Source organism: Urocitellus parryii, chromosome 11 (genome assembly GCF_045843805.1).
Source record: "Urocitellus parryii isolate mUroPar1 chromosome 11, mUroPar1.hap1, whole genome shotgun sequence".
Taxonomy (NCBI): Eukaryota; Metazoa; Chordata; class Mammalia; order Rodentia; family Sciuridae; genus Urocitellus; species Urocitellus parryii.
Window position 1 is genome coordinate 748,872 of NC_135541.1, and position 116,839 is coordinate 865,710.

Here is a 116,839-nt window from a genome sequence, read left to right on the forward strand (position 1 = left end):
CAGGTGCCGCGGCCCCCGCCCCAGGACCGCCCGCCCGGCGGATTGGCCTTCGCCTGGCCCAGTCGGCGAAGTTCGGACACCGCCTCCCGCCGGACGCCGGGCTCCGTGCGCGCCCCTAGCCCCTGCGCGTACCCGCCGGCCGCGCCCACCCGCCCCGCCCGCCGCCCAAGTTCCGCGGAGTTGGCGGGGCCGCGCCGTCGGTCCCTGCCGCGCGCTCCCCTTCCGCGTTCCGCCGTCCGCCCCACCTGGCGCCCCTGTCCCCGGCCGGCGCCCCAGGCTATGGCCCGAGCGTCCGGGGCGCGGCTCTGACGGCGGCCGGCGGAGCGCGCCATGCCCAGCAGGTCCAGCCCCAAGATGGACGGGAGCGGCGTCCGCGTCCGCCTGAAGGTGCACTACGGCGGGTGAGCGCGCGGCGCCCGACGGTCGGGCGCGCGAGCGGCCGGACCGCGGCCTTGGGGAGGCCGGGTGGACGCCACTGCGGGCGGCGGCGCGGGAGGGAGGGGGCGGCGCGGCCCCTGGGGTCCCGGGAGGTCCGGACACTGCAGGCGGTGTCTCCCGGCGATCCCGCGGTCCGGACGCCCTTGAACGTCTCCCGCGGGAAACCCGCAGGGCAGGGCGGGGTGGGGCGGGTCTGCCCGGCTCTCGGGGCGCGCGTCTCCCTGCAGGCCCCCCCCCAGCGTCTGGGTTTCCCGGGACTGGCACCTGCCGCACGGGACCCCGCGACGCGGGCGGCGGGCGTTGCTGCGCGCTCCTCCGCCCTGGTCACAGTTGTTGACATTTTCACTGGAAAGTACGTCAGGCCACCAAGCCGTGAGGACTCAGAAGTTTTTGTCAAACTGAAAACTAGTCCCTGGTTTCAGACGTCTCCGTTTAAGGAAAGCCCGTGACTGAGGTGACTGAGGTGAAGGCAGGGCCTTGAGCCACCCTAGTCATGGGAAAAGGGTCCTTGGCAGGTCTGGTGGCACTTGCACTGGGGACTGGGTGAAGACCCCTCGGTTGACTGGAAGGGGGCTTTGGAGGCGCAGTCCGCAGATCTAGCTGTGAAACGCGGCCAGCACACCTCCTTGGGGTCGGGTCGGGAACTCCGGGAGCCCGGGGCCAGGGGAAGGCGGGGCGGGGGCTTGTTCTGGTGGCTCACTTGCCCAAGCATAGCGGGAGGATCCCACGGTCACCGCCCGTGTAGACAGTGGGTGGGGAGGACCCGCTCATGGGCTTCTTCCTCCTGCTGGTGCTGTTGGGTTTCCTGGGACCCAGTTGAGATGGTGGGCGCCCAAGATTAGCCGGTCCCCACTGCTGGGAGGGGAGCACAGTGAACTGGACTCTCAAATTCCTTGGGGTCCTGCAAAGTGTTCCTCTCCTGGACCATCCTTGGGAGGAGTGGACAAAGGCGGTGGGATATTGTGATCCCAGGTGGTGTCCCCCTCCTGGGCAGTGCCCTCTGACTCTAGGAGGTTGGGCTTCAAGGGCTACTTGACCCCTGGGTCTCCTGTGGAAACTTGGTTGTCTCTCCCTGGGACCCTTGGGGCCCCTCCAACCTAGTGCCTCTCCCTTTGATATGCACCTGGGTGGGGGTGGGGGTGGGGAGGTGAGCCAGAAGGAAGAGGGATTTCTGGTGACCTGACCTTCCAGTGCCACCTGAAAGGGTGGAGGTCAGTTCTGTCTCCCGCCTGGAAAGGGGAGAGTGGAAACTGGTGTGGTGTCTTCAGACCCCAGAGCGTCCTGGCCAGCCATTCTGAGTGGAGCACCTGTTAACTACCAGGAGACTTGTTTTCCCTTCTTGGAACCACCCACTAAGCTGGGACTGGTCCTAAGATCTGTACCCAGGGCTTCAGGGTGGATGGGCACCACACCCTCCAGCATTGCCCCAGTGAGGCTCAGCCATCACCTCCTGGTGTACCTGGGGACCTTGAAGGCAGTGCCCGCCCCCAGCCCTGGGCCATACTTCCCAGTCCGCCCCTCCCCTTGCTCCTGCCCCTGGGGAGCACTTTGGTTACACTGCAGAGTAATTCAACCTATTGACTCTGGTTTCCAGGACTGATTAGGTGGAGCCCCCTGCCCTCCTCTTTTCCCTACTTTTCTCCCACCTCTGTTGCCTCTGTCCTCTTCTTGTTCCTCTTTTTTCTTCCTTCCCTTTCCTCCACCTCCCTCTGCTCCTCTCCCTGCACCCTCCCTCCTTCCTCCAGCCTCCCCTCCATCTCCCCATCCCTCCCCCTGCTCCTCTCCCTGCACCCTCCCTCCTTCCTCCAGCCTCCCCTCCAGCCTCCCCTCCATCTCCCCAACCCTCCCCCTGCTCCTCTCCCTGCACCCTCCCTCCTTCCTCCAGCCTCCCCTCCATCTCCCCCTCCCTCCCCCTGTTCTCTCCCTGCACCCTCCCTCCTTCCTCCAGCCTCCCCTCCATCTCCCCCTCCCTCCCCCTGCTCCTCTCCCTGCACCCTCCTTCCTTCCTCCAGCCTCCCCTCCATCTCCCCCTCTCTCCCCCTCTCATCCTCTCCTCCTCTCCTTGCACCCTCTCCTTCCTCCAGCCTCCCCTCCATCTCCCCATCCCTCCCTCTGCTCCTCTCCCTGCACCCTCCCTCCTTCCTCCAGCCTCCCCTCCATCTCCCCCTCCCTCCCCCTGTTCTCTCCCTGCACCCTCCCTCCTTCCTCCACCCTCCCCTCCATCCCCCCCTTCCTCCCCCTGTTCCTCTCCCTGCACCCTCCCTCCTTCCTCCAGCCTCCCCTCCATCTCCCCCTCCCTCCCCCTGCTCCTCTCCCAGCACCCTCTCCTTCCTCCAGCCTCCCCTCCATCTCCCCCTCCCTCCCCCTGCTCCTCTCCCTGCACCCTCTCCTTCCTCCACCCTCCCCTCCAACTCCCCCTCCCTCCCCCTCTCCTCCTCTCCCTGCACCCTCCCCTCCATCCCCCTCCCCTCCATCCCCCCTCCCCCTCTCCTCCTCTCCCTGCACCCTCCTTCCTTCCTCCACCCTCCCCTCCATCTCCCCCTCCCTCCCCCTCTCCTCCTCTCCCTGCACCCTCCTTCCTTCCTCCACCCTCCCCTCCATCTCCCCCTCCCTCCCCCTCTCCTCCTCTCCCTGCACCCTCCTTCCTTCCTCCACCCTCCCCTCCATCTCCCCCTCCCTCCCCCTCTCCTCCTCTCCCTGCACCCTCCCCTCCATCCCCCCTCCCCTCCATCCCCCCTCCCCCTCTGCTCCTCTCCCTGCACCCTCCCTCTGTCCTTTACCCCTTCCTCCATGTCCTCCACACCCCCCTGCCTCCCCCTGGGCTCCTGAGTGCCTCTGCAGAGCACCTCTTCAGGGTTGGACAGTGAAGCAGTGGCTGCCTAGGTCAGCCCTCAGCTTTGGAAAGACCTGGGTCTGGGTAAAACTTTGTCCAGGACAGAAGGAGTGCTGGGGGCCTGGGGTGAGACCCTGCTCCTTGGGAAGCCACCAGGCCACAGGTGAGGATCCTACACACTGAAACCTATTCTAGCTGAGAATGATGTGATGGCCATTAGTCCCCTACCTGTCCAACCCCTCGGAGGCCCAAGATGGGGGTCTCAAGTCCCACCCCAGTGGTCATCCGGGAGTCTGCCAGGGTGGTACAGCACCCATATTTTCAGGAAGCCACAGGTAGCTGGCCCCCCTCTTCTGCACAGGCTGTTGATCCAGACCTTTCTGTTCAGGGTGCAGGGTCCAGGGAGTTGGTCAGCGGGGCTGCTGACGACTCCTGATGACTCCCCCTGCCCAGGGCTGTGTCCTAAAGGGTTCAGTGGCACTGCTTCTCCAGCCTCCTGCCAGGCAGTGCCGAAGCCCTGGGGTTTACAGGAGTGGCCTCCTGCCTTCTGGGGAAAGAGAAGAGCTTCCTCTTGGTAGCAGGAAGGGGTCAAAGGTCGAGAGGTGGTGGACCCTCAAGAATCTTGAATTCTTGGCTGCAGGACTAGTAATGCTGCCAGGCCACCAGAGTGCCTGCAGTGTGGGTACCAGGCCTGGGCAGCCCCAGGTGACAGGTGGCCGGAGCTTGGACTCCAGAGTCCCCCCAGTTGGTGAGGGGTGCGTCCGTGCCCTACTTTCCTTGTCTGCCGTGAGGCTGCAGGAAAGACAAGCTGGGTCAGTCCCTGTGGAGAACGGGGCGCTGGGGACAGCGTGGGGCGGCCAGTTCAAGAGCTCCAGGCCGGCAACTGGGGCATTTTCCCCTCCCCTGGGGTGTGGCATGGGTCAGGTGAGGCCAGAGACCCTGGGCTGCTGGGCGGGGGAGGGGGGTGGGGGGGTGACACTGTGCGCTGTGGCTCAGGTCCTCCGTCCTCAGATGGCCTGGTGGGAGGCCAGGGCCATGGCTGTGGCTTGGGACTCTGAGATTCTCAGGTTTTGCCCACAACTTCAGTGAGCCTGGCAGAGGTCCTGCTGAGAGCGGCAGGGGGAGGAAGCCGGGAGGGAGCCATGTCCCACTTGCTCCTGGGGAGTGGCAGGTTGGTCTCCCCGGAACCAGGGACTGGCACCCAGGATCCCTGTTCAGGTTTACATCCTGTTTAAGAAGAAAAGATAAAAGACAACGATGGTTCTCCAAAAAAGCACCTGGAAGTAGCAGGAGGCCACAGTGTGGGAGGTTGGTCCAGCCCCCTCCTGGCCGGGAAAGCCACTTGACAGAGTATTTGGTTTTTCCACTTCCTGCAAGCTCTTACCTCCAGGGATGCCGTTGTCTGCGCCTGGGAGGTCCAGGGGGAGGTCGGACTGGGTTCTTTTCTTGTGGCAACACCACAGGGCTTAGCTGACCCATTGATGTCCACCCCTGGGTCCCCCTGTGGCAGCATTGGCGTCTGGTGCCACTGCCCTGCCTCCACCAGGGGGCGTCTGCCCTCGCTCAGTCCTCTGGGGTGGGGCCGTGTTCCTGGGGAATTTTGAAGAGCTGGTCGGTGGTTGTGTTCTGTGGGTTTGTAGAGGGATGTTTGTAGAGGGACGCTGGTGCTGTCTTTGGGGAAAGGCTCAGTCCCTCTGTGGCCAGCAGTTTGTTTAACAGGCAGTGTTCTCATCACCTGTGACCGCTGTGCGACCCGTGTGCTCTCGCCCAGGGACATCCTGATCACCAGTGTGGACGCGGCCACGACCTTCGATGAGCTCTGCGAGGAGGTGCGGGACATGTGCCGGCTGCGCCATGAGTACCCGCTCACCCTCAAGTGGGTGGACAGCGAAGGTGGGCCTCTGTCCTCCCAGGGAGAGATGTCCACAAGGAATTCAACCTGCCTGGCCCCCTTGCCCCCTTCAGGGACAGCTGGGGTGGGATGGGCTGCAGGGGTGGACAGAGGGACTGGAGGCCTGGTCATGGACAGCTGGAGAGGCTGTGGGCAGGCCCTGACCCTCCCCTGACCTTTCTCGGGTCTGGCCTGGCCTGCGAGTGGCTTTCCTCAGGAGAGTGGGGAGGTCAGGGGTAGGCAGTGTCCACCTCCCTCCTTGCCCACGTCTGACTCTGTCTTCTCTAGTGCCCCCGCCTCCCCTCCCTCCTCCCTGTCCACCTCCTTCTGTTCCCGCCCTCTCCCTCCCGCACACTGTCTAGAAAGGGGTGTCGGGGACATCCAGGAGCAGCCCCTCTCTGCAGGGCCTGGGCAGAGCTGCTCTTGGGTGGGAACGTCGTCACGCGAGGCTAGTCCGCACCTCTGTCTGTCCAGACTAGCAGAGGGCTCTTGGTCTTGCCTGCTGCTTGGCTCTTCTAGGGCCCCTCAGCTGCAGGACTGAACTCCCTGATTCTTACGTGGAGGCCCAGGGCTGGCCGCTGGCTGCTGCTCTGGATGGCTGGTCTCGCACACCTGGCCCCAGGGTGGCTGCTCTCAGGCAGCAAGACTTGCAGGTGCTGTGCCGAGCCAGCGCTGTCTCGGCCCCTCTGTCTGCGGTGGCCTCAGCAGTGTCTCTTGCCCTGCGTAGGTGACCCCTGCACTGTGTCCTCACAGATGGAGCTGGAGGAAGCCTTTCGCCTGGCCTGTCAGCCCAAGTGTGAAGGGCTCGTCATCCATGGTGAGTGGTGGCTGGCCCCTGCCCTCTCCGCCTGCCCAGGAGATCTGTGCAGATGAGTGTCCCTGGGGGCCACCCCCGTCTGTGGGCATCTCTGCCAGGCCGCCTGGGGGATCAGGTGGCAGTTTAAATCTTATGAGGCCATGAATCGATGGACGTTAAATATAATACGTTTGGGTTTGATTTTTCTCTGACTCTTTATTAACCCGGTAGTCAGCAAGCCGCGGTCTTCTCCCCAGGCAGAGGGTGGTCCTGGCCGTGGACCCTCCCTGCTCTCTCCTGCTGGGCCAGCTTCTCCTGGCTCCAGTTTTCACCGTGCTCTGGGCTCCGCAGCCATGCAGGGGCCCTGGTGCACCGGCCGTGGGGTGGCCGCACAGCCCTCCCTGCGCACACATGACGGGCAAGCCCTCCACCGAGCCGTCCCCAGCCTGGACTCTCTCTTGGGAGCTGGGGCTTGATCGCAGGCGTGCTGAGGCCAGGTGGTGGGTCCCATCTCAGTCCTGTCCTCAGATCGGGTGTTTCGACCTGCTGTCCAGCTCCTTCAGGTTCCAGGGGTGCCTGGGGGGCCATGAATGTCACACCCCCGTTGGCCAGCCACCTCCTAGGCCACTCCAGGCTCTGCCCAGTTGTTTCCCAGGGATGTGGGTGTGGACCCCTGAGCCTGAGAGTGGGGATCAGGGCCCGAAGCCTCCCTGGGTTTTCCCCTTTATCCTGTCATTGCCAGGCCCGCGGGCCGCTGGTTGAAATGACGGATGGTCTAGCCCTTTCTCCAAGTGCCCTTCTCAGGTTAAATCACTTGTTTGTCGTGAAGGTAAAGGATCCATCTCTACCTCTAAAGCTGTGGTACCTGAAAAATCCACTCTATGTTGTAGAATAAGAAAGAGTTCCCCTGAGTTTTCTTGTCTGTGTTTTGGACGGGGGTTGACCCCACCCAGGCCTCACGCCTGCTGGGCAGGTGCTCTGCCGCTGGGCTGCGCTCCTGCCCCTTAACTGGGTGCTAGTGCTTTCTGAGCGTCTGTGTGGCCGTTAGTGGACGCCGCTCAGGTAGGTGTTCATTAATTTGAACTCCATGCTGGGGAAGAGGAGACCTAAGGTGCTCTGGAAGTCGGTTTTCAGGCTCGCTGCCGCCCTTCCCGTCCCGTGTGAGTTCACTGGTGCAGGTCTGTATTCTCCTGACCGATTGCTGTCTGCATGCCGCCGGCTGCTTCTCCCCTGGGTTTTCTGGGGACCTGGAGGCCTCTCAGAGCTGGTCAGTGGTTGTGTGGTTCTGCCCCAAGGAGCAGCTCCAAGTCCTTAGAGCCAGGGGCACGGGTCTGTGGTCAGCTGCGGCAGGAACTAACGCAGCTCTCTTTCTTCTTGCGCAGTGTTCCCGAGTGTCCCCGAGCAGCCTGGCATGCCCTGTCCTGGAGAAGATAGTGAGTGCTGGGCCCGTCCCCCACCTGCCACGGGGCGGGTCATGCTGGGAGCCTGGTTGGCGTGTTGTGGGCTGGGGCTGGCTGCCCTCGCTGAGGGCTATGTCCGTGGGCAGCCATCATGGCCTCCTGGGATTTCCTCTGTGCCTGGTGCTCTCACAGTTTCCCACGCCTATAGTCTGGTGGGCACTGCGTTAGGGAGGGGACGGGCTCTGCCACCTGGTGGCACAGCAGAAGGTCCCGGGTGCACCTGACCTGCCCCCAGGAGGGAAGCCAGGCAGACGACTGGATGCCCCCTGCTTCGGCTTGTTCACCTCCACGTTGGGTGTGCTGGAGGGACCGATGGAAGCAGCCCAGGAGCGGGGTTCCCGGGGGGAGCCCTGTGTCCTTCTGACGGCACCTGGAGGCCACGTTGAGAAGGTGCTGGGTGAGGGCCAGCCGCTCCGTGAGACCTTTCTGGGCAGCTGGGCCAGTGAGGGAGAAGGACTGGGGGGGTCGAGGAGCAGCAGGAATTTGGCCCGTGTGCAGGTTTGCTCCCCTGGGCAGGACAACTCTGGGGGCTGCTGGGGTGGGCCAGGGGATACTAATGAGGCCGGCTATGGGGTCTTGGATGGCTCAGGGCAGTGTGCAGAGCCTGTGGCACAGCCCAGGGAGGCCTCTGAGCAGATGGCCAACACTCCAGTGCCCGGGTCCTCGTCCCCTGCAGGGTAGCCCTGGTGGCAGTGTGTCCTGGGGTGCCTGCATCTCTCAGGAGGGGCGTGCCCCCAGCAAGGGTGTCTTTATGGGCACATAAAGAGTATCACAGGGCCGGTGTCGCGGGAGGGATGTCAAGGGCCGCCCTGTCTGTGTGCTCCTCTGCCTTCACGCTGCTGGTCAGCAGGAGGGCCTTGAGCGGGTCTATTGCCCCCCGGATGACTTTCTGGCTGTGCTGACACACAGTGTGGCTGGGCGTTTGCTGCAGCTCGGGGCACCGGTGCACTCCAGGCCAGCCTGCCCCAGGGTCCTGCAGCTGAGGCCTGGGCATGGGGGTGCAGGATGCCCGACAGTGGAAGTGGGGTGTGACCTGGCAGGGGCATGCAGAGAATGCCGCTGGGCACATGAGTGGGTCCTCGAGGTGCTTGGCAGGGGTGGCTCCGAGGCTTTGGGGCCCACCCAGCTTTGTCAGAACATTCCATGGAGCCTTCGCTGAGGTCAGAAGCCGGGTACTGGGACCCAGGGGTGGCCAGCGTGGCTCGTCTCTGACCTGCACCCCCTCCCGTGCTGCCCTCTGCCTGGCTGGCTGGGAAGCTGCAGGGTGACCCTCGTGGCCCTGGGGTGTCTGGCTCCGGGTGTCCAGCCTGAGGTCCACACCAGGCTTGGGCATGGAGAGCCCTGTTCTGGCCCTGGTGTGGGACGGTGTGTCTCAGAGGGAGCAGGCCCGTCCTCCCTCAGTCCTCCGGGAGAGCTGGGCGAGGGCAGGTGCGGGTCTCCAGTCCAGTGCATGGGCGGAGCCCCAGCCAGGCCCCCCTGGGAGCTGAGTGGTGCGGGGTCTGCCCCGCTGGCCCTGTTCCCGCTGCCCCTGTTCCTGGGCTGTCGAGGGTGTCCCCTGACATTCACAAAACTGGATTTTCCAGGACCTCTGTCCCCAGTGCCCACTTCATGACCTTGTGGGTGGGGACAGGCACTTCCTGTGTCTGTCTCTTCAGGTCATAACGCTGACCCTGGTCTTGGTGTTTGGGTGTGTGTGGGGGCCGGTCTGGGCCGCAGGGCTCACTGTGGCCGCTCTTCCTCTGTATGCTGAGTCAACATGGACTTGCTGGGTTTCACACCTCCTTGGGCTGACCCCACCTTGGCCCTCCTGGGCAGTGCCACTGCAGGCTCTCACACAAGGTGCGGGTCTTGGAACGCTGGACTGGTCGCGTGGTTCGCAGTCCCCTCACGGACTTCAGTCTGGGGGAGTTGAGCTCCTTGGTGCTGGTCAGTGCCCGAGGGGGCATGCCGTAGGGTGTGGCTGGGAGGCTGGGCTCTGCTGTCCGGCAGTGAGGGTCCCCCCTGGGGGAGTGTTTCTGGGCCAGGACTGCGGGGGGCGGTGGTGCCTGAGGAGTCCAGGCTCTGCTGGTTTGGGGCTGCCTAGATGGGTGAGTCCCCATGGCCTCCTGTCACTCCTTGAAGCACAGAGGTTGCTTAGTGGCGCTGATGTCTGAGGTCACTTGCTGCAAAACGTGCTGGGCAGGGGGGCTCCGTGGCACACGTGGGCACCTGGGGCCCCACTGCCGTGCTCCCGTGTGCCCGAGACTGCATAGGCATGGCCTCGTGTCCTCAGGCCGGGCCCTTTCTGTGCCTGGCAGTGCCTGCTGTCACCTGGGTCCCCGCCTGGCTCTCCCACAGCGGGCCTGTTCAGGCTTCCCTGTCCAGCTCTCCCTGGTGGTGGGAATGTTCTGTTTCTTGTGTTTTGATCTTTGATCCTGGAACAGATGTCCAGGTCCAGGGTGGCATTGACCCCTCAGCTGACCGTGGCACGATGTCTCTTCTCTCAACACAAGTGACCACAGCCCTGGACCCCAGGTGCAGTGAGCGTGGGTCCCTTAGCCGGTGGGCTCACTCTGGACACTTGGTGGCCTGCAGGTCTGAGCCACCACGGGCACCTTCCCGGGGCAGGGGACCGAAGCAGGGCGTTGAGAGCCAAGGAGCAGCTCCTCCAGCAAGTGACCACGGCCAGCCACGCTGCTCCATCCCTGGCTGGACAGCCCCACGAGTCTCCAGACAGGACCTGGAGGGTGCTTCATCTCCATCTGCCCACCCACTCTGGACAGCCCAGCCAGGCCGTGGGCCGAGGCTGTCCAGAGTGGGTGGGCAGATGACCCCCATGAGTGGGGGGTCAGCTCAGCGGGACCTGTGACCCAGGAGGGCCAGTGTGACCTCTGAGCGCCCCCAGGACAGCCCGTCCATGTGGTCTCATTAGATGAAGACACGTCCTCCTGGGAGGACAGCCGGGTGCAGTGGTCGTGGGCCAGGCCTGCCCTCCCTCCAGAGCCTGGTGCTGCTGAGGCCCTGGGCACTGGCCCCGTGCTGGGCCTGCAGGTGGAGAGCGAGGGGCAGCGAGGCTGGCTCCCTCAGACCCCCCAGCGCCCGGGGGGCCAGGGTGCTGCACACCCTCTCTGTGTGCCTGCCTGTGCTCAGGAGCGCGGTGGTCGCTGGTGCAGGGCACCTGGGTGGCAGGACACTCGTCCAGGATCTGAACTTGATCACAAACTTAATCTGCAAAGAGCCTTTTACAGATGAGGTCACGTCTGCAGGTTCAGGGAGCAGGATGCCGGGTGCCACTCTGGGTACTGTAGTTGGTGGCCAGGTGGAGTTCCAGCTGCCCTCGGCCTCCTGTGGGTGGTGGTGAGTGCCGTCCCACTCCCCAGCACCTGGTGGCTTTATGCCGCCTCAGGTTGACGCCCAGCAGGATAGGGGTCTCGGTGCTGAGCTCCGTGGGGCGCCCTGGGGCCGACTGAATGGTGGACTCACTCTAGGCCTGACTCTTGCCCACGTGTCCCTAGCACCTGTGTCCCTAGCCCATGTCTCCTGCTGCCCATGTCCCCTGCCCCCAAGGTCCTCTGTTGCCCCTGTTCCCCATGCGCCCCTCTCCCATGTCTCTGTCCCGTCTCTGTCGCTTTCCCCCATTCCCCACGTGTGACACCCCCTCATGTCCCCTGCCCTCAGTCCTCCCACCTCCTCCACCTGAGGTGTCCTGGCTGTGTCCACCTCTTTTCCAATTTTGAAGCCTTGGGTGCCTCCTGACCCAGACAGTGCGCCCGAAGCCGAGTGGGCAGAGGGACCCAGCGGGTTACGGTCCCCACAGTGGGCTGCCGGTGGCCTGGTGTGCTGAGGTGACAGCCTGTCTGGGGCCGCCTGACCTCGGGTGCAGGAGGGCATGGCGCTGGCACTGTGTGGCACTGCTGTCCTGCCAGGAGCCCTCTGTGACTTTAGGCAGGCGGGCAGGGTGCCCCGTGCCTCAGTTTCCCCTTTGTAAAAGGGCACCACGTGGGGATCAGTGCGTCGGGAGGGGCCCTGGAACCTCCTCAGGACAGGTGGCACGGGAGGTCCCATCAGGTGTCCCCAGCCCACGGCCGCGTCCCCTGAGGAAGCCAGGTGCGGGCGGGGACCCTGCCTGTAGATGGAGGACTGTCCGCCAGGGCCGAGCACCTTCTCCGTGGGTGGACGGTTACCCCCGGCTTCCCCAGCTGGCGTAGCGCTGTGACCACCCCGTGGACAGGTCTGTCTGTCTGCCGGTCGGTGCGTGAGACACCATCCCGGCTCGTTCATTGCCACAAAATGGAAAAACTACTTTTCTGCCTAAAATAGGCGTCCAACAAAGTTAGCCGTCTGCCCGTTCAGCCTGAACTTCTCGAGTCTGCAGAGCTGGACGTCTGGGAAGGGACTGGGACAGAGAAGCTGGCTGGGGGCCGTGTCGCGAAGGGACGCTGAAGGTGTGGTGTCCATGGCGGACCCGAGGCCGGTCTGCTTTTCCTGCCGAGGACCCGCGTGGATGCGGGGTTCTGTTGCTGTGTGACTGTGTGTCCCTGGGCTCGTGGGCCAAGCAGAGCTGTGGGCACTCACGGCCTCTGGGGGTGACCCTGGGTGAGTGGGGGCTGCAGGTTCCCGAGCTGTGCTTGTCCCTCGAGGCCGGATGGCTCTCGTTCTTCTTCAGCCAGTTACTAACGTAGAGCGGGTGCCATCTAGCTGGCCTAGGGCACCTCGGGCCTGTGGTGCGTCCACACTCCAGGAGGCTGGGCCGGCCCTCTGCCTGGTGCCATGTCCTGGAAGGGCCTATGCACCACTGGGCGCCTCTGCCCTGGCACAGGTGCCCTGAGCCACTGCCCGCGGTGGACAGAGACTTACCAGCCCAACAGTTCTTCCGTGATTGAGCTGTGGCAGGGCCAGCAGAGCAGGAGATGACCGGGAGGGGTGCACTGAGAAGCTGGCTGGCTCAGGTCCCCGGGGAAGGGGCTCCTCAGGTCGCACCGGGCCCCGTGGGGAAGTGCCGGGGGCCGTCAGGGGGCCAGGGTGTGGGAGAGGCTCCTGTGGCTGCCGTGGGAGGCCTCCTGGGAGGCTGGGGGAGGCCGGGCGAGCAGACTGAGGGCCAGGCGGCGGGGTCATTGCAGTGGGCTCTAGGGTACAGGGGTGTCCCTGGTGACCTGGCCTGAAGTGTGAGGGCCCCGTAGGGGAGGAGGCCTGGGACGTGTTGGTTGTTTGTATTTGGAACTTCCCTGCAGGGACCATCCGAGAGGGACAGTTCCTCAGGGTCACCCGACTCCAAATGCCAGCCCATCAGAGACCTCAAACACGGAACGTGGTTGGACCCTGGAGCCTTCTCATGGCTGTGGCAGCCGTTTCAGTGGGAGGAGCCCCTCCCAGACCCCTGGACCTGCCGCCGCCGGTTGTTGGCCGAGGGGAGGGTGGCAGAAGTCCCCTGTGACTCCCCAGGTCCTGCAGCACGAAGCCCACCGTGTGAGCAGCAGCAGGCTCCGGGGAGGCGGCCTCACTCCTGGCCCAGGCCACTGCTGGGCACCAGGGTGGGGGTGGGGGGTCAAGCCATCCATCGGTGGCCCAGGTCTGCTGCAGCCTGGCACCTCGCCACGTTGGGTGCTGAGCACCTTCCGCCTTCGGCTGTGGCACGTGGGTTTCATGCCCGGAGGGGAGTCTCTCCTCCCTGGGGAGCTCGGCTGCCAGTGCCCATGGTCCCCTGCATGTGGTGGTGCAGCACCTCGGAAGGCCACCTGACCCCAGAGTTTGGCCCGCGATGGCTGGGACCACAGCACCCCCATCCCGGCTCAGGCCTGGTGCCCGCGGCGCTCAGCGTCTGTGGAGCCCCCCCGGATGTAGGTCAGAGGCTGCTTGCCTGCCCCTGTGGCTACTCCCCAATCCCAGCCCCGGGCGGCCTGCGGGACCGTCAGCGGCTCCCCGCCCTGCCCTGCCCTGCCCTCCTGCGCGTCCTCCCTCAGCCCTGCTCGTGCGGAGCGGCTTGTTTTTGTGTGACGTCAGCTCCTCGGTATCCATGCCGTGTTTTAGTTTGTGCCTCGGCTGCCGGCTACAGCTTCCCGGGGGAGCCGGTACCACCCGGGCCTGAGACACGAGGCGGCAGGGATGTGAGGGGGGGCGCAGCACGGCCAGCCTTCCCCCAGAAGCCGCTCTCCAGCAGAAGTCCGCCCTGCCCGTTGTCAGTCGGAGACGGGGCCGCCGCCTGGGCTGGCGAGGGAGGAAGATGCCTGCCTGCACGCCCACCCTCCGCCGAGCATAAAGAATCCCTGGCTGAGGAGGCAGGAGAAGAAAGCGGTGAGCAGCGCGGCCCTCCCGGGGTGGCTGCAGGCCTGCAGCGCGGCGTTGGTGGCAGGCAGGCCGTGTGCCTGCGGCTCTGGGGCTGCCAGGCGGCGATCCGGGTCTCGCGTCCTGGCGCTGCCACAGCCCGTGCTGCACAGATGTTCCGGCGCTGAGTCCGCGGACTCTGACTCGCTGCCGGGTCTGGGATGTGGCCGCGGCAGCTCAGGATGGTGTCGGGGGAAGTACGGTGAGGAGCGCTGGGCTTCCCAGGCTGGGAGATTTTTAGAAAGATGCCCGCCGCCGCCGGGCCGGCGAGGCGGGCAGCGCGGGCGTGAGGGGAGGAAGCGTGTGGCACGGTGGTGCCCCGGGCCTGGGGTTGGGAGCTGCTGCAGAGGCTGGCATGGCGGGGCAGCCTGGTCTCCTGGCCACTCGGGCCCTGGGGAGGTGCTGGCCGTGGGAGTGGTGCTGTGGCTGGTGCGGTGGTGCCCGGAGCGGAGCCGAGGTGCGCGTCCGGCTCTCTCCGTCCTGCATCGCTGCAGGCAGGCAGATTGTGGTGACGCCTGGGGACCAGGGTCGTCGCTGGGGCCACGCGTGAGCCGCTAGCACCTGTTTCCATGAACAACGCCGCGCTCGCTGCTGGCTCGCCGGGGCTTGCGGGCTTTCAGGAGCAGCCTGCCTCCTGCCTGTGTGACAGCAGCGTCATGTTGGAGTCTGGGCGGCTCGGGCAGCACTAGCGGCTCCCTCACCGGGGTCCCTGGAGGTCTGCGGGGAGTTGTGGTTCTGGAATCCCCTTCTCTGTTCTGAAATGGTTGGAGGTAGATGGGGACCCGGGGCTGCGCGGTCTCTGGTGGGGATGGGGGAGCCGGGATGCTTCTCTGACGTCCATTTTGCAAGGTGCTTTTAGAAAAAAAAACCACCACCACCAGGCTCCCCGCCAGGCTGAGGGGAGCTGGGCCTGGAAGGACCAGGAAGGGGCCCTGGGCAGAGGGCGCCCTCCCCCTGGCCCAGGCTGCTGTCGCTGGGATCTGGGACCGGACCTGCTGCTGGTGGTAGGCACGGCGGGGCCTGTGCACCCGGTGCTGCTGCACGGATCGGATCGAGCTGTGTCACACTCCCGGTGCCTGGGGTGCTGGGCCTCTTCCCTTCCTGTGGCCAACGTGGCTGTGTATGGCTGACAGGCCCCACCGGGTAGATGCAGCCAGGGTCTCTAGAGCCGGGGCCAGGATTCAGACCTTGTGGGTGGCTTCTAGTGCTCTGGCCCTTGGTTGGGTTAGTCAGGGCCTTGACCAGGGACATTTGAGGGGTGAGGGCCCCTCCCCCGAAAGCCCCTTACCGAGGCCACTGGAGCGGCTGTGCCTGTCTTGGCCAGGGCTGCGTTGAGCCACCAGGCCCTGCCTTGGCCATGGGGCCAGCAGTGGCTGCTCCGTGGCTCCTTCAGAGGCAGCCACAGCGTTACATAAGGAGCGGCGCCTGCCCGGCCTGAGCTCGGGCCTCACCTTGACTTCATCCCCCTCTCATTACCTGCTGGGCTGGCCCGTCTCTCCACCGGACCACACGGCTTGGCCTGTCCACGGAGCCAGGCCATGCCAGGGGCTGCTGGTGCATGCCGCCGCAGGCTCCAGACCTCCAGAGGGTCTGCAGGGACTTCCTGTGAGCGCTCTCAGCAGCTGCCCCGGTGTGCGTCCACTTCTCCTGATCATCAGCTAGCCCAGCACAGGGAGGTCTGACCGCTGGGAGCACTGTCCAGGTAGATGGGCTCCTGACTTCTGAGTGTCCCGGGCTGGGAAGCTGTCCCTTCCTGTGCCAGGCTAGATCTGCTGAGAGGGCCTGCGGGTAGGAGTTGCCTTGGTGGGGGCTGCCCATGGCCCTGGAGAGAGCCCTCCTGGGTTGACCGTCCACAGAACCTAGGGCACTTCTCTTCTGTGTTTGCCACCCGGCACCAGGATTGGCGGGTCTGGCCCCGTCTTGCTCCTCTTGCTCCCTCTTGACTCCGTGCTGCCTCTGCCACAGGGCCTTTGCTCAGGCTATGGCCTTCACTCCTCGCAGGGTGATGGCCCATGGGGCCACAGCTCCCCCAGCTGTCATCCATAGACTGGCCAGGCAGGCGGAGGGGTGCCTAGCTCCCACTTGGGCTGGGCTCCAAGCAGGCGCGTGTACCGTGTTTGAAGGAGCTGTGTGGAGGGGTCTGATATGGGGACCCACCTGTCCAGCACTCGGCACTCTTTATGGTACCTTCACGCCGTCGCTGCTGTGGGTTAGGGCATGGAGGCTAGTTCTCAGACTTCCCTACACACCTGGAGGCTACCCCTGCTCTCCCAAGGCCTCAGGCAGAGCCAGCTGCCTACACCTCCCCGGGCGGCTCAGCTCCTAGGAGGGGCTCACGTGGTGCAGGTGGCCAGGTGGCCAGCAAACCCATTGGCAGATGCTGGGGCGAGGGAGGCACTTGGCTTCAGTCCTCGTGCCGTGAGGCTCGTGGGATCCGCTTGCTCTTCTTTTTAAACGTCTCCTCTGGGGAGTTAAAAAGAATTGGATCTTTAGCAAGATGAAACCTCCCTGGCTCAGGCAGGCAGTGAAGGACCCTCGGTGGAGAGTGGGGCCAGCGCCCACCAGGGCACCTGGGAACATGGCCCTGGATGGCTTGCTTGCCTGGCTTGCCTCACCGTGAAATGGGACTGTTGGAAGAATCCATCAAGGTCGCGTCAAGCACAGGAAGGGCGCCCCCGGTCTTGTCCTGGTTGGGAAATTGTGTCCCCGCTGTAGGGTTTGCGGTTTGCTGGGTGCCGTGGCCACGCCCATGATCCCACTGACTTGGGAGGCTGGGGCAGGAGGATCATACATGTCGTAGCAACTTAGCAAGACCGTGTTTCAAAATAAAAAATAAAAAGGGTTGGAGCCATAGCTCAGTGGTAGAGCTCCCATGGGTTCAAACCCAGTACAAAAAAAATAAGAAAGCTTACGTCACACACTATTTGATGTGTAAAGACTTACTTGGGGACTGGTAGCTCAGTGGAGGCAATCAGAGGAGGTAATCAGTGGAGGAGCTCAGTGGTATAGCTCAGTGGTGGAGCTCCGTGGAGGAGCTCAGTGGTGGAGCTCAGTGGAGGAGCTCCGTGGAGGAGCTCAGTGGTGGAGCTCCATGGAGGAGCTCAGTGGTATAGCTCTGTGGAGGAGCTCAGTGGAGGAGCTCCGTGGTGGAGCTCTGTGGTAGTGCTCAGTGGTGGAGCTCAGTGGAGGAGCTCCGTGGAGGACCTCAGTGGTGGAGCTCAGTGGAGGACCTCAGTGGAGGAGCTCAGTAGTGGAGCTCCGTGGAGGAGCTCAGTGGAGGACCTCAGTGGAGGAGCTCAGTGGTGGAGCTCAGTGGAGGACCTCAGTGGAGGACCTCAGTGGTAGTGCTCAGTGGTGGAGCTCAGTGGTGGAGCTCAGTGGAGGAGCTCAGTGGAGGACCTCAGTGGTAGTGCTCAGTGGTGGAGCTCAGTGGTGGAGCTCCATGGAGGACCTCAGTGGAGGAGCTCAGTGGTGGAGCTCAGTGGTGGAGCTCAGTGGAGGACCTCAGTGGTAGTGCTCAGTGGTGGAGCTCAGTGGTGGAGCTCCATGGAGGACCTCAGTGGAGGAGCTCAGTGGTGGAGCTCAGTGGTGGAGCTCAGTGGAGGAGCTCAGTGGAGGACCTCAGTGGAGGACCTCAGTGGTAGTGCTCAGTGGTGGAGCTCAGTGGTGGAGCTCCATGGAGGACCTCAGTGGAGGAGCTCAGTGGTAGTGCTCAGTGGTGGAACTCAGTGATGGAGCTCAGTGGTGGAGCTCCGTGGAGGACCTCAGTGGAGGAGCTCAGTGGAGGAGCTCAGTGGAGGACCTCAGTGGTGGAGCTCCGTGGAGGACCTCAGTGGTGGAGCTCAGTGGTGGAGCTCCGTGGAGGACCTCAGTGGAGGAGCTCCGTGGAGGAGCTCAGTGGAGGACCTCAGTGGTAGTGCTCAGTGGTGGAGCTCAGTGGTGGAGCTCAGTGGTGGAGCTCTGTGGTAGTGGTCAGTGGAAGAACTGCGTGGAGGAGCTCAGTGATGGAGCTCTGTGGAGGAGCTCAGTGGTGGAGTCCAGTGGTGGAGCTCAGTGGAGGAGCTCAGTGGAGGACCTCAGTGGTGGAACTCAGTGGTAGTGCTCAGTGGTGGAGCTCAGTGGTGGAGCTCAGTGGTGGAACTCAGTGGTGGAGCTCAGTGGAGGAGCTCAGTGGTGGAGCTCAGTGGTGGAGCTCAGTGGAGGACCTCCGTGGTTGAGTTCCGTGGTAGAGCTCCGTGGTGGAGCTCAGTGGTGGAGCTCCGTGGTGGAGCTCCGTGGAGGACCTCAGTGGAAGAGCTCAGTGGAGGAGCTCAGTTGTGGAGTCCAGTGGAGGAGCTCAGTGGTGGAGCTCAGTGGTGGAGCTCAGTGGAGGAGCTCAGTGGTGGAGCTCAGTGGAGGAGCTCAGTGGTGGAGCTCAGTGGAGGAGCTCAGTGGTAGTGCTCAGTGGTGGAGCTCAGTGGTGGAGCTCCATGGAGGACATCAGTGGAGGAGCTCAGTGGTGGAGCTCAGTGGAGGAGCTCAGTGGTGGAGCTCAGTGGAGGAGCTCAGTGGTGGAGCTCAGTGGAGGACCTCAGTTGTGGAGTCCAGTGGTGGAGCTCAGTGGAGGAGCTCTGTGGTAGTGCTCGGTGGTGGAGCTCAGTGGAGGAGCTCCGTGGTAGTGCTCAGTGGTGGAGCTCAGTGGTGGAGCTCCATGGAGGACATCAGTGGAGGAGCTCAGTGGTGGAGCTCAGTGGAGGAGCTCAGTGGTGGAGCTCAGTGGAGGAGCTCAGTGGTGGAGCTCAGTGGAGGACCTCAGTTGTGGAGTCCAGTGGTGGAGCTCAGTGGAGGAGCTCCGTGGTAGTGCTCAGTGGAAGAGCTGAGTGGAGGAGCTCAGTGGTGGACCTCAGTGGAGGAGCTCAGTGGTGGAGCTCAGTGGTTGAGCTCCGTGGTGGAGCTCCGTGGTGGAGCTCAGTGGTGGAGCTCAGTGATGGAACTCAGTGGAGGACCTCAGTGGTGGAACTCAGTGGTAGTGCTCAGTGGTGGAACTCAGTGGTGGAGCTCAGTGGAGGAGCTCAGTGGTGGAGCTCAGTGGTGGAGCTCAGTGGTGGAGCTCCGTGGTAGTGCTCAGTGGTGGAGCTCTGTGGTAGTGCTCAGTGGAAGAGCTGCGTGGAGGAGCTCAGTGGTGGAGTCCAGTGGTGGAGCTCAGTGGAGGAACTCAGTGGAAGACCTCAGTGGTGGAACTCAGTGGTAGTGCTCAGTGGTGGAGCTCAGTGGTGGAGCTCAGTGGTGGAACTCAGTGGTGGAGCTCAGTGGAGGAGCTCAGTGGTGGAGCTCAGTGGTGGAGCTCAGTGGAGGAGCTCAGTTGTGGAGTCCAGTGGAGGAGCTCAGTGGTGGAGCTCAGTGGAGGACCTCAGTTGTGGAGTCCAGTGGAGGAGCTCAGTGGTGGAGCTCAGTGGAGGAGCTCCGTGGTAGTAATCAGTGGTGAAGCTCAGTGGAGGAGCTCAGTGGTGGAGCTCAGTGGAAGACCTCAGTTGTGGAGTCCAGTGGTGGAGCTCAGTGGAGGAGCTCCGTGGTAGTGCTCAGTGGTGGAGCTCAGTGGAGGAGCTCCGTGGTAGTGCTCAGTGGAAGAGCTGAGTGGAGGAGCTCAGTGGTGGAGCTCCGTGGAGGAGCTCAGTGGTGGAGCTCAGTGGTTGAGCTCCGTGGTGGAGCTCCGTGGTGGAGCTCCGTGGTGGAGCTCCGTGGAGGACCTCAGTGGAGGAGCTCCGTGGAGGAGCTCTGTGGAGGAGCTCCGTGGAGGAGCTCTGTGGAGGAGCTCCGTGGAGGAGCTCAGTGGAGGAGCTCCGTGGTAGTGCTCAGTGGTGGAGCTCAGTGGAGGACCTCAGTGGAAGAGCTCAGTGGAGGAGCTCGGTGATGGAGCTCAGTGGAGGAGCTCAGTGGTGGAGCTCAGTGAAGGACCTCTGTGGTTGAGCTCCGTGGTGGAGCTCAGTGGTGGAGCTCAGTGGTGGAGCTCCGTGGTAGTGCTCAATGGAAGAGCTGCGTGGAGGAGCTCAGTGATGGAGCTCTGTGGAGGAGCTCCGTGGTGGAGCTCCGTGGTGGAGCTCCGTGGAGGAGCTCAGTGGAGGAGCTCCGTGGTAGTGCTCAGTGGTGGAGCTCAGTGGAGGACCTCAGTGGAAGAGCTCAGTGGAGGAGCTCGGTGATGGAGCTCAGTGGAGGAGCTCAGTGGTGGAGCTCAGTGAAGGACCTCTGTGGTTGAGCTCCGTGGTGGAGCTCCGTGGTGGAGCTCAGTGGTGGAGCTCAGTGGTGGAGCTCCGTGGTAGTGCTCAGTGGAAGAGCTGCGTGGAGGAGCTCAGTGATGGAGCTCTGTGGAGGAGCTCCGTGGTGGAGCTCCGTGGAGGACCTCAGTGGTGGAGCTCAGTGGAGGAGCTCCGTGGAGGAGCTCAGTGGAGGAGCTCCATGGAGGAGCTCAGTGGAGGAGCTCCGTGGTAGTGCTCAGTGGTGGAGCTCAGTGGAGGACCTCAGTGGAAGAGCTCAGTGGAGGAGCTCGGTGATGGAGCTCAGTGGAGGAGCTCGGTGGTGGAGCTCAGTGAAGGACCTCTGTGGTTGAGCTCCGTGGTGGAGCTCAGTGGTGGAGCTCAGTGGTGGAGCTCCGTGGTGGAGCTCAGTGGTGGAGCTCCGTGGAGGACCTCAGTGGAAGAGCTGAGTGGAGGAGCTCAGTGGTGGAGTCCAGTGGAGGAGCTCAGTGGTGGAGCTCAGTGGAGGACCTCCATGATGGAGCTTTAGCAGACAGGGTCTTGCTAAGCTGGCCTTGAACCTGGATCCTCCTGCCTCAGCCTCCTGAGTTGCTGGCATCACAGGGGGGTCCATGGTGTGTGCTGAACTGCCACATGGCATCATGTGCCTCTGGGACACCGTTACAAACCACAGACTAGTGGTGTGGAACAAGAGCTGGACCCTGTGTTTCGAGAAGGAAGCCCAAAGAACAATAAAACGTCTCTTGGACATTAAAAGACACGGTCATCCCACTGACTGGCCAGGATCCGGCAATGTGGGGCCGGAGGTGGCCCTGAGAGTCCCCATAGGGAGGCTCCTCATCCCAGGAACCTCCACACCTAGAGGTGCCTGCTTGTGACCTCCTCAGTTCCCCAAGGTCAAAGTTCTTCTCATATTCCCTAAAAGATAAGGAAGCCAGGTACAGCTGTGCGTGCCTGGCCTCTCCTTCTGTTTGCCCCAGGAAAACACCAGAGTTCCTTCAGACTGGTCTCATGGGGGACGGGGCAGGGGGCGGGTGTTCACATCACACTTCCCCAGGCCACTGGGGAGGTCTCCTTGGAGGGTCCTGGGGAGGCAGGCAGGCAGGTGGGCGAGGCTGCTGAGGGCCCACAGGCCCCTGGCTGATTTATTTATTTACTAATTTCTTGGGTGCTGGGGTCCCTCCCGGACCTAGCATGTGGGAGCCGTGCTCTGCTGCCACGTGCCTTCCCTTCTTGCTGGTCACAGGAGACAGAGGTCTGGCAGGGCCCGGTGGCCTCAGGCAGATGTTCTGCTGGACAAAGACTATAAGGCTTTTAAAAATAGACTTCATTTAAAAAATGAATCTCCTTTTCTATTCTGTATCTCTAGAGAATTTTTTTATATATTTTTATTTGCTCTAATCAGTTATACATGACATCAGAATGCTCTTCGATTCATTGTACATAAATGGAGCACAATTTTTCAGTTCTCTGGTTGTACACAAAGTAGGGTCACACCATTTGTGCCATCATGCATGTACCTAGGGTAATGGTGTCCATCTCTTTCCACCATCTTTCCTATCCCCAGGCTCCCCCCTCCCCTTTCCCCTTCCAGAGTTCCTCCATTCATCCCATGCCCACCCCCGCATTATGGATTGCATGCACTTATCAGAGAAAATGTTCGAGCTTTGGTTTTGAGAGATTGGCTTACTTTGCTCAGTGTGATATTCTCTAACTCCATCCATTTACCTGCAAATGCCATGATTTTGTTCTCTTTAAATGCTGAGTAATATTCCATTGTTTCTTTATGTACCACAGTTTCTTTATCCATTATCTACTGAAGGGCATCTAGGTTGGTTCCATAGTTGAGCTATTGTGGATTGAGCCACTATAAACATTGATGTGGGGGCTGGGGATGTGGCTCAAGCGGTAGCGCTCGCCTGGCATGCGTGCGGCCCGGGTTCGATCCTCAGCACCACATACAAACAAAGATGTTGTGTCCGCCAATAACTAATAAATAAATAAATATTTAAAAAAAAAAAACATTGATGTGGCCGCATCACTGTAGTATGCTGATTTTACGTCCTTTGGTTGTAGACCGAGTCTGGGTCAAATGGTGGTTCCATTGCAAGTTTTCTAAAAAATCTCCACACTGCTTTCCAGATTGGTTGCTCCAATTTGCAGTCCTACCAGCAATGTATGCCTTTTCCCCACATCCTCGCCAACACTTATTGATACTTGTTTTTTTTTTGGTATTAGGGATTGAACCCAGGCTCTCTACCACTGAGCCACATCCCCAGCCCCTTTTGGTATCTTATCTAGAGGCAGGGTCTCACTGAGTTGCTTAGCACTTCGCTTTTGCGTAGGCTGGCTTTGAACTCACAATCCTCCTGTCTCAGCCTCCCAAGCTGCTGGAATTACAGGTGTGCGCCACCATGCTTGCCTTATTATGGCTTGTATCCTGGATAACTGCCGTTCCGACTGGAGTGAGATGAAGTCTTAGAGTAGTTTTGATTTGCATTTCCGATTGTAGAGAGGTTGCACATTTTTTCACATATGTTTGATTGATTGTATATCACCTCCTGAGAAGTGTCTGTTCAGTTCCCTGGCCCATTTATTGATTGGGTTGTTTATTTTTTGGTGTTAAGTTTTTGGAGTTCTTTATATATTCTGGAGATTAGCGCTCTATCTGATGTGTGTGTGGTAAAACTCCCATTCTGTAGGCTCTATTCACCTCACTGGTTGTTTCTTTTGCTGGGAAAAAGCTTTTTAGTTTGAATTCATCCCATTTATTGATTGTTGATTTTATTTATTGAGCTTTAGGAGTCTTGTTAAGGAAGCCGGGGCCTCATCTGACATGATGAGGATCTGGGCCTCCGTTTTCTTCTGTTAGGTGCAGGGTCTCTGGTCTAATTCCTAGGTCCTTGACCTACTTTGAGTTGAGTTTTGTGCATGGTAAGAGAGAGGGGTTTAATTTCATTTTGCTACATATGCATTTCCAGTTTTCCCAGCACCATTTGTTGAAGAGGCTACCTTTTCTTAGTGTATGTTTTTGGCAGTTTTGTCTAATATGAGATAACTGTAATCATGTGGGTTAGTCTCTGTGTCCTCTATTCTGTACCATTGGTCTACATGTCTATTTTGGTGCAATACCATGCCATTTTTGTTACTATGGCTTTTAAAAAAATATTTTTTTAGTTGTAGTTGGAAACAATACCTTTCTTTTATTTATTTACTTTTATGTGGTGCTGAGGATCGAATCCAGCGCCTCGCATGTGCTAGGCAAGCGCTCTACCGCTGAGCCTCAGCCCCAGCCCCTACAGCTCTATGGTGTAGTTGAAGGTCTGGTGCTGCAATGCCACCTGCCCCACTCTTCTTGCTAAGGACTGCTTTGGCTATTCTGGGTCTCTTATTTTTCCAGATGAATTTCATGATTGAATTTTTTTTTCCTTTGGGGAGTGCCGTTGGGATTTTGATTGGAATTGCATTGAATCTGTATACTGCTTTGGGTTAGTGTGGCCATTTTGACTATTAATTCTGCCTATCCAAGAGCATGAGAGATCTTTCCATCTTCTAAGGTCTTCTTTGATTTCTTTCTTTAGTGTTCTGTAGTTTTCATTGTCGAGGTCTTTTACCTCTTTTGTTAAATTGATTGCCAAGTATTTTATTTAATTTTTTTTGAGGCTATTATGAATTGGGTAATTTTCCTAATTTCTCTTTCAGATGATTCATCACTGATGTATAGAAATGCACTTGAGTTATGGATATTGGTTTTATACCCTGCTGCTTTGCTGAATTCATTTATTAATTCTAGAAGTTTTCTGGTGGAAATTTTTGGATCTTCTAAGTGTAGAATCATGTCGTTGGCAAATAGTGATAGTCTGAGTTCTTCCTATTCGTATCCCTTTAATTTCTTTTGAAATTGACTTCATGTTTGGAACAGTTTTGAAAGTCTAGACGGATCGGGGTGGAGGTGATGCTCAGCAGCCCTGTGGTCTGTCCGCCACGGCGCTCAAGGCCTGTGGCAGGGAGCCAGCCGCGCCTGCAGCCCAAGCCCAGGTGACTGTGTGGGGACTTCCTAGCTGCTCCTGGATCCACTTCCCTCCCACCACCATGGGAGTTGGTTTGCAGCGTCTCCTGGCTCCGTCCCCATGGGACTCAGCCAGGGGATGCAGCTCATGGTTGTAGAAGGACCTCGATTTGGTTTCTCTCATGACTAGACTGGGTTGTGGGTTTGGGATGAAGATTCCAAGGCCAGGCGACCTCTTGATACCAAGTGCTGCTGTTGAGGTTGCATGGCCCCAGGACAGTGCTGCGGGGCCTGGGTGCCAGGCTGTGTGGCCTTCCCGGCCCCTGGCTCTGCTCGCCAGGGTGCTGTTCACATAGCCCCACACTCTAGGACAGGCGGTGGGGGGGCTGTGCTCCGGGTGGACCCCAGGCCTGCTCTAGGAGAGGTGGGGGGCTGTACTCCAGGTGGACCCCAGGCCTGCTCTAGGAGAGGTGGGGGCTGTACTCCAGGTGGACCCCAGGCCTGCTCTAGGAGAGGTGGGCGGCTGTACTCCAGGTGGACCCCAGGCCTGCTCTAGGAGAGGTGGGGGCTGTACTCCAGGTGGACCCCAGGCCTGCTCTAGGAGAGGTGGGGGCTGTACTCCAGGTGGACCCCAGGCCTGCTCTAGGAGAGGTGGGGGCTGTACTCCAGGTGGACCTCAGGCCTGCTCTAGGAGAGGTGGCGGCTGTACTCCAGGTGGACCCCAGGCCTGCTCTAGGAGAGGTGGGGGGCGGTACTACAGGTGGACCCCAGGCCTGCTCTAGGAGAGGTGGGGGGCTGTACTCCAGGTGGACCCCAGGCCTGCTCTAGGAGAGGTGGGGGCTGTACTCCAGGTGGACCTCAGGCCTGCTCTAGGAGAGGTGGGGGGCTGTACTCCAGGTGGACCCCAGGCCTGCTCTAGGAGAGGTGGGCGGCTGTACTCCAGGTGGACCCCAGGCCTGCTCTAGGAGAGGTGGGGGGCGGTACTCCAGGTGGACCCCAGGCCTGCTCTAGGAGAGGTGGGGGGCTGTACTCCAGGTGGACCCCAGGCCTGCTGTAGGAGAGGTGGGGGCTGTACTCCAGGTGGACCCCACGCCTGCTCTAGGAGAGGTGGGCGGCTGTACTCCAGGTGGACCCCACGCCTGCTCTAGGAGAGGTGGGCGGCTGTACTCCAGGTGGACCCCAGGCCTGCTCTAGGAGAGGTGGGGGCTGTACTCCAGGTGGACCCCAGGCCTGCTCTAGGAGAGGTGGGGGGGGCTGTACTCCAGGTGGACCCCAGGCCTGCTCTAGGATAGGTGGGGGCTTGCTCCAGGTGGACCCCAGGCCTGCTCTAGGAGAGGTGGGGGCTGTACTCCAGGTGGACCCCAGGCCTGCTCTAGGAGAGGTAGGGGCTGTACTCCAGGTGGACCCTAGGCCTGCTCTAGGAGAGGTGGGCGGCTGTACTCCAGGTGGACCTCAGGCCTGCTCTAGGAGAGGTGGGGGCTGTGCTCCAGGTGGACCCCAGGCCTGCTCTAGGAGAGGTGGGGGCTGTACTCCAGGTGGGCCCCAGGCCTGCTCTAGGAGAGGTGGGGGGGGCTGTACTCCAGGTGGACCCCAGGCCTGCTCTAGGAGAGGTGGGCGGCTGTACTCCAGGTGGACCCCAGGCCTGCTCTAGGAGAGGTGGCGGCTGTACTCCAGGTGGACCCCAGGCCTGCTCTAGGAGAGGTGGGGGGGGGCTGTACTCCAGGTGGACCCCAGGCCTGCTCTAGGAGAGGTGGGGGCTGTATTCCAAGTGGACCCCAGGCCTGCTCTAGGAGAGGTGGGGGGGCTGTACTCCAGGTGGACCCCAGGCCTGCTCTAGGAGAGGTGGGGGGGCTGTACTCCAGGTGGACCCCAGGCCTGCTCTAGGAGAGGTGGGGGCTGTACTCCAGGTGGACCCCAGGCCTGCTCTAGGAGAGGTGGGGGCTGTACTCCAGGTGGACCTCAGGCCTGCTCTAGGAGAGGTGGGTGGCTGTACTCCAGGTGGACCCCAGGCCTGCTCTAGGAGAGGTGGAGGCTGTACTCCAGGTGGACCCCAGGCCTGCTCTAGGAGAGGTGGGGGCTATACTCCAGGTGGACCCCAGGCCTGCTCTAGGAGAGGTGGGGGCTGTACTCCAGGTGGACCCCAGGCCTGCTCTAGGATAGGTGGGGGGGGCTGTACTCCAGGTGGACCCCAGGCCTGCTCTAGGAGAGGTGGGGGCTGTACTCCAGGTGGACCTCAGGCCTGCTCTAGGAGAGGTGGGGGCTGTACTCCAGGTGGACCTCAGGCCTGCTCTAGGAGAGGTGGGGACTGTACTCCAGGTGGACCCCAGACCTGCTCTAGGAGAGGTGGGGGCTGTACTCCAGGTGGACCTCAGGCCTGCTCTAGGAGAGGTGGGGGCTGTACTCCAGGTGGACCCCAGGCCTGCTCTAGGAGAGGTGGGGGCTGTACTCCAGGTGGGCCCCAGGCCTGCTCTAGGAGAGGTGCGGGGCTGTACTCCAGGTGGACCCCAGGCCTGCTCTAGGAGAGGTGGGGGCTGTACTCCAGGTGGACCTCAGGCCTGCTCTAGGAGAGGTGGGGACTGTACTCCAGGTGGACCCCAGACCTGCTCTAGGAGAGGTGGGGGCTGTACTCCAGGTGGACCTCAGGCCTGCTCTAGGAGAGGTGGGGGCTGTACTCCAGGTGGACCCCAGGCCTGCTCTAGGAGAGGTGGGGGCTGTACTCCAGGTGGGCCCCAGGCCTGCTCTAGGAGAGGTGCGGGGCTGTACTCCAGGTGGACCCCAGGCCTGCTCTAGGAGAGGTGGGGGCTGTACTCCAGGTGGACCCCAGGCCTGCTCTAGGAGAGGTGGGGGCTGTACTCCAGGTGGACCTCAGGCCTGCTCTAGGAGAGGTGAGGGCTGTACTCCAGGTGGACCCCAGGCCTGCTCTAGGAGAGGTGGGGGCTGTACTCCAGGTGGACCCCAGGCCTGCTCTAGGAGAGGTGGGGGCTGTACTCCAGGTGGACCTCAGGCCTGCTCTAGGAGAGGTGGGGGGCTGTACTCCAGGTGGACCCCAGGCCTGCTGTAGGAGAGGTGGGGGCTGTACTCCAGGTGGACCCCAGGCCTGCTCTAGGAGAGGTGGGGGCTGTACTCCAGGTGGACCTCAGGCCTGCTCTAGGAGAGGTGAGGGCTGTACTCCAGGTGGACCCCAGGCCTGCTCTAGGAGAGGTGGGGGCTGTACTCCAGGTGGACCCCAGGCCTGCTCTAGGAGAGGTGGGGGCTGTACTCCAGGTGGACCTCAGGCCTGCTCTAGGAGAGGTGGGGGCTGTACTCCAGGTGGACCCCAGGCCTGCTCTAGGAGAGGTGGGGGGCTGTACTCCAGGTGGACCCCAGGCCTGCTGTAGGAGAGGTGGGGGCTGTACTCCAGGTGGACCCCAGGCCTGCTCTAGGAGAGGTGGGGGCTGTACTCCAGGTGGACCCCAGGCCTGCTCTAGGAGAGGTGGGGGCTGTACTCCAGGTGGACCCCAGGCCTGCTCTAGGAGAGGTGGGGACTGTACTCCAGGTGGACCCCAGGCCTGCTCTAGGAGAGGTGGGGGCTGTGCTCCAGGTGGACCCCAGGCCTGCTCTAGGAGAGGTGGGGACTGTACTCCAGGTGGACCTTAGGCCTGCTCTAGGAGAGGTGGGGGGGCTGTACTCCAGGTGGACCCCGGGCCTGCTCTAGGAGAGGTGGGGGCTGTACTCCAGGTGGACCCCAGGCCTGCTCTAGGAGAGGTGGGGGGGGGCTGTACTCCAGGTGGACCTCAGGCCTGCTCTAGGAGAGGTGGGGGCTGTACTCAGGTGGACCCCAGGCCTGCTCTAGGAGAGGTGGGCGGCTGTACTCCAGGTGGACCCCAGGCCTGCTCTAGGATAGGTGTGGGGGGCTGTACTCCAGGTGGACCCCAGGCCTGCTGTAGGAGAGGTGGGGGGGGCTGTACTCCAGGTGGACCCCAGGCCTGCTCTAGGAGAGGTGGGGGACTGTACTCCAGGTGGACCCCAGGCCTGCTCTAGGAGAGGTGGGGGGGGCTGTACTCCAGGTGGACCCCAGGCCTGCTCTAGGAGAGGTGGGGGCTGTACTCCAGGTGGACCCCAGGCCTGCTCTAGGAGAGGTAGGGGCTGTACTCCAGGTGGACCCTAGGCCTGCTCTAGGAGAGGTGGGGGGGGCTGTACTCCAGGTGGACCCCAGGCCTGTTCTAGGATAGGTGTTGGCTGTACTCCAGGTGGACCCCAGGCCTGCTCTAGGAGAGGTGGGGGACTGTACTCCAGGTGGACCCCAGGCCTGCTCTAGGAGAGTGGGGAGGCTGTATTCCAGGTGGACCCCAGGCCTGCTCTAGGAGAGGTGGGGGCTGTACTCCAGTGGACCCCACGCCTGCTCTAGGAGAGGTGGGGGCTGTACTCCAGGTGGACCTCAGGCCTGCTCTAGGAGAGGTGGGGGCTGTATTCCAGGTGGACCCCAGGCCTGCTCTAGGAGAGGTGGGGACTGTACTCCAGGTGTACCCCAGGCCTGCTCTAGGAGAGGTGGGGGGGGCTGTACTCCAGGTGGACCCCAGGCCTGCTCTAGGAGAGGTGGGGGCTGTACTCCAGGTGGACCCCAGGCCTGCTGTAGGAGAGGTGGGAGGGGCTGTACTCCAGGTGGACCCCAGGCCTGCTCTAGGAGAGGTGGGGACTGTACTCCAGGTGGACCCCAGGCCTGCTCTAGGAGAGGTGGGGGCTGTACTCCAGGTGGACCCCAGGCCTGCTCTAGGAGAGGTGGGGGGGGCTGTACTCCAGGTGGACCCCAGGCCTGCTCTAGGATAGGTGGGGGCTTGCTCCAGGTGGACCCCAGGCCTGCTCTAGGAGAGGTGGGGGCTGTACTCCAGGTGGACCCCAGGCCCACTTTGCTGGTTTGTTGCTGCAGCTGGCCCAGCCATGGGCTCTGGGGCACGGTGGAAGGTGGCCTAGCTGCAGCCAGACCACAGGGGTCTCTGGCTGAAGGGGTCACCGTGGGGGCCTTGAGCATGCCTGGGCTGGAGGCGTTACCCCCAGGGAGGGTCCTTGGCACCAGTGATGCAGGAGCTGGTGTGGCCCTTGGCTGAGCCAGCGTCATCCAGGGTTGAGGGAGTTCTCGAGGGGTGGGCTCCCCTCACTGGGCCCCTCCTGACCTGAGCCATGTGGCCATGTTGGGGTGGCAGCACAGAGTCTCTCCTCGGCTAGCTCTTGCAGGGCCCGTGTGGGTCAGACTGGCCACGCTGGCACCTGGCTCCCCTGCCCTTCGTCCCCTGGCTTCCTGTGACACACTGCAGGGTCCTTGACCACCGAGCCACACCCCAGGCCTTCTGATTTTGTATTCTGAGACAGGGTCTCACTCAGTAGCTGACGCTGGCCTTGGACTTGCCATCCTCCTTCCTTGGCCCCCTGAGTAGCTGGGATGGCAGGTGTGGCCCCCACCTGGCCTTATACTGCACCGAGTCTGATGATCCCACAAGGGCAGAGAGGGCAGTGTGGTCAGGTGCCCGCTGCAGGATGAGAGGCCCCCTTTCCACGCAGGGTCTTCCTGTTGGGCAGTCATCCTCAACTGGCCTCGTCCAGCCATCACTGCTGCAGCGAGTCTCCACGTCGAGGCTGTGGGTGGTGCTGGGCGAGGGCCTCAGCTACCCTCACATGCTCTCCAAGGACCCAGTGGTCAGGTGTGGAGCAGGACAAGCGGTCCTGCAGGACCCCAGCGTTGGTGTCGCAGCACTGGACAGCCGCTCCCCACCTCCTGCCCCGAGCGTGGCCAGGCGACCTGCAGGGTGACCCGTGTGGCTGGCTCATCTGTGCCGTCTCGGGTCTGCCTCGATCTGACTGGAGGTTTTGGTGGGTCACTCTGTGGGTGGAGGTGGCTTCCTGGGGCTCCCGGCTGATGAGGTCAACACCAGGTCTTTGGGGAAGACGGAGGAAGCCGGGCTGCCCACGTGAGCCCCCACGGGCAGCAGAGCCGTGTCGAGCGGACTCCCGGGAGGTGCCCCTCTGCCAGAGGAGGGTGCCAGGGAGAGACCAGGTTCCACTGGCCTTGGCGGTGCCCCTCGGAGTGGCACTTGGAGGTCTTGTGGCTGTGAGTGGGTGGGCGGTGTGGGGGCAGCCCCGGGGGCTGCAGGACAGCCGTGGGTGAGCTGGCGGGCCTCCCCCGTGTCCCCACAGGTCCCTGCGGCAAGCTCCCAGATGAGTGTCTAGTGCCCGGGCCGGTTCTGCAGCAGCACGGTCAGCCTTCCGCAGGTTGACCCTGCTGACCTGGGTGGACTGGGGCCCTGTCTGATGATGGCCTGACCTAGGAGGTTGTGGCTTGTGATGGTGTCTGGGCTCAGCCCCACATGTCATAGCCCAGGAGCTCCGCAGGGGTCCTCAGGGGAAGGGCTCGGTGGCATGGGGACCAGGGTCCATACAGTGCCCTCTTCTGCCCCTCTCCACTGTCCTCTGATTTCAGCTCCAAGCTCACTGACAGCTCCAGGCTGGTGACGTGGCCAGCCTCCAAGCTCAGGGAAGTCGCGAGGTTCTCAGAGATACCGGGCGCGTCGCTTAGTTAGAGGACGACTTGCCCGTGGACCCCGAGCTCCTTGGGGGGCTGCCCAGGCTGCACCGCTGGTGAAGTGTGGCTGTGTGTGTGGTGCTGGGGTGGACCTGGGGTGGACCTGGGCCCAAGCATGCCGGGCCAGGGCTCTGCCTCCGAGCCGCACCAACAGGACTGTTTTCCAAGCAAGAAGACCCTGCGAGGAGGCCCTGGGGTCCCTGCATCGCCTGGGGACGGCTGGAGCGTCGTCTTCTCAGGTCTCTCGGGAACGTGACCAGTGCTGGTTTCTCCATGGCTGGTCACAGTTGGTGTCTGAAACCCTCTGGTGCCGTTTTCCTCCCTGGCGGGGAGGTCCACAGCCCGTGTGGCACTTGAGCAGGTGTGTGCTCTCGTAAGCCCCCCCAGTGCCCGGGAGCAGGCTGTGTCGCGGGGCTCTGCAGGTCTCCACGTGCACAGGGCACCCTGGGCTTCGGGACAGCTCCCTCGCAGCTCCCCACAGGCCGCCCTGGGCATACCAGGTGCTTCTGCCTCCCCGACGGCTCACAGGGCTGGCTGACCCTCAGACGGGCCACCCTTGTGGGACCTATGTCCTGTAGCCCCTGTGTGGTCCCCATGTCCTGGTCTCTGGCTGGGGACTGCAGGTGGCGGTGAGCAGGGCACCGAGGTGTTCCAAGGACTCCTCTGCTCCTCGTGGCAGTGCTGTGTGACGGGCGGCACAGGAGCTGCTGGCCCCTTCCCCTGTGCTTCCACAGCGAGAGCTGGGCGAGGGGTCAGGAGGCAGTCCCGGGCCTGCGCCTGCCCAGCTGGGCACTGAGGCACCAGACAGGAGCATGGGAGAGGCATCTGGGTAGCGGGGTGAGGGGCTCGGAGCGGGCAGAGGGTCCATCTCCACCCTGTGACCTTGGCTTCTGCCCCCCGTTGCTCTCCGTCTGCCAGAACCTCGTGTCACCGAGGGGTGCTTTCCGACAGTGGCCATCCTCGCACAACTGGCATGTGCTGGGCAGGGGCTGCACCTCTGAGCTCACCCAAGCCCTCACCAGTGGCATTTTCAAAATTTCTGTATATTTCTATTTTTTATTTTATTTTAAAGAGAGAGAGAGAAGAGGAGAGAGAGAGAGATAATTTTTTTTTTCAGTTTTCGGTGGACACAACATCTTTATTTTATCTTATGTGGTGCTGAGGATAGAACCCAGCGCCCCGCGCACGCCAGGCGAGCGCGTGACTGCTTGAGCCCCATCCCCAGCCCTTTTGTGTATTTCTTGAAGGGAAGACAGGGTCGGGGAACTGTCCCGTGGTCTGCTGCGGCCCGTGGCGTCTGGGAGCCCAGTTGCAGAGTTAACCTTCTCTGCGGAGAGTGACCTGCGGAGTCTCCTCTTCGGAGCCCACAACCAGGCTCGGGCATCTTGCGTGCAGGATTGCAAACCCACACCCCTGGTGCCTGTGGCCTCCCCTCTGGCCCAGCTCTGCCTCTTTTCCCTGGGTCCTTCACATCCTTTGGCATCGAAGGTGATTCTGCCTCAGACCTAGGAGCTCCCCTTGGGTCCATGGAACAGAGTGGACTGTGGGCAGCTGCCGGCCTGCCCTCCCTCCCAGGCAGGGTCTGCATCTGCCAGTGGGTTCTGCCCGACACCGTCTTGCTGCTGCAGACCCACCGGCCAGTAGACTCTTGTCCTGCCCTCTTCTTCACCCGATGTGGCCAGCGGGCCCTCCACTGTGCACCGGGAGACCCCAGGGTCTCCCACGGTTGTCCAGGTGCGGTCCCCCAGGTCCGGTAGTGGGGCCTCCTGCAGCCCAGGTGTGCTGGCGTTTCCCGTCTCGGGCACGCAGGTCCTGGCCCTCGCCCACTTCCAGCCTAGGAGAGGACGCCTCTCCAGGTGGAGAGTGGTGTTGGAAACCATTCCACCGGAGCTGAGGCTGCTGGACCCCGGGCATGGCCTGGTGCGCACCTGTGACAGTCCTGGGTCTGCCGGCCAGGCTCCCCATCCCTCTCACCCGGGGTCCACGCCTGGTCCTGTGTGTCCACCATGCATTCTGGCTTCACACAGGCAGAGCAGGTGCAGAGCCCTGACCCCTTGACCACTTTAGGGGGCCGAGTACAGAGGGGGCCAGTTTGCAGCTCTCCTGACTGGGACACCCCCGGGCCTGCTCTGCTGGAGTGTGGCTCTGGAGTGGCCAGGCTGCTGGCCCTGCTCTCCGTCTGTCTGCCCATGACTTAGGAGGGTCGTGTGAGAATCCGCCTGATTCACACAGGAGAGCTGGGGTGCCGTTCCTGCCTCCTGGTCTGAGCCCAGGCACCGCCCCGCCCGCCCCTCCCGGCCGAGCGTCCTGAAGGGCAGGAGGTGTGCAGCCTCCTTGCTCAGCTCCTCGCTTGCCCCCGGCCGTCATCTCCTCAGGTGCCCTCGCTCCTGTTCCCAGGCCGTCCCTGGACTGCCTCGCGCTGCCGCGTCCCTGGTGTCCCCTTCCTGGTGACAGCTCTTCAGCGTCCTCCACGCAGAGACTGCGGGAGGAGCGTCTTTCTTCTAATGCGGTCAGCGGTGAGGAAGGCTTTCTTGACCATTTGGAGTTTTTTTCAGCTTTATAAGTTGCTGTTGGTAATGTGACACGGGGTCTTAGGAATGTTTTGAATCTGGGGACAGCCTCACTGATTCCTCTCCAGACCTGTCAGGTGGCTGAGGGTTTCCAGTGTCCCCGGTGGCCTGCCTTGGACCATGGGGCCATGTGCACAGCCGCGGGAGACCCAGGCCCCGGCAGCATGTTGGCAGACCGTCTGCCTGCCACCCAGAGTGCCCTGCAGTGGTGCTGCTGGGGACAGTGTCTGAGGGGGGGCTCGCCGCTAGGCCCACGTGCCTTCTAAACCAGCAATTCTTTTTTGGTCCTGGGGACTGGAGCCAGGGTGCCGGGACACAGCTCTTGATGTGGATTTTGAGACTGGGCCTCACCGGTTGCCCAGGGACCTGTCATCCTGCCTCAGCATCCCAAGATGCTAGGACTGCAGCTGGCCCCATTCTTGAGTGGCCAGGGCCTCTAGGGCAGCTGCGGGGGAGGTGACGGTCGTTGTGGCCATCCAGAGCATCTTGGCAGGCCAGTCCCGTTCGCGGGCACCTGCACTGTCCGCGTCTTGAGGCGGAGTCCGGAGCTGGGCAGCAGTCTGAGCTCTCCTTGGGCCTTCTTTTTGGCAGTACCTGGGGCTGGACCCAGGGCCTGTGGGTGGTGGGGGTGCTGGGCCACTGCCCTCCACCAGCTTTCAGAAGGGACGCTGAGTGGACAGGGAGTAGGGGATAAGTGGGTGCCGCAGCCGCCGGGTGGCCTGGGCTTCTGAGCTGCTGGTGAGCCCTCGGCTGGGAGGTTGCAGGATGCCGTGCCTCGCGTTAGTGATCTGGCCTCGGCCCCTCATCCAGAGGACCCTGGAGGAGCGTGCCAGGGCATCTGGTCGCCCGGACATCTGCTCTGCAGAGGAAGGGGACTCGGGTCACATTCTCTGGCTGGCACTCTGCTCCTGCTTCTGTGACTGTCCTAGTCTGCAAAGCAGGGCAAGGACCCCGTTTCCCATGAGGCCTGCCCTTGGGGCCGGAGACCTGCGTGGTGACTGGTGCGTGCTGGCCGCTGGCCGCCAGGCTCTGGCGTGAAGGCCTCCTTTGTTTGGAGGGTGGGGGAGCAGCTCTGAGTAGCGCTCTCTCCCTGCGCTCCCTGCCGGGTGGGGCCCAGGGCCGGGGCTTGGAAGGGGCTTGGAGCCACGTGGAGTGGGGAGGTCACTCTGCCATGCCCTCAGCCACCTGGCCCCAGCCCGCCATGCCCTGCCCCTCTCCCCTCGGCAGCTCCCTTCCCAGACCTCTTCAAGGCCAGCAGTCCTCCTCCTGCCTCGGCCACAGCCTCTTCCTTCCACCCATGTCCCTGCCCAGGGTCTGCTCAGAGGCCGCCTCTCCTGCGAAGGCCCAACTCTGTCCTCCCTGCTCCATGGAGGCTCCTGAGGTGGCCAGCTGCTCCCACCTGGGGCGCAGCCTCGGGGCTGAGAAGGGTGCCTGGCCCCACTGGGCTCCCAAGATACACAGGACGTCCTGCAGCAGAGACGTCCTGCGGTGGAGGCCAGAGGTCCAGCTGTCCCCGCTGTCCGGGGAGCTGCCTGAGAGGTCCTGAGCCAGGTCTCTGGGCAGTGCTTCCTGCACAGAGCTGCCTGCAGGATGCCACGGCCCTGGTCTGGTGAGGCTGCAGGGCCCTCAGGCCAGCTGAGAGGCCACGTGCAAGGCTCATGTCCCCAGGGCCCCAGTGGCAGCACCAGAAGGAAAGGACCCGTGACATTTTGTCCAAAGAGCTGCTTCTGGTCACGAGAGCAGCACAGGCCGACCACGGCCAAGTGACAGCCGGAAGTCGAATCGCCCCTCGGTGCGGTGCTCTCCGAGGAACGTGCGGATGACCTGGGGTCAGCTGACCCCTGACTGACAGCCTCTGTCCCTGCCACCTTCATCCCTGCCGGAGAGTCTCGGGAGAGCAGTCACCCCGTGTAGCACATGGACAGTTTTGCCTTTGGAGGCCGAGAGGAGGGGACAAACCGTGTGGGGGGAACTCGTCCCCTGGAGGCAGGACATTAGGTTGCCCACCATGGGCCTGCCCCCCAACAGCTTCCGCCGGGTCGTCTTCGTCCCCGACCTGGGTGTCGGTGCCCGCTGGTGTCGGCTCTGTCCCCCTGGGTGTCGGCTCTGCCCCCGACCTGGGTGTCAGTGCCCACTGGTGTCTGCTCTGTACCCCTGGGTGTCGGTGCCCACTGGTGTCTGCTCTGTACCCCTGGGTGTCGGTGCCCGCTGGTGTCTGCTCTGTCCCCCTGGGTGTCGGTGCCCGCTGGTGTCGGCTCTGTCCCCTGACCTGGGTGTCGGTGCCCGCTGGTGTCGGCTCTGTCCCCTGACCTGGGTGTCGGTGCCCGCTGGTGTCTGCTCTGTCCCCCTGGGTGTCGGCGCCCGCTGGTGTCGGCTCTGTCCCCTGACCTGGGTGTCGGTGCCCGCTGGTGTCGGCTCTGCCCCCGACCTGGGTGTCGGTGCCCGCTGGTGTCGGCTCTGTCCTCTGACCTGGGTGTCGGTGCCCGCTGGTGTCTGCTCTGCCCCCGACCTGGGTGTCGGTGCCCGCTGGTGTCTGCTCTGTACCCCTGGGTGTCAGCTCTGTCCCCGACCTGGGTGTCGGTGCCCGCTGGTGTCTGCTCTGCCCCCGACCTGGGTGTCGGTGCCCGCTGGTGTCTGCTCTGCCCCCGACCTGGGTGTCGGTGTCCGCTGGTGTCTGCTCTGCCCCCTGACTTGGGTGTCGGTGCCCGCTGGTGTCGGCTCTGTCCCCGACCTGGGTGTCAGTGTCCGCTGGTGTCTGCTCTGCCCCCGACCTAGGTGTCGGTGCCCGCTGGTGTCGGCTCTGTCCCCCTGGGTGTCGGTGCCCGCTGGTGTCGGCTCTGCCCCCGACCTGGGTGTCGGTGCCCGCTGGTGTCGGCTCTGTCCCCCTGGGTGTCGGCGCCCGCTGGTGTCGGCTCTGTCCCCTGACCTGGGTGTCGGTGCCCGCTGGTGTCGGCTCTGTCCTCTGACCTGGGTGTCGGTGCCCGCTGGTGTCTGCTCTGTCCCCCTGGGTGTCGGCGCCCGCTGGTGTCGGTGCCCGCTCGTGTCGGCTCTGCCCCCGACCTGGGTGTCGGTGCCCACTGGTGTCGGCTCTGTCCCCTGACCTGGGTGTCTGTGCCCGCTGGTGTCGGCTCTGCCCCCGACCTGGGTGTCGGTGCCCGCTGGTGTCGGCTCTGTCCTCTGACCTGGGTGTCGGTGCCCGCTGGTGTCGGCTCTGCCCCCGACCTGGGTGTCGGTGCCCGCTGGTGTCGGCTCTGTCCTCTGACCTGGGTGTCGGTGCCCGCTGGTGTCGGCTCTGCCCCCGACCTGGGTGTCGGTGCCCGCTGGTGTCGGCTCTGCCCCCGACCTGGGTGTCGGTGCCCGCTGGTGTCGGCTCTGTCCCCTGACCTGGGTGTCGGTGCCCGCTGGTGTCGGCTCTGCCCCCGACCTGGGTGTCGGTGCCCGCTGGTGTCGGCTCTGTCCCCTGACCTGGGTGTCGGTGCCCGCTGGTGTCGGCTCTGTCCCCTGACCTGGGTGTCGGTGCCCGCTGGTGTCGGCTCTGCCCCCGACCTGGGTGTCGGTGCCCGCTGGTGTCGGCTCTGTCCCCTGACCTGGGTGTCGGTGCCCGCTGGTGTCGGCTCTGCCCCCGACCTGGGTGTCGGTGCCTGCTGGTGTCGGCTCTGTCCCCTGACCTGGGTGTCGGTGCCCGCTGGTGTCGGCTCTGCCCCCGACCTGGGTGTCGGTGCCCGCTGGTGTCGGCTCTGTCCCCTGACCTGGGTGTCTGTGCCCGCTGGTGTCGGCTCTGCCCCCGACCTGGGTGTCGGTGCCCGCTGGTGTCTGCTCTGCCCTGGGGCATGTTGTCAGTGGCCTGCTGCTGCACTGGCCCTCTGAGACCCCACTGTCCCACCAGCCTCTGTGGCTGTAGATGACCTCGGAGTCCCAGGACTCCCTAGGCAGGGGGTCTGGCAAATCAGCCTCCTGGTTTCTGGAGGTGTGGCCCTGTGTGGGGACCCTGGGGACCGGGGCTGGGGCAGGTTGGCCGACACTGGGAGGGAGTCACTCGCACGACCCTAGTTGGCCAATCAGGAGTGGCCTGCGAGGCCAGTGTGTGTGGGGCCAGGTCTGGGCTCAGGGGTCTAATTGGAGCCACCAGGGGACATGCGGGGACTGTGGAGGCTGGGCTGGAGCGTCCGTGCCGAGCACCCAGGTGGGGGACACCCAGGTGGGGGGGGCGGGTCTGCCTGTCGGTTGTGCTCAGGGTGCATCTGAGGGCTGAGATGGGGAGATGCGGCCACTGGGCATGGGCAGGCAGGGCGGCCTCTGGGTCTCTGGTGTGTGGGGCCTACACAGAGGTCCCGCCAGCACCGTGTAGCTCTTCAGGGAGGGCTGAGGGCCAGGGAGCACCCAGGCAGCCTGGAGAGCCCCCGGCATTCCCTCTGTAAGGGCCCACCAGGGCTTCTCAGGGGACTATGGCCTTGGTCACTGCTGTGAACTGGCACCAGTTCTACTGAAGGGCCACCTGGGGCTGACGGAGGACCCGGGGACTCAGCTGGCGGGACATGGAGGCTGCAGATGGGGGTGTAGGATGCAGGGGGCGGAGCTGGCGGCCGGCCTCTGCTCTGGGCAGCGGGGTCCCTGGGACAGCAGCTCTGCGGCTCAGCCTGCATCGCATTCACCTGTGAAGGTGGGGGCAGTGCTGGGCACCAGCGTTCCTCCGCGGAGTAGCCGTTGTCACGTTGCTCTTAGCCAGTCCCTCCGCCCATGGAGGCTGGCTCCTGGGCTGCAGAGGGGAGGCAGCAGCAGGGCTGGCGTGAGGCTCCCTTCCTGTCCAGCACAGTGCCACGGCCCTTGTCTGGTTAGGCTGCAGGGTCTTCCCTGTGACTGCAGCGGGAAAATCCACAGCCCGGTGGCCTAGGGGCAGCACACGCTGCTGGCACCTGGCCGTGCCTGGAATCCCTGCAACTCTGGAGGCTGAGGCAGGAGGCTGAGCAGGAGGATGGCAAGCTCCCGGCCAGCCTGGGCAATTTAAGGAGAACCTGAGTCAAAATAAAAAGTTAACAAGTGGCTGGGGATGCAGTTCAGTGATGAGCACCCGGGGTTCAGGCCCCAGGACCAAAAAAAGAAGCAACAGGTGTTACTTCTCCAGTGCCGGGGGCGGGAGTCCAGGTCAGGGACCGCAGTCTCTGGAGGGACCCCTTCCAGGTTCAGAGGCGGAGCCTTCCCGAGAGGTCCTGGCGGAGGGAGGGTCCAGTGAGCTGGAGCTCACCCTGCCTCTGGCAAGGCGCCAGTCCCAGGCCGGGGGCTCTGCCCTGCTGGCCTGGCCTTCATCCCATCAGGACCCAGTGCAGGCTGGCGGAGGGGTGGGGGCCGTGCACGTGTGGCGTGGCACCAGGGCTTGGACCCCACAGCACCGACAGCAGGAAGGCTGTCCCTGTGTGGAGGCCAGGCTGCTCCCTCCTGAGCTGCGTGGCCCTGAGTGACAGCTCCGGCGTGGGTGTGGAGGTTGAACTTGGCAGTGCCCATGCCAAGGATCTTCCGTCTCCAGCAGCCCCTGTGCCTCCTGGCCCTAAACGGGCACCCCAACCCGCCCCGGTTGGCATGCCTGTGGCTGCGCAGTGGGTGGTGTGGAGGTGGCCGAAGAGGGAGGCGAGGTCGAGCCCTGGTGGCAGGGCCCAGGCCCAGGGCCTCACAGGGTGCTGCTGCTGGCCACTTCCAGGATGCCGCTGGCCAGCTGCTGCTCAGGGTGCGAGACTGCCAGAGTGGCCCCAGTCCCCGGGGTCAGGGTCACCCTCGGTGGTTTGGGGAGTGACCGACGTGGCCACCTGGCCTTTAGAAACGACACCTGGTCTTCTGGACCGAGGCCTCCCGTGCTGGGCAGGGGCCACACCCCAGGCTGAGGCCTGTCCCAGGTCTCGTTCCCGCCCGTGGGGTCTGACTCAGCTGACCTGACGTGGCCTGGGCTTGTGGCCTGCGGAAGCATCTGTGGCCAGACCTAGCTCAGAACTAGACTCTGAGTTCGGCTCGTTAGTGGGTCTGTTTTCTCAGGCTGTGGACCGGACCCAGGGCCTCGTGCGTGTTGGACTGGCTCTCCACCAGAGCTCCACCTCAGCCCCTTTTATTCCTTATTTTGGACAGGGTCTCTCTTAGCTGCCCGGCTGCCTCGCCCTTGTGACCCCTCCTGCTTCAGCCTCCTAAGTGGCTGGGGTCACAGTGTGGCCACTGCACCAGGCTTGGTTCCTGCAGATATTTAAAGATCTTTCAGTTGTAGATGAACAAATGCCTGTTTTGTTTATTTCTATGTGGTGCTGAGGACTGAACCCAGTGCCTCACGCATGCGAGGCGAGCGCCCGAGCCTGACCTTGACATTATGACCTGAGCCTATTACTCAACAGACTACAAGTGACACTCGTCAAGCGCACCCAACGAGGCTGGGGTTGGGGCTCAGTGGGGCACTTGCCTGGCACGCACGAGGCCCTGGGATCGTCTCCAGCACCCTACACAGACTGCCAAAGGTGCCACCTGAGGTGACCTTGACAAAGGGATCAGGGCACCGTTCCCGTCACTCTGGGTTCCAATTGTGGCAGAAGGCACACAGCACTGAGGGCTCGTGGGCAGCCGAGGGAGGAAGCCCCTCCACGTGGTCAGGCAGCGTCCCCAGGACATCTCCTGGTGCAGAGCCAACGCTGTCCCCATTAAGTACTCACTCCCGTCCCTCCCCACAGCCTCCCTTCCACTTTGTCCCCAGGGGCCTGATGGCCTGCATGGACTAGCACGAGGTCTCTCCTGTCACCACCCTGTTCCACTTAGCGTGATGCCCTGGGGGGGCCACCTTTGTGTGACAGTGCCCTTCCCTCTGGGCTCTTGTCGCTGCGTGCTGTGCGCACCCCACCTCCTCACCCACTGGCCGCCAAGGAGGGGCCTCCTGCTGGCCGGGGGAGCAGCTGTGAGCCTGGGTCCTTCTGTCCTTGACGCAAGTTCACAGCTGCCCGACTCCCGCGGCCGGGCTGAGGCTCCCATCTCTGTTTTGTGGTGCCGCCCTGGGGGTGTGGTGACAGGTCCCATGGTGCAGGGGTGCCACTCTCTCCGCGTGTCCCCTCGGAGATGAGTCTGTTGGAACCGCCGACCGCGATGGAAACAAGGCTGCTGTGTCGCGCTCTCCCCGGGTTCTCATGGCGGACCTGAGGCGGTGCGCGTGGGTCTCGCCTCTTTGGCTGGAACTCTTGGTTCTAGAAGCAGAGGTGTGGGCAGCCTTGACTTCCGGGACAGAGAGTGGACGAGCTTCCCACGCGGGCAGCGGGCAGTGTCCTGGCTCGTGCGGGTGGTCCGCCTCTTCCTGTTCTTGATATTCTCAAGTCTTCAGTCGGGTTGGGTTGTCGTTGTGTGCTGCTGGGACGTGGGCCCAGGGGCGCCTCCCACTGAGCTACCTCCCGGGACTTTTTTTTTTTTTTTTTTTGATCTTGAGACAGGGTCCTGCTGAGCTGCCCAGGCTGGCCAGAGCCCATGATCCTCCTTCCCCGCCTCACGTTGCTGGGATCACGGGCGCGCCACGTGCCCTGTGCCCTGCCGGGCCTGTCGCATGGGGTCAGGCCTGTGCGGGACACAGCTGCTCTTGGCCGGCATGATGCAGCTGCAGGAGCTGCCTGTCTGTGGGGGACAGTGGGTGACCTGTCCTCACTGCCCACCACAGTGTGAGCGAGAGAGGATCTTGCTGCTTCTCTGAGATTCTTGCTCCTGCACGGGGTCCAGCCGGGAGTGCCTGTCCCCTCTGCTGGCCCTGTCCCAGGGCGTGGTCCCTTCGTGACCGGGTTTCCTGCGTGAATCCGGATGGGCACGGACACAGCACCTCGGTGCTCCTTTGAGGGCAACGAGGAGAGAGGTCCCTGCTGCCCTACTGGGCACTGTGCAGAAGAGGACCCAGCCCAGCAGAGGAGGGAGGAATGTCCCTTCCCAGGCCCTGCCTGGGCGTCCTGCATGCTGGGGCCTGGGACCCCAGCGGGCGGAGCACCGAGGCTGTGCCGGAGCCAGCTGCACTTGACACTCTGCACTGCAGAGAGCGGCCGAGGGTCTGCGGTGTGGGCCTCGGGCACAGCTGTCCCCAGGAGTGGGGCCGTGGGGCCAGGAGGACCTGCAGCTTTAGGGGTCTGCTGGGGAGCGCGCCGTGGTTCCTCAGGGATGTCGGCTGATCTGTTAGTCTGTCTGTTTCTTAACGGGGGATTTAAACGTGACCATCTATAAGCGATAAGGGATGGTGATCCGGGGAAGCCTAGGCCCAGTTTCCCGTGAGCGCTGACACGGTGGGGCCAGAGGGCAGGACGGGGCGGGCGGGCGTGGAGTCCTGGGCTTGGGCTCAGCTCCGTCCCCAGTGGTCCTCCAGGCGTCCTGTCCCAGCGCACCACCTCCCAGTCTTTTGGGAGCTGCCCCTCGTTTCCGCAGTTGTGGGTGCTGGGCTTGCACCAGGGCCTGTTTGTGCCGGGCAGCCCTCTGCCACTGGGCAAGGCCCCGGCCCTTGTCCGTCTTTCTGGACCCGTCTCTGACTTGCGCTGGGAGGGTCCAGCTCCAGGCCTCGCGGCCCCGCCAAGCCCAGTGGCCCTGGGGACCCTGTGTCCTCCCCCACCTCCCGGCCTGTGCCTGACACTGTGCGGCCATTCCCCTCTCAGCTCAGTTCTGACCTCTCTGCTCACCTGCCTCTAGGAAGCACCCACCGACCCACCCCAGATGTGGACACGCGTGATGCCGGCCCCTCGTGGACACCCGTGCTGGCCCACCCGTGACTTCTCGGGCGGGGTGCTCTGCATCTTGGCTGCCGTGGATCCGCTGGGTCCCGGGGTCGCCCCACCCTTTCCCACACCCCAGGCCTGGCCGTGCCGTGCCTGCCTCCCTCTGCAGGTGCCCACGGCCCTGGCACTGTGACGCCAGCTCCGTGGGAGTTTGTGCCCACAGTGGCAGTGGGCCAAGCCCTTCACTGTCTCCACTTTTGGGGGAGGCTCTGTTGTCCATGGCAACGGCATGTCACTGTGGCTGGTTCCCCGTGGCTGAGAGTCTCCTGTCTGCCACCCGGGTGGGGCGTGAGAAACCCACGGAAAGAGGCACAGAGGTGGCCCCGTCCCGGGTGCCGTCGGGTCTCCATGAGGGCAGTGGGCTGAGCGGGCTGTGCCTGGGGTCTGACGTGGGCAGCATCTCTCCCCGCGGCTCCTCCACCTGCAGTGGGTTCAGGGCCCTGGCCGGGCGGCAGACACTCCACCGGACCTCGTCCTGGGCCTGTGGCTCAGCTTTGCACTCGTCTGGCCACGCGGTTCTACCGAGTGTCACTCACTGCTGGGCTCAGGGCCGCTGGGCGGGGCTCCCTCAGGAGCAAGCTCGGTGGCTTCCTGGGTCCCTGCTGGAGGCTCCCATTGGGCGTCCCCCAGTGACTTCACCACCTGGTCACACGGGCCGTGAGTGCCACGTGTGTCCATCGGGCCCAGGACGGCATCTGAGGTCCTCCTGTCATGGCTGAAGTGGCACCTGAGGCAGCCGCTGCGGGGCGGCCGAGCTGGGGAGCCCGTGTCCCCCCTGCTCCTCTGTGTGGCCCCGGGTGGGCCCCCGTCCTCTCTGGGCCGCAGTTCCCTCAGATGGCAGGTTGGGGACACAGGTAGCGCCCCTGGCTTTCCCCAGGGTCAGACCCCATAATGTGTACTGGTGCTCAGTACAAGTGCTCAGTACCAGGACCGGTCCAGGCTGGTCTCGAACAGGTTCTCAGACACTGGTGGCTTGCCTCGGGGGCTGGCCAGACTCCTGGGTGACACAGCCCTCCTCGAGGCCTGAAGTGGCCTTGGTGCTGCTGCTCCCAGGAGAGTGGGACTCGGTCCTGGCTGGCTGTGGGTGGGCCGCCTGGGTCTGAGGGGCTCCTGAGCGGGGGGCCTGCACCCCATGAACTACCCGGCTCCCGCGTTTTCCTGCCCAGCCCAGGCGCTGCCAAGGGAGGACAGCAAGCTTCAGGGCCTCCGCCTGTCCACCTTTCCTGGTGTCCACACCCGGGGCAGGGCTTGGGGTGAGACCTGGGAGCTCAGCGCCCCAGCACTGGGCGGGGGTGCCGGCTCGTGGCCCGCACAGGGAGCTGCCTTGGGGAGGAGCAGCGGGGTTGATGGGCTCCTGTGTCAGAGCGCTGCGGGTGTCATCCCTGACGGTGCTTGTCCCTCAGCGTGGGTGCTGATGTCACCTGTTGGCGTCCTGACTGACAGGTCCCGGGGGCAGCTGGTGTGAACTCCGATCTCACTGGGGGGTTGGGTGGAGTCCAGCTGCAGCCGGCCCCGGAGCCCCGCGGGGAACAGTGCACAGGGAGCCCCGCTGGGCAAGGCCTGGCGCGGAGGGTCTGCCCACTCCACCGCCATGGGTTTCTGCCAGGCTGGGGCCACCCAGGGGCATTCTGGGTGTGACCGAGGTTCCGGGCACCCACGCCCCTCTCTGGGCCTCTCAGGAACTTGGGAGAAGGTCAGGACTGACTGAGCCACGGAGAAGGCAGGGGTGGCCAGTCCCCCGTCTGCCCCCAGGGGAGGGCCCTGGTGAGAGGGTCGGGGCTGCTGACCCGTCCTGCGGCCTGTGCCTCGCGTCTTCTCCAGACCTGGGGACGCTTCACTTTTTGAGAAAAGGACAATCTGGAAGATGTGGACACTCTTCGGGAATTCACCCTGCGGCGCAGCCTGCTGGGAACAGGGCAGCCCAGGGTCCCCATGCAGACCGACCCGCCTACTGCCCGCAGGGCAGGCGTTGTGCCTGGGCCCCAGAGCTGGTGACCACACTGTGATAGACGTCCTGGGGACGGGGCCAGCTCATGGCCAGAAGGGGCCAAGTCTCAGTTTGGGCACCAGCTCCAGCTCCTGCCTGGGGGACTTGTGCTTTACCTCACTGAGGCCACTCCTGACATTGTGGCCGGGGCCACCCACTCAGTCTGACCCTGGGCCACCTCGGTGAAGCCTGCAGCCCGAGCTCAGCCGAGGGTAGAGCCCACAGGCAAGATGGCCCTGTGGAGGCTCCTGATGCCCACAGACTTGCTCTCAGCGGTGCTGGGTACCTGACCACACCCGCCGTCCTCCGGGTGACCTGGGGGCGCCTTGTCTCCCACAAGGCCCTGTTGTGAGTTGCTGGGATTAAATTGGGTAATAAACGTGAGAGTGCAGCGGACGTCAACTGACTTTCTAAAAGCGCCCTGGATGACGCATACAGGTCTTCTGACCTGAGGCCCTGTTGTTCATTCACTCCAGGTACATTGGCGGGGTCCCCAGGTGCTGGGCTGGACAGTCCTGAAAGCCCAGCACGCCCCTGGTAAAGAGCAGACCTACAAAAACCCAGCAGGTTCGTCCACACAGTCGGATAATTAAAAGTTCCAACTCGTAATTCATGTTGGGCCAGCTGCTGAGTGGCCAAAGTAGTGGGCAGCACCAAGGAGTGACCAGAGGTGTGACTCAGAACCAGACAGACTGGCCATGGCAGGAGAGGCAGCGAGGCAGCTGGGGCCTTAGCCTGGGGGGACGGTGCAACGTGTGCAAAGGCCCTGGGGGCTGAGCCTGTTTGTTCAGAGTAGCTGAGGGGGAGGGCAGGAGGCAGGGCAGTGCAGGAGCTGCTGGCCTTTGGCTAGCTGAGCAGTTGGAGAGGCTCTAAGGAGTCAGTTCAGTGAAACCTGGGTGTGACCTATTTCCTGTTCCAGTTAAGCTGAACGTCATCTGTCCCTGTCGAGCTAAATGGGATCACTTGCAAGGAACAGAAAAACACGCTTTCAGATCAGTGCCAGCGTGGTCAGGGTCCTCTGTGGGAGAGGTGACCGCAGGCCGTGCCCCTGGCAGCAGCGACCGGGGCCCTGCTCTGAACAGCCGCTTGAGCCATTGCTCCTTTCCTGTTGGTCTTCCTGGTCCCCTTCCCATCCTCTGTCGCGGGCGGTGATTCCAGTTCCCGACGCGCCTTCCGGGCCCCGAGGCGCCTTCCGGGCTGGGCTCTGCTCTCCAGGTGCAGGTTTCCTTGTGGAGATGGTTTCAGCGTCGGCCACATTGGAGCCAGATGCTGACTGCGCCTCCAGGGTCCAGAGACAGTGACTCTGCGCCCTGTCCTGACCCTGTCACCTGCCCGCGACTGTCACAGGCTGCCAGGTGGGCCTCTGCTGACTCCACTGCTGCCCTGGCCCTTGGTCACCTCCAGGGCCTCGGGAGTTGGCTCCTGTGGACAGTGTGAGGGTGGCCGTGATACGGGGGTCACAGGTAGATTGTATGTTAGCGTCCTTCTGAGAGGTGAATAGAAGGCGGTAGCCATGTGCCCAGCAGGGGCCTTGGTGGTCAGACCGTCTCCCAGCCCAGGGCCCTCTGACCCGTGCCGCCCCAGTCGGCCCAGCCTGTGGGGCAGTGCCCTGAGCAAACTTAGAAGAGAAGGTGGGGCCTGGTGGCCGGGGTGGCTGCCCTCACAGAACCGTCCTCCATCTCTGGGTGGCATTAGCATTTCTGTGCCTCGGGGTCCCCCGCCTTTGATGTAATCTGTCACTCATGCTGCCCTGGACAGGTGGGGTCTGCAAATCCCTCCGGGCAGGAAGGGGACCCAGTGAGTGAGTTTGGTCTTGCTGGGAATTCCACGCAGTGGAGGACCGCGTCTTTACTCGCTGTGGAAATGGTCTGCAGCGTGCCCAGGGTAAGTGCCTGGGTCCCTGCCTCTGGCAGCTGAGGCTGGGCTTCAGGGAGACCCTCCGTCTCTGTCGGGCTCCAGCGCTGCTGTGGCCTCACGGGGAATCGACACGGCCAGGCAGGGCCAGGGCTGGGCCTCTGTGGGAAGGCCGTGCGCGGGGCCTCCCAGGGCCTCGGGCCTCCTGCCCTGGCTTTCCCTGACCATCCTCGGGGAGCTCTCCTTGTGTCCGTCCTCTCGCTGGGGGTCAAGACCACAGGCCCTTCCCGGGTCGGCCACTCTGCAGCACCTGGGCAGCATGGCAAGTCCTGGGGGCCCAGCTGCTCTTCTGGTAGAGGGAGGGGAAGGGGCTGCCTTGCTGGTGAGCAGGTCCCTCACCTGGTGCCCTTCTGGCCCGGGCTCCTCGTCCCCCAGCAGTGGCCACTGCTCCACCGTTTGCTCTCTGGCTCTGGATATCATCTGTCCCTGGGCCCCGGCAGACCAGGAGCCCGGCGCGGGGTGGTGTGGATGCGAGCAGCACTCTGTGTGTGCTGTGGGCCCCAGGCCTGCCGCTGGGTGCCGAGCCCAGGCCCTGCCACCGTGTCCCTGGGAGGCTTCTGAGAAGGGTGTGAGTGCACGTGCTCTCCGCCCGGCAGGAGGGCCACCTGCGCGCCTTGCTGTGACCCCAGCCCGTCCTTCCCCTGGACGCGTCCCTCTGCTCTGCCCCAGGGTTCAGGTTGAGTTCTTTCCAGTGGGCTCTGCCTGGGCTTCCTGAGGCCTGCTGGCCCCTGCTCCTGTCGTCCAACCGCGGGGGACTCCTGCCTCACGAGTGGCCCAAGCCAACAGTGCGCAGCCGGGGGACGGGGGGAAGGCAGGTGTGCCCAGTGTGACCCGGGACAGGGTGGGGGACATCCGTCCCAGATTTGCGTTTCTGAGACCAGCAGTGTGGCCCGGGCGGCCAGCACAAGGTTCCCCATGGATCCTCTGCTGCTGGTGGTGGCCGTGGCCCCAGCACGGCTGGTCTCTGCAGTTGGATCCCATGGACACGATGCCTGGGTCTTTGCCGTCCCCCTTCCCAGAGTCCCTCTGGGCACTGGCCACTGGTGGAGCTGCCAGTCTTCACTTTACAGGTGGGTTGGGGAGCAGCGACAGGAGCTGCCCTGGGGAAGCCCGACCAGCAGCAGGGGGAGCATGGAGGCCGCGATGGAGCTGGTGCGCCGCGTGGGCAAGCGCAGCCCCCACGCCGGACACCTGGACCGGGCCCCTGAAGTCCCGTTGCCAGCTCTAGTCCCCCAGAGCTGGGACGGCTTCACCCGGATGTGGCTCAGGGATGGTGACTGGGGCTGCTCCTGGGATGAGGGGTCTGGGAGGCGCACAGGCTTCTGAGCTGGGCAGGAGGGCTCGGCACGGGGGAGGGGTCCTGGGGTCAGCAGGGCTGAGGGAGGCTCATCAGGTGTGGGGCCTGCCGAAGGGGGCTCTGAGGCCATCGGCCGAGCATGGAGACCAGGTTGCCGCCCTCGCTACGTCCTCTGGCTGGACTAGATGCCAGCTCCACGGCTGGAGGGAGGCTGCAGTGGTGCCCACCCAGAGTGGCCAGGGACGACAGTGAGGCCTCTGTGCAGGTGCCATGGGGACTCTGTTGGTCCCGGACCAGGTGGCACCTCCTGCCCACAGGAACTGGCATCCTGGAGGGCAGAGAAGGAGCCCACGGCTTGGAGCTGAAGGGGAGCAGGAGACCCTGCGTGGGTGACCCCAAGCCAGGACTGGACAGAAGAGAGGGAGGAAGAGGACCCGCAGGTGTGGAGGGCAGCTGTGACAGGGCGCTGGGTGGGACGAGCCCAGAGCTGTGGGGCAGGGCACGGCCTGGAGCTGAGCGGGACAGGAGGCAGCACTGGCCCACCGGGCCGCGGCTGCCCAGCAGGCCGAGGGCAGGGGCCACAGAGGATCCAGGAGAAGCCGTTGGAGTCAGCAGGAGTGATTGACAGGACCCGGGAAGGCCGGAGGTGGCTCCACGTGGGGGTCAGTGTGGCCACGGGAAGGTGTCGTCCTCCACAGGAGGCCAGCATTCGTACTTCCCACATGGTGTCATGGTCACTGGTTGGTGTCCAGTGATGACTGCAGCGCAGTGTTGGACCTGGGATTGCTGTCCAGTGCACATGTGACCTGGCACCACCGGTGAAAAGAACCGTCCTGGCTCACCAACACTGGCCTCCCTGCCCTCGGACTCTGGCACTGTCCGAGGCCCACAGCCAGGGTCCTGCAGCTGTGGTGGAGGGTGTCCATCACAGCACGCCCTGAGACCCCAGGAGTACTGCTGCCTGCCCAGAGGTGGTCCCTGCCTTGGTGGGCTGGCTACTCCACACGTGGGTCAGCCGTCCGCCAGCCAGGCCCCCTGGGGGGCCGTGTCCCTCCTCTTGGTGCAGGTGGGAGAGTGGCCCTGCAGTGGGCAGTCCCCACCTCCGTGGTGTGCCAGGCTGATGGAAGGGTCTCGGTCCTTCCATCTCTGTGATGGACAGCCATGGGGTGACTCTGGGGAGATGCCATCCCACTTTACTTCCCTGCCAGGGCTTCTTGGGGGGGACTGGCGGTGGGGCTGGGAGCCCTGGGCCCAGGCCTGTGTTGAGCTCCCTCCTGGGCACCCGTGGGGGGAGGCGCCGAGCTGTCTGGGCTGTGGTGCTGCCGGCGGGAGGGGCGGGAGGAGGCAGAGGACTGGGGCCGAGGGCAGGGCCTTGTGGGCAGCTTGCGGACTTGGCGGGATGGAGCATGTACAGGTTTGAGGCCACCTAGCCATGCCCGTGGGCCAGGATTCCTGGAGCATCTCTAGTTGGCGCAGACAAGGCACAAGGGTTGAGCAGCTGAGGCGCACACCCCAGCACCGCACCCTGGGTGTCCACTGTGTCCAGGCTACTGCATCCAGGTCCGTGGGTGCCGGCTGCCATGTGGGTGGCTGCAGTGACACCTCCAACCTCTGTCCACGTGGTCAGCCTCTGTCCAGGCACATCTGCAAGACTCAAGTCGCGGCCTATTGGCCGTGGAAGAGGCAGGTCTCAGGTTTCCATGGCTGTGAAGAGAGACTAGCCGATGTGCCCTCCACCTCTCCTGGACAGGTGGACGTGGATGAAGGTAGGCTTGGGCCAGGTGGACCTGAGTAGATTCCCGGGCAGGTGGACGTGGGTCAGGTGAAATGGACCAGATTTGGGTCAGGTGGACATGGTTCTTGTGGACATGGATCACCTTCCCCGGGCTGCTGCAACAAATCAGCACAACTCGGTGGCTTAGAAACAACACAGGTGTGTTTCCAGAGTTCTGCAGGTGGACCTGGGCTGCAGGCCAGGTGTGGGCTGGGCCATGTCCCTCTGGAGGCTGGTGGGGTGTTTCTTCCCCTGGGCCACCTGGAGTCTCCCTGGGGGGCAGTCCTCGACCTTGGGTGCCTGGGTTTTCTCATCTGTGAGTGGAGGCCTCCCCCTCCCCACGACATGGTTCTGGTGGTCCTGTTGGTGATGAATCTAGAACATGCTGATGGCCCACTCCCCTGGAGGGCTGACTGCAGGGAGCCGGGGCGGGGCGGGGCTGCAGGTGGAGTCTCAGTCCCTGGAGGAAGGAGCTGGTCGCAGCTCACGCCTGCCGGCTGCAGGGCCGCACCCGCTGTGTCTGGTCCTCAGCCCGCTGGTGGGGACCCAGCACCTCCTGCTTATAGACCACTCGGCACTGGGGCTCCAGACCCAGGCCCGTGGGCCATGCTGCTGATCCCAGGTTCCACCGCGTGGCTGGGGAGGGTCAGGGAGGTGGCCAGCTGGGGCCATGGTTCAGATGGGAGGTGTTGGGAGGCAGGACAGAGTCTGGAAATGTCCAGTGGTCGGGTAGGTGGACTTGGTCCCCGACTGGGTGTTGGAGACAGTGGTCACAGGGCTTCAGATCTCCGCCGATGTGCTAGGTCGGGGAAGGAGCTGGGCACAGGGCCTTTCGCAGGGCTCTCCACAAGCAGAGAGGACCTGAAGCCCAAGTCCCAAGCAGAGCTACCTCCAGGGGCTCCACTGGGCTCCCTGGCCGCGGCCTCCTGGACGCCAGCAGGACCTGGCTTCCTTCTCGGCCGTGGCCCTGGTGTTTCAGCTTGGGCTTTGACCTCACCTCAGCCAGGTGCATCTTCAGGGTCCCACATCCTCAGGGAGGAGCCAGTCCAGGGTGGACAGTGGAGATGGCCCTGTGAGACTGTGGGCTTCCCAGGGATGAGACCCCTGTGGGGAGCCTCAGCTATCCTGGGTCTCACCCCTCCCTGGGTCTCACCTGTCCTGGTCTCGCCCCTCCTTGGGTCTCACCTGTCCTGGGTCCCACCCCTCCTTGGGTCTCACCTGTCCTGGTCTCACCTGTCCTGGTCTCGGATCTCCTTGGGTCTCACCTATCCTGGTCTCGCCCCTCCTTGGGTCTCACCTGTCTTGTGTCCCACCCCTCCTTGTTCTCACCTGCCCGGGTCTCACCTGTCCTGGTCTCACCCCTCCTTGGGTCTCACCTGTCCTGGGTCCCACCCCTCCTTGTTCTCACCTGCCTGGGTCTCACCTGTCCTGGGTCTCACCCCTCCTTGTTCTCACCTGCCTGGGTCTCACCTGTCCTGCTCTCGCCCCTCCTTGGGTCTCACCTGCCCGGGTCTCACCTGTCCTGGTCTCACCCCTCCTTGGGTCTCACCTGTCTTGTGTCCCACCCCTCCTTGTTCTCACCTGCCCGGGTCTCACCTGTCCTGGTCTCGCCCCTCCTTGGGTCTCACCTGTCCTGCTCTTGGACCTCCTTGGGTCTCACCTGCCCGGGTCTCACCTGTCCTGGGTCTTGGACCTCCTTGGGTCTCACCTGTCTTGTGTCCCACCCCTCCTTTTCTCACCTGCCCGGGTCTCACCTGTCCTGCTCTCGGATCTCCTTGGGTCTCACCTGCCTGGGTCTCACCTGTCCTGGGTCTTGGACCTCCTTGGGTCTCACTTGCCCGGGTCTCACCTCTCCTGCTCTCGGACCTCCTTGGGTCTCACCTGTCTTGTGTCCCACCCCTCCTTGTTCTCACCTGCCCGGATCTCACCTGTCTTGTGTCTCACCTGTCCTGGTCTCGCCCCTCCTTGGGTCTCACCTGTCCTGGGTCTTGGACCTCCTTGGGTCTCACCTGCCCGGGTCTCACCTCTCCTGCTCTCGGACCTCCTTTGGTCTCACCTGTCTTGTGTCCCACCCCTCCTTGTTCTCACCTGCCCGGGTCTCACCTATCTTGTGTCTCACCTGCCCAGGTCTCACCTGTCCTGCTCTCGCCCTTCCTTGGGTCTCACCCATCTAGAGCATGGGCTTTCAGGAAGGCATTCCCAGCAGGTGATGCCTCCACTCAGATCCAGAGGCCAAGGGGACATTCCCAGGTAAAGAAGGGCAGCAGCCGCGTGCCCCTGTGACGGGGCAGGAGTGAGGCGTGTGGCAGCGAGGTTGGTGGGAGCGAGGGCGACCAGCTCCGAGCAGATGCTCAGGTGGGAGATGCTGAGGCCCCTGCCGCACCTGCAGGTGACGAAGCCAGGCACGGAGGCCTGGGAGTGGGGGTCACGTGTGCGGAGGGGGCTAACGCAGGAGTAGCCACGGTCACTGAGCACCAGGGGTTTGGTGGGAAAGAACAGGGAAGGTGTTTGGGGACCATGTTGCGGGGAAGCCACACTCTGCTAAGAAGGTGTGTCCCCACACTGAGAGCCATGGAGCATCCGATTGCGGCCAGGACATGCGCCTCTGAGAGGTGGTGTGCAGGGCTGGGAGGGAGGGGACAGAGGTTCTGGATGGGGACACACCTCAAAGGTCGCAGGCCCAAGAGAGGCTAGTTCTGGGCTGGGAGGGGATGCGGAGGACGGGAAAGACCCCGATCCTGGAGCCCCCCCTGCACCCCACCAGCCCCTCTTGACCCCTGGGGCTGCCCAGGGCTTGTCGCCGCCAGGCGACGTCACCTGCACCCTGGGACGCTTGGGCCGACCCCGCCAGACCCTGTCTCCTGAGCCTGTTTCTGATAGCTTGACCCTGGCCCTCTGCATCGCAGAGCCCAGCCCGTGGCACCTCCAGCCTCCTGGGAGGCTCCCAGGTCCACCAGAGGGAAGGCCATTCTGCGGAGGACCGTAGCGGGGCAGTGCCTCTAGCTGACCAGGTCTGTCTCCCAGGCGTGGCTGGGCAGAGCCTTGTCCCAGGTGAGAGGCTGCTGTCACCTGGGGGGAGCTTTGACGCCTCACAAGGTGCTCATCAGGTCGACCTGGTTCCTGGATCCAGGAGGTCAGAGTGAAGGAGACGGCAGCAGAGAGGCCCACCTGAGCCTTTCCATCAGCCCCCTGCAGACCTCTGCAGGTGGAAGCCGGCACCCGAGTCCTTGTCAGGTGAATCCAAGCCGTGTCCTGCGGAGAGTCTGCTCTCTGGCTGCTCGAGCAAATGTGTGGAGGGGCACGGTCAGCTGGCCCGTGCCCGTAGGCAGCAGCCAGCCCTGGCACTCTGCCTCCCGTTCCCGAGGTTCCCCACGGGAATGGCCACTTCCTCAGCCGGCGACAGGCCTCTCTCCCTTTCCTTATCTCGTTCCCAGGCACCCTTCATCTTTCCAAGCACGTGGGATGGGTGCAGTGCCCAGCAGCATCCTCCTGCACCTGTGACAGGGAACGGCCTTTAAACCTCTCCACTCGAGGGGTCGATTGTGGAGTGTCCGCCTGGGAACCCCTCCTCCCATGAAGGAGCTCCTGCCGTGCTCCTGGGGACTGCCCCGGGGGCAGCTGTGTCCACATGCTGGGCCTTTCTCCTCTCTGCCAACCCTGGCCTTGGCAGCTGACCAGCTCTGTCTCCCTGGGGCAGGCAGGTTGCTGATGCTGTTGGGTGTCATGAAGCAGAGTGGCCTCTGACTTTGCTGTTGGGTGATGGACGCTGTCCTCTGGTGGCTACTCAGGGCTGTGCTGGTCTTAGAAAATAAATGGAGCTTTTTAAGACCCTGGGGAGGGGCTGGGCTGTGGGTCAGTGGCAGAGCGCTCGCCTAGCAAGAGTTTGGTCCTCAGCACCACCTAAACGTAAATGAAATAAAGGTCTCCTGTCAACTACAGCAAAAAAACAAACATCAAAACAAGGCCGTGGACGTTCTGTGGAGGATGATGCTGTTCCTAACTTCCGTGGAAGGACTCACCAGGTGGACCTGGAGCCTGCTTGGAGGGAATGTTCTGGTAAACGGCGGGCTGAGTTTCTCAAGTCAGGTCTCGGACCTCGTGCTTCCGCAGTGGGCTGTGGCCAACGTGTCCTCTGACCGCCCTCCGGTGGTACCTGTGTCTCACTTTCCTGTCTTGTTTGCCAAGGTCCCGCCTGTCCTGAGTCAGGGTTTCGTGACACTGATGTGGCTGGGCACAAGGTGGGCCTTTGCCGTTGGCAGAGGAGAGGACCCTTCCGTTTCTCCTGTTCCCTCTGTCAGTGAGCTCCTTGGCCAGCCAGCCCTGGTCCTCCTGGTCCCACGGTGGCCTTCTGGGAGTGCCTGGCAGGGCTTTGCAGTTTGCCTGGGGCGTCCTGAAAGAGTACGGGGTCCCCATCTCTAGGCCCCACGGGCTTCTGCGGTGGCCTCTGCCTCCGCGGGTCCCGCGGCTCCTGGGGATGGAAGCTGAACGTGGCTAACGGGGGCTTCAGGGCATTTCCGCCCGGGACCGCCGGCTGTCTGCAAGTGTGGTAGTGGTCAGTTTTGAGTCTGGCTGTCTGCAGGGCCTGGGGTCTGGGAGTGCTCCGGGGTCCACCAGTCTTGCAAACACCTGTCAGGTACATGGTCTCCTCCGTCACCTTTTCTGGTGCTGCCCTGTTTCTGTCCTGCTGACTCCCTCTGCCCATCTGCGTCACGTCCACCCTCGGTGGCTCCGGCGTCCTGGGTGCTGCCTGAGGAGGCAAGGCTGCACTGGAGAGCTCTTGGACCCCTCCTCCTCCCTACCACGTGTGGTCTGCCTGTTCCCCTCCGAGCATGACCTCCACAGCGTCCACCGCCCTTACCACTTTCTCGAGGGCGTCCTGGCACCTTGGCCTCCCTCCAGAGCTGCAGGTTTAGAGGATGTTGCTTGCTCTCCAGGACCTGGGCGTCCTGAGGTGCCCTTCTCCCTTTCACTCCTGGCTGCTCTGTGGGGAGGGAGCCCGGCTTCCCGCCTCCTGAGCCACTGGGCTGCTTTCCTGGACGCTCCAGGCACGCAAGAGCCACGTGCGCTCTGGGTGGACACATGGGTCACGTTCATGTCGTTTCTGTCTTCTTGGTCAGCTTCTCATACCTGTTACCCAGAAAGAAAGGCCAGCTGTCTGGCTGCAGGTGGGCACCCGCCAGCTTCTCTTTTGATGGTGTTAGTCCCTCCTGTGCTGGGCTCTGGGCCACGGCCTGCACCTGTCGGTCTCCGGGGGAGTCAGCGAGGGCCTGACTGCCCACCCCAGCCCCCACGCCTGGCCCCCTAGAGGCCTGTGTGCATGTGCGTTTCGGCCCTCGTGGTCACAAGGCTGCCCTGTATGTCACTAGCCCAGGAGAGTTCACAGTGGGGCTCCTGCCTGGCTGTGCCGACTTCTCACCTGGGCCCGGCGCCCTCCGCACCCTGCCATGAGGCCACCGCGCCAGCTCTGGGGTGCGGGAGGGCTCGCTGCTGGATGGTGCTTTCCCTCCTTCACTTGTCCCTGGTTGGCCAGGCCACTCATCTGCAAGCTGCCCAACGTGGCCCAGTGTCTGCCGGGACCTCTGCACCTCCACCTCTAGAGGACTCAGCTCCTGAGGCAGTGCCAGGCCCCTCAGCGGCTGTCACACGGCCTTGTCGGTGTCGCAGCCAGGCTGGTGCCCACGCTCAGTGCTGACCCGGCCCTGACTGCTGGACTCTCCAGGCAGAACCCTCGGCACTGGGGACTGACTGCTCTGCTTTTCTCTGTCGGGTCTTGGACCTGGTGCTGGAGAGAGAGCCACAGGCAGTGTCCCCTCTGGCCTGACAGTCGCTGTTGGGTGCAGGGCTGGGTCCATTTGTGCTTCGCGCGGGAGCCACGTGTCAGTCCCGGTCAGTCCTCCGCTGTCATCCACGCTGTTCCCACCGGGTCCTTTCCCGCCCTTTTCTCACCCAGGGTCTTACGGTTTCTTTTAGCACCAACTTGCTGACGACGGATCGTCAGTTTTTGCTGATGTGGAAAAAGGACATTTTTCTTATTTTTTTTCGGTACTGACTGTCGAGCCCAGGCCTTGCACATGCTAGGCAGGTGCCCCACCCTGAGCTGCACCCCAGGACCTCACTAAGGTGCTGAGACTGGCCTCCAGCCTGCAGTTCTCCTGCCTCAGCCCCCCGAATCGCTGGGATTGCAGGTGTGGCCCCGGCCCGCTGCCTCGTCTCCCTCCGAGAGTGCTCCCCGCTGCGTGTCGGGATGTGGTGGGTGGTGGTTTCCTTCCTAGTGCATTATCTGGTGGCTTGGTCACCTGAGCTGGAATATCACCTATGGACCCTGTTCCCTAAAGGTGACCTTTGACTTTCTCCTTGGGTCCTTTAAAATACGTCAGCATGCTTCTGTATTAGCAGTCTCGGGGAAAAGGGGGGAACATTGAACTGATCCTAATTGAGCTTGTGCTTTGTGAATCTGGGGCATGACATCTAGTGTCCTCCTGCTGGGTACCTTGGGTCTTGTCCTCCAATGTGGCATCGAGGGTTTAGCAAAGCCTCCCCCTACGTGCTCACCTTCATGCTGACCTCCAGGGTTACTGCCCCAGAATTCCTTTCCTCCCAGATCTCGAGAGGGACCGTCCTCCAAGCCACTATGTGCCAGGAGGGCAGAGCATCAGAGGAGAGATTAGCTGCTGGGCCCTGGGCATGCTGGGTTCTGGGCCTGCTGGGTTCTGGGCCTGCTGGGTTCTGGGTCTGCTGGGTTCTGGGCCTGCTGGGCCCTGGGTCTGCTGGGTTCTGGGCCTGCTGGGTTCTGGGCCTGCTGGGCCCTGGGTCTGCTGGGTTCTGGGCCTGCTGGGCCCTGGGTCTGCTGGGTTCTGGGCCTGCTGGGTTCTGGGCCTGCTGGGCAGCATCCTTTCTTCCTTTGCTGCCTCCCCTCACGGGGCCGTCTCTCCCAGGCCTGTCTCATGGCTATTTTCTGGACGCTCTGAGCCCATGCAGTTGTGCAGGTTCCTGCGGGAGAGGAATGTGGCCTCTCCGTGGATGGAGCCTTGTAGACTGAAGGTCTGTGCCCCCATATTGAGTGGGGCTCTGGGGGTCGATGAGGGTCCTGAGAGTGGGTGCCCCGGCAGGATCCGTGGCCTCCTAAGAGACCCTAGGAGCTGGCCCTCAGGCCTGTTCTACCTGTGAGGACACAGGGAGAACCCCACCACTTGCAGGCCAGGGAGGGGTGTCCCCAAGCTCCCTGTCTCAGATCCCCGCGTGAGGAGCCCTGGTCCCTTGGCCGTGGCAGCCCAGCTGAATGGGGCAGCTGGTGTCCTGTCCTAGACTTGTGATGCTGCCAGTCTGGTCTCTGTAGCCCTGAACCCCGGTTTCTGTCTCCAGCAGCTCCCCAGGGTGGGCCTTCCCTCCCCCCTCGTCTCTGCTGCGCGGTCTCCTAAGGCTCCGGCAGGACTCTTGTGTTGTCTTGGTACCAGGGGTTGGACCGGGGTGCTGTACCACCTCACTGCATCCCGCCCTTATTTTTCATTTTGAGACAGGGTCTCACTGAGTGGCCGAGGCTGGCCTCCTGCCTTAGCCTCCCGAGCTGCCTGGATGCCAGGCCAGGCCTCGTGCCTGGCCAGCACAGCGCCTCTTTGTGTCCCAGCTTCTGTCCATTGTTCTCGAGGCGAGCGGGGCTCCTGGCTCTGCCCTGCGAGTCGTGTCTGCAGACCTCGCTCTCCAGGGTGAGCTGCCTCTGCTGCAGCACGTCTGCCTGGCCGTGGCCATGGCTGGGGCCCGCGCGTGGGGCCCTGTGCAGGCGCCCAGCCTCAGCCTGCGCCTGGGATGCAGGCTCCTGAGCCCGGCCTCGGCTTTGGGTCTGCGTGAGAGGTGGGTTCAGTCGGTCACCACGTGGAAGTGGGCAGTGAGGAGCAGGGCAGCCTGTGGGCAGTCTGAGAAGGCTGGTTCCCAGCATTGCCAGCAACCTTGACTTGCGTCCCAACAGCTTAAACTCCTTGTAGCTCCAGCTGCTGCAGCAAGTCCTAACTGCCTCCGACATCTCGGGCTTAGTGACCCCATGGCGTTTGATGATGACCCAGAGGCAGCCTCCTCTCCCACAACCACTGCAGCAGGTGAGGGGAGTACTGGCTGGGGTCCACTCTTCTAGGAGTGCCCCCCGGCCCTCACCACTCCCCACACCAGTTCCCAGGAAGCCCAGTTACTTAAGCATTTTCTCATTTTAAGAATTCAGAGATGATGGAGGCCGAGGCAGGAGGATGGTAAGTTCAAAGCCAGCCTCAACAACTTAATGAGACCCTGCCCCAAAATTTAAAATGGGCTGGGATATGGTTCAGTGGTCAAGCACCCTGGGTTCAATCCCTGCTGCCAAAAATAAATAAATCAATAGAATTCAGGGACGTGACCCCTCAGGGGGTCATCTGCGGGTGTGGCCTGTCCTATGCTGGGGTCACTGGCCGGAGTGGATCAGATTCTGTGGAGGGGCTTGACCCCTGGGGCCAGAGCCAGCTCCGCAGGCGCTCCGGGCTGCTCCTGCGCCATGCCGCCGCCGTCCAGCAGGGGGCCCACATGGGCAGCAGAGCTCAGTGGCCGCCCTGGGAGGTACCTGTGGCTCTCCTCACAGAGCACACCTGAGACGTCCCTTTGGCCCCCTGGGCCTGCTGGCCGGGGCCTTCCCACAGGCGCAGGCAGGGCTGGTGAGGTCCAGGGACCTCCCCCTGCGGCCCAGCGCCCCCATGCCCCTCTGGTCTACCCCACCAGGCTCCAGAGGCTCCTCCGAGTCCTGTGGGTCTTCCCAGTGGGAACGTGGGGACCAGGCTCCATTTCACAAGTCGCAGCCTCAGAGCCACAGACTGGCCGCTAGTGGGCCACCCCGGGGGTGCTGGGCTGCAGGCCGTGGACAGTGGCTGGAGGGTATCCTGGGCTCCCTCCCTGCCCCACCCTTCAGCCTGACCCGAAGTCGCTCTCCAGCTTGATGGGGCCGTCTTGGTCACGTGACGGCCCAGCTGCCCGTCGCTGGGGCATGTCCTTCTCTGTTGTGGACCCCAGGTGAGAATTCCAGGGCTGGGGCAGGACCACCTGTGGAAGCCAGGAGAGTGGCCTGTGTCCCCCACGAGGGGACCTGAGGCTCAGGGCAGGGGCCCGTGTGCTCCCTGCCCACGCAGCCCTGGCGCTCACAGCTCAGGGCTCCCCTCCTGGCCGCGCCACGTCTGCAGTCGCCTTCTGGTGGCCCCCCGTCGGCTGCACCCTGGGGTCGTCCAGCCTGAGGCTGGCGTGTCTGCTGGGGCCACCCTGGCCCTGTTGTGGGCAAGCCCACCTGAGGGCTGTTCCCCTGAGCCCTGGGCAGTGTCCCTGACCAGGTGGCCCAGGGCGCAGGAGGTTGGTCCAGAGCAGAGCTGGCCCGGCCTGGCCTGCCCCGACCCCGCCGCGTGGCTCTGGAGGGACATTCCCTGGGCACAGAGGACTGCGGGACCCTTGGCTGCTGTCCCACCCAGCGGCGCAGCAAGGCCCCAACCCACTCCTGCCGAGTCCCGGGTCAGCCAGGGGCAGATGAGGGGCTAGAAACGCCGCGTGGGAGCTGCAGCCCGCAGCGTGGAAAGGCCCCGGGGGCGGCACCCTCTCCCGCCTGCGCCTGCTGCCCGCCCTGCTCGGGTGGGGCCCAGCCCTGAGGACTGTGGTGGACGCAGCCACAGTGGATGTGGCCGAGCCCTGGCGCGCACGGGCGTCCTGGGGCTCTGTGTCTACACGGCCTGTGGACCTCCAGGAAGGCCTGTGCCTGGGTCGGGGGTCCAGCGGGTCCATGCCAGGCCCAGTCCACCTGAAGACCCACACTCCTGTGCCCCTCGGCTGCGTGGCAGCTGGACGCGGCTGGGGCCTTGGGGGGCCACACAGCGAGAGCAGGGGTCCTGGGGTGGGTCTGCCACAAATGGGCTCCACCCTGGGAGGGCACCTGAGAGCAGCCACCACCGTGTCCCTGCTCGGATGCCCTGTGGGGACCTGGGGTCCAGTGGAGGCCACCATCCTGGGGGCCCTAAGCCTGGAGGTGGCACCCACTCTGGACTGCCCTTGGTGACAGCTGCTCCCAGCTCTGTGGGGACCTTTGGCCTCAGGACACCTGCCAGGCCCAGCACCCCCTCAGAAGGCACTGGGCCATGGTCCTGGGGCGCTGGTGTGCACCCAGCCCAGGCCCCCAGGCCAGCCCAGCACACCCGCCTGTGCAGGTCCTGACGGGGGACGGGGCTTAGCTGTTGAGAGTGTGTTCTCCGCCTGGCAGGCAGAGTGCTCGGTGCTGGGTTGCCCTGGAGACGGAACTCCTCCCCACTCCTGCAGCCGGCCTAATTATAGAACCTCAAAGGCAGGCGCCGGCGGGAGGTGCCAGGGTTTCAGCTGAGAGAAGAGCGGCCCACGCCTCCCTGACTGGCTGTGCATGTGGCCACCCAGGGAGGTGGTGGGCTGCCCCGGGCACGTGCGTCCCCAGCCCTCTGCCCCAGCCGGAGCACGACCCACCACCAGCAGCCTGTCCACTGTGAGCGAGGTGTTGGAGGAGCCCGGCTGGCGGGGTCCAGAGCCCCGACAGAGGCCCTCCAGCCCGCCTGGACTCATCTCCTCCAGGTGGCAGCCTGGGGTTGGGGACTGTCCCCAGAAAGCTCCACACACATCTGTCCATCTCTGTTCACATGCCGCCAGGTCAGGAGCAGGACTGTCCCCTTCCGGGCTGCACCCACGTTGGACAGTGTGACTGGTCTGCATGGCGCAGGCAGTGTGTCCCCATGGGGGGTGCTCAGGCCTCCTCGCTCCCGGCGTCTCAGCCTGTAGACCAGGGGGACTCTGGCCGTGTCCAGGGCCACCTGCACTTAGGGGACCTTCCAGTGAGTCATGCCAGGTGTGAGGCTCCCTGGGATTGAGCAGCACAGCCCTCGGGGGAACGTGGCCTAAGACAGGTGCTCACCAGGTCAGGACCCCCACCCTGAGACCCCGGAGATGACCTCAGCACTGTCAGTCATCCAGGGAGGTGCCCGCCTGCGTGAGGTGACCAGATGTCACATGGGGTCCCGGCAGCATCTAGGTGGGAGTGCAGGTGAGGAGTGGTGAAGGGTGGACTGCGGTCACCCCATGCTGACGGGGCAGGCCGCAGGGGCCCGGCAAAGGGCCTCGGGTCCCCACTGACACTGACCTCAGAAGAGCAGTCTCTCGAGGAAAGCGAGGGGCACTGGTGAACAGGAGCCTCCGCCGTCAGCCTGGACAGGCCAGCGGGCAGCAGGCGGGCAGCATGGGCTTGGGGCAGCAGTAGTGTCGGCAGCGTGAGCATGGGAACTGTCCCTGTCACTGTTTGAATATCCAGTCCTGAAGTTATTGCAGAATAAAGTCTCTACATGTTGGTGGGGGGACTGAACTCGGGGCACTTGACCACTGAGCCACATCCCTCGCTCTACTGGAAACAGGGTCTCACTAAGTGACCTCGCTCGGTGCCCAGGCCGGCTCCGAACCTGCCATCCTCCTGCCTCAGCCTCGTGAGCTGCTGGGATGACAGGCCTGGCGCCACCGTGCCCAGCTAAGGGTGTATTTTTAAAGTGGGGGACGCCTACTGTCACTGTGCTTCCCAGCGGTGTCCCAGGTGGGGGTCGACACCCCAGGGGCCCCTCAGTTCTGCCCGCTGGAATCTGCTCATCACTGGGGAGCCAGAGGAGGGAGGGCTGGGCACCCCCTGGCCTGTCCTGAGAGCCCCTGCGTCCGTCAGGGCATGCCCGGGAAGCACTCCAGACCATGAGAGGGGAAGGCAGGTCGGAAGGAGCGGGCTCACCTGTGATGGAGGAGAGGGAGTGCAGCTTTGCCGCGGCGGGCTGGCGGCCCAGGACCAGGAAGGAGCCGTGCTGTAGGTCCCGTTAACACCGGGGGCCATTCTGTTCAGGCCTTCACCTGAGTGGATGAGGCCCGTCCATCTCAGGGAGGGCCACTGGCTCCACTCCAGGTCCACAGATGAAGCCAGCCCTCTTTGTACTTTATTTAGAGGCAGGATCTCACTGAGCTGCTTAGGGCCTCGCCGAATTCTGAGGCCGGCTTTGAACTTGCGGTCTTCCTGCCTTGGCCTCCCGAGCAGCTGGGACCACAGGTGTGCACCACCATGCCCGGCTTAAATAAAATACTTATTAAAAGGGCTGGGGCTGTGGCTCAGTGGTGAAGCACCCCTGGGTTCAATCCCCAGACCAAACATCAACCAACCCATCCATCAAGTCCACGATTTGGGTGTCAGTCCCATCCGTTCTCACCTTCGCAGAAACATCTGAGGCTGTGGCCCAGCCTCGCTGCCCCTTTCCTCTTGGCCCCCATGTGCATCTCTTAAGCCACACCCAGCGTCCAGGGGGAGAGGCCAAGGCCATGCTGCCGCCCAGCCTGGCGGGACGTATGTGCGTGGGCCCTTGTGCTTCTGCCTTCTCCAGAGGAGGCCCAGTGCTGGGCCTCCTCAGCCCCTGGCGAGTGGGCCTGGACTCTCCTCTCCAGCCTTCAGGGGATCCCAGCTCTCTGCATTCGCTCCTCCGTCAGGATGGACTGGGCAGCAGTGTCTGTGCCTGTGGCTCTCGGTGGAGCCTCGCTGACCTTGATCCTGCCATGGGCAGCGCCTGTCTATGAGTGGGGAGTTGAGGGCAGCTGCTGGCGCCTGCAGGGAGCTGGAGTCCCCCAGACTCGGAGCCCTTGTTTCCTTTAACACGGGACGTGCTCCCAGGTGCAGCAGCACACCTGAGACCCCCTGGAGGCCAGGGCAGGAAGACACGAGATCAAGGCCAGGCTCAGCCACACACTGAGACCCCGTCTACAATCAGAAGGGCTGGGGTGCAGCTCAGTGGCAGAGCGCCACTGGGTCCAGTGCCAGTACCACCCCACACAGGGGCACGCGCAGACCCGAGGCTCACAGGTCAGACTGGAGGTGGACTTTTCCTAGACCAGAGCATGGGGTGGTGTCTGGCAAGGCCTCTGTCACACTGCACCCTGCAGGGCATTCGAGGGCAGCAAGTGTGTCCACTGAGGTCTCTTCACCTCTCACGGAGCACCAGGGCCAGGGGGCCCCACCCTGGTCACCTCTGAAGGCATCAAGGTCTGGCCATGGGGATTGAGTTTCCACCCGACCACAGCCGGACCCTGACCCTCAGGAGGCCAGGTGGAGCTACTTGAGGACCAGTGGAGGGAAGTGCCCTCAGGAGGCCAGGTCCCGGTCCATCCTCGCCACCCAGTCGTCTCCTCCTCCGCGTCTGGTTGTTGGGGCAGGGACCTGTGTTGGGCCAGGCTTCCCCAAGGGGCTTCTGTGGGCAGGGCAGGGCAGGGCAGGACGTGTCCAGTCCTCACGGGCAGAGGCCAGTGGGGCTCTCAAGGCTCCTCAGAGCCCAGGGGCAGATGGGCCAGGGGCCACCACTCCCCCGGCTCGAGCCCCCGGTGGTCCCCAGGCCTTAAGTGGTGAAGAGCTGCCACCCGGGCGTCCCGTCTGAGGTCGGAACCCTCAGGGGATCCGGTGACACCAGAGTCGGGGGCATGAGAAGCTTTGCGGGGCCTGCCGAGGGGCTGGGCAGCCCATTCCTCCCCAGCTCCCAGAGGGGCCTGGCCTCTTGCTCTTGGCCCGTCCCCCACTTCAAGGAGCGAAGCGGGTCGCTGGGACCCGCGTGGCCATTTCCAGCCGGAGCTGAGAGGGGCTGAGCGTGTCCTGCGTGGTCCACTCCCTGTGCTGGGGCACTTCCTCTGGGCGCCTGCAGCTTTGTGGGAGCACAGAGCTCCCTCCTCTGTGGTGCCCCTGGGGTGGTTTCCGCGGGCGTTTTCCCGTGTTTGGGGCGTCTGGGGCCCTGGGCCCTGGCCGCCGCCCACTCCCCACCAGTCTGAATCACTGACCCGGGCGGTAGGTCACTTGCAATCTGCTGGGTTTGGCTCTCTGCCCACCCCCCCAATCTCCAGGGGACCTGCGGGGAGCGCTGGGCCTGTGAGTCCGGGTGAGCTGATGCCCGGCTCTCTGCCTGCTGGCTGACCGTGGCCTGCAGGGCTCTGCCCACTCGGGCGGCTCTATTTACATGCCTCGGCCCATTTGAATGGGGTCCCTGTGGGGAAAGGGCCCGAGTCTCCTGGAGCTGGCTGGAGGGGGGCGGGAAGGAGGACAGGCCCGGGTGGGGCCTCTGGCCTGCCTGGCAGGGTCCGTCTCTGCCCGTGCTGTCCGTGGCCCTGGTTGCGTCCCCCTCCTCTGGACGGCCTTCTCTAGCAGTCACGGCTGTGAGAACCGAGCTCCGTGTGAGGAGAGGCCAAGGTCACTGGGGAGGCTGTCACTGCAACTCTGGTGTCCCCCCGGCCACCTGGACAGGGGCAGCCTGTCCTCACCCTACCCTGGGCAGCAAGCAGGCGGGCAGCCATGACCCACCTTTGTGCCTCTCTCCTGTCCTTCCAGAGTCCATCTACCGCCGGGGAGCCAGGAGATGGAGGAAGCTGTACCAGGCCAACGGCCACCTCTTCCAGGCCAAGCGCTTTAACAGGGTGAGTGGCCCTCGCACCTGCTCCCCCCAGGCCCCCGTCCGCAGGAGGGAGGCCAGACTGCTGCCAGCTGGGCTCCTGTCGGCAGGCGGTGGAGAGGCGTCCAGGGCTGCTTTGAGCCCTGGGGGCTCATGGTGTCCCTCGGCCGTCCCTGGTGACCTAATCCCTGATGAGTGCCCAGTGGCTCTGGGGGCCTGGCCTGCATGTGTCCAGAGTGCACCTGCCAGTCTCCAGGCAGCACCCACCTCCCCTGGGCTCTGTCCCTCCTGGGACCCCAGGTGTCCTCACTTGGCCCGTCCTCCCAGGCTTTACTGTCCTCCTCACGGTGAGGGGCGTGCCCAGGTGCCTCGACGCCAGAGTGGACGGGTGCACGGATGCCCGTGGGCCAGTGTCCACTGTGTGTCACCGCCCGCCGAGCCCCTCACTTTTCTACCGTTGGTCCCCAGCTGGGTGGCTGCGGCCTGGTGACCTCCCGTGGCACACACAGAGGCTGTGGGGTTGCTGGCCCAGTTGCCCTCGGGGTTCTCGGAGCCTTAGCTGGGGGTCAGGGCCGTGGTGACAGGTGTCCTCGGACAGGGCACCGTCTCTGAGCGCTGTCTGCAGACCAGTGTGGTGGTGACGGGTGTCGGGTGGCCACAGGGAGGCTGCTTCGTCATCTGGGCAGCTGTGTCCTGCTCCATCCCACGGCAGCCACCGTCGGCACTGGCCCTCGCCCTTCTCCTCTGGGGTAGCCCAGGCCAGCCCAGCCCTCAGGGGTGCTGCCCTGCCTGGACCTGTCCTCTGGCCTCCAGGAGGTTCTGTGGGCCCGGGTCCCTCCTCCTTGGTCCTCCGGTGTCTCAGGGCCTCCGCCCCTCGAGGCTGATGTGGAGTCCGAGGACGAGGAGAGGAGTGCCTGGGGCTGTAGGCCAGGGGACCCGCGGGCCCGCACCCAGGAAAGCCAGCCAGCACTGCCCAGAGTGCCCACGGACTTGCCAGAGGAGGCGGCCTGAGATGGTGCCACCTGGAGGTGGGCCTGGAGGGCCAGCAGCCCTCCTGGGCAGCCTCCCTCAGGGACGTGCCTGACGCGCTGCAGGCTCCTCGTGGCTCTGAATGAGGCTGTTCCATGGTGCACGGTGCTCTGGGAACAGGTGGGGACAGGGACTCCACCCTCTCGAGGCTGTGTCCCCGCACTGGCACCCAGTAGGTTCAAGCTAGGCGCTGGTTTGTCCTGTGCTGTAATTAGTGAGCCAAGTCACTGGGAGTCCCGGGGCTGCTGGGGACCAGAAGAAACGGGGCGCGTCTGCCAGGAAGGAGGCGGCTTTGGGGAGTCCAGGCAGACTCAGGGGGCTGTGGAACACAGATGGTGGACAGGCGGGTGTCACCGGCGTCACCCAGCAAGAGGCCAGGGAGGTCATCAAGCACCAGGTGCTGCCGCCAGTGGGTGGGGGCCGCAGGGCAGGAGTGATGGGCCCAGGCCGTCTGGGCCGAGCAGCAGGGCGTGCACACGAGGCTGTTCATGAGCCAGGACAGACGGAAAGCCGGCTGCCGCTGCGTGCGGAAGTGGAGGTGCCTGGCCAGGACCTGCACCTGCCGCCCCACATCCACTTACAAAGTGGGCAGCGGACCAGCCCCTCGGGGGCCGCAGCTTCTCTCTCCTCAACTTGGGAACCTGCCTGGTTCTGGCGAGAGGAGGCGTTTCCGGCAGGTGCCCCAGCCCACCATCCCGTATCGAGGATTCTGGAACCCTTTCCCCGGGCCTGTGTCTGACTGGCTGGCTTTGCCAAGCTCACACTCACCCCCAAGACCTGCCGGGGGCCCTGGGCAGCACCAGGGGCCCTCACTGCCCTGCAGGGCGGGCTCAGCCCCGTGGCCCCTCGTGAGTCAATTTCCACTTGGCCTCCCCTGTGGCTGCTGGAAAAAAGTCACAAGGAGAGAGTTTGCAGTGACAGAGTGGTCCTGAACGTGTGACGTGGGTGGGGTGCGCGGCTCCGTGCAGAGCTGGGACCCTTGGGCTGAGCCCTTCCTGTGGAGAGCAGGGATCACCCAACAGCTGTGTGGGTCAGGCAGAGGGTGGGGGAGGCCCATGCCCTTTGCTCGCTAAGTGACTTGCAGGTGGCTAGAGATTAAAAAGGAATCAAAAGAAGCCACAAGGGAGCAGGACGGTGGCTGAGCCCCTCGTGAGCCTGAGGCAGGAGGATCGCGTTCAAGGCCAGCCTGGGCAACTCAGTGAGACCCGACCTCAGAACTGGAGGGCTGGAGATGGAGGCTGGGGGCAGCATTTGCCTGTTCCACTCTCGGCCCTGGGTTCGACCCCTGGTACCAGCACTACCCCACCCCACCCCCTGCCCAAAAAACCCCACAAGAAGTGATGCAGATCATAAAGAGGGGACCAGCCAGGGATACTGCAGGTTTCTGTAATTTCCAAACAAATTAAAACACAGCCATAGAGAAAAATGTTGATAGCCAGTAAAGCCCAGAAGAACAAGAGATCAAGATAGTGAGGTGGTCAGCGATGCCAGGCCCCGGCAGCTCAGCTTCCCGGTGACGGCCAGGATGGAGTGGGCTGTGGTGGTCGTGGGCGGCAGATGGAGGTGCAGTGTGGCTGCGAACATCCACAGCTTGAAGGCATTCATGCCTGGGGAGAATGTGTGTGCAGCGGGGGGCACAGACTAGGGCCCTGTTTTGGGGTGCCTAGGAAATGTGCGGCCGTGGCTCCTGTATCTGTCCAAAGGGAGGGACCTGCCACCCACAGGTTTGCAAGTACGGAAGATGTGCCCGGTTTCACAGGAGGCACTGGAGTCACTGTGGATGGACGACCCGTGCTTGGGGCTTGAGCCACAGCAGTTGCTGAGTGGCCAGACAGCCCTGTGCTGGTGCACACAGCCCCCCACGTGGCAGGGCCTGCCAGGTAGACTGTCCGAGGACGCAGGCCTTTGTTCTGAGTGGACTGAAGGCCATGTGCTCACTGGGTGGCGAAGGAAACGGGCTCAGAAGATGCCTCTGAGGTGGGCCATCAGGAGTTAGTCCCGGGCTGGGCTGTGGCTCAGTGGTAGAGCACTCGCCTAGCACGTGCGAGCGCTGGGTTCCAGATGAGCACCACATAAAAATAAATGAATAAAATAAAGGTATTGTGACCATCTACAACTAAAACTAGTTTTTCAAAAAAAGCTTCTCCTGAGCTCTTTGGTCCAAGCCACTGTGATCAGTCAGCAAGCACCTCCTGTACAGGAGCCAAGTTCACGCCTTGGCCTTTGGGATGTGCATGCACCCTGCGACTGTCCATGGGCAAACAAGAGAAGGGCTGGGTTTGGCTTGCAGCTGAGGTCTGCCACCACCCTGCCATCAACATGAAACAGCCCCAGGCACAGGCCCAGAGGACAAGAGGGGACCTGCGGCTGCCTTAGCATCCACGTGAAGAGGGGGAAGGGCTACTGTTCCCAAGGACTTAAAGCATCGAGCTGGGCCTCACACCTGCAGCCCAGATTCATACCCTTAAGTGGGCCCAGCCCAGCAGTGCCCCCAGGTGGCTGGCAGCTGCAAACACAGTTCTCTTCCAGCCAGCCTCAAAGGATTCCCACAGATGCATGCACCCAGCGTCTGAGCTCCCAATCCAAAACCACACAGGGACCTGGACCTCCAGAGTAAGAGCTGGCGGAAGCCCAGACGGAAGGCTTAGACTGGCTGGAAATGTTAGAATGTGTTCACTGTCTTTAAAAATTAGAATATGTGATTGAAAATATGAGCAAGAAACAAGACTATTGATCATTTAATTTGTGTGAATTTATAACAATAGGAACTTGACTCTTTTGGTTTTATCTTGTTTTTTCAATGGCACATTGTCTGAAATGTCCATGATTCAAGTGTAGATGTTAAATAAGGGCTGTTGGCAAAGCGTTGGCAGCCTCCCGTACAAATCCCATGTGGGAGAGGTCAGCAGTTGGCCTGGCTCCCAAGAACACGAGTCTCTGTGAAGGCACCTGGGAGCTGCGAGTTCGCCACTACGTGGGACCCACGCGTTGCAGATCACGATGTTAAACGGAGACTTGGAAGAGCTAAGTGCATGGGCTGCGTGGTGGCTCAGTGGTAGAGTGCTTGCCTGGTGTGGGTGAGGCACTGGGGTTGATTCTTGGCACCGCGTATAAATAAACAAAGGTCCATTGACAGCGAAAAATATTAAAAGAAAAGAGAAACTAAGTGCATCTAGCACATTAGATCAAAAACTTGGCCTTTTACTAAAGAGTCCACAGGTGGTGACTGGGGTCTCTGGGGACTGTAGATGCAGCAGGAAATGGAGACTGGCCTGCATTCGGGAGCTGTGAGGCTGTGTGGCCCGTTGGGGCCTTGGGTCCCCCCACCCGTGCCCACTCCGCCCTGCCTCCTGCATGTGCATCAGAGCATTCCAAGGTAGCTCCTTCCCTGGTGGGGAACCGATTCCGAAAACGTGTGAGGACTTGGAATGATTTTTTTCTGGTACTGAAGTTAAAAGCAGTGGTGTGTGTGCGTGCGTGTGTGTACATGTGTGTGTGTGGTCACACACACGTTTTCCTGTCCATGACAAGAACATGGTGGGAGCCCATGTGTGGTGGGCACTGTCCCTGGTGCTGGCCTAGCCCTGGCTTCCTGGGTGTGGCTCTTCTCTGATGAGGTGGTCCCCTGAGTGCTCCGTGGCCCTGGTGCCAGGCCTCAGTTTTCTGGGGCAGATTCGGTCACCTCAGATGCCTAGGGCAGGAGTGACCTGAGGACCACTGAAGAAGGACATGGTTGAGAGTGATGACCAAGAGCCAAAGCACAAGAACTTTGCCTAGGAAAGTCCAGAGGGGACGGGACATCCAGGGCCTGTGGACACCACAGACGCACGGGACTAAGCTGGGTTCCAAAGATGTTCCTCCACGTGCATATTGCGAAATTCAGAAACCCATGGGAATGTCACAAGACAAGCGATGATCATTGACTTCAGGTTGATGAGAGTCACCAAGAAGAAAAGATCTGTTCAAAACTGGAAAACAATGTCAGGTGCCGTGGCCACACCTGTCATCCCAACGACCCAGGAGGCTGAGTCCAGGTGACTTAGCAAGACCTGCCTCAAAATAAGAAATCTGAAGGGCTGGGCTGCAGCTCCCTGGTGGATGGAACCTGGGTTCCGTGCCCAAGAACCCCCCGGGTTTGGCAGACTGCCCTCCCAGTCAGTGGGCAGTGGCGTCAGGTGGCCTGCAGGCTCACCCCCCGGGTCCTCGCTCCCAGGTGACAGTGTGAAGGAGGGTCAGGGGACCTCTCCCCTGCACTTTGCAGCCTGGACTGCCTGACCAGACCCAGCGGCAGCACTGCAGCCTGAGGCCGGGCAGGCGCCACACGGTGGGGCCCAGGCCGCTCCGGCCCGGCTCCTGGAAGGGAAGTGGGGGGCTCCTGGCGCCCCAGCGACGTTTCCTGAGCGAACGTGACAGGGTGCGGCCGCTGGGTCCTCGGCTGGGCCCCGTGGCACAGCAGGGCTCGGGGGGAGTGGGCCCTGGCCTGACACCTGCCCTCCCGCTGCAGAAGGCGTACTGCGGCCAGTGCAGTGAAAGGATATGGGGCCTCGCCAGGCAGGGCTACAGGTGCGTCCACTGCAAGCTGCTGGTCCATAAGCGCTGCCACGGCCTCGTCCCGCTGACCTGCAGAAGGCTTATGGTGAGTCGGGGCCCAGGCCTGGGAGGGTCAGGGTGGGGGTGAGACCCGGACTCCGGCCGGCGGTCCAGGCTGGCCTTGTGACCCGTCTGTCTTGAGGGATTGTGGCCCTGTCCCCACCCTAGCCTCATGGGAAGGATTCCTGTGTGTCCCTGTGACGGCCGCCAGGCATCTGGGACAGGGCCCAGGGCTCCGGGGGACTCCAGTGAGTGCCCTCTGCAGGTGGGTGGGGAGGCCCTCCTGTTGCCAGCTGTGGCTCAGGGCTCCAGGGCTCCCAGGCTGCACCCAGCGCTGGGGCCCGGCCCTGGGCAGCCGTGAGGGCCTAGGGACCAGGTGGGGGCAGCTCCCTCTACAGCTCGTCCAGAGCGCCTGGACTTGAGGAGACCGGGCCCTTGGGCACGCTGTGGACCCATCTTCCACCCCTCGTTCTTCCAGACACCCCGGCTCTGCTGCACCCTGGGAGTGGGCACCAGGGCTGGGCGCGAGACCCCAGCCCTGCTGAGGGCCGGTGGTGGTGGCCACGCCCCATCTGGAGGTGTGTGTGGGGACAAGGCTGTGGGGCGGCGTGCCCACCCGTCCCAGACACAGGGTGCCACAGGCAGTGGGGGGCAAACACTCCTGGGTCCTTTCAGGCCTGTCTGCCAAAAACCATGACAGTGCCTGGTGACAGTTCCCCCCAGGGTCCACGGTAGCTTATGGAAGCCAGCCCAGCCCAGGTGTGGTCAGCCAGAGCTGCGCGGGGCCAGGCTGGGAGCCCAGTGGCTCAGGGCTTCATTGTGGTGCCAGCCGTGTGGGACCCCAGGCGCCCTTGGGTGATGCTTGGGGTCTGGCTGCCGTGAGGCACATGATGCGGGGGCGGGGCACCACCCGTGTGAAGCCCTCCGTGTTTTAAGACACCTCTTCGGGGCACAGTGCCACACCTGTGGTCCTGGCAACTCGGGAGGCTGGGGCAGGAGGACGGCCAGGTCAAGGCCAACCTGAGAAACTCAGTGAGACGCCGTCTTCAAATCAAAGGGTGCGGCTCAGTGGAGAGCACCCCGGGGCTCAGTCCCCAGTACCTCGAAATAGTAAAATTAAAGTTAGAAAATAGAAGGCCCGGCCGGGAGGCCGCAGCCCAGGGCCCTGCAGTGTCCTCTGCCTGCTGTCCTGGGCAGCTCGTCTCCTTCCTGAGCGCAGTGCAGCAGCCTGGCCACTGTGCTGTGGGCGGCACACCCCTGGCACACAGGGCACAGCAGCGGCCGTGCACGGCCACAGTGACGCACCCATCTCTCTGGCAGGATTCTGTCATGCCTTCCCAGGAGCCTCCAGTAGCTGAGAAGAGCGACGGCGTGGACCTTCCCTCAGAGGAGACCGATGGAAGTAGGCACTCTCTTCTCCTGCTGGCCTGGTGGGCTCTCTCTGCCCGGTCTGCCTCCCGCTGCCTCCCTTTCCTGGCCTCCTGGGGCCCAGGGGTCAGCGTGGGCAAGCTGGGTGCCCTCCCTCGGGGCTGGGGAGGCACTGGGGGCCACCTGAGGACCTGGCCAGGCCTGGTTCTTCTGTGCCCTGGGAACCGGGGAGCGAGGACCCTCCCCACACGGACCTGAGAGTTCAGAGAGCACGTGGTGCTGGGGGCTGGGGGCTGGAGGGCCTGAGGGGCTGCTGACGATGGCTGCTGCCCGGCCCTTGGATTTCTGTGGGGGTTTCTGGGAAAGGGTGCCCCTTGTTTCCACATCCTAACCAGACTCACCTGCTCAGGTGAGTCTAACCTGACCAGGTGCTCAGCTCCTGAGATCTTTGAGGTCAGGGCCACTCAGTGGTGTGTCCACAACCCTTTTTTTTTTTTTTTAATGATAAGAGATTTCAGACACCAGTTGGGTCGCGGCCCAGCTGTGAGCTTGCACACCCAGGTGCATGGGTGCTCTGGCTCCCCTTGGATAAGAGTCCCCTTGGGAACTTGAAGGATGAAACAAGGCCACAGAACACGAAGCACTTAGTTCAGCACCCCACATGAAAAAGACTCGTAATAGACAGCTCCCTGTGCATCCAGCCACCACTCGTCCCTCCAGCAAGCATCTAGCCATCCGTCCACTGTCCGCCATCCGTCCACTGTCCGCCATCCGTCCACTGTCCGCCATCCGTCCACTGTCCACCCACGGTCCACCCGCACCTGTTATCTGTCTGTCATCCCCCCGGCCAGCCAGCGCTGAGCTCCTGCCCCTGCTGCACGGGCCTGTCCTCAGGACAAAGGCTGGAAGGGGTCCCAGACTTGGCAGTGGTTCCGCTCACGATGTCAGTCTGAGGACCGTGCAGGCGGCGTGTTGGGTGGGGAGACGCGAGCACTTCCCTCGTGATGTTTGGAAGGGTAGATGCACCAAGCTCCTCTTTTGACTTGGACTGTTGTCAGCCTGCACAGAGTGTATCAGGAGGTGACACCCAGCTCCCAGAGTCCCAGGGAACCCTGTTGGCCTCGGGCTCCCGGGCCCTGGGTGGAGATTCCGTGGTCTGAGTGGAACCCAGAGGCTGCGTTTCCCTAAGACTCTAAGCCGGAGTCCAAAGCTGGGGTCTGCTGTGGCCGCCCCTGGCCAGGCCACCACGTCCCCCTGGAGGACCCTGACACCGGGTGATGGCCTTTCTCTCTCCCTTGCTTCTCTAGTTGCGTACATTTCTTCCTCCCGGAAGCACGAGGGCATCAAAGACGATTCGGAGGTGAGTGTTCCCCGTCCAGAGCCAGGGAGCCGGTTTCTGGGCAGTGGAGGACACTTGGGCAGGAACTAGGTGTGTCGGGGATTGTTGCCGGCCTCAGGTGAGACAGGGCTCTGTGGCATCCGGGAGAAGGACCTCGTCCTGGGGTCTGGCTGTTGACGCTTGCTCCACGAATCCCCCTCCCCAGGGCGGGCGCCCTGCTGGCTGTGGGGACCCACATCCCAGCCTCAGAGCCGGGCCAGGGCTGGCCTCTGAGCTGCCATTGTCATCCCATCTTATCTGCATGAAGACCTCCTTGTTGCCTCTCCCACCCTCTGGCCTGGCCAGCACTGCGCTGCCCTCTCCTGGGCGTGCACCAGGCGGTGGACGGGCCTCGCAGGCAGCCTGGTGAATCCTGCAGGGAGAGCTGGGCTCGCCACCCTCCAGGGCGCCCTTCCTAAAGTCACCAGCCACACGTGGCCACCCCTGTCATCCCAGCGGCTCAGGAGGCTGAGGCAGGAGGACTGCTGGCCCCATCTCTGCTACTGAGCGATATCTGGTCTCAAAAAGGGCTGGGAATGTAGCTCAAAAAAAAAGACGAGGTGTACCACTCAGGTCTTCTCATGGCCAGTCTGTCTGGAAAGAACCCGGAGCCCGCTGGGACCACCCCAGACCACCCCCTTCCGCCCACAGATGTCTGGCCGGCCGCTCTAGGGCCGCCTGCTGGGGGCGGGGCAGACCTGGGCAGGCACTGGGCTGTCAAGCCCGTGTCCCCTGCGGGAGGCCCTGCCTGGTGGGCTGCAGTGCCATCCCAGGGCCCATGGGCACCTGGAGGAGCAGCCCTCCCCGCGGCCCTGGCAGACACAGCCCTCCCCTCCCCTGGGCTCCCTCCCTAGGACCTGAAACCTGTCATCGATGGGGTCGACGGCATCAAGATCTCTCAGGGGCTCGGGCTGCAGGACTTCGACCTCATCCGGGTCATCGGGCGCGGCAGCTACGCCAAGGTCCTCCTGGTGCGGCTCAAGAAGAACGACCAGGTCTACGCCATGAAGGTGGTCAAGAAGGAGCTGGTCCACGACGACGAGGTGGGGGGCCCCCCCGCTGGGCCGAGGGCAGGGGGCGGGGCCGACGGCGGGGGGCGGGGCCGCGCGGTGGGGAACACGTGGGCGCGTGGGGGGTGCACCCTGGGTCCACTCAGGGATGGAGTCTGGACGTGGGCTGGGGTCTCTGAGGGGAGGGGGACGGGCTGCGTCTCTGGGCAGGAGGAAGCCGCTGCAGGCCGTGGTGAAGGCTGGATTCCGGGAGGGGAGCCACTGGGCCGAGTCACCGGCTGGCTTGATGTGTCAGCTGCCAGCTCAGAATGGCCGAGTCTGGTGACATGGCAGTGAAGCCGGAGCCCGTCGGGTGGTGAGGGTGGCACTGTCTCTGGGCACATGCTGAGCGGCAGCTCCATGCCAGCTGCTTCCTTTTCTCTCTCTGGTGCTGGGCCACCAGGCCTTGTGACCGCTGAGCCCCGTCTCAGGCCCTGGGGCCGGTGCTTCTGGGGAGAAGTTAAGGCAGCAGGACTGATGGTTTATTTCTTGAAATCTTGATTTCAACTTCAAGATCTGTTTTGTTTAGTTTTGTACCCAAGTTTGAGCCCAGAGGCACTTGACCACTGAGCCGCCTCCCCAGCCACTTCTGAGTTTTATTTTGAGACCGGTCTTGCTTGAAATTTGTTGAGGCTGGCCTTGGACTGGCCAGTGAAGTTGTGGTGAAGTGCACGTGACATAGAGCCTGCCATTTAGCCACGTTGAGTTGGATTGTCACATTATGAACGACCACCACCATTACCCGGTCCTGAACCCCCCTTCCCCTGCCAGACCTGACCCCACCAAGCTGGGCTGGCATCCCCTCACATCGGCCCCCCAGCCACCCACCGCGTCCTGCGTGGACTTCTGGTGGCGTCCTGTGCTGGGCATGTCACTGGCCCCTGCTCAGGGTCCCCTTGTGGTCACGTGCATCAGGATGCCCAGTCTGTGGTCCCAAGGCCTCGCTCTGTGCGTCTGTCCGTCCACGGGCAGAGCTCTCCCACCTTTGACTGCGGACAGTGGGCGTGCAGTGGGGGCCAGAGTCCCTGAGCTCCCGGGAGGCATGTCTGGGTGGAGTTGCTGGTCACCTGGGATTTGCGCTAACTCCCAAGGACCCGGGGCAGCTTCAGAGTGGGGCACCTGCTCCCAGAGGGGGAGGGCTCCAGTGTCTGCACATGCCACCTGCTTCTGGCTTCTCGTCCCTTGGTCCTCAAGGGCGTGCAGTGGTGCCTCCCAGTGGCCCAGAGCCCGGGGCTAGCACTGAGGGTCTTCTCTGCCTGTGGCCTTGGCACCTGAGTGCTCGCTCGCTTGGTCTCAGGACGGAGGGCAAGGTGCAGGTTCAAGGTGCTGCTGTCACCCAGCCCCTGCTGCAGGCCAGGTGGCCAGTGGCCGCAGAAGGGCTCCCCACCTGGCAGGGCTCAGGGCTCAGAGCTGGGGCTGGATTTGAGTCTTGTTTGTTTGTTTGGTTTTTTGTATCAGATTGAACCCGGGGCATTTTACCATCCTTTTTATTTTACTTATTTTTTGTGTGGGCCGGCGGGAGGGTACTGGGGATTGATGTCACAGGCACTCAACCCCTGCGCCACATCCCAGCCCTGTTTGTATTTATTTAGAGACAGGGTCTCAAGATGGTGGTGATTGGTGATGGGTGATGGTGATGGTGATGGTGGTGATTGGTGATGGGTGATTGGTGATGGTGGTGATTGGTGAGGGTGGTGATTGGTAATGGTGGTGATTGGTGTTGGTGATGGTGGTGATTGGTGGTGATGGTGATTGTTGATGGTGATGGTGGTGATTGGTGATTGGTGATGGTGGTGATTGGTGATGGTGGTGATGGGTGATGGTGATGGTGGTGATTGGTGATGGTGGTGATGGTGATTGTTGATGGTGATGGTGGTGATTGGTGATGGTGGTGATTGGTGATGGTGGTGATTGGTGATGGTGATGGTGGTGATTGGTGATGGTGGTGATTGGTGATGGTGGTGATGGTGGCGATGGTGATGGTGATGGTGATGGTGATGGTGGTGATTGATGATGGTGATTGGTGATGGTGGTGATGGTGGTGATGGTGATGGTGGTGATGGTGATGGTGGTGGTGGTGATTAATGATGGTGGTGATTGGTGATGGTGGGGTGATTGGTGATTGGTGATGGTGGTGATTGGTGATGGTGGTGATTGGTGATGGTGGTGATTGGTGATGGTGATGGTGGTGATTGGTGATGGTGATGGTGGTGGTGATGGTGGTGATTAGTGATGGTGGTGATTAGTGATGGTGGTGATTGGTGATGGTGGTGATTGGTGATGGTGTGGTGATTGGTGATGGTGGGGTGATTGGTGATTGGTGATGGTGGTGATTGGTGGTGGTGGTGGTGATTGGTGGTGGTGGTGGTGGTGGTGGTGGTGGTGATTAATGATGGTGGTGATTGGTGATGGTGGGGTGATTGGTGATGGTGGTCATTGGTGATGGTGGGGTGATTGGTGATGGTGGGGTGATTGGTGATTGGTGATGGTGGTGATTGGTGATGGTGGTGGTGATTGGTGATGGTGGGGTGATGGTGATGATGATGATGGTGATGGTGATGGTGGTGATGGTGATGGTGATTGGTGGTGGTGGTGGTGGTGGTGATTAATGATGGTGGTGATTGGTGATGGTGGGGTGATTGGTGATTGGTGATGGTGGTGATTGGTGATGGTGGTGATTGGTGATGGTGGTGATTGGTGATGGTGATGGTGGTGATTGGTGATGGTGATGGTGGTGGTGATGGTGGTGATTGGTGATGTTGGGGTGATATGTGATGGTGGGGTGATTGGTGATTGGTGATGGGTGATTGGTGATGGTGGTGATTGGTGGTGGTGGTGGTGGTGGTGGTGGTGAGCTGGGGATGGGTATATGCTAATGGTTGATAGTGATGACAAGGAGGGTTGGTGGTATCGCAGTAATGATGGTGGGGTGGGTGGTGACTGTGTTGGTGACGTATTTCTTTGGTGGGTGTGTTCTTTTGTCTATGCATTATCTTCTCAAGAGCAGAGAACAGAGGGTTTTGCTCTGCCTCCGCCTTCTGCAGGACGTGGGTGATGAGTGTTGAGGAGCCTCATTAGCACCCCCTGGTTTCTATTTCAGGATATCGACTGGGTGCAGACAGAGAAGCACGTGTTTGAGCAGGCATCCAGCAACCCCTTCCTCGTCGGCTTACACTCCTGCTTCCAGACAACCAGCAGGTGAGGAAAAAAGGTGTCCTGGAGGGTCCACTGACTTTCCACTCGAGCCTCGTGGGAGCCGAGTCGGGCCGAGGTGTCACTGTCCTCTGCCTTCTGCCAGTGGCCGGGGCAGGGCATCTGGGTTCTCGGGCTGGCTTTGTGTTCTCCTTGTTGAGGTTCCACAGTCGAGCCTGAATTGTGCAACGTGCAGGAAGCGCCCCACAGTGCACACCATCAGGCCGGGTGCTGGGTGCAGGAGCCTCTGGCTGATGGAGGGCTGTCACTGAGCACCGACGGCCTTGCTCACAAGCTCTGTGCTGTCTGGGATTCTGCTTTCAGATGCCTGAGGCCCGTGGTCTCGGCATTGAGTGTGTGCTCTGTTTAGAATGCGGGCACCGCTGACGGGGACTCGGTGTGTCTGTTTGAAAACTTCTGTCGCGTGCCCAAGACCACCTCGGGGTACTGTGCTGTGATTCATTGCACCAAAAGTATAAGGGAAGACTGGCCAAAGGACAGGCCTCCGGGTTCTGGAGGAAGAGAGGCACGGCCTCCCCAGGCTCCCGCAGTGAGCTGGGCGGCTCAGGGCTTTACCAAGGGCCGGCCATGGAACCCTCCCCCAAGACGTGCCAAAACCCCCAGTGCCCGAAGGTACTCAGCATCGGGAGTCCTCGGGTTCCCCAGAGAGGCAGCTGTGTGTGTGAGAGAGAGGACGGCTTTACCGTACAGCGTTGGCCGTGAGACCATGGAGGCTGGGGAGGCTAACGGTGTGGTTTAAAGGCCTGAGAAGCAGGAGCCCCGATGGCAGGAAGACGCCCCGGCCCTGCAGGACCCGAGTCCAGCCTTCCTCCACCTCTGCTCTGTGGGGTGTCACAGCCACATGGGAAGGGGGCCCACCCAGCGGTGCTGGCCCAGGGCAGGGTGGGGGTGTGGGGAGCTGTGGGCTCTGCCAGGCCCGGAGGGGCTGCCCCTGCCCCGCTGCTGGAGAAAGGATCTGTCTCCCCAGTTCCTGGACCCGCCCATCTGGTGTCCTTTCCACTAGCCAAGGACCCAAAGAAACTTGAAGTTTCTGTGATGGGAGAAGGTTCTAGAAGGACTGGGAGGCAGTGTGGGGTGAGAAGAGGGCCGAAGCCTGGCAGAAGCAGTCCTGTTGTTCAGGAAGTTCACTCCTCTCCTTCCCTCCCTCTTGCCTTCCCTCTTGCCTTCCCTCTTCCTTGCTCAGGTGGACAGGGGACTGGACCCAGGGCACTCGACTGCCCAGCAGCACCCAGTCCTTTGGTGTACGTTTGTTTTTAATTTTGAGACAGAATCTCGCTACGTGGCTGAGGCTGGTCCCACACTTGATCCTTGGACCTCGGCCTCCCATCACTGGGGCCAGGGGTGCACCACCACGCCCAGCCCCTTCTGTGTGTGTGTGCGTGTTGCTGGGGTCAGACCCAGGGCCTCTCACTGGCTGGGCCAGCCAGCCACCCCTGCCGTCCTCCCTCAGGGTGCCCTGAGGCTGCTGGCCCAGGGTGTCCCCCTTGTGTCCAGCCCATGGGGGCGCCCCCTGACCCCTCTGGGAGCTCCGTCCTCAGCCGGCAGTGTCTCCTGACCTGGGAAGTGGGGCCTGTGCGCTGTGACTCTCTCGGAGCACCCTGCCCCAGCGCCTGCAGCTCTGAGTCCATCCTCAAGGACAGCTGAGGCTGCCCGCTCCCCTCCCACCTGCAAATGCCACCCTGGACCTGCCCCGGCAGCACCGCCTCCGGGTCCTTCCCTGGGTCGGGGGGTTCTGGCCCATCCCTGTTGCTGGTTGTTGTCCCCGTCTTGTTGGTGTGACAGGGCATCGGTGCCCAGGCTGCCCCCTGAGGGCCGCGGCCTCTGGGCCTTGGACTCTCTGGGCTGACCCCTTCCTGGCTCTGCTGTCACTTGGTCACCCTGCAAGGCATGGCGGGCCATGGGCTCTGGGCTCACCCAGGCTGTCTGGGGCAGGGCTCGTTGCCATGGTGATGTGGGCTGTCTGTTGTCCCTTGTTTGTCCCATCTGTAAAGTAGGGCAGGTGCTGAAGTCCACCTGGAGGTCTGGGAGTAAATGAGTTAAAATGCAGACGGCAAGGACGTGACACCTGTGGTCTTCATGGTCACCACTTAGGGCTAGGCAGACTCGGTAACTTGTAGGAGGTCGATGTCCTCATGCATCTCTCCACCACGGGGGGTGTGCAGAGAATCGCGTCACTGGGAGATTTCACCAGTGTGTGGGCACCGTGAAGCAGCCCGGCGTGCTGGCCACACCTGTCATCCCAGCAGCTCGGGAGGCTAAGGCGGGAGGACTGCGAGTTCAAAGCCCGCCTCAGCATGTATAGAGGCCCTAGCCACCTAGGAAGACCCCATCTCAAAAATTTTTAAAAGCAGGGCTGGGGGTGTGGCTTGTGGTCAAGCCTTGCCTCATATATGTGAGGCGCTAGGTCCAGTTCTCAGCACCACGTAGAAATAAACACATCAAATAAAGGTCCACCGACAACTAAAAATATGTATAAATTTTAAAAAGAAATTTTAGGAAGCGCTGGGGGTGTGAGTCGTCATTCGTGCCCCCGGCCTTCCTGCTGCAGCTGTAGGCAGGTGTGCAGACTCTGGGCTGGGCCGAGGGCAGCGGGTGCCCTTCTTCTCTGGAGCATCCAGCGGGACACCTGGGCATGCAGCGTGGTGTTGTGCCAGCCATGGTGGGATCCAGGGGTGCCTGAAGAGTGGGGGGTGGCTCGAGCTCCCTCCAGGTGGGGTCGGGTCCTGGGATGTTCCTGGGCCCCGGGCAGGAACGTGCCTGTGGCTCTGTGGCTGTGTCCGTTGTGCCTTCTCATAGCGAGCGGCAGAGGACCAGCAAGCCCAGGGGCAGTGAGGCAGGTGGTGTCCCTAGCGCGTCCCTCAGGGGCAGGAAGGAAGGCCTGCCCAGCCCCACACAGACTGCCCCGTCCCGGCTCCGCGTGTGCAAGCTGTTGTTTCCAGTCCCCGTTGTCACGGGGCCTGGTTAGGTGGTCTGCGGCCAGTTCTCCTGGAGCCCAGGGCAGGCGCAGGATGGGCACGGCTGCCAGGGAGGGTATTCGGCTGTGCCAGCCCTGCAGGAAGAAGTGGACTTGCTCGTCCCTCCTTGCTGTCCAGACCCCAGGCCAGGGGAGCAGCCAGTACCTTGGGGCCAACAGCCTGGGCTCCCAGGCAGCCGAGGACGCAGATCCACCCTGTGTCCCGGCAGGGTGTGTCTGAAAGCCGGGCTTGAGTCTGGTTTCCCTGAAGTGGTCTCACCACGTGCGGGCGGGGTCTTCCCAGTAAGAGGAAGCCCATCTCTGGCCAGGGGTTTGGAGACTGGAGGGACCTGTGCAGTCGAGATCCCGTTCCTGAACTCATGGTCACCTCAGTGGCCCCAGCCGTCCTTCCTACCTGTCGCCCTGGAGGGCTGGTGGCATCTCAGACGCATCGTGGCCACTCCTCTCTGGGACTTTGTGTTGTCCCCACACTGGAACATCTGAGTCCTGCAGGCCAGGCTACAACCCAGAGTCCCACCCTTCCTGTCTTTCCTGGTGGTTGGCAGGTCTGGTCAGCTGTGCCCACCCCTTCCTGCCGCCCGCGTCCCTGGTCCAGACCACCCCTGCTGGCCCTCTGTGGCTCCTGGCCTCCCTCCCAGGAATGCCTTCAGACGAGGCAGCAGGCCATGGAGTCCCCACGAGGCCCCTCACCCGGCTCGGCTCCAGGTGGTCCTGCAGCTCTGCCTTCCTTCCCCGCGCCCTGTCCAGGCCTCTGCGCCTTGGCAGAGGTCACCTCTCCACACGGTCCCCACCTAGCAGGCCTCGGGCCTCTACCCCTGGAGGGCAGATCAGGAGGATACAGCTGCTTACCGGTCCCTCTTTCCTCGTCCTCGTCCTCTGCCTGGCGCCGGGTTGATCTTAGATGTGGGGAGAGCCAGAGCCACACCCTCCAGCCCAGGCACAGAGCTGGCCTCGGCCGCCTTCAGTCTGAGCTGTCCCTGCCGGTCCCAGGAGCCACCTGGGTCCCTGGTTTCCTCCTCTTTGGGCCACGTGGGAGGAGCTGGACATGAAAGGCTACAGGCCAGCAGCCAAAGGCAGCTCTGTCTGCTATTGAAGGTCAAGTTCCTGCAGGCACCGTGGCCGGCCCCTGCAATCCCTGTGGCTCGGGGGCCTCACACCTTTGACCCTGGGCATCCTGGGCAACTGGAGAGATGGCGTCTCAAATAAAACGTCACAGGGCTGGGACGCAGCTTGGTGGCAGGGCATCCCCAGTTCCAAACACCAGTGGCCGTCACGGAGGCTGCCACTCCCGGGCAGCTCTCCGCTGCTCGGCCGGAGGTGAGGCCGCAGGTGCTGCCGAGGGACGTGAGCCCGGCCCCTTGTCTCCTGCGCAGGTTGTTCCTGGTCATAGAGTACGTCAACGGTGGGGACCTCATGTTCCACATGCAGAGACAGAGGAAGCTCCCGGAGGAACACGCCAGGTGGGTCTCGGGCGGGGCAGGAGCTGGGAGGAAGGGCAGAGAGGACACTGCTGTGGGGCAGCCATCCTCTGGGAGCCAGGTCTTGTGGGCGGCCCTGATGTCACAAGGCCCCGCCTGGGAGCCATGGGCTCCGACATTAGACTGCCCAGTGGCAGAGCGTGCCGGGAAGAGTGGTCTCTGTGTCCTTTGAAAACGACTGAGGGACACCTGCCCCTTTTCGTGGCACTGGTGTCTGCCCACAAGCCTCTGCCAGCCTCGGGCAGCGCGGCCCCCAGCAGCCTCCCCCACCAGCTCTCCTCCTCCGTCCCCCACCCGCCCTGCAGTTCTGAGTCCCCAGGACCCTCTGGGGACGTGGAGCCTGTGGCGGCGTGTGCACACGGCCCGCTTCCCAGCGCAAGTGTGGTGGCATCGTGTGCTTTCACGCTGCTGTGTGGCCATCCTGCCACCACCTCCCAGGCCACAGCTCCGTCCCCAAGTCAGTGGGCACCCGCCTCCGTCCTCTGAGAGGAGCTCCTCATGGTGCGCTGGCCTGTGTCCCCTCGTGGCTCAGCATGGTGTCTTCATCCTGCTCTGTTGCCACGGGGTCGGGATGTCCTTCTAAAGGCCACGCAGTGGACAGACTTGGCCTCCTCCTTCCATTCACATGTCCTGGACTCGGGTCACCCCGCGCTTCAGTTGCTAGGATGAAAGCCGCTTTGCACTGGTGGGCAGTGCTGAGCCCTGCTCTGGACTCTGGGCCTCCACACCTGAGGGGAAGTGCCCGGTCACGTGGAGCTCTGTCTTCATGCTCCAGGGCCGTCCCTCCTGCTGTGCGCAGTGGCTGCACTGCAGAGGGCATGGGGTCGGTTTCCCCACACTCGCCGCGGGCGATTTCTGGCCATTTTGTGCTGTCGTTGTGGCCACCCAGTGGCAGAGGGGCCTGTGTGTGCCTTGGACTTGCATTCCCCTCGCGTCCAGTGGTGCTGGGTGCCCTCTGGGTCTTGGGGGCCACTCATTGGCTCGTCACACAGAAGACGCAGCCAGTGGCCAGGAGCTGGGTCAGGCAGTGCGGCCTCCGGCTGGACCTCTGCACGGGCCGCCCTCCGCTGCTGACGGCAGGTGCCCCCCAGGTTCTACGCGGCTGAGATCTGCATTGCTCTCAACTTCTTGCATGAGAGAGGGATCATCTACCGGGACCTGAAGCTGGACAATGTGCTTCTGGACGCTGATGGACACATCAAGCTGACAGACTACGGCATGTGCAAGGTGAGCAGCTGCCCTTCCCTGGCACCAGGTCCCCCACCCTCCTGTGGTCCAGGGGGACAGCACCTCGGCCTGCCCTGCCCTTGGTGCCCCAAGAAATGCCCACCACCTGGAAACAGCTTGATGGTGGGGCTCCAAGGTGCCCTTCCACCTCTAGTCCATGTACAGTCCCCTCCTTGAATCTGTCCCCACAGGAAGGCCTGGGCCCTGGGGACACCACCAGCACTTTCTGCGGAACCCCAAATTACATCGCCCCGGAAATCCTGCGGGGAGAGGAGTACGGTGAGTGGGTGCCACACAGGAGCAGACGTGGCCAGGCCTCTGCCCTCAAGCAGAGAGGGAGGCGGGGCAGCTGGGCCAGTCCCCAGGGTCCAGGGCAAGGCCTGCCTGGCCACCAGGGAGAGGCTCGGTTGGCCATCTCGCACCCCGCGAGTCCTGGCAAGGTGGTCACCTGCCTGGCCTGCCAGCCCTTGCAGACCTCCTGGTGTCCAGAGCCGGTCCTTGAGGGCCCTGCAAGGACTTTCCCTATCCAAGGGCCCCGAGGCTGGGGCAGGGAGAGGATGAGGAGGCAAGGACAGGCAGGGGTCAGGGCAGGTGCCCTGTGTCAGTGGGCACCACCCCAGGTGCAGGGGAAGAGGTGTCCCAGGGAAGGCAAACGCGCCTTCTGCTCCCGTCCTGCTCTGGGTGGGAGGCGCAGCGGGACGTCATGTGCACCCACGTTCACCTGTGTGTGGAGGGTGTGCTGCGTGTGCACACCAGTGTGCCCGCTGCCCTGACTCACCTGTGCCAGGAGACCAGGTGGAGCCGGCAGGCCAGCCAGGCCCTGCCCTCAGAGTAACTGGGCCCCTGAAGCTGCTCAGTGGCCAGAGCAGGAAGACCAGACAGGCAGTGGACTGAAACAGTCCTGACCCGGCTGGGCCGGGCCCTGCACACGGCGGGCAGGGTCTTGACTTCGTTAGGGCAGGTGGCCAGCTGGACTGTGGTGGCAGCTGCTGTCCTTAGGCAGAATCCGAGGCTCCCCGGGCGCTAAGACAGTACCCGACCAACCACCTGAACGTCAGGAGGCCGGAGAGTGGATGTAGCAGGGGTCACGGGAGCGTTGTGCTGTCGCGGGGGCTTTCCAAACTCGGTTTAACAAAAGCAGAAACAAGAAATAGACTGGCCAGGAGTGGTGGCCACGATTGTGATCCCAGCCATCTGGGAGGCTGATGCAGGAGGATCGTAAGTTCCCAGCCAGTCTGGGCAGCCGAGTGAGGTCCTGTCTCAAAATAAGAGGTTAAAAGGACAGGACGCGCTCGGTGGTGAGACCCCTCCTTGGTTCAGCCCCCAGAAAAGGGAGGACGACTAGGTGGGCAGCGTATCAAGGACTCCTAGGTGGGCAGCGTATCAAGGACGCCCGAGCAGAACTGAAGGCCCAGGTGGCCACCAGGGAGCCACAGTGTGGGCCGAGGGTGACAGCTCAACTTGCAAACAGTCCTGCAGCTCCGGGGAGACAGGCCCAGGACAGTGGGTGGCGGGAGCCGCCGAGGAGGATGCGGGCTCCCTCGGTCGAGGCTGCGCCAGCTTGGAAGCGTCCCCATTTGTGTTGGCTGAGCCTGTCAAGCAAACCAAAGACGGCTCTCCCCAGGGTTCAGCGTGGACTGGTGGGCGCTGGGCGTCCTCATGTTCGAGATGATGGCCGGGCGCTCCCCCTTCGACATCATCACCGACAACCCTGACATGAACACAGAGGACTACCTTTTCCAAGGTGCGTGGGCCCAGGGTGCTCCGGGCTTCCTCCTGGCCACCCTCCCTCTGGCCAGCCTCGTTCCCACACGTGGCTCGCAGGCTCTGAGAGTCAGGGAAGGGCCATGTGGTGGTGATGCACTTCACGTCACCATGGGTGACCTGAAAAGAGAACCCTGACTTAGCCCAAACCCCCTGCTGCCCAGGCCAGGCACACCTGGAGGCCTGGACAGTGCCCCGGCCGTTGTCACCTGGAAGCCCTGACACCTGCCCTGGTCCAGGCCCCTGTGCCAGGAAGGCGGGGCCAGGGGCCAGGCTGTCCCTCGGCGCCCTCTGCTGGCCTGAGGCAGGGCTGAGTGTGGGGAGCAGTTGGTTTGCAGCCTGTGGAGCCCTCCTGCAGGGTAGGACGGGGCCTGGCAGGGCACCCAGAGGCCCTGTTCGGAAGTGGGCTTAGGCGCAAGTGCTGGGCAGAGCCGGCTCAGCGAGGCCCTTCCCTGCTCCCTCCTCACAGTTATTCTGGAGAAGCCAATCCGCATCCCCCGGTTCCTCTCCGTCAAAGCCTCCCACGTCTTGAAAGGATTCCTAAACAAGGTACGCGCCTGGCCCCACGCCTGTCCAGGGGCCTCCGTCGAGGGCTCTGGGTCCTGGGACGTGGGCATCATGCCCAGGAGGAGAGGGCAGAGCGGCCCGGCCCGTCTGGGAGGGAATTCCAGTAAAACTCGGGACTCGCGGGCCCCGCGGAGCAGTTCCATTGGGGGTGGTGGGGTCTCCTCTTGAGCGTGGGCCTGTCTTGGGAGGCTGACGGGCCCTGGTTTGAACCCTAACCCCAGGACCCCAAGGAGAGGCTCGGCTGCCGGCCACAGACTGGCTTTTCGGACATCAAGTCCCACGCCTTCTTCCGCAGCATCGACTGGGACCTGGTAAGGCCTCAGGGAGCTGTGCGTCCCAGGCGCCAGCAGGCCTCCAGGCAGGCCGTGTGGGAGGGCCACGCACCTCGGGGTCCTTAGTGGGGCCCCAGGGCTCCAGGAGTGAGGGGGACACAAAGAGAACTCGGCCCACGAGCTCACGGGTGGCACTTCCTGGCCATCTGTGGGCAATTTCTTGGGTGTCCTAGTCGGTTTCCAAAAGCTGCCTGGTCTCGGTCTGTCCCCACTAGTCACTAGACAGGTAGTGGCACCACACTCCAGTGTGGGTTTGGCTGGTTCCTGGGGCTGGAGAGAAGCCGACGCAGTGTGTCTCCGTGAGGCGGACAGCCGTGAAGGGCAGGCAGCGGGGCTCAGGGCCAGCGTCTGCTTCCCAGCCCCACCTGGTCTCGGTGCCACAGCAGCGACATCCACTCTGGCCCTGGGGTCAGAGCGGGCTCCCTTCCACACAGCCAGTCAGAGGGCTGTCCCGCACACCTGGGGACCCTGGGAAGGGGGCGGGTCAGGTGACCAGGCAGGCCCTGGCCCCTCCTGGAGCCCAGCAGCTGTGCATGGCAGAGCCAGAGCCCCGTGGCCTCCCTCTCTGGGCAGAGACTTGAGGGGAGAACTCTGCTGTGTTCTGTTGGATCTCCCTGCTCTGCAGGACGTGACCTCCCACCCAGGTGACCCCGCCCCTGACCCACAGGGACACCTCCTGCCCCCACCCAGCTGGGCTCCATCTCCAGGAGCAGGTGGCTCATCCTGACAGTCTGTTCTTTCACCAACAAGGCGTCACCCAAATCCAGGGCCAGCCCTGCCGGCCAGAGGGACACCTGCTCCTTAGAAGCCCGAGGGCTGGAGGTGGCTGTCCCCTGCAGGTCATGGCTGTCACCACATCAGCCGTCAGGCATCTCATCCCTGTGGAGGTGCCTCTTGACACGCGAGACACATGCCCAGTCACGCCAGGGGCTCAGCGGCACAGAGGACCCACATCCCCCCTCCCCACCCCACATCATGGACCCAGCCTAGCTTCTGTCCAGGGACCTCCCGCCTGCCCCCGTCCTTCCTCCTGGGCGTGCCCCTGCCACAGGGCCTCTCAGGCAGGCCTGGCCTGCATGGCGTTCCCAGGCTGATCTCCCTGGCCCATGGCCCTCGGCGGCAAAGCACAGCCTGCTGTGACCTTCCTGCCCCCTGGTTGTGGGCCTTGGGGGCTCCTTGGGGGCTCCGAGGCAGAATTGGCTTCGTCCACTGCTCTGTCCTTGTGGCCTAGGATGATGGCTCACACCAGCCAATGCTCAACAAATATCACTTGAGAGGGGCCAGGGTGGCCACAAGAGAAGGATGTAATGCTGGCCTCTATGTTCACTCTCAAAGGGAGAGAGAGGCCGGGCCAGGGCCAGCACCTGGCTCCAGTTCTGACTCCTGTAGAGTATCTCAGTCCCTTTCAAGCAGCCAGACCTAAGATGGAGAAGACGATTCAAGAGATGCCCCTTTGACACTTCCTGATCACTGGAACTCACTGACAGACACCGGCGGTCCTGGGACACGCGCAGGCCACGCGCACATCTGCAGGGGCCTGTCCTCCTCTGCCTCCCCTGCAGGAGGCCACCTCCCAACACCCATCCAGCCTCTCTCTCTGGCGTCCTGCTTTCCTTCCCGACTTGGGCTCCAGGACAGGGAGCGGGGGAGGCCAGCCAAGGTGGGGGATGGGCCTGTTCACTTGCAGAGTGACTGTCGCTCTGCCACCCTGGCCAGGATCAGCCACACCACGCCCCGTGCAGGGGAGCCTTCTGACTAGCACTGCTCTGCTCTTCCATGGGCGATGGCGGTGACAGCCGGTCCACAGTGACCAGGTCATCTGCCATGTGGCCCAAGCTGCTCTGGGAGTGGCTGGGGGTTCCAGTGCCTCAAAGGGCCAGCTTGGAGTCTGTCTCCTCTCGATCCCCGTCCCCCTACACACCTGGCAAGGAAGGGCGCTGAGCCAGCATGGCAGACCTCCTGGACTTGTCAGGTGGCAGCTCCATGTAGGAGAGATGGGGCCTCTCACGGCTGGAGCTCAGTGTGTAGGGACAAGCCTGGCCCTGTCCAGGGGAGCGGCACCCGCGAGTGTGAGTGGGTGAGCTGGAGGGGGCAAGAAGGGAGGGAATGACTGAAGGAGTTAGTGGATGGGTGAGAGAATGAATGAGTGGATGAGTTGGTGGACGGTGAGTGAGGGAATGAACAGGTGGGTGAATTAATGAATGGGTGAGTGAGGGAATGAACAGGTGGGTGAATTATTGAATGGGTGAGTGAGGGAATGAACAGGTGGGTGAATTAATGAATGGGTGAGTGAGGGAATGAACAGGTGGGTGAATTATTGAATGGGTGAGTGAGGGAATGAACAGGTGGGTGAATTAATGAATGGGTGAGTGAGGGAATGAACAGGTGGGTGAATTAATGAATGGGTGAGTGAGGGAATGAACAGGTGGGTGAATTATTGAATGGGTGAGTGAGGGAATGAACAGGTGGGTGAATTAATGAATGGGTGAGTGAGGGAATGAACAGGTGGGTGAATTAATGAATGGGTGAGTGAGGGGATGAACAGGTGGGTGAATTAATGAATGGGTGAGTGAGGGAGTGAACAGGTGGGTGAATTAATGAATGGGTGAGTGAGGGAATGAACAGGTGAGTGAATTAATGGGTGAGTGAGGGAGTGAACAGGTGAGTGAATTAATGAATGGGTGAGTGAGGGAATGAACAGGTGAGGGAATTAGTGAGTGAATGGGTGAGTGAGGGGATGAACAGGTGAGTGAGGGAATGAACAGGTGAGTGAATTAATGAATGAGTGAGTGAGGGGATGAACAGGTGGGTGAATTAATGAATGGGTGAGTGAGGGAGTGAACAGGTGGGTTAATGAATGGGTGAGTGAGGGAGTGAACAGGTGAGTGAATTAATGAATGGGTGAGTGAGGGGATGAACAGGTGGGTGAATTAATGAATGGGTGAGTGAGGGAATGAACAGGTGAGTGAATTAATGAATGGGTGAGTGAGGGAATGAACAGGTGGGTGAATTATTGAATGGGTGAGTGAGGGAATGAACAGGTGAGTGAATTAATGAATGGGTGAGTGAGGGGATGAACAGGTGGGTGAATTAATGAATGGGTGAGTGAGGGGATGAACAGGTGGGTGAATTAATGAATGGGTGAGTGAGGGAATGAACAGGTGGGTGAATTAATGAATGGGTGAGTGAGGGAATGAACAGGTGGGTGAATTATTGAATGGGTGAGTGAGGGAATGAACAGGTGGGTGAATTAATGAATGGGTGAGTGAGGGAGTGAACAGGTGGGTTAATGAATGGGTGAGTGAGGGAGTGAACAGGTGAGTGAATTAATGAATGGGTGAGTGAGGGAATGAACAGGTGAGTGAATTAATGAATGGGTGAGTGAGGGAATGAACAGGTGAGGGAATTAGTGAGTGAATGGGTGAGTGAGGGAATGAACAGGTGAGTGAATTAATGAATGGGTGAGTGAGGGAATGAACAGGTGGGTGAATTATTGAATGGTTGAGTGAGGGAATGACCAGGTGGGTGAATTAATGAATGGGTGAGTGAGGGAATGAACAGGTGAGTGAATTAATGAATGGGTGAGTGAGGGAATGAACAGGTGAGTGAATTAATGAATGGGTGAGTGAGGGAATGAACAGGTGGGTGAATTAATGAATGGGTGAGTGAGAGAATGAACAGGTGGGTGAATTAATGAATGGGTGAGTGAGGGGATGAACAGGTGAGTGAATTAATGAATGGGTGAGTGAGGGGATGAACAGGTGGGTGAATTATTGAATGGGTGAGTGAGGGAATGAACAGGTGGGTGAATTAATGAATGGGTGAGTGAGGGAATGAACAGGTGAGGGAATTAGTGAGTGAACGGGTGAGTCCATGGGGGGAGAGGGAGGGAGGGAAGGCCGAGTCTGAGGAAGAGGAGCCCGGGAGGGCATGTCCCTGTGGCTGTGGCAGAAGCCTGGCTGGCAGTGTGTGGAGAGCAGTGGGGATCGGGGCTCCAGGCCTGGGGTCTGCAGTTCTCTGCCTCCTCCCCCAGCCTGCGGGGCGAGCCCATCCCACGCCCTCTTGATGGCAGCACTGGTCACCCAGGGACAGCCCCTGCCCCACCTGGCCACACTGTGGGACCGAGTCCTGCAGGGCTGGGGCTCCCTCCCACCTCAGCTAGCAGAGCCTGACTGACTGTGGCCAGGGGTAAGTGCTGCGCCTGGGGACCAGGGCCCTCCTGCCTGGTGCACATTCCTGCTCAGCAGAGTCACCGTGGACCAGAGCTCCGGCGGGGCCCACTGGGTTTCCAGCACCTGTGCTTCTAAGACGTAACGGAAGAGAACCTCAGCCTCGGTCCCCCAGTTCGGTGGCAGTGGCTCTCGGGCCAGGCTGGCCAGCGTGGAGGTCTCTGCCTGGGGTGGGGCGCCTCACCACCGGGACTGGCCTGCCTCGCCCAGGCCTCCAGTGTTTTTGAGCTCGGGTTGGGTTTTTCTGCTGTGGGATATTTTCCCCTAGGTGAGTGAGTGGGTGGGTGAGAGAATGTTTTCTGTGTGTGTGTGTTTGGTTTTGAGTACCAGGGATGAAACTCGGGTGCTTGACCACTGAGCCAGAGTCCATCCCTGTTTTGTATTTTGTTAGAGTCAGGGTCTCATTGAGTTGCTGAGCGCCTCACTTTTGCTGAGGCTGGCTTTGACTCGAAATCCTCTTGCCTCGGCCTCCCAAGCTGCTGGGATCACAGGCGTGTGACACTGCACCCAGCTATAGGTTTTAAGAAGAAGGGGTGTCCGGCATCCAACTGCCAGGCAGACCAGACGGAAAAGCAGAGTTTGTCCTGTTTCACTCTGTGGTTTGAGCGAGAGCCAGCACTGACGGGAGGCTCCTCCCCTGGTTCTCCCCAGCTAGAGAAGAAGCAGGCCCTGCCTCCCTTCCAGCCGCAGATCACCGATGACTACGGCCTGGACAATTTCGACACGCAGTTCACCAGCGAGCCCGTGCAGCTGACCCCAGATGATGAGTAAGTGCTGGGGCAGCCCAGGGGTTGGGGCGCCCTCCTGGGCTGCAGAGTTGAGGTGCAGGACACCAGCTGCTTCCAGTTCGGCTCCCTCCCGGCCTCCCTCTCTACCAGGGGTCTGGCAAGGGGGTCTCGGCAGAACCCAAGGGAGCAGGCACCCGGCCCCCCACCCACCCCTTCTCTGTGCCTCCAGGGACGTCATAAAGAGGATCGACCAGTCTGAGTTCGAAGGCTTCGAGTACATCAACCCGCTTCTGCTGTCCACCGAGGAGTCCGTGTGAGGCCTCGTGCATCTCTGCCGTGGACATACCTGTGAATGACCCCATGACCTCATCCTTCACCACAGCATATGCATGCCAGGCTGGGCACGAGGCTCTGGGCAGCCAGGGAGGGACGCTGGCCCGAGACTGTGGAGGGAGATATCCCCTCAGGCGGGCGCCTCTGGGCAGAGCAGCCTCTTGCATCTGGGCCTGGAGAGGCCGGCTTCGTGCTGGGGAATGGCTTCTTGGACCTGCGTGGTGGGCCACCGCGGCACCACCCCGGCAGAGACTCGCCATCTCGAAGGTGCACCTTTTCCACAGAAGCAGAACTCGAGGCACTGCGTGCTCCTCCAGGAGTTAGTGTTGTGTCCTGAGGAATAAAATGTCCCGATGGTGGCCAGCGTCCCTCTGATGCCTTTTTTCCGAGTGGCACCTGCAGATGCAGCCCAGATGTGAGGAGGAGCCGAGCTTGGGAGCAGTCTGGATATGGGTGGGGGACGGGGTCCAAGTGCCTGCAGGGGTACACTGCACAAGGAACCTTTGCCGATTCGGAACGTTTTCTAGATCCCGGTAAGTTCCTGCCGTGACATTTACAAGCATTCCCCCACCACGCGCATGACCAGCCGCGGCAGTGGGCTGGTCCTGATGCCCTGGCCAGATCGGCAGAGCTGACCTGCCCGCTCCGTGGACCCGGTGGGGAAGTTGGGATCCCAGAGATGCTGAGACGTCGCTCACCAAAGCACCAGTAGACCAAAAAAAAGGAAAAATAAAATCTGAAAACGAAATCTGCACAAAATGTGTCTGAAGACGCTGACCAGTGCCTCCGGGATTCTTGTGTTCTGTGTCAGAGTTTTTGGAAAATTTTCAGTCACCTGATACTCTCAGAGATTTAAAAAGCAGTGTGAGGGGCCCTGGTCTTACTGTCAGCAGTGCTGCATGGCCAGGTCAGGGCTGCTTCCCAGGTTTCTAGAAAGAGGTGAGCCAAGTCCTTAGCCCCTCGGTGGGCCAGCCACCTCTTAAGCGCCCCCAGCCATTGGGCAGTGTGTGGGAGGCCTGGCTGCAGTGGCCAGGGGGCTCTGGGCCCCAAGAGCTATCCTGGCGTGCCTGGGGGCTGGCCATACAGCCCTCTGGCTCCCCACAAGGCCATGTGGAGGCCAGTCTCCCGGGGGCCTCCCAAGGAGGTCATGTGAGAAACCATCACAAGTGCAAGGTGCAGCAGAGACCTGGGTAGACCAGTCCCGCCTGATTCACACTGGGTCCAGGTGCTGGACAGGCAGGCGGAGGGCTGCCCTGGTGCATCCGGTGACCCCACCCCAGCTGTGGCTCCCAGGTGGCCCTGTAGCACTCCCAGCCTCAGCCAGTGAGACCCCCCTCCAGGGACAGAGGCCCAGGCCACCTGTGGGGCCCAGGAGAGCTCCAGCCCCCCCGGGGTACAGCAGCCCCCCGAGCCCTGGTCTGAGGGCCGTGCAGTCCACCTGTCCGGGGCAGCCACCTCTGGGAGCCCCTGGCCCCTGGTTTGCCCGGTTCAGGGTGTTCACTTGGACACGGCCACTCGGCCCAACGTGCCAGGCACCCGTGCAGCTGCTGGCAGACAGGTGTCGGTAAGACTGGGCTCGCGGGAGCGGGCGTTTTTATAGGTAGGAATTTGTTTTATAAATTAAAGAAAGTCAGGGACGTATCGAAGCTTGGCTTGGAAAAGCCTCTCCTTCGAACAGTCAGACAGGAGCACAGCTTTTGGAAATTGTTCATGACATCTGGTGCCTTGGTGATGGTGAAGCGTCCCGCCCCCCTGGGCAGAGCCTGCGTGCCAGCTCTGCCGCAGACGCTGTCCTTGCCCGCACGGCCACGGCGTCGTGTCCCTGTGCATCTATTAAAGACTGAACGAAGCGCTGGTGTCATGGTTGCTCGTGTGCGAGGCCCCTCTGGGAAGCGGGTGGGGCCGCCGCCTCAGGCGGACTTGTTTCCCCGGCTGCACCCTCCCCCAGTCCACACGGCGTCTTGGCTGGGCCAAGCTGAGGCCTTCCCTGGGTTTGGACAGGGCACAGCACCTGCCAGCCCTGGAACCCCAGGCTCCGCCCGTGTCCCTCCCCAACCCTCCCCACCAGGTACTGGGACAGGGCGGCAGGGCAGTGCCTGCATGAGGAGGGCTGGACTCCGGGAAGCTGTGCCCTGGAGGCCGTCCATCTGGCAGGAAGGCCCAGAAGGCTGTCTCCCGCCCTGCACACCACCCAGTCCAGTCGCCGAGGGCCCAGCAGATAAGGACCGGAGAGGACGCCACTGTGCCTCTACTGGGCTGGGATGCCCTCTCCCCTGGCCAGACACAGCCCTGGGACCCCAGCTCCTGCCAGAGGCTTCCCACTCAGGACAGTGCCTCGGGCTCCCTGCCCAGCTCTGGGGCCATGAGCCTGGACCCAACTGCCTGCCCTGGCCCGAGGACAAGAGTCAATCCCAACCTTCCCGTGAGTCCACACCCGGTTCCCAGGCTTGCTCTGCAGAACCCCAACACAGTGACCCTTCGGCAGGCTCCCGAGTGCCCCAGGATGCAGCGTGGCCTACCCTTGGCCCTGAGCTGCAGGCTCCCTGCCTGCAGGTGCCTTCAACGCTTGTTCAGATGTCACCCTGGGCTTCACGTCCTGCTCGTCCCACCGGCCCTGTGCCTTGCTGAGCACCAAAACCTGGCTCCTCAGAACCCCTGGGCCAGGCCCCGGGAGAAAGCGGCCCAATCCCCTGAACGAATGTCGCTGGTAAGCCGGTGCAGTGGCCACACCTGTCCCCCAGCAAGTCAGAGGCTGAGGCTTGAGGACCCAAGCCCCAGGCCCACTCGGCAAATCAGCGAGACCCTGACTCACAATAAAGAAAGGGCTGGGTGTGGCTCGGTGGTAGAGCACCCCGATAGGATCCACGGTATCAAAAACCTGTCCCTGCTTGGGGAACCACTGGCCCTCAGCCAGGAGGCCGTAGGGCCCTGGTGCCATCACCTCTCCTGCCCTCCAGGGAGCTCTCTGTCCTGGGACATCATGGCCCCCTGCTCACACATAACACCCAGGGCAAGGACCTCAACCCGTGAAGCCTGGGCTGTGACGGCCACCTTGGTGACACCACACCTGCCTGTGGAGGCGAGCACACCAGGGGGTCAACAGTGTGGCTGTGTGCTCTGGTCTGGAGGCGAGGGGCCTCCAAAGCTCCTGGGTTAATGCAGGAACATCCAGGGGTAAGGTGGCTGGACAGAGCTACAGCCTGACTGTCCACCCTGTTAGAATGGGCTGCCTGGTGGGAGCTGGGGCTGCCCCGGGCAGCGGGTCTCCCCTGCAGCTCTCCCCCTCTCCCTCCGGGCTGCCCTCTCTGGAGGGGGGGTCCTGCCCCCTGCCCTTCCACCACGGCACGCTGCCTCGCCTCAGGCCAGAGCCAGGGGCTGAGCGGACATGGACCAAGCCTCTGAACCATGCCAAAGTAGAAGCTTTCCCTGCCCCAGGTTGTTCTCTTGGGTCCTTTGGTCCCAGCAGTGACAAGCTGCCTGGCACTCTGGCACAGCCCGTCAGGCTTCACGGCGGGGAGGGCATGCTGCCCTGAGCAAGCCCAGCTGAGTGCACACAGGTGGTGTGGGCAGAGGTGTCCAGCTCTGGGGAAAGCACAGCCTCCCCACCTGGGGCCGGGGCCATGGACTCTCCACAGTGGTCAGGACTCTGCCCGACTCCCACGTCAGAAACAGAGGAGGCCAGCATCCTAGCTTTGGCACGCAAGGCGGGAGAGCCCACACCCCAGTTTTAATGTGCATGTTCAGGAGCAGAGAGGAAGGTCAGTGAGGACAGCCCGGCCAGGACCCCCCTTTCGCAGCTCTGCTCTGGACACTGGTGGTTCACCATGCCACATCATCCGTACTCTCTGACAAGCACTGTGCGAGGTGGCTGTCCACGTCCAGCTGGGCCAGCCTGCGAGAGAGAACAGACACGGTCACTCAGCCCCTTCCTAGAGTCCTGGCCAGAGGACAGGCACCTCCACGCCTCCCCCAGTGCTCCTCAGAGGTCCTGCTGGAGGGGAGCCCAGGGGCCTTCTCCACACTGGTCAGAATGAGAGGAGGGACACCGACCTCAGGAACCCTGCCCACTGCCGGAGAACTGCCTCCAGCCAGAGGCCACAGGGCCCTGGACTCCTGCCCCAGCCCCAGGGGACTCAATGCCTGCCTGGCCACAAAGTGCACTCACCATGGGGCTGACCCCGAAAGCCCATCTCCAGGTGGACAGCAGCAGAGATGGGCAGCTTGCCCCCCAGCCTTCCACAGCAGGAGGTCAGGCACGTGGGGGGCAGGTCTTCCAGGAGCCCCTGCAGGGCACCTCGCCAACCTCACAGCGGAGGCCAGCTCAGGCCTGGGATCTGTGTCCCTTTCTTGGGTTCCAGGGACTGAACTCAGGGTGCTTTAGCACTGAGCCACATCCCCAGCCCTTTTCTTATCATTTGAGACAGGGTTTCTAAGTTGCAGAGGCTGGCCTCGAACTTAGGATCCTTCTGCCTCCAGAGCCACTGGGATTACAGGGGGCGCCACTGCGCCTGCCTGAGAATGTTCTCTCCCGTGGAAGGAGCCAGCCCCAGGCAGGACTGTCAGCTGGGCGGGGCCTTCCCTGGACTCCGGGAGGAGGTGGCTCTGGAGCGCTGGCCCCAGGGAGGGGTGGCAGGAGGGAACCCACCAGAGCTCAGGGAGGCCCCCGGACCAGCAGACAGGCTCCATGCTCAGTGTCACCCCACCAGCAGCCCCGGGAGGGAAGGTCAGGAGAGTGGCCCGGCAGAGGTGCTCCATGGAGCTGCTGGGGACGGTGCCCAGGGACTGAGCAGTGGCTTCAACTGAGACTTGAGCCCAGGTCTTCCTGGAAGCCACATGGCCAGTGTCCCCCTGAAGCAACACACTAGATGTCCACCTGTATGGCCCAGAGTCCACCAGGCTGTAAGCAGAGTGTCCCCTGGCCTCCTGCCACCCGGCTCAGGCTCCTACAGCCTCCCTCCTCAGACCAGGCGCTTCCGAGTGGGGCGGCGAGCACCGAGGTCCCCTGGGCTCTGCTCTGTGCCCCTCCCTGGGGCTCCTCTACCCGCCTGTGCGGCCATCACAGCCTCCCTTTCACTTCCCACGGCTCCCCTCAGAGCAGGACTCTGAGGTGGCTTCCAGTGGGACCTGCCCTGGGCACGCGCCCGAGGCTGGCTCTGGGATCTGTGCAGCTGGCGCTGGCCTGCCCAGGAGCCGCATGAAACTGTGAGTCCCAAGGACCCTCTGGACATGCTGCTGGCCAACCAGATGCCTGCTCCCTGTCCTACAGACCTCCCAGGACACCGCCTGTATGTGCCAGGTAGATGGCCAGAAAGGCACCTCTCTGCAAGAGGAGACCAGAATGACCAACTACCTCCTATGACAAGGGGACATCAAGGCCCAAAGGCTGAGTGCCCCGACCACAACAGGAAGTTCCCTTGCCGGACCTGACCCCCGAGACAGCTCCCCTCTGCTCCCAGTCCTGGTGACCACCAGTGGTTCTCTCTACTGGCAGCCCCCAGTCGAAGTACCCTAAAGTCCCCAAGAGCTCCTCAGCCCCTCGGGGAACCAGTCCCTCCTCCACATGCCTTCCCCAGACAGTTCTGTGGAGACCTGGGTCATCCTGTCCAGGGGATTCCGGGCCAGGTACCCTGGACATCTGCCCCGCAGAGCTCTATTTCAGCCCGATGTGTTTTCGAACACTACCATCCTGACCCCAGGCTCATGGCTGGACACCCTCCATAAGACCAGACAGGAGGGCCAACGACCACAGGTAACCAGCTGGTCCAGCAGGACGCAGGACAAAGTGGTAGTTCATGTACTGCATCTTAGCAAAAGAAGAGGTTCCACCCCCTTACTTAAGAAAGAGGCACAGACCCGTGGCACCGCCGGTAATCCTAGCCACAAGGGAGGCTGAGGCAGGAGGATCCCAAATTCAAGGCCTTCGTCAGCTTTAGCAAAACTCTAAACAACTTAGCAAGGCCCTGTTTCAAAATAAAAAGGTCTGGGGCTCAGCAGTGCAGCACTTGCCTAGCATGTGTGAGGCACTGGGTTTGATCCTTAGCACCACACATAAATAAATGTCTTAAAAAATGAAAGTGAATTGACAACTAAAGAAAATAAATAAATAAATTTTTATTTTTAAATAAATAAAATGGGCTGGGAATGGAGCTCAGTGGTTAAGCATCCCCGGGTGCCATCCCTAGTACCAAAAAAAAGACATAAAAATATAGTAATTTTTGTTTGTTTTGGTTACTGGAGAAGGAACCCAGGGGTGCTCTACTCCTCAGCGACAGCCCCAGCCCCTTTTACGTCTGAGACACAGTCCTGAAAGACTGCATCTGGCAGAAAAAAACAAAGCCTTTGTTCTGAAAACCCCACTGGCCCTGGCTACTTCTCCAGGAGACCAGCAGCCCATAGCTTGGCTGGTCCTAGAAGCCCCCACTGGGCTAGGAATGCTGCACGTCCCCTGTGACCTGGAACATCTGGGCAGAGGGTGAGTGTTCATTGGCCTCCTCCCACAGCACACAGAGCCCGAGCCCGAGAAGGTGGACAGCAGATGGACCCCAGACCTGCACAGCAGGGTCACTGGGTGGTGCCAACCTTCCGTCAGTGGCATGTGGCTTTGAAAGGTGATAGCTGGGCCCAGGCCTCCTCTCAGCCTCTCAGCAGGTGTGGTTTTTCACAAAGGGACTGGGTCCCTGGGCCTGCAGGATGGGTGGGGGACTCACCCGGGGCTGAACTCCTTCTGGCACATGGGGCAGCTCTGCAGGGCTGGGGGCTCCTCCACAGACAGCTGCTCCTGGACGCTGGGGGTCCCGCAAGGATCAGGCTCAGGGTGTCCTTTCAGGGGCCCAGTGGGGGACTCTGGGTGACACCCAGCCCAGTAGAAGCAGCCCAGGTCCCCCAGGGCAGACGGAAAGGGTGTCCAAGAAAAGGCCTTGGGTCCAACGGTGAAGGTCTCAGGAGGCAAGGTGGGCTCGGGATCAGGCCCAGGTTCCTGCAAAACGAGGTGGTTGGCCATGCCCAGTGGCACCTGGGCCCTCCTGAGCCTGGACCACCCACCTAGCTCTGATGGAGAACCCCGTAGGTTCCGGCCACACACCTGGCTGGGGAAAGCGGGAAGCGGGGGCAGCAGGTCGCCGGCGTCCAGGGCCTGATCCGAGCTCGCTAGGCGCAGCAGCCAGGCCCAGGGTTGGCTCTCGCTGTCCGCCAGCAGAAACCAGGGGCCGCCGCCGGGAGGCCTGGGGGCACAGTGGAGGTCAGCCGGGAGGAGTGTGGGTGGAAGCAGGGGCCCGGGGAGGCGCTGGGGAGGAAGGACTGCTGCCGGCGAGGAGGGACGGGAAGCCCGCGCCCCGAGGCGGCTCCGCGAAGCAGAGTCGCAGAGTGGAGGAGCGGCCAGCTCGCCGCCCCGGGGCCCAGTCCACCCGCGCGTCCTGACCTCACCGGTCCCCCGAGCGCGGCCTCCGGCGGCTCAGCCTCCCGCACGGCCTCCTCCGCGCCGCCTCCATCTGCCCGCGTGCGTCCGGCGGAAGTGAGATGCTGGGGCCGCGGACCCCGCCCCGGACCTGACCACGCCCGGGCCCGAGGCGGTCGACCCCGCCCGGCCGGACCCCGCGGGGCGACGGGAGCGACGGCGAGGAGGCCGCAGCCCCAGGCGCCTGGAGCCCAGCCTTGGGGACCCAGCGGAGTCGCCCCCGCCAAGCTGCCGTGGAGCCCGGGTGGGCGCCACCTTCCCGGACCGCGGTGCCAGCTTCCCAGGACGCCGGCCAAAGGGCTTGTCCCACCCGCGTCCCGCTCCCTTAACACGTCCAGCGGCCAGGCCGTCCTGGCCCTGCCCCCTGGCCACCGCCCCCGGCAGCCCCGGCCTCCAGGAGGGCGCCATAAGTAAACAAGGCGCGGGGCCCTCCTCTGCCACGAGCCTCTCCTGACAAAAGAGGGAGGCCCTTCCGTCTCCTACACTGGAAGAAAGTGAAGTCCAGGCGGCCAGCCCCGCGGGGCGCGGAGACGGTGCCGGCGGTGGCAGCCCCAGGCTTCCCCTTCCCCTTCCTGCACCCCCTCAGTCCACCACGTGGTGGCAGCAGACGCCCAGGCACCCCTGTGCCACCGCTTGCTGGGCCGTTGATCGTGGGGGTCACTCCAGGGGCAGCGCGGGGGAGGCAGGGGCTGGGGCCCACAGGAGGCCATCTAGCTCCGAGAGGGACACTGGGCGCTGTGGGCCAGTCATCAGGCTCTCGGGAAGATGCCCACACCCGGGATCGCCAGGGAGGAGGGGGGCTTTCTAGATGGGGCCTCCTTGGGAGGCAGGAGACTGCTCAAAGGGAACCTGACACACTGAGGCTCATGGTCTCTGGGGCCAGGAACAGCACATGTGACAGGCACCTCTTTCTTGGGTGCCAGGGAGAAAGGAGTGGTGCCAAGCATGAAGGAGAGCGGCTCTAGTCAAGGACCTGGGGTGTGCACTGGTGCCAGGTTTGCAGGACTCCCCCAGCCTGGTTCTCCACAGACCATGCGGGGCTCACAGGTGCAGAAGAGGGGTGCGAGTGCGAGCCTCCGCTTTCGGGTCACTTTCTCAAGTGACCAAGTCTTCAAATGCAGTCACCAGACCTGACCCCAGGCCGTACCCTCTCACTTCCAGGCCCAGGGGTGTTCTGGGTCCTTCTGGAATGCGCCTCCCAGGCACTGGACTTGCACCCCGGGCCTCTGGAGCCCGGTGCAGGGGCCCGCAGTGGGCAACTCAGAAGGTCAAACAAGGGGCCGGACCGAGTAGGGGACATTGCCTACCCTGCACAAGGCCCTGGGTTCCATCTGCAGTGCGGTAAGAAACAGAGAGTCCGACACGTGCAGCCAGCCTGGCCGCCCATGTGCTGAGTCCTGTGTCCACCTAAAGCACCGCTAGGAGCCTGTGTCCCAGGCAGGGGCTCGGCCTCATCAAGGGACTGCCAGCAGCAGGTGTCCTTACAAAGGCAGCGGGTTCCACACCGCCTCTGGGGCGCTCCACGACATTCCAAAGCTTTGTCTCCACTTGGTTTTTTTTCCCAAAGGAAGGCACCCCCAGGTCCCCACTTCCACTTGTGGGGACGTGATAGGGGACAGAGGGCACAGGAGCCTCCTGGAATCACCCTGCATTCCCATTGTGCTGCAGGAGAGCCCGGAATGGCAACAGGGTGGAGGCCTGGGGGGTTATTTGGGGGAGGGGATGTCAGAACAGGGCCTGAGGCCTGCGTGGCCTGCCACCTGGGTGGCAGAGTCCCTGGGCTGGAGAACTGGTCAGCCACGGGAGGGTTTGAACAGGGAGTGACAGTTCACTGAAGGTTTGAAAGACTGCTGTGAACAGAGGTGACCAGGCTCGGGTCTCTGTCCCCAAGAGTGGCTCAAATGGGAGCTCTGGAAGAGGGCCAGCCCCTCCCCAGATGCCCCTTGGTTTGGGGGCCTTTGGGGTTGGGGATTAGAGGCTGCACCCCAACCCTGAATCTAGACTGCTGACCACTGGCAGGTTCTAGCCTGTGGATGCTGGGGCACGCCCTCACCCGGGCCTCATGGGAGGCCTGAACGCCTGTTATGTGCCCAGCAAATCCTGCGATGTTTCCCAGGCAACTGTCTTGCGCAGCCTGCCTGCCTGGCACCCCCGAAACCTGGAACTGCCGCCGTGCCTGGCTCCAGCCAGGCAGCCTGGCCTGCTCGCGCACACGGGCCCGCAGGTGTGGTGAGCAGCGCCCATGGCCCAGCCACGCTACCAGGCCATACATGTGCAACAGGCAGCCCAAGTCTCTCAGCTGCCCTCACACAGGCAGCAGGCACTACCGGGCACCCTGCGGATGTGGAGCTGTTCTGCCACACGATGGGGTAGAGGCTGCCAGGCACCATGAGCACGCACCCTGGTGTGCCTGCCACCACGAGTCGCGCTTAGAGACAGGAAGCCTGTGCCACCTTCTGGGGCTGGTCATGGCGACCAGCCACTGTCTGGGTCCCATTTGCAGGGGGCCAATGGTAGAACCAGTCCCTAAGAAATTGAGGAGGGTATTGGCAGCTGGAACTTGGCTCAGTTGGTAGAGTGCTTGCCTCGCAAGCACAAGGCTCTGGGTTCAATCCCCAGCACCACAAAAAAAAAAAAAAAAAATTGAGGAGGATGTTGGGGAGCCAGATAGCACATGGACCACTGATGATGGCTCAGAGCTGGGGTCTGGCTGACCGGCTGACCAGCCCCTGCCAGTCAGGACCCCAGGGGATCAGTGCTGGGCCAAGATCAGCCTTGCCCCGGAGAGAATGGGGAGCCCATTCAGGCAACTGTGAGGGCATCAGCTACAGACCTCTGCTCCTTGGCAGGGAGGGGAGACAGCCCTGACCAGCTGGCAGGTGACCTCTTTGGTTCTGAAAACAGCTCCAGGGAGGGCACCTCTCAGCTGGACCAGTCTGCAGGGCGGGCATCCTGACACCTGCACACACTTGGGCTCTTTCTGCCAAACGCAAGGGTACATCCTTCAAGAGACGGAAATATTTTTTGGTGAATATGGGTTTCCACAGTGTGAGTGTCACCATAGCAGAGGGCTCAGAAGGACCTCTTCAAGTCCAACTTGACATCTGTCTTGCTGTGACCTAGGGAGAGCTAGGACAAGAGGGGTTTGCAGGAGGTGTCCCATGTCCCCACTTGCACTTCAAAGTGGCTGGTCCTGTTGCAGGCCCAGGGGGAGATCAGGGACCAGGAGAGAGGGCAGGGCTTCCTGAGAGGGGTGGCCCCTGCCCAGTAGGGGTCACTCTCAGTCCCTCTGTGGCAGTGAGCTGGGGTGCAGGTCCCAGGGCCCCACTGGACCCCCGTCATAGTAACTGAGGGGAGGAGGTGGATCCTGGGCAGTGGATGAGACCAGAGAGGACAAGGCCCTAGGGGACCTCTCTCAGCTCCAGGTCCCCAGAGCACCAGGCCCACAGGCCCTGGATTCTGCCCTAGGGTCAGTGCCCATCTCCCCTGGCAGCCAAGGGTAAATGAGGCCCATGGGGGTAACTAAAGCCAAAGGGGGGGGGCGCCCCGCCTTCTTTGTCCCAAGGGCCTACACTTCCTGGCCCAGGGCACCTCAAGGAGCCAGCAGGGCTCGGGTCAGCCCTCAGACCAGCCCAGGTCTGGCCTCTTAACACTGCCCCTGCCCTCGCTCTGCCCTGCCTCTCTTGGGCCAAGAGCCCAGCACCTCTACAGGGAAGCCAGGGCCTCCTGGTCTTTAGGGGAGGGGCAGGGAGGGCCGGGGTGCTAGGTAGGCCTTGGCCCTCACCATGCATGGTCCCCTGAGCCGTCCAGTCCACCCTACACCCAATACTGCAGTGGAGACCATGCTGATGGCCCCATTTACAGATGGGCCAGTTGAGGCCCAGGACATCCATCATCTGCTTGTCACAGGTTCCATGACAGGATCAGCCAAGCTAGCTACACAGCCAAGCCCAAGCTGGGAGCCCTGCTGATCTCCTGGCACCCAGTGGCCTCCTGCTAGGGGTCAAGGATCAGGGTATGAAGAAGCACCTGGCCCTCTGGGCACCCTGGGGTGGCTCCTCCAGCCTAGAAGACCCAGCCAAGGCCAGGCAGCCAGGGAGGCTAACCCCTGCCCTGTCAGGTCCCAGCACATTCCATGGGCTGCCTCCCAGGCTTGGAAGGCCCCAGAGGGGCACAGGAAAAGGGCTGTCCACCCTTGGCTCTGCCCCCACACCTAGCCACCCCATGTCACCTCCTACAGCAGCCTCTGGAGGCCAGCTTAGCAACTCCAGCTGCCCATGGCCCACCACCTCTGTAGATAGTGCTTGGCCTGACCCCCCCAGCACCCAGGCCAGGGCCCTGGCACGCACTTGTCCTGCCAGTGTGCTGAGCCAGCGTCCCTTCTGGAGGCATCTGCCTCTTCTGAGATGTTCCGCGTCCCCCAATATAAGCTTCTTTCCCGCACACTACAAAGGCTCCCGGCTGCGAGAGGTGGGGAGGACCAGGAAAAAGCCCAGGGCCAGGGTCCAGAGACCGGAAGATCCTGCCTATGCAGGGCTTACCGATCCCATGGCCCCGCCCACGGCCCAGCAGGCCTGGGAGTTAGAGGGCGCCCGGCAGGGTGGACGTTGTGGTGGCTTCCTTCCACGGCCCAGCCTTTCCAGGACCAGCAGGAGATGGACCTGTGCTAAACTGGCCGAGGCGGGATGCGGTCCTGCGGAAATGGGCGCCGAGCTACTTGGTCTTGGCCGGCTCTCCCCGCAGGCCACCCACGGGCACTGCCTTCTGTTGGCCCGTCAGGGTTCCCGAGCTGCGCCCTGACTCACCCTCCCCTGACCTGCCTCCGCTCCCCAGCCTTTGTCCATCTGCCGACCCTTCCTCCCGGCGGTCTCGGGCGCCCCCCCCCCCCCCGCCCCCGGTCCGAGAGCTTCCCACGCCCCGCCCCGCCCCTGGCACCGCCCCCGCCCCCCGGAGACCTCCACGCCCCACCCAGGCTCCTCCCCCGACACGCCCCCTCCCCGTAACCTCCCACGTCCGGCCACGCCCTGTTCCTGTCCTCGGCGCCTGGGTCCAGGGCCGCTGCCGTGTCCTTCGAGCACCGGCTCTGGGGGTCAGCGCACAGCGACCTCGCAGCTCTAATTTCCTCCAGGTCCAGCGAGCTGGGCCTGGCGCGTTCCGCTTGCCTGGCGGGAGTCAGAAGTACTCCAGGGCACCTGCCCAATAGGTCATGTTAATTGTATGGTAGCCACCTATGGAAAGGTGAAGGGAGGTAGGTGGAATTCATTTTAATTGGTGTATGGTGAACGTGGCGTGCACATGGACTCCATCGCTGCACACAGTACGAGCACATTGAGCACGTCTTTGCTCCACGAGGTCTTGGGAGCCAGGGTGTTCTGCATGCCGTGCAGCTTAGTGGTCCCACCGTATTTCAAGTACTGGTGGCCCGGACAGGGGGAGTGGCACCGGAAGTAGGAGGAGGAGGGGCTGCCTGGGTGTCCTCTGCCCCCTGTGGGCGTGTTCTGCTCCATCCAGGCTGTGGGAGTCGGGCATCTTCCCTTGAATGGCCCCAGAAATGATATGTCGATGCACAGGGCATCCCAAGGGCGGCCAGCAGCTGACCAACTCCTACCCTGGGCCCTAGCCCTCTGCACCTCACCGGTCCTCACACCTGGGGTTCTGGAAGACCCTCCCCTGCACAGGAGACGAGACCTCACTTCTTCATTCCTATTTAGCCTGACCTGAGAGTTGATACCTGCTGGCAGGAAGGACACCCCCAGAGTTGGCATGCAGGTCCTCTTCCAGGGGTAGTCCAGGAGGAACCAGAGCTCTCCTGGATCACGGTACTTTCATGGTGGTTAATTTTCCCCCTGAGAAACTGTGGAGGAGGAAGACCCTGGCAGGGGGTCCTCCTGTCCTGGACTTCTCTCCAAGTATCGGGGTCCGGGAACCCCTGCTTCTCCTGCAGCCCTGCACGTCCCAAAGGCATGCTTTTTTTGGGGGGGGTCTTATTTGGACCTTTGTCAAGCCCACCCCAGAAGTGCACTTCCACGGGTGGTGAGTTGGAAAGCTGTGGCAGAGATGCATCTGGCCCAGGCTGCGGAGTTGAAAAAGAAGCAGTTTAACTTGAGTGAAGGAAGGCGGCAGAGACAGATAACAGGGAGGGACGGGGTGGCTAGAGTGTCTTCCATCCCACCGGTGAGACTTGGTGACACGGAGGCTCTGGGGGTCCAGAGTGCCCCTCCCTGGATGGAGACCCACTCTACCACTCTGGGCCCCCGTGCCTGCTGGGCACCTGTCCGTCCAGTCTTGTCCTTCCTAGAGTGGAAATGACCTGCTCTGACTCAGGAAGAGGTAGACTTTTTTGCCCAAAGGCAAGTCAGGAAGAAATACAGAGTTGGGAGGGCTACGTTTTTGCCAGTGAAAGTCTGTGTTTGTGGGGAAGGTTGGACACTTAGCCGTGCTGCACTCTGGAGTGGGGTGCATTGGTGAGGCGCAGGAGGAACGTGTCACCTGGGATCTGGGGTGGGGCCAGGGCACCAGCGCTACTGATAGATTTGGATCTTGGTGAGGGGACCAGGCTGGCCCCAAGTGGCCTTTGGGGGCAGGACCCTCCCCAGTGACCCTTCAGCCTTCTCAGGTGTGTTCTGCAGGACACCTGGAGCTGGGAGAGACCGGAATGAGAAACAGGCCCCGGGAGCCGCTGGGGGAGGCAGGGGCAGAGCTCAGCGCTCCTGCCCCGCAGCCGGCCTTCTCCCTCTGCGCACCCCTGCCCCGCTAGCCCCCATACTCCCACTCTCTCATCGAGTGTTTCTGGGCACCTTGAGCTGGGCAGGTGGTGGACAGGCCAGAACTGCCCCAGAAGTCGCAGTGCTTCCTGGGGTGGGTGAGGCACAGCAGTAGGAGCTTTGTCTAGTCAGGACAAGGGTGGTCAGCCCTGCAGGCACCGGCCCTCCGGAGGGCAGGGGCTTGTGTCACAGTGGCCTCTGTGTAGGGAGAGCCCTGTGCCAGCTCCAGCCTGCCCGCCCCCACCAGCTGGGACCTCAACCTTGTTACAGCCTCGGATTTTCTCAGTGTCTGGGTTGAGGCCTCACGGCTACAGGCTGGCACTAGCACCTGTGCACAGTCTCTGTGTGTGTGTGTGTGTGTGTGTGTGTGTGTGTGCCCCCCCACCCCCTCATTGCTGGATCCCAGGCTTCCTTCTTGGTTCCGAGTGGTTTCTGCTAGGAGACTGAAGCTGGGGGGTCTTCAGCCACACGTCCAGCGTGGCCTGCCAGCAGGCTGTCCTCAGAAGTTCATGCCTGGGGCAGGGGGGTCCTGTGGCCCTAGGCCAGGCTTTGTGCAGGTCCAGGACCTTGGCTGCAGAACCATGGCCATGAGGCCCAGGGCCGAGCTGTCCACCAGCGGCGGCTGCCCTGCCTGCCTCCTGCCCTCCTTTCTTCCTCCCAGCTTTGCCCCCTCCCTCCCTTCCTCCCTCCAAGCCTCCCTCTTCCTCCCCCTACTGGCAGGCAGATTGCAATCCAAACCTCTTGTTAACGTCCCCCCTTCCAAGTTAAATATTACTCATGGAGATGAGCTCCCACTGGGCAGAGCTGGGCCTAGAGGTGGACTGGCCTCTGGAAGGTGTTGAGCCAAGGCAGATCCAGCCCTGCAGCCATGAAAGACCCTCCCTGTAGTCAGTGGAGCAGCTGGGGATTTGGGGGCAGTTGGGCACCCCCAGCCCATCCCTGGGTCCCTGAGCCTCCACTTGAAGTTGCTAACTTGCCTGTTTATTCAACCCCCAGGCTCCAGGAGAATGGGCAGGACAGCGAAGAGCCGTTCCCTGGGTAGGGTGGGAGGGGCCAGCTAGGGGCTGCAGAGGGTCTTGGGATGGGCCAGAAGAGGGCCCTCCCCTCAGCCTGTCACCCTGCCCTGTGCCAGGCTGGGGGTGGGGCTGGGGACAAAATGTTCAGAACAACAGCCTCAGCTGTCCCATGTCCATTCCTCTTGTGGAGGCATAGGGGTGCTGTTGGCTCAAGGACTTGGGGATCCCCCATAGCTAGGGGAGGCCTGAAGGCCTGACCCTCACTCACCCTGCTCACACCTATCCCCCAGGGAATAGATGGGCCCTGTGTCATCTGCCTATCTCCACTCTCATTTCATCTCCCATCACCCTGACCTCTATCCCTTTTCATGGATCCTACCTCAGGGCCTTTGCACCTGCTCTCCCGCTGCCCAGAATGCCCATTCTTATCTATTTTACAGCTTTGCTCAGATGGAACTTGTGGGGAACTCCCTGCCTCAGACTCATGACCCCAGCCCTGCACCCTGATCTTCCTTCTAAGAGAATGGACCCTGTCCAACATGAAATATATAGAAATTTCATCATCTCTTGCAAAGACATAAGCTCTTGAGAACAAGAAGTCTCTTCTGCTGCTCTGCGCTTGCTGTAGATAGGCACTGGGTACCTGGGTGGAGAAACCGATTCTGCACTCCCACCTCACCAGGGGCTCACCCCCAGATGCCACTCCCCTTCCACATCACACCCAGCTCCTCCTGGGCCTCCACCTGCGCAGACATGGCAGGCTGACCAGCATGCAAACCCAGGGTCTCCCACAGGCCTTCTGGGCACCCCCAGGCCAGGAGGGAGGAGCAGTGCAGACAGGCACCCGAGCCCCGGCACCAGGCCTGAGGTGGGTGGGTGTGGAGGGGCTTCCTGGCCTGGTACCCTCCGGTGAGGCTCTGCTGACCCTTCAGTCCCCAAGGGCTCCTCGGCGTCCCCCTGCACTCTCCAGGCAGAGCCTGCGGAGTGGGTGCTTACTGGACCAGCTATGTCCACCCTGCTGCTGTGGATAGAGCCTCCTGCGTAGTCACCCGTGTGCAGGGCCTCTGTCCCGTTGGTCCTCTGGCCCTCTCTAGCACTGCACCCCTGAGACGGCCATGGGGTGTGGCTCCTGGAGGTGGGGTGGCCCCAGGCTGTACATGCACCTGGTTGGTGACAGGGTCTCTGGACTCTGGAGAGGGCCGCCCACCTGCTGCCTCGTGCCCAGACCTGCGGGTGTGCCTGCCCATGTCAGGGGCGAGTCGGGACTTCGTACCTGGAACCAAGCAGGAGGCAGGAATGTGGGCCCCGAGACTGCCTGTGTCCGTGCCACCAGAGGAGCAGCCAGCCAGTGGAGCCGGGTCCTCTTCCCTACCTGGGCAGGGCAGGACAGCGTGGCCCCTAGCCAGAGAGCCCAATGCCTGACCTTTCCTCCTTGACTAACCAGCACCTGCTTTGGGGGCTGAGGCTTGGGGGGTGCACAGAAGAACAGGCACTGCGGAGGGGCAGGGCCAGCAGCCCACCTGCAGGTGGCAGGCTGGGCAGTGCGTGGCTGGATGGGCTCCTCTGTGGGCTTCTTGCCAGGAGTGTCCCTCCCTCGTGGCCACGGAAAACAGAGTGGTCTGAGCCATGCTCACCCCTGGCACTGCCAAGACCCCTCCACCACTTCAGCAAAGACCTCGTGCTGTAAACACGGGGCCTGGCTCAGGTAGCGTACCTCCCACCCCATTCTGGTCACTGGTGTTCCCATCCATTCCCAGTTTGGCTGAGGGCTGGCCCTAGACGGGCACTGCAGGGACAGCTGGATGAAGAGTGGCCCCCAGAAGGACATAGGCTGCCCTGGGAGGCCTGGCCAGGTGAAGGGCCCCACGCCAGCAGCCTGGCCAGGACCTGGGTACCTGCAGAATGACCTGCAACAGCTCGTGTCCCAGGTGTCCGGGCAGCTTTGTCTGAGGGGCCTGCATGCACACAGGCACCTGGACAGGCCTGAGAGGCCACCCCAGGCTGACCCAACCCTGGCTGTACTTGTGGGCTCCTTGGCCCCTGCACGGTGGCCGCCTCTCTTAGGAAAGAGTCTGTGATGAGGGGCCACAGGGAGCTGGCCAGAGGGGCTGTGCCGGGGCCAGCTGCCCCTCCTCCCTCTCCGCGAGGGCCTTTGGTGACTCCACAGGGCAGGGCGGTCGGCATGGCTGGGATCCCAGAGTGGGAGGGCGGCCGCTTCTGGGTCAGATCCCCTGGGCCTGTGCCCTCCGCCAAGGGGCTCCATCAGAGCCACTCCCAGGGGCTTGGAGAAGCCCGGAAGCTGCCCCCCACCGAGCCCCTGATCCCCGGGCCAGCAGGAGCCTCGGGGTTTCAACCTGGGGGAGTTGAGGAGGTCTGGGAGGGGGTCTGGGAAGCTCCGCAGTCCCTGGGCCCCAGGCAGCGCCTCCGAGGCCTAGGCCGCAGGAAGGGGAAAGGTGACGTCATTGCCGCCTGGAATCTGCTGTTTGGAGGCGTCGTCATGGAGACCGGAAGGCTCAGGGTGGGTAAAAATAGCAAACCCAAGAGGGTGTAAGTTCCAAGAACCGGGCCTGAAAAGAGGAGTGATGTCTGCTGCTGCTGAGGCCGTGGAGCAGTGGGAGGGGGCCGCTCTGCTTCCGCTCGGCCGCCAGTCACACAGCCCAGGGTGTGGGTGTTTCTGCCACCCCCCACCCCCACCCGGGCTCTGCCCCCTGCAGCAGGGTGTGGCCTGTGGACAGGCTCCCTGCAGTGGACGCAGGAGCACATCCCCTTTCCTTTGGACAGGCACTGGAGCCTCCTGGAGCAGGGGCCGCTCCACTGGGACCTTCCCTTCCTTGGAAAGGGGAAGTGGCCGGCCTCTGAGCGGCTTCCTGGCCCCTTCCCAGCTGACCCAGGCCTCCAGGCTGCCTCTGCGGGGCAGTGGGCAGAGCCGTCTTTGCTCTGGGCCGGTGTCCACTTTTCCTGCCCTGACTGCAACAAGAAAGGACTGTCCTATAGGAAAAGTCCCCTCCACCCTCCTAGGAGGGTGGTTTCCCTCCCAGGAGTCAGGATCCCTCCACACCAGGCGAGGCCTGGCCAGCAATGCCAGCTGGCTCTGCTGTGTCCGCCTGGGGCCACAGAAGATGCAGCAGGAGGTGCAAGGACCTTGGGCCCCTCTCCCCAGAAAGGGAGGGGTGGGAGGACCCCATGCATCTCTGGACTGGGGTTTGCATCCCAGCATCTGGCAGGAGCAGAGGGAACCCCTGCTGGGCAGTGTGGAATCTAGATGCCCATTCCCCCTGTGGCAAGTCCAGGTCCCATAACATTTGGCTCAGGACCTGAGGATGACCAGGTGTGCTCAGATGGGCCAAGACCCTGGGGAGGGGGCAGCCCCTCCCTGGAGAGGGTGGCTGTCCACCCCAGCAGCAGCCTGGGAGCTGTTTCCTCCCTCCCTCCCTCCCTGCTTCCTTCCTGAGGCTCTGCCCTGGTTCCCGGGGTGCCAAGGCCTGGGTATCTGGGTATTTGCAGTTGCTCCTGTTTTGCAAACACCATGGCCCTCTGTTTGGGGACGGGGCCAGGGGCAGGCAGAGTTCCCTTCCCACAACACAGCAGCACTGGGGTCTCTCGCGCCCAGACTTCCCTTGTTCCTTCCCTCTGCCCGGTTGGGGTAGCTCCAGGGGTCCCTCCTCTCATGCCCAGACGTCCCTTGGTTTGCAGTGGTTGGTGGCTGGTAGTTGGAGAGGGCAGGCGAGGGGAAATGGAGCCCCACAAAGGGGGAGCTCGTTCCCCCAAGAAATAGCTCGCATGCCTTATATAATGAGTGAGCTCACTCGGAGGCCCTGCCAGAAATGACGGCAGGAGGGCGGGAGGGGCCTGCTCGCTCAGGAACCAAGTGTGGCTGAGATTTAGAAGAGGCCAGGAAGTGGTGCCTGGAGGAGAGAGGGGCCTAGGGCTGATATGGGGAGAGGGCTGCCGGCCAGCCTGGGCACAAAGGCTACCAGGGCACGGCCTGCATCCTCCTGGGGTGGGAGAGACAGAAGGGAGGAGGGGCGGGTGCAGGGCAGGGCCACACTAGGCTGGTCTCTCACCACAGAGGTGCCTGGCCAGACAGCGCCAGGCCCAGGCCATCCTGCTCCCCCACCAGCCTGGCACCAGCAGGACCGTGATGTTAGAGGAAGGGCCCTCCTGAGTCACCCAGGACCCCCAGACCAGTTCTGAAAGTCCTGGAGGGGGATGAGCGCTCTTTCCACCCAGCCCTGCTGTCTTCTGCCCTCCTGTATCTCCATCCAGGACAGCTGGCCAGGCAGATGCTCTCTGAGGCAGCCCTGGGCGGGACTGGTCTCCAGCTCCCCTGGTAGAGACTCGGCCCCACCCCAGACCCCCTCCGCGTCCCTCGAGTGTACGCAGCACCACCGTTGCCACCAGCCCTGTAGAGGCCCAGACTCCAGGGCACCACTTGGGACTGGGCTGGGGCAGCTGGTCCAAACCACCCTCCACTTCCTGGGGCAAGACCCAGGTCCAGACAGGAGAGGGACTGGGGGGCTGCGAGGGGCCCTCCTGCCTTTCCTGGGGCCTCATGGGGCTGTTCACAGAGATGGGGGAGGCCCCTCGCTGCTGGCTGCTGGCTCCCAGGTAAGGGGGCAGTTCCAGGGCTGGGTCTTGGCCTGTACAGCACACATGGTCAGGGCCAGGTCTGGAGAGGCCAGCAGCCCCTGGAAGGGCCCGGAACCTGCTCTGAAGGCATGAAGCTGGAGAGTGGGAAGGGGTGCCCTCTTGGCAAAGCCACCTGCCATGGGCAGCCTGCCCTGGGCCCCAGCCCCTCGCTGGCCGCTGCATGGCAGACACTGACCATGTTGAGCCAAGCTGGTGAGACTGGGATGGAAGCAGAGGATGGGACAGCCTGGCACCAGGGCTCCTGAGATGTGGCCCGCGATGTCGCCCTTGTCCCTGCCTCTGCAGGAGCCACTGAAGCTCTCCTGTGACAGCAGCCACCTGTGCCCCGGGTGCTCTCTGCCCACCTGTGCGGCTCAGGGGCATGTGTCCCTCAGAGGGCAGCAGAGAGGGCCCGGGGGTGCTCATGGTGCACAGGCCCTGGCCTGGGTCTCTGGCCCCTCTGCCCAGCAGCCTCTCAGCCCCACATCTTACACATGACCTCTTAGCTGGCCTTGGGGCCCTTGCTGGGCAGAGTGCTGCAGGGCATAGGTGAAGCGGCCACACTGTGATCTGCATGGCATGGCCGGAGCCCCAGGCAGGCTGTGGCCAGCTAGGTGTACATTCCAGAGCAGCACAGGACGCTCTGGGGCACAGGGTCCAGAGGATGGGGTGTGGCCGCAGGGCAGGGTCATGGTTTGGCATGCAGCTTCTCCAGCCTGGCCTTGCTGAGTGTCCTGCTGGCTGTCCACAAGCCAGCACCTGGACTACTCAGGGTTGGGGGACCCTCATCTCCCGTGGGGGAAGGGGTCCAAGGGCCAGCTTTGTCTTCCTGCCCTGGCTGGCCAGGCCCCATCACACCTTCACTGTGGATCCAGAGCGGGGGCTGGCACCCATCTGACTCCCGGGGTTGTCCAGCGCCCTGTTTGGGCCCACAGAGTCTGATGGCCTCATTGTCACCCCACCGCTCTGTCCAGCAAGTGAGGCCAGACCTTACTCCTTCCCGCTCCTAGGATGATGCAGGTGGCTGCTGGACAGGAGGCAGGCCCGGGGGTACTGCTGAAGTGGGAGTGGGCAGGAGCTGGGCCTGCGCTGGGTGGAGTGGTCAGCTGCCAGCCAGTTCTTGCTGCAGTGTGCTAGGTTTAGACTCTTGTTCCCACTGGCCACACGGACAGGACTATCCATGGGCAGGCCCCTTGGACAGCTGCCGGCATAGCACTTCCTATGCCTCACCTATTGACCCTAGGAGACAGGTCTGGGCTACATATGGGTTGGTGGGACCCATTGATGACCCTGACAGGCCCAGCTCTGGGACCACCCCAGGGGAGGCTGAAGCACACTCAGGGCCACCTAGGCAAATGGCCCTTGTATGGACCATGTGGCTGACCCTCAGAACTCCACTGGAGGGGAGATCCCTTCCAGCCAGAAGGTCCAGAAAGAAACAGCAGGGAGCCAGGCATGGTGGCCCACCTGTGATCCCAACGACTTGACTCGGGAGGCCGAGGCAGGAGGATGGCAAGTTCAAGGGCAGCCTGAACAACTTAGTGAGACCCAGCCTCAGAATGAGAAATTAAAGGGCTGGGGATGTCTCCCAGTGGTAGAGCACTCCTGGGTTTAATCCCCAGTACCAAAAAAAAACAAAAGAAAACAATTCCAAGTACCATGTCAACCACATCCAGGAACTTTGACAATTTTCATTATTGTTGAGTTTAAAACATTCTGTGATTTCCATTTTTATTCCTTTTTAATTGATGACTTACTCAGGTGTGTTTTGTCTTGCCCCAGACTATGGTTTTGTTGTTTTTTTTTGGGCGGGGGGGATACTGAGGACTGAACTGAGGGGCACTCAGCCACTGAGCCACATCCCAGCCTATCACATCTCCAGCCCTATGGGTTTTTTTTTGGTACCAAGGATTGAAATCAGAGGCACTTGACCACTGAGCCACATCCCTAGTCCTATTTCATATTTTATTTAGAGACAGGGTCTCACCGAGTTGCTTAGCTCCTTGCTTTTTGCTAAGGCTGGCTTTGAACTTGGGATCCTCCTGCCTGAGCCTCCGGAGCTGCTGGGATTGCAGATGTGCGCCACAGCGCCTGGCTCTTCGTTTTGTCGTGGGATTATGAGTTCATTTTCCTTGTTTATTTTCAGTTTAGAGTTCTGTTTTTTGTTTTTGTTTTTTAATTTGATTCTTACCCAGGAAAACCAGATATATAGATAAAAGGAACAAAAACCCCAAATATGGAGGGTTCTCAATGTATCTGTAGGACAGCCTACGACTCTCTGTTGGCCCTGGTCTGGTGCCTCAGACTTACCCCTTCAGTTCTTCCAGCTGCTCTTGCTTCTCCGTGGCTCCACGTCACGTGCTCTCACTGCTCTTTGAGACATGGTGGCTGTAGCTGAGGATGGAGGCTCGGCCCTTCCCCAGTGCCATCCTCTCTACTTTCTTTTCTGTCTCCCCAAATCGACAATTTCATAATTTTTGTTAAGTTGTCCACACTGTGACAACTATGCAAGTGTTATTCACCACTGAAGCAAGTAGTGGAGTTGGCTTCAAATTTCCTTTTTGTTTTTCCTGGAGTTAGTTTTTACCTTGCTTTTTTCATCTGCTGAGTTTTCTCTGGGCCCCCAGTTATTCCCTACTACCTCCACACAGTCCACAAAGTTCTCCATGTTCTGAGGGGCTCTCTACCCTGCCTTGGTCTGTCTGGGCTCCACGTCAGGGCTTATGGGCAGAGTTTTCCACAACCTATTCATGGAGTGGACAGCCCATGTTGGCCTTAACTGCCAGGCCTCAGCAGACCCAAAGCTACCCCAGGATTCCAGTTGGCTATCTGCTCCTCATTTTTTTTTTTTTTGGTACCAGGGATTGAATTTAGGGACACTTGAGTACTGAGCCACATCCCCAGCCCCTTTCGTATTTATTTAGAGACAGGGTGTCACTGAGTTGCTTAGGACTTCACTCTGAGCTCGTGACCCTCTTGTCTCAGCCTCCCAAGTTGCTGGGAGTATAGGTGTGCACAAGAGCACCTTGCTCCCACAGTGCTTTTGAGGTTAGCAGCCAACATGATGCTCCACTGCACCCCCAAACAAAGATTCCTCTTACATACCCATAGGGTGTCCATGGCAAGGAAGTGTGAGGACTCAGACCCTGTCCAGGGCTTCCTGGTTGTCACACTAACATTCTTTGCAGCAGAGAGATCAGCCTGGTTGGGTCCATACATGGCACTAAGTCACTCTATCTTCTTCGTCTCCATTAGTCCAGAACATTCCTGGCCTTTCTCTGACTGCCGTGACCCTGGCGCCTTCAAAGATTCTGGGCCAAGGCTCCTGGGGTAGGTCCCCTGTTGGCTTGGTCTGAGGAGCTGTCACAGGAGGATGGGGTGTGTGTCTTTGATGGGAGAGTCACAGAAGTGAGCTGCTGTGCTCACCTATCCCACCATGTAGCCCATGGCCATGGCCAGGATCCTCTTGGGCTGCACAGTTGAGTGCTGTCTGCCGGGGTCTGTGGTGGGGGCCTGCTGATCTGGACAGGGGCGCCCCTGCCTGCCAGCTCTGTGTCCTCTGCAGGTGTCCCCTCTTTTGGGGCCCTTCCTCCTGCTTGTCCACACTTATCCTGGCGCTGAGGGCCGGTTATTTCCCTGCAGGATCCTGGCTGCCTTCAGGAGAAGGGAAGGCAGAAGCCAGCATCTGGCCCTGCTGTGGTCCTTGCCTCTAGTGTCCCTCCGCTCATGGACAGAGCTGGGGATGGTACATATGTTAGCACAAACACATTTTCACATCTTGGTTTTGTTTGTAAATATGGACCTGAGATCTCACAGGTGTGGCCAATTCCAACCCAACACTGTAGGGCTGATTTTCCTTTCTCTATATAAAACACACACGAGAGAGAGAGAGAGAGAGAGAGAGAGAGAGAGAGAGAGAGAGAGAGAGAGAGGGGGACATGGTATCTTTATTTTATTTATTTACCTTTATGCAGTGCTGAGGATTGAACCCATGCTAGGCATGTGCTCTGCCACTGAATTAGAACTCCAACCTTCTCTTTCTGTATTTTTTGTTGTTGGTGGTGGTGGTGCTAAGGATTGAACCCAGGCCTTGTGAATGCTGGGCAAGTACTCTACTAACCGAGCTATAGCCCTAGCCCTTCTTTCTGTATTTTCAGTGTGCATCTCTAACAGTGAGAAATCTGGCCCTTGACACCCTTTATGCTTTTCCTTATTTGGTCGCCCCCGTAAATTAGTCACCCTGCTGCTGTGATGTGCCCCCACCTCGGGGGCTGCCCCTGGGAATGGTGCTGAGACTGCTGTGTGCTCAGGTCTCTCAGGGGCCCGTGGATAGGAGGCTCCTCCGCACTCCGGGGGGCTGGCTCCCTCTTGTTACACCACTTGTTCTCAATCTCGGTCTGAGGGTCTGTTTCTGGTGGGACCCAAGCTAAGAAAAAAGTCTTTTCTCAATTTTTATGAAGCTCATGTTACTTGAGCCGTCTTTTCTTCCTATTTACAGTGGACAATGGCTGCTTGTTCCTGGCTGCTGCCTGTCTCTTCCTTCTGCATCCCAAGGAGTGGGTGGGGCACGGCATAGGGCTGAAAGGAGCAGGTCCTCTGTGGAGTGTGGGGACTCAGGCCCTGTCCAGGGCTTCCTGGTTGTCACACTAACATCCCGGAACTGTGTGGGCTGGTGGCTTGACCTCATAGAGTGCTTCTGCTGGGTCTGAGTTCCCCCAAAGTCGGGGTGCCCCTTTCACTGGCAGACCCCCATCTCTCATTCCAGAGTGCTATCCTGTGCATCTCCAAATTGCTGGCCTCTTAGGCTTGGGGCTGAACTCCAAGGCCAGCGCCCCCAGGAAGTCTTCCCTGGCTGACACCAGCCCCCTGCCCAAGTCAGGCTACTCAGAAGTGGGTGACCTGCCGTCCAGGCAGGCCTGTCACTGGGTTGTCAGTGTCCCACAGAAGAATAGAAGCCACTGGGCTAGAAATCGGTTCCTTCCCAAGGGTGCAGCACCTGGCTCATACCTGCATGGTGCTGATGAACAATGTGTCACAAGCTATCCCAGCTCCCTGGTATGGTGAGGGCTTGAGCAGGCCCTGTCTGTCTGCAAGCTGGTGTTTTTTTTTTTTTTTTTTTTTTTTTTTTTTGCCGGCAGGCACAAAGCCAACCCTGCTCCACCCCCAACATGGCTGTACCTGTGGCCTGGACCCTTCACTTTCTGATGTAGTGGCCTGGCCTATGGCATGAGTAGGCCACAGGCCAGAGTGGCTGTAGGTGGCAGAAGGAGGGCCAGCAGGTGGGGCACCCCTGGGTGCAAGGGGAAGCAAGGCCCCATCAGCTCCATCCCAGCTGCCCTGGCCCTGGGTGGGCTGGTTGGGCTGTTCTGGAATGCCAGCATCTTGGAGGAGGAGGCCTCAGAGGCCAGCCTGAGGCCTTGCCGGCGCTGCTGCCCAGGGCCCTTCAGCCGGACCAACCCCTCCCACACCCCTCCTGTGCTCAGCCTCTTTATTCTCCTGCATCCCCATGGCTGCTTCCCGGTTCTGGGTTCTGTCACTTGCTGGTCCCTGGCCTGGGCCTGCAAAGCCAGAGGCATTAGGAGTGCAGCATCTGCATGGGCTCTGGCCACTGGAGCCAGTCCTCAGGGGCCTGCTGAAGCAAGAGAGCCAGAGATCTCCTCGCTGGATGGGAGACTTGTCCTAGCCAGCTCTGATTCTAGTTATCTTCTTCGAATTACAATGTATTCTTTTCAGTAGTGGGTATTGAACCCACAGGCACTATACTACTGAGCCACATCCCCAGCCCTTTTCTACTTTTTAATTTTTGGTTTCAGGGATTGAACTCAGGGGCACTTGACCACTAAGCCACATCCCCAGCCCTTTTTTGTATTTTATTTAGAGACAGGGTCTCACTGAGTTTCTTAGTGCCTCGCCGTTGATGAGGCTGGCTTTGAACTCGCCATCCTCCTGCCTCAGCTTCCCAAGCCGCTAGGTTTACCAGCGTCCACCATCTCACCCAGCTCTAATTTTTAATTTTTGAGACAGGGTCTCACCAATTTCTGAGATCCTCCTGCTTCAGCCTCTTGAGTAGCTGGCACTATAGGTGTGCACCATTGGGCCTGTCTGGATTATAATCTCCCGGAACTGTATGGAATTCAAATCTAGATGGAAGGAGATGAATCCCTCGAGCCATGTTAACTTTTGGCGGAGGGGTCTAAATGTGGGCTAAGAAAACCATCTCCCGGAAAACAAATCAGTTCCTTTTCTTGTTTTAAAAATACCCCTTTTCAGGAAACAATTGTCGTATTGGTTTTCTTATGTGTGAGCATAAGATGCCTTGTGGTCGGGATTGGGTACTGCTGGGGCCAACAGCGCAGGGGGAGCAGCAACTGTGTGACAAGGAGGGATAATCCCAAGGCTCCTGTAGGCCAACACAGGGAACTGGGAGTGGGTTCACGTATGTATGCTTGGTGACAAGCCATCCAGTTTTCAGACTCGGATAGGCACTCTAAATCTTGAGCCCAGACTTGGGGTCACCCACTGATCTCAGCTGTCCAGACACCTGCCCCTGGCATAGAGTAACTGAGGCCTGTCCAGGGATACTTGCCAATGCCCCAGGGCAGGAACTGTGCCCCAGGAGTGCTGGTATGGGACCATTTCCAGCTTCCAGCGGGGAGGAGAGATCTCCAGGCTAAAGTGAGTGTGGCTCTCATATCTCCATCCAGCTCTGAGAGCCTCTCTCCCCTGTTCCCCAGAGCCCAGGCCAGCTGAGGGCCTGGTCATGTGGGAAAGGCACCACTGTCCAGCTGGAAGTCCTTTGGCCTCAGGTGAGCAGAGCCAGACCCATCCACCCCTCTGCTGCATGCAGCTTCTGTCTAGGGCCACCTGACAGCCTGCTCAGCTCCGCTCTCCCTCCTGGCCTTTTCTGGCTTGTCTCTCCTACAGCATAGCCACAGTGTGGAGGGAGGTCAAGTGCTGTCTCATTCAAGTCGCAACCTGGGTGCCTGACGGATGCAGACAGAAGCCGAGTTCTTGACATGCAGGCTGCAGAGTGAGAGTCACATTAGCTGCTGTCTTGAGACACACTGAGGCTGAGTTCCTGGGGTTGGACACTGGCTAGTGGGGTGCCTCAGGGAGAGGCTGTGCTGGTGAGCACAGGGCTGGGCTCTCAGCACACAGAGCCAAGTCCCAAAGCCCCTTCCCTGAGAAGCAGGGAGATTCCTGCACTGGGACCAGGGTTCAGGTGCTGCTGCTGGTGGTGTGGTGGGAACCAGAGCCATGGGTGGTCTATGCTGGCTGCTAATCAAGGGGTGGGATGGGCCTTCCTGAATCTTGTTTTCTTCAGGTTAGGTCGTGGTGTCCCTGGGTGCAATGATCCTAGATCCCAGCATGTGCAGTGTCCCCATATTGTCTAAGTGCGGCCTTCCTTCCTGTGTTGGATTCCAGGTCCTGGTCCTATGTGGACGATGTGGGCATTTCCA

The 116,839-nt window shown here is 62.2% G+C and overlaps 2 protein-coding genes across 2 annotated transcripts; one reads left to right on the plus strand and one right to left on the minus strand.

Moving 5' to 3' along the window:
• The first annotated feature begins 330 nt into the window (after positions 1-330).
• On the plus strand, positions 331-90,087 carry Prkcz (protein kinase C zeta). Its single transcript, XM_077791022.1, has 18 exons — positions 331-401; positions 5,043-5,164; positions 5,890-5,979; positions 7,341-7,391; positions 63,198-63,283; positions 68,792-68,923; positions 70,198-70,279; positions 71,553-71,605; positions 72,478-72,666; positions 75,773-75,870; positions 80,233-80,319; positions 81,429-81,564; positions 81,756-81,843; positions 83,189-83,308; positions 83,798-83,877; positions 84,117-84,206; positions 89,108-89,223; positions 89,414-90,087. Exons 1-18 carry the CDS (start codon positions 331-333, stop codon positions 89,499-89,501), a joined length of 1,779 nt encoding a protein of 592 aa, XP_077647148.1. The 3' UTR covers positions 89,502-90,087.
• A 3,130-nt stretch (positions 90,088-93,217) lies between these two features.
• Faap20 (FA core complex associated protein 20) lies at positions 93,218-97,052 on the minus strand. The gene is made up of 4 exons (XM_026380509.2): positions 96,940-97,052; positions 96,599-96,737; positions 96,225-96,493; positions 93,218-93,409 (listed from the first exon to the last, which is right to left on the minus strand). Exons 1-4 carry the CDS (start codon positions 97,002-97,004, stop codon positions 93,337-93,339), a joined length of 546 nt encoding a protein of 181 aa, XP_026236294.1. The 5' UTR covers positions 97,005-97,052; the 3' UTR covers positions 93,218-93,336.
• Between the last annotated feature and the right edge of the window lie 19,787 nt (positions 97,053-116,839).

What these genes read in the sequence shown, in the direction of transcription:
- Faap20 (XM_026380509.2), bottom strand. Translation starts at nt 97,004, where the DNA reads ATGGAGGCGGCGCGGAGGAGGCCGTGCGGGAGGCTGAGCCGCCGGAGG. An exon ending in TTCCCGCTTTCCCCAGCCAG is followed by an intron (nt 96,494 to 96,598) that starts GTGTGTGGCCGG and finishes CTCGTTTTGCAG; the next exon opens with GAACCTGGGCCTGATCCCGA. An exon ending in CAGAAGGAGTTCAGCCCCGG is followed by an intron (nt 93,410 to 96,224) that starts GTGAGTCCCCCA and finishes TCTCTCTCGCAG; the next exon opens with GCTGGCCCAGCTGGACGTGG.
- Prkcz (XM_077791022.1), top strand. Translation starts at nt 331, where the DNA reads ATGCCCAGCAGGTCCAGCCCCAAGATGGACGGGAGCGGCGTCCGCGTC. An exon ending in TGAAGGGCTCGTCATCCATG is followed by an intron (nt 5,980 to 7,340) that starts GTGAGTGGTGGC and finishes CTTCTTGCGCAG; the next exon opens with TGTTCCCGAGTGTCCCCGAG. An exon ending in CAGCTGACCCCAGATGATGA is followed by an intron (nt 89,224 to 89,413) that starts GTAAGTGCTGGG and finishes CTGTGCCTCCAG; the next exon opens with GGACGTCATAAAGAGGATCG.